We start from the raw sequence: 144,179 nt of genomic DNA, 5'->3' as shown, positions 1-144,179 counted from the left end.
GAACATCTAATTTTTGTGCTATCATGTGTGTATCATGGCACAATGCACTCATGACAGCACATCATTTTGTATTCATTAAATGGGTCTACATGTTGAGTAGCAAATACAATGAAAAACAAAGACCAGGATCCCAATATTTCAATTTATTTCTCTCTGACATCTCGGTATACACTGCCTTCTTGGAGTACACAATTCATTCACATCAAACACTTGCTTTATATACATCACTAAATAAACAATGAAGCAATAAGGCAATCAATTAATACCATAAAATACTTAAAAGGCACTTTCTTTAAAGCAATAAGTGCCAAATAAAATCAACATTCATACCCTTAGGGAACAAAGTGTCAAACTTTAATATGTAAACTGCTTCTTTATAAAAAAAAAGCTTATTGTTGCTAATGCCCTCACCCAAAAAGCCACAATCTATTTTTTTCCAAAATAGTGGCTTGTGAACTACCATGTTGTGCCACTGTGCCACTGAACTTTGTTCTTTTTTATTTACTATATCACGAACATGTTCTAATAACCTTGTTTTAAAAGCCCTTTTAGACTCCCCCACATAAAATGTATTGCAAGGACATCTGAGGGCATAAATAATGCCCTCAGTTTCACATCTGTAATTCCCACATACTTCAAATTTTTGACCATTTAGGAGTCCAAAATAAGGAACAATAAATTTACATGCCTTGCAATTGCCACATCCTAATGTCCTTCTACTGTTTGGTGATCCATATAAGATCTCCTTGAGTGTATAAAATCTAGATTTCACCAAAAAACTCAATGTTACAGCCCACTCTGTAAGAAGCAACACATTTTCTTAGGCATCCAAGAACAACCAACTTTTAAATTTGATAAAAATTGCCATTGTGTTTGTACCACATCAAGAAGCCTATTACTAAATCCACTATATGTGGTAACAAAATACAAATTGCATTAAGATTCAATATCATTAACTCTTCTGGGAACACCTTTCCATTTTCTGATTAAGTAGCAAATCTGCATCCAGAAAGGACACTGTTTTCCCTATCTGGAAACCATCAAATGTAAAATTAAATCTATTCACCTGTAGCTCATCTAGAAAATTCTGCACTTCCTGTTCACCACCTTCGCATAAAAAAATCATCAATAAATCTAAAATAACACAACATATTGATGAAAAATTTTATTCTATAAATATATTATACTTCAAACAATCCCATAGTTAAATTAGCATATGAGGGGGCAAAAGCCGCCCCCATCGCTGTTCCACATTTCTGATAGTGAACTTCATTATCAAACTCAAAATAATTATTATTCAAACGAAAATTTATTAAATCCGCAATATATTCTGTGGTGGGTGACTCCCCCCTAAACAATCTAATAGCCTCAAGCCCATGACAATGTTTAATATTAGTATATAAACTTTTCACATTTAGGGTTACCCAGTACATATTATTTGTCCATTGTATTGACATTAACTTGCTTAAAAAATCAAAAACATCTTTAACATAAGCTGGTAATGAAACCACCTTAGGTAACAACAGGAAGTGCAATAATTGTCCCAAGTTATAGGTGAAATAATTACTACCTGAAACTATAGGACGCCCCAGAGGGGCCTGTATATTTTTATGAATTTTTAGGGAAACAGTAGAATGTGGCAATGCTATAACTATTCATGATCAATTTCTTCTGAACATCGTCACTAGTTAAATAGCCTAGTCTAACACCTCTATTAAGTAAAGATTTAAATTCACCTAATGCTTCCAAATAATTAGTTATATCTACCTTAGAGTAAACCAAATTATCATCCAAATGTTCGTGGCACATCTTCAAATACTGTGATATATGTATAACAACCAATTTAGTCCCCTTATCAGAAGATTTGAAAACCAACTGTTCATTTTAGACATATTTGTTAGTGCTATCCACTCTTCTCATGTTAAATTATAAAAAGTATTCTCTTTTGCACTTAAAAACACATTTAGTTCAATTTCAGCAAAAAAAATCAACAGTTTTATGAAAATAATTAATATAAGCATCATAAAAACCTGGAATATATCTGCTGTGTGTCTTAACACAGCTGGTATCAAATAAAATGTAAGCATTATATTCCTCATCTGAAGCACAAGAAAAATCGTTCTCTTTAATACTAGAATCAGTAACATTAACAAATTCACTTTGTTCACTATAATTTTTAGAATTAAACATACATTTCAATTGTACTTTTCTCACCAGTCCAATAATATCTTTTTTCACTTCATATAACTTTGGGATAACAGTGGGAACAAACTTTAAACCACAGTCCATTAAAGAGAGTTCAGTGCTTGAAAATACATACCCAGTCAAGTTAACGACATAGCCATCATTCTCACCATTTGGTTCGTTTACAATAATTGTTCTGTTGGGGGATTGGAGTTTCATTGATTGGAAAACTGGTTCTCTCTTTTCTGTTTTCTGTTCGGTGGTTCTTCAATTCAGCCATTCTTCCCATTCCGAAAGGTCTGATGAAACTCTGGCAATTTTTTGCGCCCTTGGTAATTCAGGATATTCATCCCCTTCCCGGTGCTCATCATCACCTGTTGATGTATTATAAGCAGTACCCAAAGAAGAGAACGAGTGCCGTTCCTCAACTCATTCATTTCCTTGAAACCTCACATGACCTCTATTTGGGTTCCAATTGGTTCTTACCCCAAACTCAGTACCATCGTCGTAGTCTCGGGTATCTCTTACAAGTTTTTTTCTTTTTCCTCTGCAGAATTTCTTCCTCAAGTGTTTTTAATTTCATATTAATATCTATGAGCAACTTGTCTACAGAAGTAGAAATTAATTTGTTGCACATACTGCTGATTTCAGTTCTCAGACCTTTTTGTTTCACCCTATCCCTTTCCACAAGGATAGAGATCTTCTCTATAGTGCATTTGTGTGCTGCTGTGACCCAGCATTTATAAAACAACTTATGATTTTCATTTTTTAAGTCAAATGTTGTAGCTGGATCTTTATAGGCTCCTAAACCTCTAGGAGTTATATCAAGTTCTAAATACTTAGTCAAGCTCTGAATATTAAAAAAATCAGCCATTTCGTTTTTCATTAGTTGCTCAAGCTTGTCACACATGGTTTTAAATTCCAGATTAACAGCATTATCATACCTTCTGCCAATAGTTGAAAATGGGTTAAATAACCTGTGGTTTCTCTCTGCTTCCCATTTATTTCACACCCTGGACTGGTTTTCAGTTAATCTGTTATTACATGTTGAGTAGATCTGCCAAACAAAGGTAAACAGCCTCCAGAGTATTACAGCAATGTCTCAATGCTATGCTAGAACATGCAAGGGCTACATCTATTTTTCAAGTACCTTGGAGGAGAGAGTAAGAACAATGCAGGAATGTTATTCTGCAGTACACTTCTCTGAAGTCTTGGGGGCCATAGACTGCACTCACATAGAAATAAAAGCACCACCTGTTGAACATGGAAGGTCATACATCAACAGGAAGGGTTTCCACTCAGTCGACTGCCAAGTTGTCAGCAATGCCTGAGAGATCATCCTCAGTGTCAGTGCAGACAACCCAGGCAATTGTCATGACTCACACATTTAGCACACCTCACAGCTTTACACAAGGTTTGCTATGGGGGATGTTCCACAAGGCCATCTATTGAGTGATGCAGGTTATGTACTGGAACTGTGGCAAATGACACACATCAGAAATGCACACACACCCACAGAAGAAGGATACAATGACATCCATGCTCAAATTAGAAACATCATAGATCATATGTTTAGCATGCTGAAGTCACACTTCTGCTAGCTAGACACATCAGTGGGTGCCCTGCAGTATGACCCAGGCACCTGCACAGAAATTCTCACAGTCTGTATGATGTTGCACAATTTCATCTTGCGGAAACAGCTGCAACAGGGACAGCAAGGGCCAAGACCACACATTCCTGGACCAGCAGACACAGATGAGGATTCTGATCCTTCAGAACCTCCAGCTGCAGAGGTAGCCAGCAGATGTAGGGGTGCGCAATATGCCCTCACCCTGGCTAAGAGGCAAAGGATAGCAGACACACTAACCATCTAAGACTCAAAGGCTAGCTTACACACTAAGCAACTAAGAGGCAAATGATAGCACACACACACACTCACCAGTAAATACAAATTTTCAAGTAACAAAAAAAACTCAGAAGGCAGCTAAATGAACTCTAGAACCAAAGCAGAATCAGTCAGAAACAAAACAAGCCAGGAGACTGACTTGAAAAACACTCAAATATTTGCAAGTAAAAATCAAAGCTTTCAAATAATGATTCTTTTACAATGTGTTTTATGTCAAGTGCAGCCTATCATCATAAAACTTCATAATCACATGATTTATAACATCATCATCATATAATTTAATTTAAAAAAAGTTGATAAAAATATTCTGTAAATATCAATAAAAATATAGTGAATATGGAGAAAAACAAATATAAATATACATACACACACACACACACACACACACACACATATATATATATATATATATATATATATATATATATATATATAAAAACATAAACACATAAAATGCATAACACACAAAACACATATAACACATAAGCTTGGGTAAAACCACTTTATATGTGGCTCTGTTTTTTCCCAAATTCTGGTTTAATGCTAATTTTACTAATTAAACCAGGTGGTGTGTCAGTCCTAAAATAAACAGAAATTTAAGGAGAGAATTGGTTCTCACCTTTCAGAGATACGTCGACACATTGACACCAATGCACTCAACAAGCATATTATGCATTTTGGTAATGATTATACCTTTAATTTCAAAGTTTTACAGAGAATATTTAAACATAAGTGAGGTGCAGATATAGTTAACCAGACTGATTTAGCAGAATATAAATGTATCAGTTATTTTAGGGCTGACACACCACCTGGTTTAAATATTAAAATTAGTATTAAACCAGTACTTAGGTAAAAAACAGAGCCACATATAAAGTGTTTTTACCTGGATTACGTGTTATATGTGTTTTGTGTGTTATGTGTTTTATATGTTTATGTGGTTATATGTAGACATGTATACGTATATGTATATTTATATTTGTTTTTCATTTTCACTATATTCTATTTTTATTGATATTTATAGAATATTTTTATCAACTTTTTTAAATTAAATTATGCAATGATGTTATAAATCATGTGATTATGAAGTTTTACTATGATAGGCTGGTATTTGATATAAAACACGCATTGTAGCTAATTAATCTTAGTATGCATTGAAAAAGAATCCTTATGATTTTTACTTGCATTGTATTAAAATATTTGAGTGTTTTTCAATGGTCTGACTCCTGGCTTGCTTTGTTTCTAAATACAAATTTTAAAAGTGATGACATCTGATGTACAAAAACTGTACTTAACCATGTAATGTCTATGTATAGATAGCATCAGACAGAGACAGCCCTAAAGCACATGATTTGTAACTACTGTAATATCAAGGTAAGTGCGGACCCTGTATTATATTAAAAAATGTGTCAGAAGATAAATTACCTGCATACTGTTAGTCATAAATGCAGTCACTCAATCAGAACCTGTGTGAGGTGTCCACCAATGGCATTCTTGGCTTATAGGAATGATATCTGCAATATAGAGGTATGCAATGTACACAATAACTGGCATCAAGCCAGTTGCTTAGCCACTGTACACAAAACAGTCAACAGGACCATTATATCAACATTTTCACATCTTGGACACTGCAGAATGCTTTCAGGTTGCACGTCTTCAAATGTATGATAATGGTAAAATGGAAAAATGGTAATGGAAAATGAGCAACAACCTTAACTGCCACATGAACATCGGGTAGCGATGAAGGTCGACCTTTGATAGTGGATCGAGGTACTTTGTTACTGGGCCTGCTCTAAGAAGGGTTCTATGCTTATTTTTTTGTCCACTCTATGAGGGAGTGGATAACGGCAGCGACAAATGTCGACCTCTTTTGGAGCTTCATTTTATTACCAGGCTTATATATATATATATATATATATATATATATATATATATATATATATATATATATATAAACTAAGCTATAAGCTATAACTAAGCTATAAGCTATAATACCAGGCTTGTTCCAGGAAGGGCTCCATATTCAACTTTTCATTCTGTGGGAGAGTGGAAAACGACAGCAACGAACGTCGGCTTTTTTTTGGAGCTTCGCCATTTTGGTTTTGGGTTCGCTTTGGCTTCTCTGTGGATTATTGTTGGCCATAATTGACAGTTTATCATATTACTGTTTATTCACTGGGGCATTTCCCCTTGTTTTCCAGTCCAATTTTTGGGAGTTTACGACTTAGGAGTTTAATCAGGTACTGTGTCTTTTTTTTTATTCTGGGAGATGTCACGTGACTTTGCCTTCTTACTGCTATAGGCAGTTAAATCATTCGTCATTTGACTTGGACTTGACGACTTCAGTTTATGTGCAGTCATTTTTGTCTGATTTTGACATCCTGCACTTAAGGTCCATTTGGTGGTTTCATATGTACATTTACTTATTGTTTTGGGGCGTCATTTGTTTATATGGTGTCATTTTTATGATCTTTCAAGCTTCAGGGTTTCAAAGGAACCAATTGCGGCTCATCGGACTGTTGGTGGACTTTGCCCTTTATTCTACACATTAAGGAGCTTTACCAGACATTTGTTCAGTTTTTCAACATCAGACTTTCATGTTTTTGTTTTTCAAATTTTTGTGTCTTACGGATGGATTTGTATGGACAATTCTTTATTTCTTTTAATTTTATGTGATAATATCAAGGAATTAATGGTTGCACATGTTTTTGTTTATATTACTATGGTCAGTTTCAATTATATGGGGTTTGCCACTGTGGATTCACAGTTTGGGATCTGTTTAGGGTTCCATTAACAACAGGTGTTTATTTTTATGTGTTATATACATCTGCATATATGATTTAGCACTTTTGGTTTGTTTAGACAATTTTTTTTGGCACTGCAGTTCCTGTTTTTTTTTTTTGTTTTTTTTTTTTTTTTTTAATTTAATATCATTATATTTGTGAAGGTTACACAGTTTGGGGTCTGGTGGCCTTTAATGGTTGTTTTTGGTTATATAATAACCTTTCATCTGGGCCAATTTTCTTGCTTGCCATGTATATGTAGGTTCAGGACTTAAGTCTGTTATTAGCAGTCAGTTGGACCAACATATCTGAACATCATTTTTTTTTCTACAAATTTATGATTTTATAGGGTCACTATTTGGAGTCCCATTTATATCATATGCATCCTATATCTTTTTCTATATTTTTTGTATTGCCATTTTAGATAGGCTTATTAGGGTTATTCTAATATTTATCAGTCTGACAAGCCTTATCTGCAAGGCCATGGAGCATATTATCATGGAACTTATAAACAAAGACATTGGCAACCTTCAAACACTGGACCCCACCCAATTTGGGTTCGTGAAGGGCCGATCTTGTCTCCTGAACCTGATTGACTTCTTTGAATCAGTCTTCAGAGCCATGGACAAGAGTAAGGTGGTCCACACAGCCTATCTAGACCTTGCCAAGGCCTTTGACACCATTCCCCACTCTGGAATCATAAATAAACTTACTAAGCTGGGCATTAATCCCTACGTCACCCAATGGGTTGCTAATTGGCTTACTGATAGAACCTATACTGTAAAAGTAGCCGACTCCAAATCCAGCTCCAGACAAGTGACAAGTGGAGTACCTCAGAGTTCAGTCCTGGGACCGCTCTTGTTTGGCATCTACTTCTCTGAAGTACAGGCCAACCCTAAAGGACTCTGGATAACAAAGTTCACAGATGACTGCAAACTGGGAACCATTATTGAATCCCCAAATGATGTGGATACTCTACAAAAGGGCCTTACAGAAACAGATGCTTGGTGCCAGAGCCATGGGCTCAAGCTCAATGCCAAGAAATGTATAGTTATCCCCTTTGGGAAAAAACATGTATCCATGAATTACCATATAGGTGGCAGTACACTAAACACCGAAAGTGTGATAAGAGACTTAGGGACACAGTTGAACAGTGGTCTCACCTTCGATAACCACATCGCCACAACAGTCAGGAAATCCTTCTATGTGGCACACCTCATCACTAAGGGCTTTTCATCCAGAAAAAAGGAGGTCATTGTCCCACTGTACTCATCCCTCATTAGACCCATTATAGAATACAATGCCCTGTTTGGTATGTACCTCTCAAGACATCTGCAACAACTGGAAAGGCCACAGAAATACCTCACTAAAAGAATCACAGGCCTAAAGCAGATGCCCTATGCTGACCGCCTTAAAAAACTCCAGCTATACTCTGTCGCATATCATCTACTCAGAGGCGATCTTTGCTTAACATACAAGGCCATGTCAAACCCAGAGCTGTTGGACATGCTACACTTAAAGAAATCCCAATCCCTCAGAACCACATGCTCTAGGGATCTAAACCTTGTCATCACAATAAACAAAACATGCTGGAGAGATAGGTTCCTGACCCAGAGACTCCCCAGACTCTGGAATAGATTGCCCATACATGTCAAGCAGAGTGCCTCTTTGGTCCTCTTCAAAAGGAACCTTGATGATTGGATGGGAGAAAGGAAATTCACCCCGGGGATCACGTCAGTTGCCCTGCTAGACAGGGGTCCAGGGAAGTAAATAGTGTGGGAAGAAATAGCCAGGGAATTGTTATGGCTAGGCTTGTATAGGCCCTAGGGCTGATAGCCTAGTACCAACCTATGAACCTATGAACCTATGAATCCAGTCATAATTAGTCCTTGTTTCATGTTTTTTGAGTCTCTGAGTTAACATTGGGATATAGGTCTATTACGCAGAGTTAGACTTACAGATAGGCGACTGTGCTTTACTCATCTAGTTGGGCCTGGAGCTGCATCACAATTTGAAATAGCATCTATTCACTTAAACTGGTTAGAACAGTTATTTGTGAACTACTGACTGGGATTTCATCTGGGAAAAAGTGTGTTTTTCACAGACCTTACGAGCAGGCTGGATACATTAGTGATACAACAACAACAGTGCCCACCTTTTCCTCACAAACTATTATACAAACCTTACTAATAATCTCCCTCACCCATCCAAACCTTACTAATAATCTCCCTCACCCATCTTACCCAACTTACACACCTCACTAACACACACCTACACCAGAACCCACAAGGCACAACCTCACAACTCCCATACACAACCCACACATATTCAGAAATCTCCCCTGAACTTTATTCTTCCAACACATCCCTTATGTTCAAACCCACAATATGTCCCACTCCTCCCTCCCCACACCTTATTCTATATTCTATCTCAAAAAAAAAACTCTCCCCCCTCTCAGCCCTACTTCACTGTCCCCCTTACACTACCTCAGTCAACTCCTCCTCCATATCTCCCTCTCAGGTGACATCCACCCAAACCCTGGACCCAACCCCAACGTAAATCTCACAAACCAAGCCTCCAAACCCCAAAAACCCAAATCCATCCACATCACCACCCTTAATGCACAAAGGCTCAAAAACAAAATTCCCACCTCCATGCCTGGCTCTCTCACAACCACCCCGATATACCCACAATCTCTGAGACCTGGCTTAAACCCTCCATCCTCCCTCCAGGCTACCACATCCTATGCAATGACAGACCTCAGAGAAAAGGAGGTGGAGTAGCTATTATCTACCCCTCCACTCACACCCTTACTCCTTACACAAACCCCATCCCAACCTTTGCCAACTCGGAAATGACAGTAGGCTTTTTAAAACTTAATAACTTCAAGTCTATCTGCATCTGTTTCATCTACATCCCACCTGGAGATAATATCAAAACACTAGAAAACATCCTCTCTTGGTTTAGCTCCAATATCAAAAATGAAACCTATATCCTAGGTGATATGAACATTAACTGGGCATCTTTTAACTCTGACACCCCATCTCATTCAGTCTATACAACTTCACCCAACTCATAATCCTTCCTGCCATGCCAAATAAAACAGTACCTCAGGTACCATCATAGATTGGATACTAACAACCCACCCCTACCTTACCTCAAATGCCATAATACTACCAGACCCTCTCAGCGATCATCTTCCAGCCTTCACAAACCACCTACCCTCTCACATAGAAAAGCAGCACCAATATGCGAAAACCCAAAACCTAACCTCCTTCAACCCTGAAATCTTCTCAGAATGCCTTAAGCACACTGACTGGTCACCCCTAAAAACCCTTCCACTAGACAGTGCTGTATCTTATTTCAACCAGATTTTCCTTAACCTACTAAATAAACTAGCTCCCCTTAGAACCAAATGAATCAAATCTAATCCCTGCCCCTGACTATCCCATGAAACTAAACATATTATGCATCAATGAGACAAAAAGTGGAAACAGTACCAAAAACAAAAGAAACCCAGCTACCTCCTAGAATTTAAACAATTACGTAACCTGGCCAAAAAATTAATAACAAAAGATTGCAAAACCTACTACTGCAAACTCCAATACATGCACTCAACCAACCCTAAAAAATTTTGGAATTCCATTTCCTCCATTCTGAACCCCGGTAGTAAATGCAACCCTTGCCCAGATCATGACCTTACCAGTCTTGAAACCGTCACTAAATTCAACTCATTCTTTACTGACTGCATAGCAAAACTATCCTCCTCCTTCCCTGACCCCCCCTTCAACACCTTCCTCTCCTGCCCCCCTCACCCCCAATCAAACTCCCCCCCCTTTCAGCCTAACACCCATCCCCACAAACATAATAAAAAGACTGCTCCTCAAGCTAAAACCTTGTCACAATGCACCTGACAACCTACCACCGACCTTCGTCAAACTATCTGCTGATGCCATAGCCTATACCATATCTATTCTTATAAATAGATCCATACAGGAATCTTATGTCCCAACTATCTGGTGGCATGCTTTCTTCATCCCTCTCCACAAAGGAGATAATAACATAAACACAACCAATTTTAGACCCATAGCAATACTCTCTCCTCTTTCTAAAATACTCGAAAAGACTATCCACTCACAACTTATGCCATACCTGACCCTACAGAAACTCCTCTTCCCAACTCGGCATGGGTTTCGGCTCAGCCACAGTAACATGACCACCCTCCTATCCTTTCTTGAAACTATCAACCTAGCACGCGACAATGGCAGATACATATCATCACTGTTTCCAGACCTTTCTAAAGCTTTTGACACCATCTCTCACTCCTTACTCCTGTCCCAGCTCTCATACTTAAAGCTCTCTTCTTCTACCTTAGCCTGGTTCTCCAGCTACCTATCCCACCACCAACACGCTGTCCAGTGGAAAGCATCTACCTCTCCCTTCTTATCACCTCCCACAGGAGTTCCCCAGGGATCTGTACTGGGCCCACTTCCCTTTAATATATTCATCAATTACTTCAACCACTCTATCCATGAAGCCTCAGTTATCCAGTACGCAGATGACTCCACCATCATCTGCTCATCCTCCTGCCCCTCTGAACTACTATTAAAAACTCAATCAGCCTTCTCCAAAACTGAATCCTGGATGCAATCCAATCACCTAGCCCTAAATGCAAACAAAACAAAACTAATGATTTTTACTCCTACCAAAAACTCCAATTTCAATAAAAACCTATTCTCCATTAAAAGCCAGAATAACACCCCCCTAGAAATCATTCCCTGTACCAAGTTACTACACATCCCCATTGATGAAAACTTAAAATTTGATTCCCACATTTACTCCACAATTAAGAAAACCCATCAAAAATTTGGTCTCCTGTACAGACACAATCGTTACCTCAGCCCCTCCACCCGACACACACTCGCAACTACCTTCCTTCTTCCCTCTCTCATGTATGGCGCTCCCCTATTCTCCAACCTTCAAATGGGTCTTCATTCCAAACTTGAATCCTGCTACCAAAAAATCTGCAAATTTGCAACAAATTCTAAAAACTGTTCTCATCACTGCCTCTCCCTACATACCTTCCAATGGCTAGAACTCCCCAACTACCTAAAATAGCTACAACTTACCACTGCCCACAAACTCATCTACAAACCAGCAGAATGTCCTTCTCTGGCCACATCCATAATACCCTACACAGCCAGACGCTCCCTCAGATCTGAGAGCCAAAACCTCCTACAAGTGCACAAACCCTCACATCCCCTTGGCCAATTGCTACTATAATACACCATAGTCAAATTATGGAACTCTCTTCCCCCTCCACTACGCACTATACCAAGCCATAACAACTTCAAATCTGCCCTGCATTCCCATCTGTCCTCCAAATGGGAATGTCTTTCTCATGCTCCTACTTAAACATCATTCTCCTACATAACCTTAATGCCCCCCTACTCTTAGACCCTTGACCCCTCTTTATAATAATGTAGAATCAGTACACTATTCCTGCAATAGAACATCAGATTTCCTCTGGTAATGAAGTTATCCCCCCTTTCTCATTGGTATTCTATATGGTATAAGTATAATAAATTGCACTCTATATGCTTAAATGACCTTTCTATTTTCAATTAGTAACCCACATACTATTCTTTACCAGGAATGCTTAAATAATTCTAACTTAATTCTTAAAAATATTTTTATCATATATGTTCTATCTTTCCAAAGTTGCTCAAATGTTTGAAAATTGATTTTCATATTTTTTTTCCTATCTAATATGTAACTTTTTTTTCCTTCTGTTAGAAATGTTATGCAAGAATGCCTTTTTGCTTATTATATATTCTTTACCACTGTCATTTTCATCAATGTAATCTCTAGTGTCATGAGTGTAACTACTTGTGGAGCTTTTCTCCCCGGGCCTCCACTGAAAATGGATTGCTCTGACCCAGTGGACTCTCCCGGTCAACAAATTCAAATAAATAAATAAGTAGTTATAATGTCACTGGTTGGAATGCATGACATTCAATGCTAAATGAAAAAAGCCTTCAAAGATAGTATTTACATAAAAATCCACAATCCTATTATGTACTAAATATGCATATAATCAACATACAGAGAAAGACTCTCTTACCTATCCACTATGTGTATCAGATATATATGCAAATCTAAGTGAAACCCAAATGAAGAAAGGGCAAGGCACAGTCATCGTTTGTACAGGGTTGTTGGGGGGGGGGGCAATAGACCAAGGCGGACACCGAAGAAGTGTATGCATGTGAGTAAGAAACACACAGCATTCAGTAAAGTAGGAAATATCTCAGGGCCACTAACATTAGATATATCACAATCAACATTAAGGTTGTCTTACATTGTATATGTGTTAGTCAGTATGGGCAGTTTTTGTGAAATGTGTGTGCATCTGCATGAACACAGTCAAGCTCTATGCTAGCACTACATCCTTCCATGTCAGACAGATGTGAGCTGTTCATGGTAGAGTTCTCAGTTTAGTGTTCTCTCCCAAGCATGACAACTGCCCGATTTGAAGTGGAAGTGCTACCTGAACATGAGCAATGTCTGCTGGATGAGCTGTCTGCACAACTATATCCAAGACCACAACCCCATGGCCTACTACATCTGGGTGCGGACACAAGTCACTGACAGAGCATTGGAAGAAGAACTACTATGGGTGGGGATCTGGCATGGCCAACACCAGAGGATGTTGCAGCTCTACAGACACATGGATGCTGGCCCTCCTCCTGTAGATGTTCCATCACAGACACTGACTATTCCAGTGTGTCACTCATCCTATCCAATGAGTCACCCACATGGTTGAGGCAGTCACGCATGTCAGAATGTGCCATATTTGGGACTCACACAATGTCTTCCAAGGCTCTTGTGGAATTAACTTGTAACTCCACGATGGCTAAATATATATGTCTGATGGCACATAATGACACAACATCATCAGGACGAGTGCAGATAGTAAGCCTGTTCTGAGCACCTCAAGAAAACCTCCTGTGCAGTGCCATGCTCTCATGAAGGGTACAGGCAGACTCAACCAGTGCTGCAACTGGAGTAACTACACTATCCTGATCAACCATGTCACCTCTAACCTCTCCTTTATCTGAGGCCTAAGTGGAATAGTTTTGCATAGGCAAATGAACTGTGCCCAAAATAAAGCCAGTGGATGTGTGAGCCACAACCTCACTTCCAGACTGAATCTCTGCAAGCCCTGATTGTGCCTGTGTATCACCATCATCATCATCATTATCATCATCATCAGAGGCTACAAATACGCTGATATCAGGTGGTATGAGTTCTACACTGCCAATGTCAGGATTAGCTGTGATAATAATAAATAAACACAAGCAGGAGAGAAATAGTAAGTAGAAATTATCTAAACTTGGTTCTAGATACACGTTAAACAATTTCAGATGTTAAAAGAATACAATACACTTTACTCCCTCAGACTTATATCTAATTAATTGTTATTACTAATAAAACGAAGCTTGTGCTTACCATCTGCAGATACTCTTTCAGATGGTAATTCTGATGTCCCTAGAGAAAGGGGAAGGCAGTGGAAAGAAGGCTAATAAGTATACCAATGCAAATGAAACAAGGCAAGCGAATAATGCCCAGCCTATCTTCCCCTTTAGAAATATCTGAGAATCAAACAGACTGACCATCCCCCCAACATAATTTGTATTGGACTCATTGCTCTTGTAAGGCACACATATCGATGTTTTCAAATGTAGAAGTTGTAGCACATAAAGATATCTACAACTGCAGTCCATGCCTTAGATATATAGCATACCTAGGATTTTTTTCACTGAATGGTGGCTTTCATGGAACAGGTGGTCTGAGTGCCATAATCCTGTATGACATGAAACAGAAAAAGAAAAAAAAAATTTTTAGGACATGCAAAAATCAATCTCCTCAAAACAAATAAGTGCACCCATCCTCAGCAAAAAGCAATTAAACACACAATGCTCATTTTGAACTACACACATGGTAAGGGAGCCCCCCCCCCCACATAAAAAAGAAACATGAATACATTAGCATTATATATATTCTGTTAAAATGCCTGTAATGATGACAACAGTTGTGTAAATTGCTGCTTAATGACAGTATTACCAATAAGTATACAAAAATTCAAAGTCCAACTGCCCAGACACTTTCTTGCAGGTGGCCTTTCATGTGGTAATTCTGATATCTCTGGAGAAAGAGGAAGGCAGTGGAAAGAAGGCTAACAAACATCCTAGTGCAAACGACACAAGGACAAGAGAATAATGCCCTGCCTATCGCCCCCTTAAGAAAAATCAAAGAATCAAGCAGACTGACTATCCCTTCAACATAATCTCTACTGGACATGTCCAATCTGAGAAGACTAGCACCTCTGTTACTAACACATGCACAACCCCTTGACGTAGGTGCTAAACACAATACAGTTGTCTGCTGTTGTACATGGTTAAATTCCAGTGGCAAATGATAACATAACTGTCATTTAACCCTACTAACTTGGAAAGCAGAGCAACAATTAGCAAATGTGCAGCACTGATGTTTTAAATCTGCATACATATCAACATGTTTTTCAGTTGCACATTGATTTCCATATATTGAATGTATTTCAAAGTAGTTTATGAAGAGGATAAACATACCTTATGAAATTGTGCATTAATTAGAACAATCTCCACAAAGTAACTCTGTCTCTATCTAATCAGTCTCCACTCCTTCCACTTCCATAGATACATTGTTACCTGTATATAGTGCAGGTTCAGCCATTTGAGCACTGCGTCAATGCAGGTGAAGTGTGAAATCATTAGCATTCCTGAATGCCAAAAAATCACTTGATGTAGAGAATGCAAACATGGTGTAACTACATGATTGCATGCACATGCCCTAGGACTGCAGGGAGGAGTAATTTATTTATTTATGGTGGTGCTGCAGTAGCATTGTCGCCTCACAGTAAGATGTTGTCCTGTTTGATTCTCAGCTAAAGCTTCTTCTGTGTGGAGACATGCGTGAATGGGCGTACCTTCGTTGAAAGTTGTGCATCAGAGCTGGCAAATCAGTACGTAAAAATCTACTGCCAATCATTAGCAGACCTGAGTTCCGCTGTGGCGACTCCTAACTGGGAAAAGACGAAAGATGTAACATTTATTTTACATTTGTTGACCAGGATTGTCTGACTGAGCTGAAGAGCCCTTTTTCAGCAGAGGCCCGGGGAGAAAAGCTCCAACATATTATACAATTTTCATTATAAATTAGCATTAAACAGCAATGTTACAGGACTATTACAAGGCATTAAGTAGCAATACAATGTTATATAGTGTCAATAATCGGGAGTATAGCATAACTATTTTGAGATATATAAAAAGAAGTATGCCATTAAGAAGAATATAGTTTTTGGGGTAAGTGGTTAAAAAAACAATTTTATCATGATGTAGTTGCATGAAGGCAAGAAGCAATGACAATTGTTAGCTGCTAATGGCTTGCAAGTGTTACTGATTGCTCTGACTACAGCAACAAGCAATACTAAAGTGAGTCTTCTCTCTGAACCCTTATTATCATGCAGAGCAGAGTTAAAATAAAAAAGTGTAAGCACCTCAACAACATTGATATCTTTGCAGTAAGAGCACACTGTCCATGCTATGCTTAAAATGTGTCTGAAATGCTGATCATATATATTTCACATTCAAAGATGCAAATAAATGGCCATATCATTGCATTTCTGTAATTAAACTGGGAGGAGGAGAAGGTGTTCAGAAAACAAAGAGAAGAAATAGCTAGCAGTGTTGGCTAGCTGACATTAAAATGGTGTGGCCTATTAGTGGTCACTATGACATTGATCAAGACATTTTCAACCAAATGAGAAAGTAACATACTCTAGTTCTGTGTTGTGGCAAAGAGGAATAAGAAACACAACTGACTCTGTGTTGTTATTTAACTGAGTTGCGGGTTCAATTCCAGATAGTATGTTGTCTGCCAGAGTTAATGCATATTTTCTGAGCACATGATCAGGTTGTACCCCACACAGATCTATTAAACTTCACAATCCTTCCTTTTTATTAATATTCCTCTATATTTGTTACTACTGGCAATTTGTTATTATTTTTTTCTTTTTTGCTCCTCATTTGTGTGCATTTTGTCAGAGCACATTCTTGAATGGCAGCATTTCAAAGCAGTGAGCAAGAATCCACTACCCAGGGCACAAAGTGAGACATTTAATCTATCATGCCATCGGTAGCGCATTTTACACTGGCACAGGTACGCTTTGCTACATCACTCTGAACAGCAGTAAGAGAAAAAATTTGCATTGCATATAAGTATCGTTGTAGTATACAGGTTAAATTAAATGTCTTTAAAGAAACAAGGAAGAGGATGTAGGGTTTTAAGCCACATGCGGCTTGGAATATTTACAGCAGATGTGAAAATGCAGGTTGTGATGTGTTGTGTGGAATATAAATTGTCATATATGTTTTTTTTGCCTGTGTAAATTCAGCACTACTTAGTAGAGCATAAACAGATCTCACACTTGAAGGAATGATGTGCACATTTCATATGCCTGCTTCTGTGGCAGATGCTGTAAATGCAGTGCCTTTGCCCCCTTACCACAGTTTCTGTGGGGTTTAAACCATACAGTGTGAAGAGACTGTGGAAATTATTACTCCAGATGTAGGAACCACTTTCATCATAACTTCATATGCTTTTTTTTCTATTTCTTGCCTCATCTACTTGCTCACTGCTGAACAGCACACAACTGAGCTTTTCTACTCAAGGAAAAAAGTGAAACATTTTATTTGGCAGCCTTCTGTAGCACAAACAGGCTTAGTGTGAATACACTAATGTCAGCACTCTGGATAGTACTGAGTGTAGAACATCCACCTGCTATGTAACCATCTCTGTGGCAAGAGGTATAAATGCACTACCTTTAGTGATAGAACATAGGTGATCCAGGGCCCAAATACAGATAACACTTACTTTGCAAAAATTGTCAGAATGCAATTTTTAACAGCACTTTCATTAGGAAGGTAACACTACATACAAATGGCTATCATAATTATATTTATTGCAATATATGTCTCATTAATGTTTTGATTAATTTTTGTAAGTAGTATAGGTGATTTAGTTATGAAACACAATTGAATGTGTGTGTAATTGTTTAAGCAGGATATTTTTGATAATGGAATAAAAATGTACTTACATATTTATGATGGGCAGAAAACCTAAATTAAAATCATCTTCTTTCCTCACATAGGCCAACTCTGTGTTTAGAACATAATCTGCAATGATGTGTGGGTGTATGTATCTTATCCCAACCTGTATTATCAGCTCATGAAAGTCTATCCATCTGGCATACATTTACAAACAGTACTACTGCCTCTTTTGTGGGAATGCATTTCACAGGACTTATTAAAGTAAATTTCTATTCATAATGAATTCAATGAACATAGCTAAAAAGGCGTTCTCCTGTAGCACTGACAAATAATCATCTTGTTTGAATTTATACATTTTTTGTTCCCAAGATTTAATTCCCAGATTAGTCAGCTAACTTTTTACAGTGTATAACTCCAGAAAGTTATGTGTAAAGTCATCCTATTTAACACCCAGAGCACAATGGATAACAAGCCAAGCTACTGAGTTTGTCAATGTTGACCATATGAAAAAAGTGTGAATATGGTGAGCATCATAGATGGCAAATCTTGTTGCCATGTTTCACTCCTCCTTCTTTGCTGTGTCATAAGATACAGTTCACTCTGTTTACAAATGCCTCTCTGTGCTTACCATTGTGCAAATGCAGTTGACATGGTTGTTGGTTTTTGCACACTAGCCATTAAACACAAGATTGTAATTTGATACCAATTCAGACTTAGAGTTGCTGTTTGACTTCTGCAGGCATGGCTGGTGAGGGAGATGATGGTGCTGAATTTAGAGCACAAAGTTGAGGAGTCTAGGATATTTGTGGCGCTCTTAGTGAACAGGTCCAGCTGTAGGCTGCTACAGGGGAATTATACTGGGTATCAGAGTAAAACTCAGACTTGGAACAGATAAGGCAAGGCCATCTACAGTGTAACTGGCATCCCATTCACTGGAGAGAAGTGTCATTACCTCTACAGTGACTTGAAACAGCATAAGAAGGACCTCCTTAACCAATGGAAGGATGAGTTTAGGACTTGACATCCCTCAGGTGTGTAAGTATACTGACCCATCAGCATTAAATGCTATAGAATGCATGACACAGCCAAGACTGTTATTCAATATGCATTCATGTCTCCTTTTCTCTTCTTCGCTGTTGCACAGCTGCTGAAGCCATTGCAGTAAACCATGAGATGCATCAAGATAGTTTAAATTGACTCAGAGAGGCACAGGGTAAATATGGATCAGGTCTTGCTGTAACCTTAGTAAGTATTGTAATGGTATGCAGTATGTCAATTCTGTAATAAATAGTTGTATGTGTGATATCATAGCAGTGCAATTGATTAATGGTATAACAGAGCAAGACCCTCCCATACATGGATGTGGCAAATGTGAATAGACTGGATAATAATAATTGTTTCACAGTCAAGTGATATGCCATGGACATACCTCTCAACCTACTTAGTGCAAGAAATCTGGACAAAGCCTGACAAAATGGGGGGACAAAGGCCCAAAAATAGGAACAGATTTTCTAGAGTAACAGGGTTTGTGTTAACATACATTTTCTGAAGGATTTGAAGTCTGAAACTCAAATGTATGTCATTATTGAGTGACTTCAATCCTCAGATCATCCCAGTAATTTGCCAGAAAACCACAAATTTTATGAGGAATAGTCCAAAAATATGAGGCAAAAGCCGGACATTCTGTGAAAATCTGTACAGTTGAGAGGTATGGCCATGGATTTAGTTCTATCTCTCTCTCCCCTTTTTCTCACCCCACCCCTTTCTACCTTTTTTGGAGGGGCAGTCTTATATGGCTTTAAATTGGACTGTTGTAAATTTCTCATTAAAAAATGACATTCATACAGAGAGGCAGACAGAGAGGGAGACAGACCACTGCGGTCAGCCTGCCATCCACCCAAAGGTTACAGCACCAACACCCAGCACTCAAGGTCCCAAGCTGTCAGCACGGCTTCCACAACCACTGCCCTACCTGCCACATCCACATCAGGTAGCCCTTCCTTGGCAGCTGATGCACTGTTACCTCTGATAGTATTAATTGAGGTAATGATTTTGTCACCCACTAAGAGCTGATAGGGTTGTTGAAGGGTATAATGGAAAGGGACCTCAGTGCCCGAATCAGCTGTGTCAAAAAGATGCTTTATCACATTGCCAAGATGATGCCACGCTGAACACTGGATGAGGAAACTGAGACAGGAGATAGTGATGACAGTTCTGAGGTGAAGACTAGATTCTCGCTGTTCTCAGGCTTGACATAGCTGCACCTCAGATGCCACCTAACTATCCCCATTCAAAGCACCCCATCCTTTTGTGTCCATCACCATCCTTGTCTATCTTGTTTATCCTGTCTCTGCACCTGCTTCCTTACCTAACCTTCCTACCTGACCCTCACATTCTTAAGTGCTTTCACCAACATTCTTTGCTCTTTGAAAGAAAAGAAAAGGAAAAAAATGGGCACTTGCCCCCCAATAAATGACCCATACATAGCTCTCCACTTCACCTACATATCTTCTTGAAATACTTGATTTGGTACAATTGGCAGTACAACATTATTCTGTTGTTGTCACCTATCGTTGGTGTGGTGACAGTCCAAATCCATCAAATTGTAGCTACACTTCTACTTTTATTTTGTGAAGAAGTGGATATCTATTGTTCTCTTCCACTACCTTCCTGCAAATTTCTGTATTCTTTCCTTTCCCCTGTGTCTTCCCCTCTGGTTGCTCCACCCCCCCCATTATACCACTTTCCTATCAGCCCTTCTTTCACGTTTAATATATTCAAAAGACAGAATCACACACAGCACACATAGCCAGAAATGCCAGAAATGCCCCATAAAAAAGACTTAACTTTTTTGTCCTCAGCCTTTATGCAGAGTTTGGTGTTGTGCATGAATGCCGAGTCACAGTGCATAGCTGTTCATGTCCTATGGCAAAATGTGGTCAGCTGTTGCCATCACCCAGAGGATTCAGGTGTTTAAACAACTTAAGACAGAATAAAGGCAATGTTTTGCAACAGTTCTTTGACTACTGAATGTATCAAGGTGCATCTTCCTCTGTGGAGTGTTGACCTAAATCACTTGTCTGAGGATTGATTTGTGGCCATAGCATCAACGGTTCAAGTCCAGATGTATGTTATTTCTTACTATGATGTTATACTTCTATGATATATTTAATGGCATACATCTTAATTTTTATACAGTAGCATCCTTACATTAGCAGATTTTGAATACTGTTGCAAAAAAGCATTTGCAAACATAGCAATGCCCATAAGGAAGAATTCTTAAACCACCCTTATTCCACTCATGTCTTCACCAGTTTTTGCTTGTCCCCTGTCCTATAGCTTCTTTATCCCAACAGACATCCCTTACTGATACAGATCATGACGGATTATCACTAAGGATATACCATAAAGATGTACATTAATGTCCCATAACATCACCCTTTCATATGTGTCTCTATATCTGTCTCTGTCTTCACCCCTTCTCTCTCATCCCTTTGTACTCTTGACTATTCATTAGGCTAATGGATGGAAATATCATGTTATGGCATTTTCAGTCTGCCATGACTTTGCTGAAGTATAAAACCTACTTCTTCCATTGGCTAAATAGGTAATCACAGTCACTTCAAACATGTGATTTTGATGCATGTTCAGTATGATTTCCTTGGTGGGGTCTAGAGATAGTGATCAAGTCTATAAACTTAATTCTTCATCTTGACAATAGTTGAAATCCAGCATTAGGTGAAACTCAAGTGTCTTTCCTGTGAATGAGTTGCCTATGTATCTCTCTGTGCTCCTTTTGTGTGATCAGTTGTAGTCCTCAGCATTTGCATGAGGTCTGGCAATGAGCAACTGTAGCATGTTATGCAAAATGGCATTCCAGGTGTTATTGAAAAATGCCGTGAGTGTTTGCCTTACACTGTATTGTACACACACATACCTTGTGATTTCTCTCAAAGCATGTGTTGTATGCAGTAGGTATAAAATATTACTTCAGTAGCTATTAGACACACAGTTAGGCCAAGCAACTTATGTATAATAGTCATTACTAGGTATTATTAAAGTCATGATAAAAAACTAGTATGATAATTACATTCTGACCCCCCTTTGTAAAATGATCTGCATACTGGAGTCGAAACTTGCTTCAGCTCCACTTTTTTATTTAGCTCCATTTTACATCTTGTGCCACAGAGAAAGGTAGGTTAACAGGTGGATTTTCTCCACTAAGTACTTTCCCGAGTGCTGACTGCTGTGCATTGCTGCTAAGCCTATTTGCACTGTAGAAGGCACACCAAATGACGTTTTTCACTGTTTCCTTCACCAGAGAACTCTGCTCACAACATACTATTGCACAAATGGAAAAGATAAGCACAATACTTCGTTTCTGAGTTGAATTTTGGATCTAACATTGAAAGGTACAATAAAACATGAGAGGCATATTTATGCAACATGTGAAGATAAAACAGATCTGTTTTAAATGTAATCAGAATTACATTTACTGTGTGATTCTTATTTGTAAATAGATTGCCAGGGAGTACCACTGAACACCACTAAACATTGGTACTTCACAGTGTGAGTTCAACACATCAAAGTCTAATCATGCATGCGCTAACACTTTGCTAACATCTGCGCAAATATATTTCTCAGCATTCCACTTTAAAAAGACATTTGGAACAAAAATAACTATTGCTACTGGATTATACTACTTCATTACCTGGAAACTGTTTCATGTACTCATGTGAAATGCAATGAATTGTGTGGTAAACTGACCACTTCATTTTGTACAGTTGGGTCTACATTCAGCACTGACACTTACAAATGATATACAACCATGTACAGCCCTAACACACATAAATCATAATTTTCTATCCCTCCTGCATTTGAACATTATGTATTGTTCATTTTTTATTCCTCATACATTAGAACATGATGTATTGCTTGGTACTGACAATCTACATTGCCCACGCCTGAGTGCACACCATTGCTAATATCAGTACTGTTCATTAAAGGTTATATCTCATCATCATAACCTGATGATCCATGAATGATTCATTGTGCATCCTGTGTTTCACAAGTATGCGTGAGTCATATACACAAGACATGTAGGTCATGTGATTCTCAGTTCTGCAGTTTACATTAATGAGAGCATAGCTGACCTAAGCCAGCAGTATGCATGTATTATTGATCAAAATAATGCCCTTATCCCGTCATGTCAACAAATATGGATTTGCACAAAACATTCAACATCACAATCTTCTCTGACACAGAATGAGACTCTAAACATATCTAAACTGCACTGTCATAGTACAAAAGTCAGATTTCTGCAGTGGTGCTTGCATTAAGTACTGTGTCTTGTAGACTGTGCCAATAGATAGGTATGGTATTCTAATATCACAGCAGTCAAATTGTGTGTGTGTGTGTGTGTGTGTGTGTGTGTGTGTGTGTGTGTGTGTGTGTGTGTGTGTGCGTTGTTGTGTAAATATGACCTTCACTACTACTCTCCACAATAAGGTAGTAGCATGGAGTTAATTCTACACTGCAGGGTGAGTCCACATCAATGTCAGACCTTTCTCCCAACATAATCTTCTCTGCAACACTGCATTGATGTCACCCTCTATAAAGTGCATGCTAACACTATAAAAGTCAGACTTCTGTAATGGCACTTGCTTTAAGTACTGTGTCCTCAACATTTCATAGTTAGATAGGTGCAGGGTTCTATTCTCACAACAATCAATTTGTCTGTGTGATGGTGGGTCCATTGCATTACTTGAGGATTAATTCAACAGGAATCCTCATTTGACTGCCACTCATGGGAAACATTTACATGGTTAGCTCAATCCACCATCCCCTTTTCACTCTGTCTACAAATGCATACTGTCTGCAACATACCGATGAGGTCATATTTCAATAATGCACTACCACACCACTAAAATCAGACCTTCCCTGTGGCACATGTATATAATAAACTTATTTGTAGATTGTGTCTGTCTATAGGTAGGGAGCTTGAATACTACAGTGAGACTCTCCTGATTGTCTGTGTGTGAAAACAAATGGATGCAGGAATATCTTACACCTCTTAGTACTGAATACATTTAGAACTGCACATAGCTGTAGAAGTAATTTTTGCACACACATCTGTTTTGCATGACAGTTTATGTCATCCTTTCAAAGATGCAGTGTGACTCACATGCGGCCCGACTTTTCCTATGGTGCATGTATATAATGCACTTGTTTGAAGATTGTGCCAGTACATAGGTAGGGAGTTCAAATACAGGAATGACTGTCATTTGTGAGGGTATGTTTCTTCCACTTACTTCACAAAAAAGGCTGCAAATACATACATGATGCATATCAATACAGTGGGTCTGTGCTGTATAACCATTTTTTTGCAGAAACATGAAGGTAATACACAATAATGATGTCATACATTTAAATGTGCAGTGTCACAGTCATCAAATAAATCTGTATTTGTGCTTGTGTTTCAGCAAACCTTCACTAGCATGTAATGTCAGCTATATAGTTCAAATCCCGACATCACTTCTTACAGTCAGTGTACATGATGTTAACAGTGTTATCACCCGTATGCACTATGTTCATGTGTAAATGTAGTTTCCTGTTGCAAGAGTTTATTCTACATTTCTTTGGAAAGGCAGTATTAAAGACTGATGCTCTTATTTGAATAGATTGTCATTCCATTACAGTTGTAGTGAGACATCTCCACAGGATTGAGGACACAAGATGATGTAATATATGCTGTTGCCTACTTAAGGCATGGGTTCCAATACAGGATTATATCCACACTGTACATAATTGTTGTTCTACCTTCACAGTGACAACAGCAGGCATCTACAGATGTGCTTGGGTATACCTAGCATCAGGCAATGTTGCCTGACATAAAGCAAGATTCTTTCTAAGTAATTACAGGGACATATATTCCTTGATTCATACATGCATTATTTGCCTTATGTAGGTCTTTGTGATGTCTACATGAGCCCACTTAACAGGATTGTGCATAGACAAGCCTGTTTGTTTACTGTCATTCCAAATCCCTCTCCTGATAACTCACCACTCGAAACTACAATACAGTTCAACTCTTATTTTATAGATAGTATTGCATCTCTAACCAAGTATTCCTCACCATCTAATCCCAACCCAACAGCCACATATCACCACATCTACTTTCACCTTCAAACATGTGCCCACATCCTATATAAAACTACTCTTAAACAAACTTAACTGTGCTCTTCTTCATCTGATGACCTTCCAAACGAATACCTAAACTAGCAGCGAGTAACACTGCCTGTCCTGTCTCAATCCTTATAAATAGGTCAGCCTAGGAATCCTACATTCCCTCCCTCTGGAAAAGTCACACATTATCCCTCTACACACATGAGGACATTCAACAGACATTAATAACTTGAGACCTATAACAATCTTATCTCCCCTCACCTAAATACTTGAAAAATGTATTCAAACACAGGAAGCAGGAAGAGCTTCTGTCCCCTACACAACATGGTTTCTGTCTTTCCCATAATACTAGCACTGCCCTTCTAACTTATATAGATGCTGTCAATAATGCTAGAGACAATGGCAAACTGATCTCTTCCTTATTTCTAAATGTATCTAAAGCCGTAGATACAGCTTGTCACAGCAAACTTCTACTTCACATGTCCTCACTAGGTCTCTCTCAGCCCAAGCTTCTGTGGTTCAAAGGCTACCTGTTCAATAGCTATCAGTCAGTGAAATGGCACTGCATGCTCTCTCCTTACCTCAAATTCACCACCAGTGTACCACAAGGCTCAATCCTTGGTCCCCTCCTCTTTAACACTTTCACCAACACTTTCTTTATATCCACACAACAGGCCACCCTAATACAATGCACAGATGATTCCACTCTCATTTGCACACGTGACAACATGGTACACCTCCAAAAAATTACTCAGTAAGCTTTAACAGCCACTGAAACATGGCTCCAAAACTCACAACTCATGTTCAATCCAAAAAAGATCAAACTACGTTTATCCCCAAATCCCTCTCTCATGAAAAAACAAAATTTAAAGTCCTCTGTCCTGATAATACAGCCACTGAAGTCACTTTTCATAGCAAATTATTAGGGGTGATAGTGGATGATAAGCTTACATTCAACCTGCATATATAAAATTGCATAAAAAATAATCAAAAACTAGGGATTTACAGTGCCAAAAACATTCTCATCAATGCAACTAAAACTACTCTCCATTACTTATCTCCTCCCCACACTTCTTTATGGTGCTCCCATTCTTACTAACCTCCAGGCTTCACAAAAATTAAAACTTGAGAAAAGCTTAAATTGTTGAGAACTGCCTAATCAACTAACATTTACACAGCTTCTTACCACCTATAAAATTGTCCAGCATCCATCTACCTGTCCAACACTAAAAACTATTCTACACAACTATGTTCCCAGTCAGTCATTGCGATCCAGTGACCAAAAACTCACGTCTGTCTACAAACTTGTTAAATCTGCTGGGCATTGTCTGTACTCGTGCAAGGTTGCCAAGGCCTGGAACTCCTTACCTGTACCTGTTATGTCAATACCCGCCCTCCCATCTTTCTAAACCACTCTGAAACACTTCCTAGCTAAAATCTGGCTCTGTTCTTGCTCAAAACTAGGATTAATTTTAGCCCTAAATGTGGGCAAATACATTTTCCTATAGCTGTGCCAGTGGGGAGTCTTATTGGGGATCTGGAGAAAGAGGGAGAAACCAGCCCCAGACTGACTGTGATCTCTGTGTGCTCTTAAGGAAAATTACACTTTACTGTGTGTGTACTTGTCATACTCCCAGTGTGTACTTACCCTAGCTGTTACCAGTGGTGAAGACTGAGGCTCCTTGATTACTGCGCCAGTGCAGGGGTGTCACAGCCTTATATAGGTCTTTGTGCTTTCCATGTGAGTATGCTTAACAGATTTGCCCATAAACAAGCCTGTTTGTTTACTGGTGTGTGCTCATTCTGGTCAACATGGTTTCCTGGCTGCCAACACTGTTGCTGGCCATGGAAACCTAGTTGCATTTGTTTAGGCATGATGAGCAGTATGCATATGCGATTAGCACTGCTGCTCCTCACTCTAACATGTAAACATCGTTCAGGATTCACTCAAAGCCTACATGATTGTTCATGAATCGAAAAACATATTTAAAATCTGTCCTGATTGTTGGACCTTTGTCTCTCCCCCCCACTCTCCCCATTATGTTGGACTTTGTCCAGGTTTCTTGCATTAAGAGGTTATAATGACAAGAAAAAAGATCAATGGAAATTCCCTTTTCTCCATTGCTTCTCCTGGACAGTATTGATGTACCCTGCAAGTGTGAGAATGTGTCAGTAAAGAAGGAAGAACATGGAGGAACACTACAGCACTGTTATACAAAGATATTATTCAAGAAAGGTAAGCAATTTCTTTCTTAAATTGTGTCATTGTATAATAGCAATAACCCAGTCCTGGATGTGGGTATCACAGAATTTACCCACGGTTGGTTTCATTTCATCACTCTGGCTTCACCCTCATGATTGAATTACACCAACAGTGCATAAATCCTGTGATACTCACATCCAGTCATAGGTTATTACTAAAATAAATTTTCAGATCTAAGAAAGACGAAGTTCTATTGTGATCTGCAGTATTACTGTATACATCCTAGCACCACTATAGCAAGTCTATAGCAGGTTCAGGTATACTGTCTTTCTGTGAAGCACTCCATTCCTGATTAACAACAGCAATTTGTTTCTTTAAGCAAGCACCATATCCATTCCCATCTTCTCACACACTCAGTGCTTATCTGAAGTACAATAAAACAACCATTTTCAACCAATGAGGCATTGTTTGACTAGTTAAAACTTATGATAAAAACTTAACTGCCCAGTATTCTCACAAGATGTGTAAAGGAATGACAAAATACCTTTCTTCAGATTAAATCCCTGAAGAAAAACGGAGCCAAAGGCCTTCCTCTTAAAAATAAATGCATGAAGCAGAAGTACATTGTCACTTTCCTACACTGGCAAGCCACGTACTTAGCCTGATTCAACCTATTCTCCAAAAAGGTATTATAAAACAATAATGTCAAAACTGCTTGTATAAAAAAGCTGTAACAAATAAATGGTTTACTACATGGGGAAAAAGGCAATAAAGAAAGTTTTAACAAAAGCACCTTCTTCTATGACTTATGAAGCTCACCTGCCTATCTAGCCATCAAAGATCATGCTTTCAGAAGGGCAGCATCCCACTTCAGTGAGGCTATGTCTGTAATGCTAAAGAACATGGAAACGCACAGAAAGCAAGAACCAGTAATGCGACCAGTAGTACCAATGGACACACTCCAAGGAGAATATCAATGAAGAAGTTCTGAGGAAGCCTGGGATTGAACCTGGGTGAAAGCGCTTAACAATTTGTTCATTTTGTTGAATTTTACGATCCGAATAAACTACGTGAATTTCTACTTGCTTGGTTGACTTGTGAAATTACACTTCTTCATTGATATTCTCCTTGGAGTGTGTCCATTGGTACTACTGGTCGCATTACTGGTTCATGCTAAAGAACATGCCAAACATTCAAACAATTGGAGGAAAACTGAATGTTATATAAAGTAACACTCCAACAAAAAATGGGATTTAAATTAATAAAATCTAAGATAAGGACAGCACAATTCTGACACAATTCCTCAAAAAGGAAAGACCTCACTGTCCCATACCCTATAATCAAATCAATGTCATCTATGTAACCAATGGCCATAGAAAACAATGCCCAGCAGAGGTGTGGACTGCCTGTTCAAGAACTGTACCATTAATATAGATATGATATAGCTCTGTTAACAAGAGAAATATAAAGAGTGTGCAGTCATCTCTGTTTCAAACTCCTGCAAATGGGATTACTCTCAGATATCTAACTACTGAAAAAAAAACATAGTCTCACAATGCTCAAAGAAATGTCCCATATGGTCTAGTTGTTAGGATTCCTGGTTTTCACAAAGGTGGCCCAGGTTCAGCTCCTGCTATGGGAATGAGCCACTTTCTTGGGCCAATGTGGTGTAGTGGTAGAGCAATGGACACCCAAATACAGGTACGTGAGACTGAGGCCTATGGGCCCAAACTATTGGGGGGGTTAGCATAATGGCTAAGGTTTTTACCTTACAGACACAAGTTGCAAGATTTGATTATGTAATGGGATAATTGGCTAGGCTTAATATAGCCTAGAAGAGAAGTTACCCTAGTACTACCCAATGAACCATAGACAGGGAAAATTTTGTAAATTATACCATAAACAAAAAAGCACCATTAACATTATCTGAGCATTTTATAGGGTCATAGGTAGGTACTAGGCTATTGGCCCTAGGGCCTATATAAGCCTAGCCAAAACGATACCCTGGCTTTCGCCACCCAAGAAAATTATTTTCCTGTGCCCCTGTCGAGCAGAGCCACATTGGTGATCCCCGGGGTGAATTTCCTATTTCCCATCCAATCATTAAGATTTTTCAAGTGCTAATGAGGAGCTTTGTTTGATATAGATAGGTAGTTTTTTTTCCAGAGTACGGGAAGTCTCTGGGATAGGAATCTATCCCTCCAGCATGTTCTGTTTCTTGTGATGACAAGGTTTAGGTCCCTAGACCGTGTAGCTTGGAGGGATTGGGATTTCTTTAAGGGGAGCATGTCCAACCACTCTGGGTTTGACATAACTTTGTATGTTAGGCAGAGATCACCTCTGAGTAGGCGATATGCGATGGAGTAAAGCTGGAGTTTTTTGAGACCGTCTGCGTAGGGCATCTGTTTGAGGCCGATAATCCTCTTTGTGAGGTATTTCTGCGGCCTTTCCAGTTGTTGTAGATGTCTTGTGAGGTACATACCAAAAGGGGCATTGTACTCTGTAATGGGTCTAATAAGTGACGAGTAGAGGGAAACAATGACCTCTTTTTTTTCCTGGATGAGAAACCTATTGTGATGAGGTGTGCCACATAGAAGGATTTCCTGACTACTGTGGTGATGTGATTATCAAAGGAGAACTACTGTCCATCTGTGCCCCAAGGTCTCTTATCACACTTTTGGTGTTAAGTAGTATAGCACCTATGTGGTAGCTCATGGGTACAGAGTTTTTACCAAAGAGGATGACAATGCACTTTTTGGCATTGAGCTTGAGGCCATGGCTTTGACACCAGGCATCTGTCTCAGTGAGGCCCTTTTGTAGGAAGTCCACATCATTAGGAGTTTCGATTATGGCTCTTAGCTTGCAGTTATCTGCAAACTTCATTAGCCAAAGACCTTCTGTGTCAGCCTGTACTTCAGAAAAGTAGATACCAAACAGGAGAGGACCCAGGACAGAACCCTGTGGTACTCCACTTGTCACTGGTCTGAAGTCGGATTTGGAGTCTGCTACTTTCACAGTGTGGGTTCTGTCAGTGTGACATTTGGCAACCCATCTTGTGACATCGGGATTTATACCTAGTTTAGTGAGTTTATCTATAATTCCAGAGTGGGGGATGGCGTCAGAAGCCTTGGTGAGATCTAGATAAGCTGTGTGAACCACATTACCTTCATCTACAGCTTTGATGACTGCTTCAAGGAAGTGAATTAGGTTTAGGAGACATGATCTGCCTTTTACAAACCCAAACTGAGTGGGGTCAAGAGTTTGGAGATTAACAATGTCTTTGTTTATAAGTTCCATGATGATACATTCCACGGCCTTGCAGAACAGGCTCGTTAGGCTAATGGGGCAGTAGTTCCCGGGATCCGTGGTGGCTCCCCCTTTGTGGAGTGGAATAACCATCATTGTTCACCATTCAGAGGGCACAAAGCCTGAGGTGAGGCTATGATTGAACATGGTGCTTAGGTGGGGTGTCATTTCGTTCTGTAGTTCATGTAGAACGCAGCCTGGGATGTTGTCAGGTCCCATGGATGCTGTGTTCTTTGCTTTGGAGAGTGTGTTTTTTACCTGTGCAGCCATGATTACAGGAACTTTGCATTCTTCCTCTATAGAGATGGGCCCTTTAGGGTGTGAGAGGGTGGGTAAAGTTAGCACTGAATCTATCTGCCAGGATGTTGGCAATATCAGTTGGTTCTGTATATTTAGTGCCATTGTGCTGTAACTCAGAGCAGATCTGACTGTTGCCATTGAGATTCTTGACATAGCTATAGAATGCTTTATGTTTGTCTTTAGAATCAGTTATGATTTTGTTTTCATAACTAGCTTTGGAGGATTTTATGACGGATCTCAGCTTCTTACTGAGGCTGACCAGGGAGTTTCTCCAATCATGTGATTTTACTCTTTTTTCATATCCAGAAATCCTACAATTGCAATAGTTCTCTACAGACAAAAACAAATACTTCCAGAAATACAAAGGGAGACGTTGTCTGCCTATTTTCTCACAATATTGATGAAGAAGAAATAGCTACTGGCAACCAGTTCAAAACAATCTAATATTCACTAAAAGTTTATAATGTGCTTTAACCAGGGCCAGAAAACTCTAGCTATTAAGTTTTCTCCATCTCCAGTTTTATCAATAACGCATAAGTACTGTAAATAGCCTTCCTTTCTAATGACATCACAACCTTCACCACAAAAAAAAAAAAAAAACAATTAGTAATTGCCAAAAACATCCCTGTGTTTATATAAAGCAAGAATTTATAAAAGAAATAAGGTAACCATCATGGCCTGTTGCACAGTTGCAGGAGAATCAGCCAAAACTGTTTCAGACATAGTACAAAACTGAAGAACATTGTCCTTTTGATCATGATCAATCATCCTACAATTTTGTGATAAAGAAATATACCAATCAGGCACCTGAACAGGCCTAGAGATCTCAAACCATGGCCATCAGGTCTCAAGTAAATCTCTAATCAGCATAATGGTGTGTAAGAAAAGTTGCTACAATACATTCCCAGTTGCTCCAATTTCCCTTCCTTTTGTGTTAGTAGTTATGGCCCTTGGCTGAATGTATTGGGCCTCAAGCTGCTCTCATGGTCATTTAATAGGAGATCCCTGGATAGAAGAAAACACTGAGGCAAAGAAAATAAAGAAATGCGAAGGAGGCCCTTACTATTAGTCACAAGCTTCCCATCTAGAGAATGGAGATCCACAGATCATTTGAAGTCATGGTTAGCATTCCAAAGTTGAAAGGTTCACCCAAGTCCAAGTCTACAATATTTTATATGAAGGTATAGTGAAACTGTTCCAAGATTGACAAGCTCAGACAAGTCTCTCTGTAAAAGATCAACTTCCTGAGCATCCTTCACTAATTAAGACTCATCTCACTAATGTAATAAAAGTAGCCATATGTAATTTATTGTGATATCATTCAAAAAGGAAATATATGACCTTCTACTCTATACCAAACCACAACTGCAAAGGCTTTATTTTAAAGTCCGATCACTGTGGCCCATAAGAGGTATAAATGCAAATGTTAGACTCAGTATCCCCATACAACACTCGCTGACAGAATCAGCAGTTAGAGTGTCAGAATTACATCTCCAGTAACCGGGGGGGGGAGTTGGGGGCTCATGTACAAATGAAATGGTGATCAGACATGACAAAAAATAAAAATACACAGAAGTCTCTTGCACATGAAAATACCTAGCAAAAAATATAATCAATGCAAATGAGACAATGGTGTACCTTATCTCTCATAGTGAAAACATTGCATAACTGACCTATATAAATAGCATCTGCAGAAGAGTTTACATCCATACCCATTTTCTCCAAAAGCTATCACTCACAATTGAAATCTCCTATAACTAAAGTAGGAAATTGGCCATACGATATGAATAAAGAAGAGTACTGTTGTTACCTCACAGCAAGAGGTTCTCCCGTTCGATTCTCAGCTTGGCTTGGGAGTGCCTTCTGTGTGGAGTCTGCATGTCCTCCCCGTGGTTGGGTAGCGTTCGAAAGACATGCGTGCGTAAATGGGCATGACTTCGTTGAAGGTTGGGTGTCGAGCTGGCACCTTGGCATTTCATAAAAATCTACTGCAAATCTTTAGCGGACCAGAGTTCCGCTCTGGCGACCCCTTACCTGAAAAAGCCGAAAGACTAACAGCAACAACAATGATATCCTTTACTTAGAAGATTAATAGTAGTAAACTCTGACAATATCTGTAATTCCCCAAATATACCAAACTTTGAGTGACAGTGGCCTCCTAAGACAGGAGCCCATGAAATCCAAGACCACAGACCAAGCAATACCAGTGCAGTCATTATCCTCCCTTGACCAAACAGAAGCTGAACAACAGCATTGTTTTTACTGAGCAATGTTCAGCGAATATATATTATGTGGCTCTGAGGTCACAAAATGTTGCATGCGAAGTTCTTTGGTGCACAAAAAGACTGTGATGTCACAACACTTTAGCACTGCTGATATTTAGGAGGTCCACAGAGCAGGCTATCACCAGAGTCTATTCTAAAAGCTAACCAATGCCCTGTATAATTAAACAACATATGCCCAGCTAAGAAATCACGTCCTACCTGGAAAATGTCTCCAGCGAAAAAGTAATCATCACAAAGCAAATCCTTAGTTTAGCTAATGGATAAGTACAGTGTTATTATTGAAAAAAATATAGCTTTGACTATACAGATGAATTTGCTCTTTAAAAATTGTATTCAGATTTCAAAAAACTTTCTTTCCAGAAAGCAACTGTGTGTTAATTTCATGGATATAATTACCATATGCAGAAATCTTTGAGCTCAAGAAAATAATGTCTGTCATTACCTCTCCTTCCTTGCCATCCATTTAGAAAGTATTGATAGGAAGAGACATTATTTTATTTATTTTTGTTTGTTTTGCTTTTTTGTTATGCTAAGCATCTAGCCAGCTTTTTCACTTTCTGCTTTTACTTTCATTAACACATTCCTCAACTCTTTCCCACTTTCAGCCATTAAAGTTCTATCAAGTTGTTGTGTCTTTCGGCTTTTCTCGGTTAGGGGTCACCAGAGCGGACATAGCTCTCAACCTTCCATCTCCAAAATGAGCAACACTAGCCCTCATAATGTGGAACAAATGGGCAAAATGTGGAACACATACTAATGGCTTACTAACAACTTCAACTAGGAAGGCCATAGGATGGTTAAAATATGTTGGTCTTGCTTATAAAGAAGATCTTTTAATGACTTAATATGATTCATTTCTATTTATCATGGATTTCACTTTAAAAAATTCCTAACACTGAATGTGTGACAGAGTCTTTCAATGTGGAACATTGAGGAACTTTGAGGAACATGAACTTTTTAAGACCCCAACTGAGGTACGTTCCTCGTAATGAGATACACTTGAGAGGTATGACAGTGGAACTCCGGTCCGCTAATGATTGGCAGTAGATTTTTACGTACCGAGTTGCCAGTTCTGACGCACAACCTTCAACAAAAGTATGCCCATTCACGCATGTCTCCACACAGAAGACGCTTTAGCTGAGAATCGAACAGGACAACGTCTTACTGTGAGGCGACAATGCTACCGCAGCACCACCACTGCAGTCTTAAAGTTCTATCAAGTATGAGTTAAAAAAAACACAGACATAACACTGCAACTCAGCCATAGAATTAAAAAACTGATCAGCTGCTCATTAACTTTGGCAGGTTTATACAAACAGTCTGACAGATTTAAATATCATATTATTGTATTCTCAATCTTATTAACAATAAAACTGAATAAGAAATATTGAAGAAATTATGCATAATATTAAATATTACTTTCATAACTTCCATAATGACAAACCTTCTAGCTAGCTTGTTCTACCTTTAATGATTTCTGATAAAGTAGCAACAAGCTATCTTAAAGATAACATAATTGTTTAGTAACTAAATATATAAGAACTAATAAAATCATTGATTACTTTAAAAAAAAATAAAGCCACAAAATAAGGAATTATTCCCTTAAACTATAGTAAATTTGTATACCTGAATTATATAGGAATAGTAACTGTAATAAATCTATCCTGCCTCCTCAGAAGCATTTCTTAGTATGACCAGTTCTAAGCCAAGACAAAACCAGTTAACCGCAATGCATACAGACCAATGTAAGTAATAAATATGCATTGCAAAATGCTTATATATTCTGCGAAAATCTGGACAGTTGAGAGCTTGAAGAATTATGTCTATACCAATGTTCTGTGAACATCTTTGAGGAGACCAGTTGAAGGTACTGTCCTGTAATCTACCCCGACCTCCCTCTCAATATCGCGCTAAGGAAGAAAGTGATACCTAAAGTGTAGAACAGCTCAGAACTAAACTATCTACCAACAGCCCAGAACTATACTATCTACCAAACACTTTCATCTACAAGGTACTGTCCTGTAATCTACCCCGACCTCCCTCTCAATATCGTGCTAAGGAAGAAAGCGATACCTAAAGTGTAGAACAGCTCAGAACTAAACTATCTACCAACAGCCCAGAACTATACTATCTACCAAACACTTTCATCTACAAGGTCAATATCCTACTAAAATGAAAGCTACTAATGTATTTTACATTGTAAAGTATCCCCTAAACTAGCTTGCGAACTGGGTTTCACACACAGCAGTAAGACGCAAACAACAGTATCTTCTCCTCACTTACTTGGAAAATTAGTGTGAATTCTGAGTAAAACAGAGGAGCTAGTCCCAAACTATAAGCAAAAGTGCAGCTACTATTATGCTTCACTTGTAGAGCCCTGTAGCAAGGAAAAAACATCTACTAGTGTATTACCTGGACTTGCTCTGTGTGGAGTGGGATTAACCCCCACCCCCTGCCTATGACGAATGCGAGGTATCATAACTCCCTAAGAGCCCGCCATTTTTAGTCATTTACTGCTGTGTTGCAATCTAAGTTTGTAGGCGCATCTCAGGGGTATGTAACATCACATAAAACCAATGTATTTATAATTATAAATTACAGCGCATCCTAAAGTGTAATTCTAACAGATGGTTCAGTTATAAATGTGATCTAAGTGTAGCTCTTACAGCTACGACCACACTGTAGAATAATTTAGCTCACAAACTGTATTCAGCGTCTCGCTACCTTCTCACGCAGTTACTCACTCAGAGGTAGCGTGTACCCACTAGTAGCGTCACCTGCTAGGTAAAGGCGCTCTGTGAATTGTTTGTTTTTGACTACTTTAAACAGTTATATTTGAATTACTATGTTAAATTGAAAGAGGACACTATCAGCGACTGCTGTGTTTAAGGACATTGATGTGTTTCAGTATTAGGAATAACTAAGCAAAAATAGCGAAGTGTCCTTTGTAACCAAACTGCTCAATTATTAGCGACTAGTCTTTTCAGGGCAATAATGAAGTCTAAAATGTGTTGCATTTATCCTGAATGATAGAGTGAGTCAACTCGCAAAACGACTGTTTGTTCCATTAACCTGTTGGCTCAGCTTACTAACAGATCTTTATATACTTGTTGGATTGCAATTAAGTTTAAAAGGGAGTTCAATCCCCTGCTCTAGGCTCTGTTACATACAAACTGCATTGAAACCTGTACCCTAACTCTACTTTATAGCTTTGCAATTAATAACTCTAAAAGCAAGCTGAATGTTTTTCTTTTATTTGTTCAGGTACTGTCCTGTAATCTACCCGACCTCCCTCTCAATATCGGACTAAGGAAGAAAGCGATACCTAAAGTGTAGAACAGCTCAGAACTAAACTATCTACCAACAGCCCAGAACTATACTATCTACCAAACACTTTCATCTACAAGGTCAATATCCTACTAAAATGAAAGCTACTAATGTATTTTACATTGTAAAGTATCCCCTAAACTAGCTTGCGAACTGGGTTTCACACACAGCAGTAAGACGCAAACAACAGTATCTTCTCCTCACTTACTTGGAAAATTAGTGTGAATTCTGAGTAAAACAGAGGAGCTAGTCCCAAACTATAAGCAAAAGTGCAGCTACTATTATGCTTCACTTGTAGAGCCCTGTAGCAAGGAAAAAACATCTACTAGTGTATTACCTGGACTTGCTCTGTGTGGAGTGGGATTAACCCCGCTCCGCTCGCCCTCGCTGCGCTCGGGCTCGCTCCGCGCCCCACCCTGCCCCCGTATCCCACCCGCCCCCAGTACCCCTATATTTATACTTAACTAACCACACCCCTCCTTTATCTCTAGCCACTCAAAACTCTTGGCCCACCTCTTTCACTGCCCCTCCAAGTCCACTAGGCTCACAAATCACACTGCCTCACTCCCCACCCCGCCTCTCCCCCAACCAATACCAAACCACCTACACTAACTATCTTATAACCAATCAAGCAACAGTATGAAGTCCTTAACACCCCATATCACTATACCAGCCCAAAAAAACTGTAACTCTCACCCTACCAATTCTTATCACACTATACCTGCTAACTATATACGAGTCCCAGACACACCCAGGTTTTCATTATCCAAAGTACCAAACTAGTACTCCCACATTTCTGATCAACACTAATCACCCTACTCACTACCTAATCAACAAAACACCGCTTACTCACTTCCACTACTCCTATAAACCAAACATAATCTACCCCAAGTCCAAAAACATAGATAAACTACTACATAAACTGATGAAGCTAATAATGTATCTTAGGAAAAACATAAATATAGATGGAGACATACATCCAAACCCAGGCCCTCCATCAAATGACAGTGCAAATAAAACATCCTTGTTTCCAAGACCTCCTGACTCCCTCGTTATTTGCCACCTTAATATTAGAAGCCTAAATAATAAAATTCATAATCTACATGCTCTTTTAGCAACTTACCTCCCTGACATTATGTGTCTCACAGAAACCTGGCTCAAACCAGAGACCAAAGATAACGAAATCCTGCCACCTGGCTACAACATATACAGGACCGATCGCCTCAAAAAGAGGTGGTGGTACTGCTGTGCTCTTCAAAAGCACACTCAACGCTACCCTACACCCCACTCAGCCACCGCAAATACCCAACGAGAATTAACAACCCTAAAACTACAACTAAATAAAGAAAAAGTATTAACCTAATCGTAATCTATATTCCCCTGGGAACAACTCTGACACTCTTGAGAACACTCTAAGTTGGCTGACAAATAACTTCCCACAAGAAACCATAATTCTGGGAGATGTCAACATTGACTGGAATCAATGTTTGTCAGAGACAGACCCAACCAATATCAATCTCCATGGCTTCTCACAAAATATTACCACCTCTACTAGAATTGGCAGCAACAAACAAAAGAAAGTATCCTAGACTGGATACTCACTAACCATAAACCCGAACTTATAAATCTGGGACTATTACTAATGAGCTCAGTGATCACCTCATTACTTATATGGTAAAAGCAAAAGTGGTAGCTGCCACCTCCCTGTACTCAGGACTGTTAGAAGCACCAAACATTTTGACATCACTAGATTCAAATGAGCTGCAGTCCTGTAACTGGTCAATCCTAAAACACCTCCCACTAGAAGAAGCTGTAATAAAATTTAACTCCACATTTCTAAACATACTTGACACACATGCCCCCAAACGGTTAATCAAAACAAAAGCTCTCATAGCACCATGGCTATCAAAAGACTCCACAGCCAAAATCAAAGCTAGAAACAAAGCATGGAATAAATGGCGTACTACCAAGACACCCCTAGACCGTACCAACTTCCAAAAACTAAGAAATGACACAAAAAATCTATCTTAATGGACAAAAAGAACTACTATTTCCAACTACAACATAAACATCAAAACAACCCCCAAAAGTTTTGGACAGGAATAAACAAACTTCTCCATCCAGGCAGGTCCTCCACCCCCACACCAGCAAACCTAACTATGAAAAACCCAGATGAAGTGGCCACATCCTTTAATACCTTCTTCATCGATGTGATCAAATCCTTAGCCAACCAACAAGTAGCCCCCTGCTCCCTAACCACAAGTCCCACCCAGAAGACCACGCCATTATTCAACCTACAACCTGTCCCTACTGCATACATCCGATCCTTACTAAGGAAACTAAAGCCAACCACTCGCGGCAGACCTACTTCCAGCAGACTTTCTACAAAAAGCTGCGGATGTTATAGCCTATCCCATCTCAATCTTAATTAATCGGACCATAACTGAATCCACAATCCCTCCATATGGAAAATCTCCCATGTCATCCCTCCATAAAGGTAGCTCATCCACTGACCTCTCAAACTACAGACCAATAGCCATTTTGTCACCACTGGCAAAAATCATGGAAAAAAGTATTCACAAACAACTCATCCACTACCTAACTCAGGAAAACCTGCTAACCAACTCCCAGCATGGCTTCAGGCCCAAACATAGCACTACTACCGCTCTCCTCTCTTTCACAAACACTATCAATCTTAACCGGAATGACAAAAAAATTTCTTCAGCCCTCTTCTTGGACCTATCAAAAGCTTTTGATATGGTCAACCACAAACTCTTGCATGCAACCCTAAAACTCTCTATCTAGATAACAAAACCCTAGACTGGTTTCATGCCTATCTTTCTGATAGGCAACAAGCTGTGCTCTGGCAAAGCAAGCTCTCCGACCTCATACCCAACACCATAGGAGTCCCCAAGGTTCCATACTTGGCCCTCTTCTATTTTCCATCTTTATTAATGATCTTAACAAAGTCATCCCAGAGTCTACATGTATTCAATATGCTGATGACTCGACTTTAATTTGCTCAGATAGATCCCCAACTATTCTATTATCCAAAACTCAAGACTGTTTCACTGCAGTTGAGAATTGGTTATCAGAACGCCAACTGATCCTTAATCCAAAAACGAAAATGCTACTCTTCCATCCTACCCATAAAACACCAACTTTTCCCTTTTGTGTACAATCCAACAATGGAACCACCATCACCCCGACCCTCATACCAAGCTATTAGGGGTTACCATTGACAACAAACTCAGATTTGATGTGCACATCAACCAAACTATCAAAACTGTTAATAAGAAACTGGGGTCCCTTTATAGAATAAAATCTTTTCTGACTCCCACGGCTAAAGTTGCCATTGCTCGCACCCATCTCCTTTCTACCCTCTTGTATGCCTCCCCATACTTACAAATCCCAACAAATCGGATCTATCTAAACTCTCTTGTTGTTATAATCATATTGCAAGATTTGCCACAGGCCTGCCCTACAAAACCCATCACTGTACTAATCTTCAGAACCTAGGTTGGATAGAACTACCAAATCTACTTCTACAGAAGCAACTTATTATTGCTTACAAAATACTCTCTCAACCTGAAAACACTCCCGGCCTGTCTGGAATAATTACCCCTTATACCAACCTAAATAGACTAAGATCATCTCACAGATTACTCGCACAGACAATCAAATCCTGTAACTCAGGAGGTGACTCTCTGTTTTCAAACACAGTGGGTAAAATATGGAACTCTCTTCCTCCTAGTCTCACCGAATCAACCTCCCTAAATACTTTCAGAAATGGCCTCTCCCACCACTTCAAATCCCACTGGCTTTGCCAATGTTCTAATCCAGACTAACCCATAGCTCCCCCTCAACCTCCTCAGTGAAATTACTATCCTCCTAGGCCTCAAGCCATCTACTCTCCCCCTGAAACTAACTACTTGTAGGTTTGTTTCTTATAATAATTGTTCACTGTACATCCTAATGTAACTTTTTCTTACCTGTGTATACTAACTATATGATGCTTTGTTTTTCTCTTTATAATTGTTATTGTACATACTAATGTAACTTTTTTTTCTTCCCTGGGTATTTAGTGCATAACTACAATCGTATGTTAGCTGTCAAACATTGTTGTAACCTACTATGTACTATTGGAACTTTTTGTAACCTACTATGTACTATTGGAGCTTTTCTCCCCGGGCCTCCGCTGAAAATGGACATGTGTCCAGTCGGACTTTCCCGGTCAACAAATGTAAAATAAATAAAATAAATAAATAACTTACAGAATTAAAACCCCTTGATACATAAAGGGTAAATGAATTCCTTTTAAACAGGTAAAAAGACAATATAAAAGAGATTTTAACTTCATCAGAGCATGGAAATTTTAAAACAAGAGGTAAATATTGGTAGGGTCTATATTAGATCAGCGAACACTTAAAAAAGCGAAAGCTGATTGATCGAGCTTATGTAAGCAAAAGCTTACAATCTCGAACTGTCAGAACAACGATTTTTTTCCTAGGGAAAAAAACGCTGATCCAAAACACATACACACGACACAAGCACACCAAACAAACAGCAATCCACACACATACACCTAAAATCTGACACCTAACCCTACACTAAACTATACACACACCACTAACTATCCACTTACCTTAATCCAAACCATAACTCTTAGGTCCGTCACTATCACACACTTACCTCACCTGCTCCCTAACCCTAACTCACCTAACCCGCCCTAACCCTCACGTCCACACAATCGCACACATACCTAACCCGCGCCCTAACCCTAACTCACCTAACCCGCCCTAACACTCACATCCACACAATCACACACTTACCTGAACCTGACCCGTAACTTTCCACCACAGCACTGAAAATACCAAAGCAACAGAAACAGACAACCAAATTCTTTCCCTAGGAAAATATTCAGGTTTCTGTTGCTTCAATATTTTAAGCTTTCGCTTACATAAGTTCGATCAATCAGCGTTTGCTTTTTTAAGCGTTCGTTGATCTAATATAGACCCATATTGGTAAGTTTAAAATTTGAAAAGGCTTCTGATTCTCCACATTGGATTTTGTATAATTAAAGCAGTAAGTGTTTTGGATTCTTAACAGCCTTCTTGGAACTGTTAGAAATTTTGTTAAATAGGGTCAAATCTTTTTCATTATTAATGCAACAACAGAAGCATCACAAAACCCCTTCTAAGTGTTTTGGTCTTTTCGTTCCAAAGCCCCTTCACTTTTACTCCTAAAGACCCATAGGCATAGTCTGAGGCATCAATTTATAAAAGACTATAGTGGAACAGGAAGGTAGAATAGGAAACTTAGATTCAGATAAAAATTGTCTCTCAAAAAAAAAAAAAAAAAAAACTGTTCCATTCTTATTAGTCCCAAAACAGGAACTTAAAAGGCCAGGGGGCATTGATGTGGGAACTATACAGACTTTAGGTACCATTCAAATATTTTTTATTATCCATTTTATGTGGAGTCTTGCAAGAGTAACATGAAAATCATAGATGTCATGAATCTTAAAACCCTGAAAAATTCCTGTGCCAAAGTGCTTGACTAAGTGGAAAGACTCAGGTATAGCTTTAAAACAAAGATTTACTTTATCCTGTGGAGAAATGCTCTTTCAACAAACATATCTAGGAGAGGTCCACTACAAAATCTAGAGATCCCACAATCTTGACTGTCAATATCCCAAAGCCATAATGTCGAGATTGTGAAATCTCAAAATTGTAAAAAAAAAAAAAAAATGACAACATTTAAAAACATGTTTTTGCAGGGGGGCACCCCCACAACCCCTGCAAATTAAATATACTAACGCCAAGATCTCACTACAGTGAAGAGAACGGTAATGTTCCCGTTCTGCAGTGTATAATGATCTACATTACCGTTCTCTTCACTGTACAGCGATCTCGGAATTAGTATATTTAGGTTGCAGGGGGTGTGGTGGGTGCAGGAGGGCTTGCACCCCTGCAAAAAAACATGTTTTGAAATGTTGTCATCTTTTTTTTTTTATTTTACAATTTCAAGATTCCATAATCTCGACATTGTGGCTTTGAGATATTGAAACTCGAGATTGTGGGATCTCGAAATTTAGAACTGGACCCATCTAGGATATACCTTATGAATACCATTCTGTGGGACAGAATAAGGCAAGACTTTTTAATGTTCTTGTGGAAAATGAAACTAAGAAGGATATTTTGCACTGAAGTGAGAGATTCCTGACACTTTGAAAGAGATTCTGCAAAGATAAGCAAGTCCTCTAAATAAGGGAAAAAAGTCTACAATATGCCATCACATGAGATGGATGCTTTGAGAACACCCTTGAAGTAGAGGACAATGCATTAAAATCAGTAAAAGTGTCACACAGACAAAGCTATCAGTAAAAACTAAAAGGAAATTATAGCCAAGCTAGAGGTTCCACTGTGTGATTCCCTAAACCTCGTGTATTAGAGGCACATGGGATAGATGCAAATGACCCTTTAAGACATCAGTTGTTTCAGCTACATGGCAGTTCTGAATGCCCATGACTTTTTCTTTTTAAGTCTGTATTGAACAAATTCAGGCCAACATTTTATGTGGAGTCTGGCAAGAGTAACAATGAGAATCATAGATGACATGAATCCTAAAACCCTGAAAAATTCCTGTGCCAAAGTGCTAGACTAAGTGGAAAGACTCAGGTATGGCTTTAAAAAAAAGGATTTACTTTATCTTGTGGAGAAATGCTGTTTCAACATGCATATCTAGGAGTTACTTTACAAATACCCTAGTGGGGTTTAGCTTTGTTAGCCTGAATTTGTCCATAACAGACTTAAAAAGGCACAGGCTATTGTGGTTTGGCTCTGATGGCCTGAATTTGTCCATAACAGACTTAAAAAGAAAAAGTTATGGACATTCAGAACTGCCATATATCTGAAACACCGAATGACCTTAAAAGGGTCATTTGCATATATCCCATACGCCTCTAATACAAAAAGGTTTAAGGAATCACACAGTGCAAACTATAGCTTGGCTAGATTTTTCTTGTAGAGGATAACACATAGGATAATGCAGAGAACAGAAAGTCCAATCCAGACACAGAAAAAATATAAAATGTTTCTGAACTGTGGCTATAGGACTGTGAGGATAATCATGTTTTAAATCTAAGGTTACAAAAAAACTTACAGGGGTTATAACAGGTAAACAGGATGTGAGAAGATAACCTTTTGAAAACTGGAACTTCCACAAACTGGGAGATGAAGGAAAGATCCAGGATTAGTCTCCATGACATTTCTAAATAATAATAATAATAATAATAATAATAATAATAATAATAATAATAATAAAAAAAACTTTCCCTACAAGACAGACAGGGAGGGAAAGAAAGAGAAAGAGAAATGATGATTTTGAATTACTCCTAGAGTCAACAGATGCTGAAAGACAAGGAAAAATAAAAAAGTTAGATTTTGATGATCTTCTTCTTTTGGCTTTTCCCAGTTAGGGGTCACCACAGCGGATCATCTGTCTGCTCATGATTGGCAGTGGAGTTTTACAGTGTCGAGTTGCCAACCCAGCACCCAACCTTCAACAGAACACACACACACATGCACACACTCACACCTAGGGCCAATTTAGAGTGTCCAATCCACCTACTGCATGTCTTTGGGATGTGGGAGGAAATCGGAGCACCCGGAGGAAACCCACACGACCACAGGGAGGACATGCAGACTCTGCCCAGAAGGCACCCCAGCCAAGAATCGAACCAGAGAACCTCTTGCTGTCAGGCGGCAATGCTAACCGCTGCACCACCGATGATAACAAGGAATTCCATAAAAGGAGATATAAACACCCACACCCATCAGAGCCCCTAATGGATTGTTATCAAAAAGAGAAATGGAGAGCTAGAAATAAGTGGGAAATATTGATTGTTGGCGTGTCCTGGTTTCCTTCTTTTTGACCTTCTTTAACATTGCTTTATGAACATCTGCCTGCTCGAAGTTTGATGGGTCTGCTTATTTTGCTTTTCAGAAAAAAAGATGCTGAGGTAGGTGCGGCACCTTTACAAACTTGGAGTAAGGAAGCTGAAAAAAATATGAATCACCCCTTTATCAATTTCCCTTTCCCATCACACTTCTTAAGGACCTCAGTCGAAAATGTTCCAAAAACAACCTCCCTATTCAAGGGAGAATTTGAAAATTCATATTTAATTTCAACAGGTAAATTCTGAGATATAACCATATAAACTTTCTCATGAGTGTTCCATTAGCAGCTGATCAGGAAGAAGCATCAGCTGGATCATGAGCGCACCTCTAAGCGTGTCTAGTCACCTGACACACCCAAGCAATAAGTGTAGTCATAGAAAATCTTTCCTCAAAATAGAGAAAAGTGGGTATTATGTTCTTCATATTCTCAGACGATGCAAGCAAAAATTTCAATATATGAGCTTGACAATTAAAAATTCTACAGATTAGTGTGGATGAAGTATACATGTTTCCAACAAATCTAGCAAAGGCTTTACAATACTTATCAGAGGGGCAGGATTAGCATTTAACATGTGTTTAGCTGCAGAAGCATTGGCTACGGGAATCACTCTGGGGTCAGATCTGAGATTAGAAAATAAAAATTATAAGACTGTGGCCAACCTTATATGATCTATCTGACTTCTTAATGATTGTTGGCTGTCAGGCATGTTATAGGCTGTGATGAAAATATCCTGCAAAGCTGGAAGTACAGGAGGAACAGAAGTGGGTTGACAAAATGTTAGGTTTATTAATTCATAATCATTATTTAAATACACAAGATTATAATTATTTTTCCACTGAACAATGGGTTCATCCTATATATGTTTTCAGAAAAACAAAATTCTTCCAAAGGGCCATCAGGAGAAAAAGTGTCTCCTCAGAATCAGAATCAGTCACCTGAAAAGAAAAAAAAACAGAAGTTGTTCCTTCAAAATCATTTCCCTTTTCATTATACTGGCAATTGTTGCAACATGAAGAATTATTTTCTTTTACCAGAAATGAGAATGTCGCGGGGGGGGGTGAAGAGTCTCAACTAAGCCCTGAGATAAGCTCAGCAAATCATTCTTGTCCAAAGCAACTGACACAGGGCAGATAAATGTTTAACTCTCTGCTTCTTCTCCAAAGACATTTCCACATAAGTAGACTGAATCCTGTCAGGTACATCACCCAGGGGAACAAGCATCTCAGTATGCCAAGGCAGAGAGGCATGCCCCACTGTTTCCTCTGAGAGCAACAAGATTGTTTCTCCCATCCCTGCAAAGGATACTCCAAAACCCACAAAGGATGTGTCTAGCCCTAGCCTATGGTAGCTGAAGGGGATACACAAGAGAAAATGAAGGAAGAAGATGAATGGTCTGAGAAACCAGATATGGCCAAAGCAGAGTCACCCATCTGTGGCTAAGGAAAATTCATATCCTACTGAAGAAGAAAAGGGCTGTCAGTAAATGTTCTTATTTTTGGCACAGGGGAAGACAGAACGGAGAAAATGGTAAGTTGTTCCATGGTAAAGGTGATAGTGAATCCTTAATTCAGGTATCATTGACAGAAACAGTCAGCAAAAGTAACACAAATGAAGAGATTTTCATGATAAACAGTGAATAGGACAACATAGTTTTATATATATAGTTTCATAAGTTTTACCATGAAAACAAATTACACTTTAAACAAGTTTTTTATATAAATGCAAAAAGTACAACCACAGACTTTGACTGAAAAGACATGATAGTCCAATAAAACTAATATTTATAGCAACAAATAATGTATTTCACAGAAAAAAAAACTAATGTTTCTGTCATAAAATAATATGTGTAAGGATTTTTCCATGAAGAGAACTTATCTGTCCACCAACGGACAAATGCTAGCCAGCCAACAATCCCCAAAAGCCTGCAAGAAAAGCACTCAAGTTATAGGAAAGCTCTGAAGAGATTTGTGCCCAGACTGCTGACTTTCTACACCTTTGTTTGAGCTGTCAATGATCTAGTTATTTAAAAGATGTCTTTAAGCTGTGGATGCTGGCTGGCTGTGACCAGATTTGCAGGATAAAAACCATGTAGCCAAGGCTTCTGCAGCAGTGATCCAAATGAACATCCTTGCTACTTGTGCTCTCTATTCAACAGGAAATTCCTCGTTATATGTTCCAATTCATTGTTTGGTGTCATTATTACTCCAGTCAAGCCATTTCCGTTCTTATACTCTTTTATTTTTCCTTTGGGAGTCTTTTAGATCTACAAATCCAAGGAGTTTACCACTATGTTCCTATGTTCCTTGCAGGGGTGTTCCTTTTGATTGATGTTACTCATCTGTGCAACATGATTGAATGTCTGTCAGTCAGTAACTGTCTTTCATTTCAAATAACTAATTTCAATTAAGGTCATTTAGTTTTCTTAAAGATAAAGACCACTCTCACAAAACTCACATTCTGTCTTGAGTTATGTGATCTGATGGGATGTTTGACACTCAATAACTAAGTGTTACTGATCTTGTGGAAGAGGTTGAGGTCTTTTGCTTGATTTTTCAACAGAGTGTTGGCCCTGTAAAGGTAGAGGATATGGAAAACAGTAGTGACTTTCAGCATTTGAAAGGCTTACCAGAGCTCATCATTCAACAGTCTATATAAAACAGAAAAGAGCAATAAGGCCTTTAATCTTTTGAAGTAGCATAGATTCTGTAGTCCAGGAATCTTCTTGGTCAGAAGCAACTGATATCATTAAAATCGGTAAAGTGCTTTATTGGGTACATTCCAAAAAGGCACATTGCATTCAAAGACCAGTCTAATAATGAAAGGTAATAAATGGACCAAGTCTGCTTGGCAGCAGGATGAGATAGCTCTACAAATCAACTGAGCAATTTAGGACAGCTTCCTATTCATAACTGAGACCTAGTGAGAAAAAATAAATAAATGCACAGATGTACAGTATCTCAACATAGGCACCAACAATGTGATAGAAGAAGTGGTGATGGTTTTCAGAAAGGTAACTGTACTACATTTTTGACATTTAGGATGATACTGCACTGATACACTAGTTGCTGGTCTGGACCAGTCCTCGTTGGAGTATTTATATAAGGGGGATTTAACAACTGCTCCCAGTTTGCCATCATTGGAAAACTTAGTTATTCACAGTCTCTTTCCATCTGCTTTCAGTTTCTGAAGCACATGTCAGACAAGCAGGGACACAAGGATAGAGCCCCGTGGAATGTTGTAGGTAATCATCACATACTTAGGGGTACTCACATGCCTGCATTTTGGGTATATCAGTGTCAGTTCCAATGTCACATATCCTACAGTCAGTTCTTTGGTCAGAAAAGGAGACCACAAACTCCAAAGTATCAGTTAGTGGAGCTATGGGATGGCTTGCCACTGGAGACATTCCTAACTGCTGTAGATTCCTTTAAATGGCATTCTGCTTGGTAATTCATGTCCATGACATGACAAGACACTTGTATCATGTGTCTGTGACACCTGATAGAATTTATTTCTCAGTTATATCACCCCACAGTTACTCCTGCTGTTCATGATCCACTCTCTGACAACATACCACTGCTTCACGTTGCCTTAATGACTCCAGCAGTGCCTTGTTCTCTGCAGATGTTGAATTGTGATGGCACTGTCATAGTGCAGCCATTGCCTTCCACAAGTCATGTGGACAAGAATTAATGTTAATGTTAAATATGAAGGTAGACACGTATCCATGTGGCACTGGTATATACAAACGTTGGCAGAGGCACGACCATTAGCAATATGCAGACTGCCGCACCATAGACAATTTGTACAATCTCATACAATGATATGCATAACCCAGTAAAATTTCCCCACCAGATATCAATGAAAGCTTTCAGACAAATACAGAAAAACAGATATAAAAAAAACAGCACACAGTATATGATATCATTATGTATCATGCAGAGGTGTGATGCATTGTGACATCTTTCACAGGTGTAATTTTTCTTGTTGATGTACACCTGCTGCCTCTTTATGGTCACCAGCTAGCTTTCTATAATGAACTCATGTCAGTCTGCTCTAATCATGCATGTGTTTGCAATATTTCTGCTTAGGAGGTATCCATGAATGCTTGCATAAATTCTTATTGGAAATGCAATGTGTTCATTGCTGTGTACTGCAGATATCTTGTACACTAAACAAGTCATATCTTATATACGCAAAACTGGCTTTTGTAACCTCTGCTTTTTTCAATTTCTCCAAATTGTGGGGGTTTCTAATACCATGATGGGAATGAACCCCATTCATAAGTCAAAGTACGATTAAAATTAGTATTGTTTCAGTTTTTGATGGCAACCAGAGGTGCTCTTCTCAGCACCCACAATGTGCCCAGTAATTACTCCTTCTGCAATTTGTACGGAGTTGCATGCGTTGGTAACATATCGAATTACGAGTGTAGATTCTTTTTATAAGACCCATTGCTCCTACTACTGTTGGGACTGTCTGGGTATCTTTCTTCCACATTGCTCTCATTTCTGCCTGAAAATCCTGATATTCTATGACTTTGTGTCTCTCTGTACGCAAGACGCTGTAGTCTCTGAGTGTGGCAATTTCAATGATCAGTGCTATTTTTGTCTTCTTTTCATGGATCACTATATCTGGTTTTGTAGCATCTATCTTTTGAACTGTTGGTAATGGATGATCCCATGTGATTTAAACTTCATAATTTTCTATGATGCTTTGTGGCTCATGTTTCCAGTGATTTTCAGCCATTTCAATACCATAATGTTTGCACAATCCCCAGTACATCAATCTTGCCACATTATTATGCCTTTCAGTATGCAGTCCTTCTGCCATTAGTATGTCACAACAAGCACCGAGGTGTGTGACTGTTTCCAATTTGGTTTGACAAAACCTACATTTGTCTGTTTCTCACACGTTCAATGGACTTTGTAAACCAATATGTATGCAGCCCACTATCTTAGGCCACCAATATTAACCTTTCATCTCTTGGTTTGAATTTGCTCCTCCTTAACCATTCCTGCATTTGTTCCTGATCAACATGAGGTTCTTCCAGAAGTTTCCTATATTTGGAACTATATTTATGGATTTTCCACATTTCTTGTCTTCTCATCTGGCACTTCACCTTATATTCTTTCTTTTGATTTTTAGCACATTCAGTTGCTGCCTGATTTTTATCTACTTCTGGATTGATTTCCATTCCTGCTGGACTCCGATATACTTCTGCTAGATTAAACAGAGAAGTCATCTTAGATTTATTCTCCTCATGTTTCAAAACTTTCACTACATTTGGGTTTTGTGAGGTCAGCAGATATGTGTAGAGACTCACTATTGCAGATCTATACATGCAATCAGTTTCAAGGAGGCCCGTTCCTCCTTCGGAGTGGGGAATATATAATCTTGGTATGTACTGATTTTTATAAATCATTTGGTGAGCATGAAGCATCCTCCTTGTTTTCCTGTCTAATCTATCCAATACGTGTTGGTGCCAGTCAGACACTCCATAGCTGTAAGTTAGGAGAGGAAAAACAAGCTGGTTTATAGCTTGAATTTTGTTCCTAGATGTCAATGCTGTTTTCAAAATCAATTTAAGTCTTCTAAAGTATTCCTTACTAAGTTTTATTCACATTTGTTCATGTTTTATTATTGATCCTTCATCAATTCACAAATATTTATACACTCCCTCTTACTCAAGTTCTTTTATATCACATTCTTGTCCCAAACTGATGTTTTCCTGGTGCTCGAAAAAGTTTTGACAACTTGCAGTTGTGCTTTCAGTTCCTCATCTGATGAGCTATACAGTTTTAAATCATTGACAAAAAGAAAATAAGAAGTGTTTATACTTTGTTGTTTTCTAGGAGCCAAATTATAGCCGTGGCCTAAGCTGTTAAGTAGACAGCTTAGTGGGTTAAGGGCAAGGCAGAATAACAGTGGTGACAGACAGTCACCCTGGAATATCCCCCTTTGAATTTTTATTCTTTATCATGACTTAATTACAAAGCAGTCTGCCACTGTTTCATGGTCACTGCAGTATATTTGATCAGTGTAGGATGTATCCTATACATTTCCAAGCACTCTTTTATCCATGAATGTGGGATACTATCAAATGCCTTTTCGTAGTCAATCCGTGCCATACTTAGATTTTTCCCCTTTTTACAGTTTTTCACTATGACTTTATTTAACAACAAATAATACTTTGTTCCACTATAACTTTCTTTTTTTTTTGTTCTACTGCCATAATTGAATTTTCTTCTTGATGACTATAAACTCTGTCACCATCAGTTCTCATATATAGTTTACGTCATCGGAAGACAAGTTATTGGTCTAGAAATTTTAGGGTAGCTTGCAGGTTTAGTCTTAAGTATTGTTTTTACTGCTGTTAGCTATGTTGTTGTCTGTTCAGGGTGCACAAATAAATAGTACTTACTCATGGCTAAATCTTCATGCAAAGATGTTAATACTTCTAATCAAACGTTAGGTACTGCATTTTGACCTGGGGCTTTCCAATTAGAGGCTTTTCTTAACTTTGTTTCAATCTCTCTGGCTGTTACTTCATCCCATTTCATATCCTGTACCTTTAAACTTCTTATCCTTTCTTTTACTTCCATTTAGCATCTTTGTTATGTTCCACAGGATCTTCATAGATACTTCTCTAAAATGTATCTATTTCTTCATTTTTGGCAGTCTTTCAATTCCTTTTTCCTTGTTTCCCAATTCATCATAAAACTTTTTTGGGTCATCAATACATTGCTTATTTTGTACTTTTCTTTATATTTATCTGTGTATCTTCTATGTTTTTCCGCCTTTCCTGAAATTTTTAGTTTGTTATTTGCTAGAGTGCATGATAGATCCTGGTCTGTTCTAATACTGCACGTTGCTTTCATCACTTATATCTTTGTTAGTACTTTTGTTGATCTGTTCCCTCTTCTATACTCTTCTAACAGTGACACTTCTTGTCTTAATTGCTTTATAATTTTCTCTATTCGATACTTTATGATAGTATTCAATTTCTCCTCTTCCTTTCCCTCACTACCATGTTTTCTTAGGTTCATAGGTTCATAGGTAGGTACTAGGCTATTAACCCTAGGGCCTATATAAGCCTAGCCAAAAATGTACCCTGGCGTTCGTCTCCCAAGAAAATTATTTTCCTGTGCTTCTGTCGAGCAGAACCACAGAAGTGATCCCTGGGATGGATTTCCTATTTCCCATCCAATCATCAAGAATTTTCTTGAAGAGTGCTAATGAGGAGCTCTGTTTGACATAGATAGGTAGTCTTTTCCAGAGTACAGGAAGTCTCTGGGACAGGAATCTATCCCTCCAGCATGTTCTGTTTATTGTGGTGACATGGTTTAGGTCCCTAGAGCGTGTAGCTCGGAGGGATTGGGATTTCTATAAGTGGAGCATGTCCAACAGCTCTGGGTTTGACATAGCTTTGTATGTTAGGCAGAGATCGACTCTGAGTAGGCGATATGCGACGGAGTAAAGCTGGAGTTTTTTGAGACGGTCTGTGTAGGGCATCTGTTTGAGGCCAGTAATCCTCTTTGTGAGGTATTTCTGCGGCCTTTCCAGTTGTTGTAGATGTCTTGTGAGGTGCATACCAAAAGGGGCATTGTACTCTATAATGGGTCTAATGAGTGATGAGTAGAGGGGAACAATGACTAAATTTTTTCTGGATGAGAAATCTTTTCTGATGAGGTGAGCCACATAGAAGGATTTCCTGACCACTGTAGCAATGTGCTTATCAAAGGAAGGCTACTGTCCACCTGTGTCCCAAGGTCTCTTATCACATTTTTGGCATTAAGTAGACTACCAGCTATGTGGTATTTCATGGGTACAGAGTTTTTGCCAAAGGGGATGACAATACACTATTTGGCATTGAGCTTCAGGCTATGGTTTTGACACCAGGTATCTGTCTCAGTGAGGCCCTTTTGCAGTATGTCCACATCATTAGGAGTTTCGATTATGGCTCCTAGTTTGCAGTCATCTGCAAACTTTGTTAGTAAAAGACCTTTTGTGTTAGCCTGTACTTCAGAGAAGTAGATACCAAACAGGAGAGGACCCAGGACTGAACCCTGTGGTAGTCCACTTGTCACTGGTCTGAAGTCAGATTTGGAGTCCGCTACTTTCACAGTGTGGGTTCTGTCCGTGAGCCAGTTGGCAACCCATCTTGTGACATAGAGATTTATACCTTGTTTAGTGTGCTTATCTATAATTCCAGAGTGTGGGATGGTGTCAAACGTCTTGGCGCGATCTAGATAAGCTGTGTAAACCACTTTACCCTCATATATGGCTTTGGTGACTGCTTCAAATAAGTCAATCAGGTTTAGGAGACATGATCTGCCTTTTACAAATCCGAACTGGGTAGGGTCCAGAGTCTGGAGATTACCAATGTCATTGTTTATGAGTTCCATGATGATACGTTCCATGGCCTTGCAGACCAGGCTCGTCAGGCTAATGGGGCAGTAGTTCCTGGGATCCATCATGGCTCCCCCTTTGTGGAGTGGGATAACCATCGCGGTGCACCATTCAGTGGGCACAAAGCCTGAGGTGAGGTTATGACTGAACATGGTACTTAGGTAGGGTGCCAGTTCATTCTGTATTTCATGTAGAACGCAGCCTGTAATATTGTCAGGTCCCATGGATGCTGTGTTCTTGGCTTTGGATTGTGTGTTTTTACCTGTGCAGCCGTGATTACAGGAACTTTGCATTCTCCCGGTATAGAGATGGGCCCTCTAGGGGGTGAGAGGGGGGTAAAGTTAGCACTGAACCTATCTGCCAAGATGTTGGCAATATCAGTTGGTTCTGTATATTTAGTGCCATTGTGTTGTAACTCAGAGCAGATCTGAGTGTTGCCATTGAGATTCTTGACATAGCTATAGAATGCTTTGTGGTTATCTTTAGAGTCAGTGGCAATTTTGTTTTCATAACTAGCTTTGGAGGATTTTATGTGGGATCTCAGCTTCTTACTGAGGTTGACCAGGGAGTTCCTCCAGTCATGGGATTTTACTCTTTTTTGCAACAGTTTCTTTCTTCTTTTGTAGAGTTTGTTTATGGCAGAGGACCTCCAGATTGGCTTCTTTTTTGGAGGATAGCATCTTGGTTCTATTAGGGATAGCATGATCCATGCACTCGTGTAAGTGCTTATAAAGTGCATTTGTGTAGGATTCAGCAATTGTTCCTCTATTGTCCATCTGCATGGGTGTCATGAAGTTTGCCACTTCTGTCATAAGAAGTGTGAAGTTGGCTTTGGAGAAATTTTTTTCATGGTGGTTTCCCTAATTGGGGGTGGGGGCGGGATGTGGATGTCTAGGGTGATTAGCTTGTGGTCGGATCTGACCAATGAGGAATTGACCCCTGGTGTGGAACACCGGTTGCCCATGTTGGTAATGACCAGGTCTAGGATATTGCTGCCCCTGGTGGGGGTGTGAATAAGTTGATCCAAGGCATTGGAATTTATGAATTCCAGAAAACGTTGAGCAAAAGAGTTGGTACATGAGTAGTTTTCCCAGTTAATGGTGTGGTAGTTGAAATCGTCCATTGTTAGGGTATTGGGTTGTACCCTAATACTTTCCAGTGTATCAAGAAATGAGGAGTGGGAATCCTGGGGCATGGTGGGGGGTCTGTAGTAAGCTACAATTTGAATTGCAGTCTTGCCTAGAGTTAGTTGCACTTGGATAATCTCGGATGCATTATGCTGCGCAACTAGCCTAGAGCTGTGGATATCCTTAATGAATATGGACATGCCTCCACCTTTAGTGCTTCGTTCTGGGTTAGGTGGCCGAAAGGTGTGGTATGAATTATAGCCTGGTAATGCAGGGGTGACCTCTGGAGCTTTGAACCGGGTCTCTGTCACTGCACAGATGTCGATGTTCTCCATTTTAAGGACTGCCTTGAGTGAGAGCATTTTGAGGTTTAGACTTCTAGCATTGAGTAGCATCACCTTCAGATTTTGCTTGCTTATACCTGTTACGGTGGTGAATTTGTCATTTGAACCTTGTCTAAAAAAGGCACTATAGGGATGGCAAGAGCCTTAGCCAGTATCTGGAATCCCAAGGGCGACAGGTGCAGGCCATCTCTGGCAAAGCATGGTGGTCTGTTGATCAAGTCGTCCCAGGCAGACAAATACTGGATCTCCTTAGAATGACACCAGAAGCTTAGCCAATTGTTGAAATCAATCATTTTGTTCTTGGACTGTGGTATCATTCTGGGTGATGCAGGACGCTACTCAGGGCTAGGGTCATACCTACCTGGGCTACAAGATCGAAGAGCTCCTCCATGTCTCTTTTCATGTAGTCCAGGAAGGTATGTCTCAGGTCATTCACACCAACATAGACAATGACAGTGTCATATTTGTACTTGTTGTGGAGTGACCTGAGTGCGTGCATTATGTGGAGGATCCTGGCACCTGGCAGGCAGCTGACAGTAACTTTCTCCTTGTTTAGCCTGGTGAGTGGAACATCAGTGTGCCTGACTATAGAGTCACCTATGACTAGAGTGTTGGGTACGTTGTTATGCCTTATGGGCTGTGGTAGAGTGGCACACTGAGTTTATGGACTACGTGTCATTTGGGTTGTGTTGGGGGGGTGGAGTTTGCTTGTGTTTCTGCTTTTGAGGTCCCTGATGCTTGGGCAGATTTTTATTGAGAGCCTCTGCGAATGTAGGTGTGTGTTTTGTGTTTCTATGTGTGTATTTTGGTGATGTAGGTTTTGAGGGACTATGTGATGAGTGTGATGTGGTGCAAGTGTTTACCTTCTCCTCTTGACTGTCTAGTCCAGTCTTGGGTGAAGAGAGCTTTGCTTCCAGTTTGGCTATATAAGTGCATCTCTCACAGTTTGTAGTGTTGGGTGGTAGAAGGAGAGGGTTGTCTGTGTACATGAGGCAATTGCTGCATTGCCCCAAGATGCCCAGATTCATCAGGTAGACAGGAGAAATCACCGGGAGCTGACCCTTAGACATGCCTGGATAGGTGCTTATTTATTAAGTATTAAAAATTGCTTTCCTCTAGACAAGTGAGAAAAGTTGAGTGCTGTAGTAATGTGCAGCTTATTTAGTGCTTACAACGAGTTCTGAACAAGTGCTGAGTTCAAAGAAACAGATTTGAGTGCTGAAACTAGAAAACTGGCTAGTTCTAAGAAACAAAATTAAGCTAGAAGGCTTCCCTCCAACACAGAAAGACTTGGGGGCTCAGAAGCCTACAAACAGTCTAGACCACTTACAGGAAAGGCAGGAAACAAGCTTAATGTTTTTTTCTTTCCCAGATGCTCTCTTTGTACACAGTAGGAGTGCCTGAAATCAGAATATCATCTCACTGCACTCAGTTGAGTGAGCAAATGAGATGGGCCCAGAAGGAGTATCCAAACACAAATTTACAAGAGGGGCAGGCAGTTTCAAAGCCACCAAGATTAACACCAAAACAGAAACAGGGAGGGTGGGTGAGAAACTAACTGAAAAAAACAGAGTCAAAACTTCCAGTTCAGTTAATATTCAATGCAACACAAATAAATCAATTAAAATGCTGTATTATTTGAAAAAAGTGCAGATAAAAGGTACTTAAATTTTCTTATGCATCCAGTTAAATACAGGTAGATCTTAGCCGGTCAAAGCTGAGGTTTTAAGCAGAAAATATTTCAAAATGTACCACTTAAATAGGCAGTGACAGGATATCAATGATTGAGACTACCCCTGCCTGAAATTACTAACAGGCAATAAAAAATTAGCACAGCACTGAAAAAACAGAGTCAAAACTTCCAGTTCAGTTAATATTCAATGCAACACAAATAAATCAATTAAAATGCTGTATTATTTGAAAAAAGTGGTGATAAAAGGTACTTAAATGCTAGATCTTAGCCGACCAAAGCTGAGGTTTTAAGCAGAAAATATTTCAAAATGTACCACTTAAATAGGCAGTGACAGGATATCAATGAATGAGACTACCCCCGCCTGCAATTACTAACAGGCAATACAATTCTAGCAAGCACTAACTGAAAAAACAAAGTCAAAACTTCCAGTTCGGTTAATATTCAATGCAACACAAATAAATCAATTAAAATGCTGTATTATTTGAAAAAAGTGCAGATAAAAGGTACTTAAATTCTCTTATACGTCCAGTTGAATGCAGCTAGATCTTAGCCGGCCAAAGCTGAGGTTTTGATTTAGCTGCACAGTAATATGTCCTGTTTATCTCTGTTATATCACATGGATCTCTAACTTCTGACTTTTTGGGTTTTATTGACCTTCTGCAGTCTATTTCTTTCACTGATCTTAATATGTCTATCTATATCTATTAAATCAAGCAACTCTTCTCTTAGCTCATTTTCTTCTAAACTTAGGGCACATTTTTTTGTTTTCTGTTTCCTGTGGGCATTCTATAGAAAGTTTTATAGCATCTTCCTGTGGCACATTCTCTTCAGTTTCATCCTGTGCCATCCGTTGTTCTGTCATATGGGAACTCACTAGCCTATCACTCCTCAACACTGACTGCATCAGTTTCCACAGTTTTCTGTTCCTTCATTTCCTGTCTAGCTTCAAGTGAACATTTATACTGGTTTCCTGTGGAAAAGTCCAAAATATATTCATATGGCACCTGACCAATTGCTTCCCATTCCACTGGTTTCCCCTTAATTTGGATATTCATTGCTCTATCCTGTTATGGTACTTTATGAATTAGATTTTCTGTGCTGGATCCTTCACTTTGCAGGTACTCCATAACCTCAGTCTCTGTTTCTTTAACTTCTCCATTACTAAGCTCCTTTTCTACTTTTCCTGTTTGTCTTCTTATTTTTTGTATTGTAAAGTTTTCCATGTCCAGATTCCTATGCCTGTATTTCTCTTCAAATATCTTTGGTGCTGCTCTTTTTGTATTGGTTACTTATGTTTTCTCCTTTGCATAAATATTACACCATATTAAATCTCTGTTTCTTTCCCATGTCCATATTTCTTCTCCAGATGTCTCTTGATCTTCATGCTTCTCTTTACTTTGGGGACTCACTCCATCATGCTGTGATGTAACCTGTGTTAGATCTTTTACACTAAATCCTTCACTTCGCAGGCGCTCCATAACTTCAGTGTCTATTTTTTTTAACTTCTACTTTACTAATCTTCTTTTCTACATTCCCTCTCTGTGATACTATTTTTATTGTGAAATTTTCCATATCTGGATGCCTTTGCCTGTATTTCTCTTCAAATATCTTTGGGGATGCCTTCTTTATATTGATTAATTTGGCTTTCTCCTTTGCATAAATATTGCAACATATCAAACATCTCTTTCCCATGTCCATATTTCTTTTTTATACATTTCAAAAATCTCTAGGTTTTGTTTATATTTTTGCACTTCCTCAGATGCTTCATTTTCCAAATATTTAAAAGTTTCTTCATCGTTATACTGTTTTTCACAAATCTGTTGTATGAATACAAATGTTTATTTTAAGCTCCTTCAGTTTTTATTGTGAAGCATTTTTCTTTCCTCTAATTTCTCTGTTAATCGTTTTGTATATCTTGTGTCTGGAAATGCTGGGCTTTTTGCAAAATAGTAACAATACATGATTTCTTTCTTATCCTCAATATTCCACTTTGTCGTCTTTATGGATCTTCTTTCTCCTATCAGCTTTTGTGATTTTTATGGACTACTACTTCCTTGTGTAACAGGCGGGCCATCCTCACCCTGGGCCTGGCCTGGCCCCATTGTAGGAATGTTTCCGTATTTTGAGGATTCTACACTGTCATCTTTTCCAGTCCTGGCACCAGTGTGCCTACCAGGTTTGGACAATTTTTTTATTCTGGTGTCTTGTGCACCCAGCTATCATTTTTAATTTTTAACCTACTTCTGTCCATGATATATGTTATATAAATACACTCTATATATCAGTGTCATCTTGGTGAGATTTTGTGCAACACAAGGACTACCTCATGAAGGTACTCACCAAGACTTGAGGATGAATTAAAATTCAGCAATAATACTCCCCTTTACTTGCCTACTTATCATCTCTCCATCCAGACCCCTAAGTCATGGCTACACATCTGCACTGTGTAGCGGTGATTGTGAGCATGTAGGCATGGGTTATATCAGTAGCATATGTCACTTTTTGCACAGGAAATCTGCATTATGCATGCAGTTCATCATAATTTGTTTATTCTGGTCCCTGGCTTGTTTGCTGTCTCCATTCACGATCCCCTCCCATTCTTTGTATACTAACCCTCCTTTTTCACTCCAAGAGTTGCATTATTGTCACAATTTTTGTTCATGTCTGTGTTTTTAGATACTTTAGGCAACTATATTTCCTGTTTCCCATGTAGCTTCTTTTTTATTTTTCATCCATGTCGTCTTCATAAAAAACAAAATGTCTTCTTCCCACAAAAAATGTGTCTTCTGGCCACAAAAAAGGAAATACTCTCCTTTCCCTGAATACCTCCCTCTCACAATGTCCCATTCCACTTTCCAGCACCAGAAACATTTCTCCTTTGTTGCCATGCCTGCTCCCAACACATACGTTAATATATATTTAATACATTTTTAAACTCACCATTAATATGCATGTGCTTCTTTAACTTTTTTAAGCACCCTTCTGACATTTGAAAGTTACATCACAAAGACCGTTAAGCACCTTTCAGTAATGTTATCTTGCAGTTTTGCAAAACAGCATTAGGAGCAATTACCACAAAATAGTCCCCATGGCATTTTAACAGCATTAAAAGCTGCAACTCTCCTCAAACTGGCACACTAAAAAAAGAAAAGTTTGGCAGGGTAAAGTGACAAAGTTTAAAACTGTACCATTGTTGGAAGGGTACTTTCTTTCTAACCACTGTCTATGTAGCTGCACTAATTGTGTTACAGTTTTCAAAGCTGTCAAACACTTGTTTCTCCTGTCTGTTTTTTTCTCTGAAGGTAGCAGCAAAGTAGGGAACTACAAATCCACATATTACAAAAAATAATGATTAAGATGCCAATCATAGTTACCTCTTAAAATATTTTGAAATGGATTCAGGCAAGTCATTTTTTAGGTTCATTCTCTAGTTGAATTCCATGAATCCATTTCTCAAGCACATAAACAAACTGGTCACAGAGACAGATCATAATCCCCTCTCACTCTGTCTTCAGATAGATAGATATATATATATATATATATATATATATATATATATATATATATATATATATTCGATTCTCAGCTAAAGTGTCTTCTGTGTGGAGACATGCGTGAATGGGCGTACCTTCGTTGAAGGTTGTGTGTCAGGCCTGGCAAGTCAGTATGCAAAAATCTACTGCTAATCATTAGCGGACCGGAGTTCCGCTGTGGCAACCCCTAACCGGGAAAAGCCAAAATATACAACAACAAATATATATATATATATATATATATATATATATATATATATATATATATATATGTGCATAGGAGATTATAATACTATCGACCCGGAGGTCATTTTAACGCTAGCGGTTTCAACTCAATGTAATACTCTCACAGTACTAGTCAATAACTAAGATTGCATTTAGTGATGACTGCCCATGTCCAGGAGGGTTGAGGGTGCTATCCCCAGTAAGAATTTACAGTGCCCCTTTGACTCATCCACATTCCTCTTGAACAGTGTCATAGAGGTGCTCTGTTTCACATGAATTGGTAGCCTGTTCCAGAGACATGGCGGTCACTGGAAGATAAATCAGTCCCTCCAGTATGTCCCATTTAAATTGTAGGCCATATTTAAGTCCCTGGAATGGGTAACCCTAGACCCATTTGATTTATGGATATGCAGTAAGTTCATTAGGTTTGGGTCTTGGGTTGCTCTGTAGACCAGACATAAGTCTCCTCAAAGACGTTTATATGATACAGAGTATAGTGACAGGTATTTTTTGGTTGGACCATGTAAGGTACATGCTGGAGGCCCTTGGTCTTCTTTGTTATAAACCTCTGAGGTCTCTCTAATTGCTGTAAATGCTTAATACAGTACATACCGAAGTGCAGAGTATAGAGGGGTTATAACTTCTTTTGCTCTCAAGGTGATGCCTTTGCTAATCATGTGAGCTATGTGGAAATCTTTCCTTACAAAAGTAGATGCGTGGTGGTTGAAGTTAAGTTTGCTGTCAACCTGTGATCCCAGGTCCCTTACCACTTCATGGGTACTTAGGGTATTGTTATTGATTTGATAGTGTGAAGGGATATTGTTTGCATCAAAGGGAATGACGATGCATTTCTTTGCATTCAGTCTGAGACTGTGACTAATACACCAGTCATTGGTCTGCGTGACCATCCTGGAGTATACTGATGTCATTTGGGGATTCAGTGATTGCACCCAGTTTGCAGTCATCTGCAAACTTGGTCAGCCACATCCCTTTAGTTTTGAACTGAACTTCTGAGAAGTATATACCAAACAGGAGGGGCCCCAGGACTGACCACTGTGGCACCCTGCTGTTAACAGGTCTGCTGGTTGATGTGGAGTCAGGCACTTTGATAGTGTGGTCTGGCTTGTGATCCATTTGGCAACCTATCTTACAACACATGGGTTTACATTCAGTTTGCTAAGTTTATCGGTAATGCCTGAATGTGGGATTGTGTCAAAAGCCTTTTCCTAGTTGGGCTATGCTGTGTGCACAGATTTTCCCTCATCAATAGCCTTGGTCACACTTTCAAAGAAATCCACCAGACTTAACAGACAGGATCTGCCCTTAACAAAGCCGAACTGGGTAGGATCCAGTGTTTATTGGTCACCCATGTCTTTATTTATGGGGTCCATAATGATACATTCCATGGTCTTACAGATGAGTCTAGTTAGGCTTATGGGTCTGTAATTCCCCTGAACCTCAGTATGACATATTAAATCAGAAATAAAAATTTTAAATATTTAATCTGGGTACTATGTATTGCCCAAGTTTAAATGAAAATGTATAATCAAATTATAAATTGATCTGATTATTTTTGTCCACAAGCAGTCAATAATAGTCTAAATGAATGTTGGTTATATATTTTTGTAAATTTGGATATATTAAATCATTCAAGTTTTTATATTTATTTGTTTAATTTTGAACTTTTAAATTAATTTAAATATGAGAAATTCACTGTGCAATGCTTACATTTTTGTTTGCATCTAAACTGATTAAGTTTGTGTATTTATTCTGATGCATTGGCTGCTTGTGGATGTTTAACATGTTTCTCAAGAGAAAGAGATTGTGTTTTGTATTTTGTTCAGAAGCTGACAACAACTCACCAGCACTTTGCCTTGTAAGGAGGAATTAGAGCTTAGTATTTCTCTTAGAGATAGATAGAAATATCAAGATTAGTCTAGCTGTTTTCTATATTTATGTCAGACTGCCCTACAATGTTGTTTTAAAGTATTTCATGTGATTTATGAACTCTCTAGTGTCACTGTGTTGAGTTAATAAGTATTGTCTTGTGTTTTTATTATTTATTATTAAATATTTTTAAACCTTTTAACTGTGGCTGTTTTATGTAGAGATATTTAAGCTCTTAAAGTACTTGCATGTATATGGTGATACTGTACAAGCCACTCCAGTTGCCTTGTTGTTCATCACACTTACCATTTGGATAATAATAACATTGCACAGCAGAATTGGACACCCTTTGGTAAGGGCCTTTAGAATAGCTGATAAGAGTAGTTGGTAGCAGGTTGTACTACCATATAGTCTGAGCAGAAGGGGGCATAGTTGGAGAACCTGTGCCAGCCTTCCCCAGGAGTATCTATATGTTTGCATATGAACCAAATCACAAAGTATGCATGTGTCAGCTACTTGGGCAGGGACATGAAGCACTGGTTGGACAGAGAGGGTACTGGAGGTTTTGGCTTGACTACTCAGCTGAGATCTGAACAGTATAGCTGTGCCAGTGAGGAGTCTTATTGGTGATCTGGAGAGAAAGGGAGAAATCAGCCCCAGACTGACTGCCATCTCTGTGTGCTCTTAATGGAAATTGTAGTTTACTGTGTGTGTACTTGTTATCCTTCCAATGTGGCCATCCCTCACTGGTGCTAGTGGTGAGGATTGAGGCTCCTTGATTACTGGACCAGTGCACGGACATCACATATTAGTTAGAGGCAGTGGTGGGATATCCACATCAAGTTTAATTGGTTGATAGTGGTGAGCTAGCTACATCATATATTAATTGGCTTGTAGTGTTGTGGATAGTGAATTCCTGTAGCTTGTATACCGTGATCACTGAAGGTGTTTTTGAATTCTAAATCAGTCACACCATGAACACTGAGAGTTCAGATCACAATTGTTTTATTTATTTAGCAGTCAGGGAGAGCAGGCAAGCATGTCAGCAGAGGAGTATGGCAAGCTGACAAGGAGCCATTTGGCTGAGATGTGCCAGGCTAAAGGAATGGTGCATGGAAACCTGACTAAAGCAGACATGATTGCAGCTTTAGTCACCGCTGTATTAGAGAATAGCAGCCAGGAGGACAATCAGACTGGCCATGGAGATGTAGAACACTCAGATAATGGACAGCTCCACCTTTCTACATGGGACTTTAAAATCCATCTGGAGCTAAAGAGACTTGAGTTGGAAGCCAAGAGTTTGCAAATAGAAGCAGCAGAGAGATTGAGGTGTGTAGAGAGTAAGGAAAACAAGGAACTGTGATAAGGTTCATGAAAGTTTACAGATTTTATACTTTCTCTTTGGTAATGTGCTTATATTTTTCCCATTGTTTTTTCGCTCTCTGTTTTTAAATACGTGTTTCTGAACAGAATGCTACATTTCTATTGGAATATGCAATTCAGTATTCAGATCTTATGCTAATTAAATGTCCTGATTATTTGGCTGATGTACCTAGTTTTCAAGGGCTTTTGTACCTATTTTCAATGTCTGCAAGTTAACAGGTAGGAGTGGCAAGTATACGTAGCTATAGCAGAGAACAGAAGAAAAAGTCCTAAACTAATCTGCTTTACTAATGCTAGATATGACAACAGGTCTGTGTGAGATGCACTGTAAATGCATTGTTCAATCACTTAACACTGGAGATGTTCCAAAGTATCATAGGAAATTAAAAATAATCACTTTCCACAAAGACAAGGAACAGGATAGTAATTAGGGACCTGCCACTGCTAAAAGAAATGCTTGCAAATACTTCAGATTTACTGTAAAATATACTAGTATGAATGGATGCACAAAGGTAAAACTTGGTAAAAGAAAAAATTGTTTGGGTCTATTCTGTTTGCTTTTTCTGCTTTCGTATGAGTCCTGGAATTATGAATTGGGGCTCGAGAAGTGGATATGGCTTACATCCTAAAGCTTTTTTCAATACTTCCTAAAGAACTTGTGAACTAGCTTGGACCTTTACGAATGAGTTATGTGAAAGTAATAGCAAGAATTTGGATCTATAACATGGCAAACATCAGTAGCAAATGCAGTTAGCCAGGTGGCAGGCAAAAACAGAAGTAGACTGCAAGATGCCACTCTAAACACCATTAATTACATACAAAGCTAAAATAATCCTTGGATTAAAAATTCCATATCCTTAATCATTAGACAAATAGCCTCCTACAACACCTTCATGGCAAAACTGAATGATTTTCTCTATAGCTCCTGTCTCTTTTCCTATAACTGCCCCTATATTAAGCTAACTTTCCAGTAATCTTTCCTTTCTTTCCTCTCCTCTGCATTATCCATCCACCCTTATTTTTCTCAGATTTATTTCTGTCTGCACTCTACTGTAACCATTACCTCCACTTTTCAATATAACCCTTTATTCTTATCATCTCACAAATCCCCTTGTGGCTAACTTTTTATTTTCAATTACATTTCCAAATGTTATTTATCTGTTATGTTTATTATATCTTTTTAACTTATGCTGTTCTTCTTGTTTTTACATTTATAATGAAAATTTCAGCTTAGGTCTTTTTGTCATTGCTTATTACAAAATATTCTTATTATCAATATTACTGTAATGTTTTAATGTTTGGAGCTCATCTCCCTAAGCTCTCCACTGAAAAGGAGTCTCTCATGGCCCAGTCAAACTAGTCCAATAAACAAACAAATAAGTAACCATGATAAATAACCAGATGCGAGCTGTATACTTGACTTAAATTGGCCTTTGTAATGAAATGCCTTCTGCAAAGTATTGCACAAAAAGTTACTTAAATAAATTAAATAACTGATGTGTGAGAATGAAGGTGGCATTATGGGTAAAACACTAGCCAAAACTATAGAATAAGACCAAGAGGGTGCTAATAGGTAGACTCCACTCAAATGAAAGGAAGTTTATCAGGAATAGAATACACTTGGACCCAGACTACCTTATCTCAGCTGGGATGTCCATGATCAAATCAGTACACAGCAGTTATCAAAAACAATCATTTAAAGAATTTTCTGAGATGGGGGCCTTATCTGCATAATGCATCCATTTGAAGGGAAAGACCACCTGTATTCCCCGTAATTAACAGAGCAAACACTAAGGTCACTGCACTTCAGGGAATGTTATACAGCCTCCCTTGAGAAAGGTCTTAGCTCTGTCAGTGGTCGAGCAGGTAGAGAATCTCAAACAGCATGCTCAAATGCTTAGGTTCAGACATCCACTAAGACACTTTTATTTGTGTTTTTAAAGTTCATATAAGATGCTTTTGAACCTCTTCTGCAATTAGAATGGATAATGACTTGTTTAGTCATGGGGATGAGTGTTTGGGAAAAAGCACTATGCTTAGGAGCACACTTTTTCTTCTTTCTCAGTAATGCAGTTGATAGCATAATTGAAATAATATTCTGAATGCCCTGAAATGATATTTCAGCTGAAACCTTTAATATTTTTTCTTAGTTCTGATGGCAAATGCTCCATCATAATACGCACACCACACCACATCTCTCTGCTTAAGGGCACACAGTTCTCATTTTCCTCTTTTCTAAACATGGTAGAATATCAGAAAGTTACTCTGAAGTAATCAAGTTCAAGTCCATGTTGAAATACTTATTTCTGAATAATTCTGTTTCTGTGCATGCATAGAACAAAACTAAATAATTCCAAGGATAAACAAGCAATAAGAGAAATTAGAAAAGAAGGCTGGCGTGAAATTCAAGTGCAAAGAAAGAGGGCTTCCCAACGGGGATCACAATTGTGTTATCCCACTTCAGAAATATGGACAGAGGCAGTCTGTAAAAATAATCAAAACCCACTTGCTGACCCTTGTTATCTTGAGTAAAATTTGGGTAAAACTGGGTAGGCTTGTAAGGGCTATTAGCTTAGTAATCTCCTATGAACCTATGTGTGTATTTATAAATATATATATTTATATTTATAGTAACCTTATCTTTGCAAAGATGTGGAATGTGTATAAACACTACAGAAGTAGGCAACACTTCATATAGGTTTCCAAGAAACCATATAAATACTGGTTATTAAACAATAGTTTTATTTACATAACGTATAATTAGTACTTAAACCTGCTGAGTACAATTTCCAGTTTTATGATTCTATTATCATTTAAATGCATTTATAATTAAGGACTGCAGCAAATTCATAGTAGAGAATACAGAATAAAGCAAACTGACAGTTTTAAATATTTTAGTTAAAAGAAAAAATTCAAATCATGACGTGTTAGTGGTCTCGTGCAAAATGCCAAATTTCCAGAAGTTCTATTTTTTCAAATATTGAGATTGTCTAAATTCCAGAATTTTACAGCATTTTACTGGAAACATAGAAAATGTGTATTTGCTTACATGGATAGAAAAAACTGAAAAATCTAACTTACATATTTGAAAAAGGAGGCAGAACAAATAATACGAACAAATTAATTACTTGAATGCCATGTTAAAAATACATGCAAATAAGATGCCACAATTTGAATATGCAAGGCAGACAATTCCGAAGAAAAATAAGTAAATCCTCAAATTATTATAAAATAAGTTCTATAATCCATATTTAAAGCAAAAACTAATATCTATGGAGCTTAAAGCATTCTCTGGTACAATGTCCTTAGTGCTACATATGAACTATTTGAGTCAGTTCTCAAGCATTTCGATCTTATATTAGCCACTAGATTTGTTCCAGAAGCCTGGAGAGGTGCTACAGTGATACCTGCACATAAAGGCTTTTTCTTCATACCCTCATAAATATAGATTCATCAGTCTCATCAGCCGTACATGTATAGCCATGAAATTAGAATAATATTCAAGCTCAAACCAACAGACAAAGGCAACATTACTGACCTTGACTCAAAAAAAGTTTGGATATGTACAGGGTCCTACTTCCTAAACCTAAAACCTTTCATTAAAAAGGTAATAGTGGACAATGATCTCTCAAAGCATGTGATCTATCTATGCTGATGGCTTTTGATACTATTCTCCATGCTTGTATTATAGATTGGTTGGTAAAACTCAGTATATTCCCCTTCATTGTCTGTTGGATTGCATACTGATTATCTAAAGGAAACCAAGTTGTGAACATTGTGGATACCCTCTCCAAACACAAAACAGTAGCTTGTGATTTTTCTACCAGATTTTGTTAGGCCTGGGACTATTTCTTTTTTGGCATCTGTTTTACTGCCATTCAGACCAGCACCCCACTCCCTCCCATAGGAGTGTGGCAATCCAAGTTGCTTTATGACTGTATATTGGATCCACCAGTGATGCCAACTGTTCCTACCAAAGCTAGAATATGCTCACACTGATTGTTCTGTAAATGAACTAAAAATGCTAAAAAATGCAGTACAGAACTGCTCAGCAGGCAAGCCATTCCTATCTCCTGTCATATAAACAATGCTCCTCTTCAGACTGATACTGTCATAAGATCCTTGCCACATATGTGGATAACTCTCATTCATTTGACAGCCATGTCTCCACCATAGTTAGGAAATCCCTCCTTCTAACCCAACTGATATCCAAGAACATTTGCTCCAGATCTAATAATGTCATTAATCCACTGTGCTCTTCCCTTTTAGTCCTATAAATGAATATAATGCCCCATTGTTTATGTATCTAATGAAGCAGTGAATATCCACATTGCCCTAGACAAATGAGGCCAGCATAAGCATGAGCATGTTTTTATTGAGGGTGGTTAAGGTTTAGACCTCTCATAGCCCCATCTATAAGAGTAATTGTTGATAGGCTCTGTGTTACAAAAATCTGGTAGTCTTGACAGCTAAGGTAACTCACCCTGATGACTACAATATCATAGCCAAGAAATTTCAGGTGATGTAATGCAAGGGATTTAACTAAAATTTAAAGCCTTATCTAGATAAAAAAATAAAAATAAAAAAACTTGTAAAGCAACCCTCCTCCATGCCAGCAGAGATGGAGTTTTTAATGAAGAGGAAGATTGTGGAAGCGCCCTTTCTTTGGTCATGCACTTCTTATATACAAAACTCATGAGTCGATGTGGTGGTTAAGTTGATATGAATTTACAGATGCTAATGTTTTGCTTGAATGGGGAGGAAGAAAACTGGATAAAATATAGATAATATGTTTGCTGGGCCAGTCTAAGGGAGGGATTTTACAGTAGCTAATTCTCACAGAATGTAAAATTCCCCTGATTAAAGTGGTAAAACTGAGACCCTGTGAAAGCCTAATGACAAACAAATGTGCTGCATATGCTTAAAGGCTTCAAGGTGTACTAATTCACACTGTGCTTTTTTCAAAATGCAAACTTTTAACAGATTATTAGTAATATGCACTGAAGCAAGTGGAAAGAAAAAGAAGAAAGGAAATCAAAGCACTGGGTGGCAGTTGGTACTCCACCATTACTGTTAGCAGGATATAAGTGCGAAATCGCATGGAGAAGAAAGTGTAACAGATCTTACCTACAGCCTGTGCTGATACAGTGGATTTCATTTAGGTACCAAGAAGATTAGATGACATTTTACTTCAACCAGTAAATGAACTAGCTTACCTCCAAAAAGCCCAGGAGTATGAACTCCAATATTTTGTCTTCTTGTAACAAAAGCTGCCATGGGTTTGTTAGTAACTGTCTTTCCTTATGCGGTTTTATAGGAAGCATCATAGTTCTCGGTTAAGATAATTTTATTAAATATGGATCACTCAACTCTCTTTCCAAGAAGGGCACTTTCAGTTTACGTGTGATCTAGTGAGCTACATCACGCCATACTTTTCTAGTGGTATGGGGAATTGTGGTAGGAGAAAAATACTATGGCTATTCTCTAGACATACTGCAATCATTTTGTACTTTGACCAATACTAGACATCTGGGAAAAGCTGGTAAACAAAGGAATCTGTAGAGTTTTTTCAAAGACTACAGAGGCAGCTGTGGACTCATTTTGGAGTTATTTTCGAGGGCTGGAAACATTATCAGTGCATTATCAGTCACTGCAGACAGTAATATAATGCCAGTTGTAAGCCTTCCAGCATTGATAGTCACCATCCAGTCCAGAGTTACATGATAATCTGAGGATGAATATAGCCTTGGAAAAACTAAACGCCACATGATCAGATAAGAATTTTCGAAGTAGACAATATAGGGTTTATTACTTTTATAAAGACTGGTATGTATTGAAATTCTGCAGAATTAAAGTAACTGTTTCACCATCCATGAAAAAACATAGCATCTGTGAGTGAAAAGCTACTAATTGTAGTAGCTTTAGAAATATTTTATGCCATGCAAACCCTTAAATGAAAGTGTCTGCTAATTAGACAAATGATACATGTAATACACTTGACTGCACTAAAACCAAGTCCACTAATATCAATACTGATATAACACCTCAAAAAATAATTTTTTTAACAAAAAATAGTGTTTTATGGGGAACAAACTTCTCAGCTCCCACTTGAAAGGTTGCTTCCTCCCCACACACCTTATTGATTTAAATATGTTAACTGTGCAATCAGGCAAGCATTGAATAATCACAAGCAACTGTAAATAGATAACGGGGGCTTACAAAAAGTCTGCCAATAGCAGCAGCTAAAAACAAAGCACAAGTACTTAACCACACAAACAAATGTAATCTTAATCTCTGTGCTTTTGTTTATGTTACCCCACCATCTACCTATAGGGTTATACTTAGACTTGCTTCAAATATGGGAAAGTAAGATTTGGACTGAGTTGATGGACATGAACACATCAATGCATTTAGAATTGTAAGACCTAAACATTTTGTGTAATGTTTTATTATCAATACTGTATATGATTATGGAAGACCTCTCAACTGTCTCTGTTTTGGAGGAACATTAGTTTCTTATTTTCAGGTTGATTTTCCCCAGCAAAATATGTCCCTATTTTCGGGCTTGATTTACCCTTTAACACTATCTTCTGACTATCCCTCATCAAATGTGACTTTTGAAGCTATGCAATACACAGAAAACCACACTACATGACCAATATATTAGTAGCAACAATAATTTAAAGAAAGAGGACACACATCTTACATCGCCATTTCTCTCTGTGTTTTAAACATGTGTATCCCATATTCATATTAGAAGAGGGAAGCATTATGTGCTATTTGGTATTCAAAAATTATGCTAATTAGAGGTTCCGATTTTTAGCTGGATCTTCTTACTTTTCAGGGGCCTTTGTTCCTATTTTCAATGTCTGCAGGTGGAAATGTGTATAATGTAGTCCTGCTGTTCAAGGTGCTGCACAGCAGATGTATCCACCTGGCAGGTGAATAGCCACAATATTACAAATACCATCACCAAATGTTGAGCTGACAATGTCAGCATGGTGTAAGTATGGAGTTACTATAACTTGATTACATTTCTACCTTCCCATCTCCCTCCCCCAAATAGATATAGTCGTCCGTGGATGACATATGTGAAGTGTATCTACCTATGTCAGTTAAACTGTATTAGCTAATATATTATGTATTTCATATTTGTTGTTGTTCAGTGCTTTGTATAGCTATCAGTCCATCCATCCAACCATTTTATAAATCTTTTTTCCCAATGAGGATCACAATGGATGCAAGTAGATTAGACTTCCCTATCCTACCAGTCTCTAGCTTCTCCTGTGTAATTTCTCAGGCAATCCAAGGCAAGCTGAGAGAGATATAATCCCTTCATCATGCCCTGTTGCTCATCCATGACAGAGCTCCAGTGGGAGGCAGCAAGAAACCATATTCACGAATTGTCCAAATCATCAGGCTGGTTCCTTTCAATATGGATGAGTGGTGGCTATATTCTGAGATCCTTCCAGATTTCCAAGTCCCTCATTCTGTATCACACCGTATCCCAGATACTGACTGAAAGGCACTCATTTTCGCAAGTTGCATCCAATTTTGTCACCTCAATCACAAAAACAAAGCTTTTCACTAAAGGTGACAATGCTGACATACTTTGATCAAGAAACTGAGAAATTCATCTCATAAGTAAGCAATTACTTCAAAACCACAGTCTAATCCAATGGTTGTAGTATTGCCATCACATTCATCCATTGTCATTTCTCATATTCCTCTACCTTCACATGTGAATAAGGCCATAAGAAACTTAAACCCTCCATCTTAAATGAGGAAACATAATGTGTATAACCTGACATAATTTTGAACTGACTTTAAATATATTGTACTCTTTTGTTTAATAACAAGGATTTTATAAGGTTTACCTTTGAAAGGTTGAAAATCAACCTACCGAATGGCCTTTTGTGTGAACCGGAATGACGAAAATCATCAGTCCGATCTCCACCGAAGTTCAAAAATCAGCAAATTGAAAACCAGATTTGCTGATTTTCGAACTTCAGTTCAAAGACAAAGCATATTGCAGGGGAGCTGCGTCCCCCACACCACACTAGTTTATTATTCTAACTCTGAGGTCGCACTACAGTGGGGAAAGGGTCCACTTCCCAATCTCCACTATAGTGCACCTCGCACCAAAACTGCCGAATCTGCAATGAGTGTACGTTACTGTGCATTTGCTCATTGCACATTCGATGCATTTTGTTTTTGGCCTTCCGAAAACTTGAAAAAGTAATTTCGGACTTTTGTATTTCACACGTGCATTACGCACATGTAAAGGTAAACCTTTTATAAGTCAGCTGAGTTTTTGTAATATAATCACAATGCTCTTTTGTCTGGGTGCACATTGATATTCCATTGTCCAGAGCTACAAAGAACCATTATATCTTTACTCTGAAGTGTCTGTTTATAAAAGTATTTTTTCAGGAGGAATCAGTTGCTCACCCCTGAAAACCACTAGTGGGCACTTTACCCCCAAACCTATTGTCTTGAATTAAACTAATTCCAGAATCACTGCAAGGTGGTTTAATGAATAAAAACAAATTTAAAAACTGCTGGCTTTCATAACTAAAAATCATATCTATGGAGGATCTCCTTTTGTCTTTCTTATCATTTAGTTCTTTCAGCACTAGTTTGAATAATGTCAGATGAATAAAGTCTCTTTGCATGTTAATTTTACTGTATAGCACAATTTTGTGTACTTATTACATACAATTGGGTCTATATTACAAGATCTAAACTTTAGTTAATCGAATAACTAAAGATCGATCTTGTAATATTGAAAGCCAAAAACCTCAAATGGCTGATTTAATGCAGGGGAACAATTCACTTGACCATTAGGTGCATTATGCCATTTTCTCCAATGTGGAGTGATCTTGGAGTTGGTATATTTAGCTAGGATGGGAGTGGGGGCGTAGCCCCCCACTTGATTTGGAATTTTTTCATGCAGCCAAGAGAAATGTTTCCCTGCATTAAATCAGCCGTTCAAGGTTTTTGGCTTTCGATATTACAAGATCGATCTTTAGTTATTTGATTAACTAAAGTTTTGATCTTGTAATATAGACCCCCATACAACCATACAGCAATGCTTTCCTTCCTGGACACAGAAAATGAGCTCTGTAGGTTATGCTATCCAGGATGTGAACTTCAGACTACCAAAAAAAAAAAAAAAAAAAAAAATCAACAAAAGAACTTTATGTAACACGTTTTGTATTACTCTTAATAATTAGGAAAATATTGCTTGCAGGAAAGTATGCCCCAAGGCAGTCCTATAAATTAGTGTCTCCATCTACACCAAGCAAGTCCTTTTTTTCACAAAATAGTATGATCTGATATCAGTGGTCCTAATTACCAATTGTTCATCACCTTGGATTCGGACAGCCCCTCCAGCTGGATGCAGTGAGTCTTCTGTAAATCAGAAATTACAGAAATGCATATCTCTCTCTTTCTCTCTCTCTCTCTATATATACATACATATATATATATATATATATATATATATATATATATATATATATATATATATATACATATGTATAGATAAATCTGTAGGGTCTATATCAGTTTGTCTCAATGCACTTGCAGCGAACAGCGGATTCAGAGAAAATCGTTTCAGCAATTCGCTGAATTTACCAAGAGCAAGTAAATACTTGCTCTACAGCACAACTTTGCTCTTTTTTTTCACTGTAATGCAATCTCTGAGTTGGTATATATAATCAGGGGAGCATGGGAGCACAACCCCCCACATCAGGGGGGTGTGGTGGCGAAGCCCCCCACTTGGGTGCATTTGATTTGCGTAGCTGTCGGTCCATTGTGCTGTAGGGCAAGTATTTGCTTGCCCTCGGTAAATTCAGCAAATCGCTGAAACGATTTTCGCTGAATGAGGGTTGACGATTTGGTGTTTGCTGCAATTGCATTGCAGCAGACTAATATAGACCCAAATATATATATATATACATGGATTCCCTTCAGAAGCTCGTAGTTTCAAAATATCAAACTTCAAAAGGCTGATATCATAAGAATGAAGTCCTGAAACTCCAAATGCTTTGAATGGAGATTGCTGTACAGCGCAGAATGGGATACTTGCAGGTTTCTTCACTGTAGTGCGATCTTGGAGTTGGTATGTTTAATTAGCATGGGGGTAGGGGGGTGCAGGGGATGCAAAAATGTATTTTATTTTGTTTTATTATATTTTTGAAGTTTCAAAACTTCGATCTTATGGTCTTGGGCTTTTCAAGTTCAAGTTCCACTTTATAATCTCGAAATACTGAAATCTCGAATTTTAGTATCTTGAGACCATAAAGTCGAATGTTTTAAACTTCAAAACTCCATGACCGCAAATCTGGAAATGCTGAATTTACGGTTATGGTATTCTGGTATTTGTCGTGGGATGTAGTCTGTGCAGCATGTACAGTTTAGTGTGTGGATTTGGCTGGTATGTAAGGTAAGTGAGCATTTTGTTAGGGTTTTAGGTATTTGTTTGAGTGTATGTGTTTGAAAGTTTTATGTGTGGGTTAGGGTAGGCAGGAAAAATATGAGTGCTTAAGTGTTGAAAGTCTTAGTGTTTGTATATTTGTGGTGTGTGTGTGTGTGTGTGTGTGTGTGTGTGTGTGTGTGTGTGTGTGTGTGCGCGAGGGTACTGTAGAGTGTCTAGTGGTGAGTTTGCTGTCTTTTTCTGTTTGGTGCAATCTCGGAGTTAGTATATATAAGTGGGAGGGATGTGGGGGTGCAGGGGAGCTTGCCCCCCTGCTTATATGTAGTGTAGGTTTGTTGATTTGTGTTTTTTTATTTGTGTATTTTGTTTGTTTATTTGTTGTAGTGTGGGTAGGATGGTGTATGTGTTGTGTGGTGTATGGTGTGTTTATATTTGCGATTTTGTGTTTCATGGTTTTGGGGTTTCGGGATTTCAATCATTTGACTGTATGGTCTCGAGATACTGACATTTGAGATTTCAGTATTTCGAGATTATAAAGTGGAACTATATATATATATATATATATATATATATATATATATATATATATATATATAGGTCTACTTCAGATGATCGAACTTTCAAAATTTCGAATTTCATATGGCCGAGACCACATGATCGAACTTTTGAAAGTTCGAACATCACATAAAAAAATGTAAAAAAAATTATATATATATATATATATATATGTATATATCACCTCTCTACACTTTTCACAAGATATCCTTATACACTCTACCACCCTTCATTCACCTCCTCCTCCTCTTACCTATAACATTCAGTTTCTCTAGCCAACATTTTTTATTTTCCACCCTTAGTATCTCTTTCACTTCTTTCCTGTTTTATTTTCTCTTTTCTTACCTTTCTTGTTTCACCTCATCTTTTTCTACAGTCAGCTTACCAAACTGCATCTCAGCTGTTCTTCAAAAGTTTATTGCAATGAATAGTCCTTTTACATTGTATTTTAAACTCTTCTTTATTTTTTCTTGTAGTTAGTATAACTTTAACTGCATCATTTCAGTGTTAAAGGATATTATCACAAAATAACATCATATTGTCTTGTTGTTTTAAAACTAAATTGTGCAGCATTATATAATATGTCTTTCTGTATTGTTTTATAGCTCTCCATAAGTCTACTCATTAATTCAAAACTGTATTTTTGTACTGGGATTTTCTCTCCAGGCTTCCCCTGGAAAGCGTCTTTTTAGGCCCAGTCAGACTAACCAGGTAAACAAATGTCAATAAATAAATGTATGTATGTATATAAATAAATAAGTATATGTGTCTGTATATATATATCACACTATAGTGCAGGAAAGGGGAATCTCCCAGTCCCACACTGTAGCGGGATCTCCGCTATCATTTGTCGGCCTTTCAAACATTTGCTCATACGATGTCAGCCATATGAGTTGCAAACATTTGAACATTTGAAAGTTCGAACAAATGAAGGGCTCCTATATCCATATATATATATATATATATATATATATATATATATATATATATATATATATATAGATGTACCTCAGTTTGTTGAAATCCTACTTCATCGAATGTCAGTTCATCAACACTCAAAATATCAAAATCTCACTTCATCGAAGCCGTGGAATAAGGAAGATTTTCCAACAGTAAGTAACCAGTTACCCAAAAAGAAACAAACCTTAAACCGCACCATCCCTAACCCACCCAGGTGGGGGGGGGGCTACACTCCAACACCCCACAGACTGGGGGGCTGCTCTCCCCACACCACCCTCTAACTAAATATACCATCTCTAAGATAGAACTACAGTTGGGAAAAGGGCAAAGTTCACCATCTTGCGCAACAAGTTACTTACCATGGGAAAAATGTTCCTTGTTCCGCTGCTTCGATGATTTGCAATTTCAATATTTTGATTGTCAATAAGCTGAGATTCGATGAAGTGGGATTTTGAAGTCAGGTAGATTCATATATATATATATATATATATATATATATATATATATATATATATATATATATGTCTATAGATAGATATAGATATGTGTGTGTATATATTTTATATACTTGTACAGTGCAATTTACTTCATTGTTTTCTTGATTTATAGCAGCGGTTCAGTGAAACTCTTCCCCTTCAGCCATTCAATATCTATTTTTTAAGTGTGTATTCTGTGTTCACACTGGATTGTTACTTATTGTACTGATTTTCCTCTCTCAGTTGCATGCTGTATTCTCTCTCCTGTGTTATGCCAACTCAGAGAAAGAGTGAACCAGTGTGTGTGTGTGTGTGTGTGTGTGTGTGTGTGTGTGTGTGTGTGTGTGTGTGTGTGTGTGTGTGCGTGTGTGTGTGTTGTCGTGTGAGTCTGTATTTTTCTGTTCCTGCTCTGAGCTGAATTGTCCTGTGAGTGAGAACAAGAAATAAGGCTGAATATGTCCATGATGCTTGCCATGACCACACCACTATGAAAACAAGCTTTACTTGACAGGTGATATGCTTCCTCTGAAATGTCCACCCATGCAAATACTTTTTTTCAGATGTAGCACATATTCTAGCCAGTGATTTGAAGAAATTAGAGCACAGCAGTCTGAGACCTAAAGACTTGCAGTATGAGCTTTTATAGAGGAGGTATGTAAAACTGAATGCCTCCCTGTTCAGGGGAACAGCAAGCAAGGAGAAATAGAAAAAGACAAAGTCAGATTAATAACAAACAATGGGCCCAAAACACTAGCATAACATTGGACCAAATAATGTTCTAAGAGTTACTGAATTATTTAAGTTAAGGAGACAAAAAATAAGCTAAATAACTGTTACTACATGCAAGCTCCAGGAAACTTTACTAGTTAATTTCTTTAGAGTTAGCTTCTTCTGTCTGAAAACCTACAAAACAATAGGCACTTAGTACCCATTTACAATGTGTCATGGCTAAATAAACAATTAGGTCACAAGCATGTAAATTAATCATATTATGTCATAGACTAATATCCAATGTTAAAACAAGCATTCAGTGTTTCAGAATCCAAGTGATGTCTATTAAATAATTTCTTTTAAATATAGATGACAATGAATGCATTCATTATAAACTCTTTTGTCTTTCCATTCTTGTGTGAGGACAATAGATCCAATCAAAAAGAACTGAGATAACTGGCAGAGAGCATCTTCATAATGTATGATGTGACCTATGTTGTTGAAGAAAACTCTTTTGTGTGTACATTACCTATGGATGCAATTTAGGCACAATCTAAACAGTCATGTAATTGCTAATAAATGTATCCATTATCTACCTACTTAAATTCTTTCGTAGGGCTTGCCCTTTTAAATAACCATGATGCTAACATGTGCTCCACTTGACGCATCTCATTAGCTCTCTACACTGACATTTAAACGTTTGTAGTCTTATTTTCATGATATACAATGGCCTCGATGCCCGTGCATTGAGATATCCTCTCCCTGCACAAAACATTATACAGTATGCTAGCACATTATTAGAAGCCCAATAGCCCAAATATATAGCCCTCTTAATTCACTGGTTTGGTTGTTTTACCAGTACAAATGGCAACAAATTACATTAGCCATCAGATTACTCAATCAAGTCTACATAAACTAAGGTCACTAAACATATATATTTTTTTAAACAGGCTGCTGAAAGTATAAACCAGTTCTACATATTTACAACACAAATAGCTTACACATTACAATCTTCAGAGACACATGCTCAAGGTTCACACAAAAATTCAGTCTTACAATACCTTCAGACTTGATGTAGTCATTGAATGTGCAACAACATATATATAACATTCCACTGCTTTCCAGTTAAAGATGTGCTTTTTACCTAAGTCCTAGTCCTTTTCAAAATTACTCATTTGCTTGCTTCCCTATAGTATCAAAAAAGGCCTTAGCTGAGATTCTGAGTTAGGACAATGAGCTATACAAAATTGTATGAAAGTGTCCACAGCAATTCAAACATGCATGCAGAGGGCAGAACGGGCCTTGAAAATGCATTATATGTAGTGCAGAAGCAGATACTAAGGAAGCAGCATATACCAATAAGGGAAACATAATTTGGAAATAAGGCAGAGGAAAAAGGCTATGAACTCTTAATAAGCTGCTTCTTGTAGTCCAGGGTTTTATCGCCTTCAGCCCTCATCTGCCTAATGTGTGATTCTGAGCAAGTCACTTAATTATACATTGCTCCTGGGACACCCTCAAAAAGGAACAACTGTATCTAGTGATCTTACCCAGTTAACACATAAAAAAATAAACGAAAGCATACATGCCGACAAAATGACTGCATGATCCATAGACATATATAAAGGCATCACTGGGCAAACACGAGCATCCATATTGTAGGCTAAAACTTTCATAGTCCATGGGGAAAGCCATGATAGGAGTTACAGCAGCTTTAGCACAATAGCCTGCATTAGTAGATACTGCTGCCACCAGTACTAGCTATGATGCACATTGCAGTCATCTGTGTCATCACTAAAGATGTAGGCAGTGACTTACATACCACCTCCTCACCAACCAGCAACTTCCAAACCACATTAGAGAGAGCAGAGATATTTTATGGAACCTTTTTAACCTGTGGCACCTACAGTGGATACATTAGGTATATCACATGCCTCTGCCTTATGTATAATTAATCAATTTCTCAATACTATGCTTCAACATGTTAAAGAATATAGCTAGTTTACAATGATGACAGAGGATAGGACCAACATCATACATGCATTCTATGGTACAGAGAGCCTGAGTACATAGCTCTCAACTGTCCAGATTTTCTCAGACTGTCCAGATTTTTTGCCTGATATTTTTGCTCTTTTCCTCATACAATTTGTGGTTCTCTAGCAAATCATTGAGGATAGAAGTCATTAAATAATTACCAGCATTTGAGTTTCAGACTTCATATTCTTCATAAAAATGCATGCTAACGCAAAACCTTTTAGGCTATTAACTTTCTAAGTTTATAACAGCAGTATTTAAAATTTGCCCCTATTTTTGGGCCTTTGTCCCCCCATTATTTTTGTCTTTGTCCAAATTCCTTGGTTAAGAAGTTGAGAGGTATGTCTGGGTGTTATCAGTTGCACCTATGCCACAATAAAGGCTCCACATGGGCTTGACTCACAAAGATACTTCAATAAGAAGAGATACCACTCCTTGAACTACCAAGTATTATATGACACAAAAGGCATTACAAATAATGAGATCATGTGCTTCCCTGACAGTTCACATCATGACTCACATATTTGACACATTTCCAGCCTATAGCAATTGCTCTTGTAAGGCTGTTTCCCAAAGAGGCATTTTTTCATTGAGTGCAGTCACATGACTGACTAAACATGCCTTTATGTAGCAGGACCCAGATAAATGTTTCTTAGTCAGAACATGACCTCAGAAGTATGCCACTCAGAACATGGTCTCAGATATATGCTAGTCGGAATAGCATACTTCAGTAGCCAAAGAGGTGTTCAGTCAGCTTTAACAGTTTTGCACCTTATTGTGCCATCACTGAAATCCATATGTTTGTTTTTTTCTTTTCTGATCTATCTATTCATGACTTGGAGTTTTTCTGTAGCGAACCATGTTCATCTTTTCAGACAGGAAAGATCTTACATGCTCTTCTAAGAGTATGCCCCCATTTTTAGACAAAAGGGATTTCTGTAATACTGAAGGGCTATTTTTGACCCATCAGCTTTATTTTTATCAACATAGACAGTGAGTTTTGAGTACCTGGTATTCCATGTCCCAAAAGGTAATTTTGGACTTCATCCAAAAAGCATCTTAGTCAACCAAAGAAACTGTAGACTGCGAAGCTCATGCTGTAAAATATAACAAAAATGTTTATTTACAATCAAGCAACCAGTTCAGTAAAGAGATTTCATCTCTGACTATGAAACTTCATCAGAACTCTTCTAATTCTCCAGTAAACCTCTTTTTAATTAATTATATAATATTGATTTAAACAATTAACCAATTAGTTAAAACGTCAGATAAAAATTCATAACTCCCTGTTAGTCAAATATTTTATAGCAACCTAAGGAAGTTAAACAAATGTGTTTAAAAATTGCCAACATCAAATACAAATTAAAAATATAAAAATGTTTTAAAAAGTTGCTCATTCTATAAACACATTTTAAATTCTCATTAAGATATTGAATAATATTGTATAAAAATGCTAACATTTAAACTTTATAAATGCTTCATTATAATATTGTTTAAAAAGTAATATATATATATGTGTGTGTGTGTGTGTGTGTGTGTGTGTGTGTGTGTGTGTGTGTGTGTGTGTGTGTGTGTGTGTGAAAACAAATGGAAGTTGACAGACCGTTAGAAAAAAAAAAGACACATTTGATAATAATACACATTAAAAAGGAAACAGGAAAACAGGAACATTACAGTTTTGCCGGTCTTAATTTCAAGACTAGGAGCAGTGACATTTCATCATTTAATCCAGGGTGGACACTGGCATTCAATTTCATCTCCCACCATAGCTCACAGTGCTCCAAAAAAGTTTCCCACTACCCCCCCCAGGACTATGATCAACTTGCTCAGTCACTCAGAAAAGAAAAATACTCCACCTACATTCTTTAGAGTGTCTTGCTAGAGAATTAGTATGTGTTCCTTTTTTGATGTCATTGTTAAGTTCATAAATTCTGTCCTCAAAGACCTCTCTGTCTTTCCTACATAATAGACAAAACAAATTTTGCAGTATGCTAAATACACCACTCCTTTAGCAAAGCAGTTAAAATGTTTTCTAGTCTTGAAAGTCATCTCTATTCCTGGGACATGTAAAAGTTTGAGGTGTGTAATATATGCACATTGTTTACAAGTTCCACACCTGTATGTTCCTTTCGTGGTCTTGTTGCTGTTTAACGTGCTTTCCTTACTCCCTTTTTCAGGAATGTCTTTCAAGTTAGATCCTCTCCTAAATGTAAAAGTGAGTTGTAACAAAAAAAATCCTAGGGTATTGGTCATTTTTGAAAAAAAATTCTAATATTTCCTAATGATTTTTTGAGATCCCTTTGAATCCTGTTTGAATTTAAAACTAAACACCCTATTGTAATTAATTTTACATGGTCTGCTAATCTTAGAAGTAGTAAAATCAAACTGCTTAACGTCTAATAAGGGTCTATATTTTTTTACCCCATCCTTGTAAGACTTCACTTGCCACACACTTAATAATGGTTGGAGGGTAATCCCTTTCCTTAAAAAAAGTTTTTATCAAATTTATTTTCTTCAAAAAATTAATCATAGCAAGAAGTGATCCATCCTGCTCTTATCATTTGCCTTCTGAGTATTTTTTTTTTTTTGGTGAGTATGGTGTTCATTGCTGTAATGAAGATATGAGTTAGAGAATGTATCTTTTATATAAATCCTAGAAGCAAGCCTACAATTTGACTTACCTTTAGTAATAGTCACATCTAAAAAACTAATTTTTCCAAGATCGCAGTTATAGGGAAATTTCAAAAACTCTGTAGTCCCATTAATATAATCCAAAAATTTGTCCAGTCCTCCTTTTGAGGCATCCTGTATTAAAACAATATACCCAAAACCCTCAAATAGAGGGTTATATGTTGTGAAAAATTAGATTTGAGAACATATTTTTCCCAGTGGTAGAGCACCATATTAGCAAACAAGGGAGCACAGGCAGCACCCATTATTACTGCCCCATTTATTTGATTGCAACATTTCCCATCAAAATACACAAAATTGTTTGCAAGAACCATTTCCATAAATTCCAGTATAAGTCTCAAATCAGTTGTGTTCAGAAAAATCACATTCCATAACCACATCTTCAAACCACTGAACCCCTAAATCATGAGGGATAACTGAAAATAAATCCATAATATCTATGGTAACTAATAGATCCATTTCAGAATATAATTCATTAGTGATTTTTGTCAAAAAGTTCCAAAAATCAACCAGGATATGGTGATGTAACTTAAGGAACCATTTTAGTTTCCTATCTGTATATACCGCCAGCGGGTAAGTTTTTGAACCTGTAGCTGCTACTATAGGTCTGAGGGGGCATCTGTGATATTTATGTGGACTTGGGTATGCCAAAAATAGATGAAACTAGAGGTTTAGTTAGCTTTAAAAATTCAAACTATGGACTTTATGTCAATACAGTTGTGTCTGAAAATCATAGTATAGAGATTGCTTGATTAAAAAAAACTACCATAGCATTCAGATAAACCAAAGTGCATCGTAACTTTAAGATTCCTATTCATTTAAGACTTAGTCCACAATTACTTTTATACCCTTTCAGATACAAATCAGAAGTAAGAGCACATGAAGGAACAATTTTGTGCTGTTCCTGCTTTTCATCTGCCAGAAGGGAAGTTTGTTTGATTGCCCAGCTGAAATTTGCCATAATATTTTTTTTATTTATTTATTTATTTTAAATTTGTTGACCAGGATTGTCCGACTGAGCTTAAGAGCCCTTTTTCAGTGGAGGCCCAGGGAGAAAAGCTCCAACATTTTAAACAATTTTCATTATAAATTAGCATTAAACAGCAATGTTACAAGACTATTACAAGACATTACATAGGAATACAATGTTATACAGTGTCAGTAATCAGGAGTATAGCAAAACTATTTCAAGATGTATACAAAGAAATATGTCATTAAGATGAATATAATTTTTGGGGTAAGTGGTTACAAAAACCCTGTTTTGTCATAATGTAGTCCAAATGAAGACAATTACAATAGGATGTTTCTCTGGGGTGATTTGCTTAATAGATTTTTAGAAGACAGTAGAAAGAGTAGTCAAGGAAGATTAGAGAGAGCTAGTGAGAAGAGTGAGTTAAGGGTAGAAAGTAGATTAAAGTATGAGAAGTAGGGGATGTTTAAGGTGGGAGAGTGCAATGGCAGAACCAGTGACTTTTAAAGTGTTCTTTGCTGGCTGTCTTAAATTGTTTAGGATGTGTACAGGTTCTGATTTCTAGTGGGAGCCTATTCCAAGCAATAATAGGGTGATAGCTGTACATGTTGTGTCCAAATTTAGACTTGGGTTTGTAGATTTGTAGTAGGTCTTGGTTAGAGCGTCAGAGAAGTCTGGAGGGACAATAATGGGAGATGATAGGGGATAGTGCTGGGCAGTAGGAGGGCTGGTATATGATAGCATGGATGATCTGGGGCTGAGAGAGAAGAAGCTGGTGGGGTAATTCAAGCCAGTTTAGGTGTTTTAGAGAGAGACATGATGGGATTTGTAGGTTTGTTGGTCATCAAATCTAGCAACCTTGTTGTAGGTAGATTTGAGTTTGGTCGGGAGTGCTGAGTTAAGATTTGTGAGAATTTGAGAATTGTATATTAGGCTGGGTAGAAGGCAGGTGAGAGAGAGTAATCTTGGTTTCAGAAGTAAGGAAATTCTTGTTACGGTAAAGGAGCCCTAATTTTGAATGAGTCTTTTTTATACAGTTATTAACATGCAAGTCAAATTTAAGCTGATCATCGATGGTTATGCCTAAAAGCTTAGTGCTGGATTCTACCTGAATGGGAGTGTTATTAAGGGACTGTATGGAGTAGGAGGGTTTAATATTGTTGAACTTTTTAGGTAGGAAGAGTAACAGCTTTGTTTTTTTTAGGGTTAAGGATGAGCTGGTTGTTGGAGAACCATGTTTCAACTAAGTTAAAAGATGCCTGAGTAGCTGAGAAGAGCTGTGGTGATGACTGTAGAATCATCTGTGTATTGCACTAAATATGACTAAGGACAGGAGGTATAGAGCTGATTAGTAAAGATATTAAAAAAGTAAAGGCGCTAGAATAGACCCTTGAGGCACACCCATTTTTTACAGGGAGAGGAGGGGAGAGTGCAGAGTGCCATCTCACTGATTGAGATCTATCAGTGAGGTAGCTGGAGAACCATGCAACAGTATCAGAGGAGAAGTTGAGGTTATGTTGTTTGTGCAGCAGAAGAGAGTGTGAGACAGTGTCAAAAGCTTTTGAGAGGTCCAGGAATAGGCAAGAAATAAGTTTATGGTCATCCATGGCTATAGAGACAGTGTTGATGAAGGATAATAGAGCTGTAGTGGTGTTATGTTTGGGTCTGAAGACGTGTTGAGTGGGTGTAAGCAGACTTTTCTGTATTACATACTGTATGACTTGTTAATGAATACATTTTTCTAGTACTTTAGAGAGAGGTGAGAAGATAGTGATAGTTCTAAAGTTGGAGTTATCAGAAGAGTTACCTCCTTTGTGTACAGGTAGAGTGTAGCATTGTTTCCAGATGGAAGGGACTTTAGATTCAGAGGTAGAGTGATTAATTAAGATAGATACAGGGAGAGCAAGAGAGTCAGCTGCTAGTGGAAGAAAAGTGTAAGAAATATTGTCAGCTGATGCTGAGCATGGATTTAATTTAGAGAGTAGAGCTTTGATGCAGCTAGTAGGTACAGGTTTATGGGAGAAGGTATTTGAGGAGATAGTATTCGGATTAGGTTCAGAAAAGTTGGAGATGTTAGTAGTAGAGGAGTTTGGGTCAGGGTTCTGTAGCTTAGATATTGAATCGATAAAACAGATATTGAAGAAAGTGATGGTTTCTTCAGATGTCTTGTCTGGGCATGGACTGGAGGAGCTAAGGTTACCAAGATGTAATATTTGGTTAATAGAGCTCCAGAATTTTTTAGGATTAGATTTTAGGATTGTGGGAGGTCTGTTATAGATGTCCATTTTATCTTTGTTTATGTGTTTTTTTTTTTGTCAGATTTCTGAGTTCTTTATATTTTTTGTAAGTCTGCAGGGAGCTTAGTTTGTGACCATTTTTTTCCATAATTTGTCTCTAGTTATCATAAGGGTACGAGTGGCTTTTGAAAGCCACAGAGGTATGGTGGACTTAATTCGGACTTTGTGAGGGGGAGTAAGTGAGTCTAAGATGCTAAGGAAGGTGGAGTTGAAAGCTAGGACTGCTCCTTCTAGTGGGAGTTGGGTAAGGAATTTCCAGTTTACTTTAGAGAGGAAGGCATTAAAGGTTTCTGAATGGAAGTTAGAGAGTTTGCAACAAGTGATAAATCTAGGAGGTTTTGAGAAGTGGGGAGTGAACCTAAGCACTTTTATAGGGGAGTGATCGCTCAGGGTGTTTGATAGGGTTTCAGGGTTATGATATTTGGAAGGCTTAGTTACAAATACCCAGTCAATAAAAGTACTAGATGTGTGAGAGTTGTTTGTATGAGTAGGTTTGGGTATTAGCTGTATAAAGCCATATAAATTAATATGAGTATTAGAGTCTGGATTACTGAGAGTTAACCAGTTAATGTTGACATCCCCAAGGAGGATAGTTCCATTGGGGATGTGTTGAGAAAAGTATGAAAGAATATTTTCAAGCAGATGAATGTTGTCTCGTGGAGGAATATAGATGGCTGCTAATGTGATAGTGGTGTGGTCATTGATTTTTAAGGTTAGCTGTAAGTAGATCAGAAGGAGAAAAGGATGGGATAGGTTTCATAATACTTATAATGGTGAGGTGGTTGGAGTAGAGGATGTATCACCACCCCCCTTTTTTGTTTAGGCAATCTATGCAGAGTATATTATAGCCAGGAGGGAAAATGTCTTTCTCAGAGGTTTGGGGTTTTAACCAAATCTCTGTTGGGGTGATGACATCAGGGGTGTGGAAGGCTATCCAGGCATGGATTTCACTAACTTTGTTTAGAATACTACGGGCATTCATAGAGTAAAAGGAAATATGTTTGTTTGAAGAGGATGAGTTTATTAAGTAGGGAGAGGTAGAATTATATATGGTGGGGTGATGGATGGGCCCAGGATTTCGATGTATGCCTCCTGATAGAAGCAGGGCTACATGAAGTTGGTAAAGTTTGAAATTAAATGGGTTATAAGTCAAATACTTAGTCTTGGTTTTAGATGCTAGAGAATGAGGGGGAGGAAGTTTGATTTTAGGCAGAGGGATGTTCATGGAAAAGATAGAGGAGATTGTAATAGAGTACTGCAGAGATGAGAATCAGTTAGTTTGGGGATTAGTGGGATCTCTATGGACAGGTGGTAATGGAGTAGTACAAGATGTAAGAATGAGAAGGAAGTAATGGAGGCAAAAGGAAAATAGAGAGGGTTGCAATAGCCATGGCCTAAGGTGGGGAAGTAGGACTGGAATGGAGCAAGGAGTGGATAACGGACTAGGAAAAGTTGTTGGACCTGTTAGAGAGCTGAAGTAAAATGTAAGTGAAACAATCTGCAGGGAGAGTAGAAGATATGTAGGAAGAAGGAGGATTTGCAGCAGACTAAACTATGAAGTGATAACCGGAATCTAACAATTGACTCAGTTTTTGCATATTTTATCTCAGCTTAGGGTTCCTTAAAGAAACTGATGCTGTGTGTTCTTATACTGTCTGAATCTTACACGTTTTATTTGTTAAAAGACAATATTTTGGTACAGACACACACATACACACACACACACACACACACACACACACACACACACACACACACACACACACACACACAAAAGCACGTGTGGATATATATATATATATATATATAAAACAGAGGAGTAGACAACATGAGGAGAGGTGAAGGGAATGTGATGGAAGAAGACAGTCTGAGGGGTGTGTGTGGATGGAGATGACTGCAAAAATGAAGTAAGCAAAGCAGATTACTGCTTGATTAATCTAAGAGTGAATGGGATGCAGGTGCACATTGTGCTAGAAATCAGAATAATTGCTACTAAATGCTATTGCATTTTATCCTTTATTTGAGTGTGGTAAAATACCAGTGAGAGAAGGTATGTGCATACAATGAGCCAGACAAAGCTGAATGCTGTAGATCAAAATGGTATGGGGAGACAGATTCTCAAATGTGGTGATTGCTGGTGATATAACAGATATATCTACTTAAATTACCACTTTGTAAGGAAGACATTTATGATTCCTTAGAAAGATGGCTAGTAGAGTAAGAAGGGTGTGAAACAGACATAGATGAGTATGATCGGTTCACTGATCGTAACCCATTTATTATGTGTTAAGACATGGATGCCATGAAATTCACCTCAAGATCAAGGCTCGAGAGGTGAATATTGGCATCCATGGTAAGGACACATAATTTAGGGTTATGATTGGAGATTCATTTTTATAGCTTTTTTATGCTCCATGTACTACTTATAACAATAAAAATGGGAAAGCAAATGCTTAGTGTTTTGCTGGCTTTCAAAGCTGTAAAGCACTTAGTCACTTAGCAATCTCCGCCAGAAGGGCATATAACACACAGTCCCCTTATGTTTAAACTCACCTTCCCTACAGCCTAACTGTCCATATTTTTGCAGAATGTGCAGACTTTTGCCTCATTTGTTTGGTCTGTTCATCATAAAGTCCATGGTTTTCTGACAATTCACGGAGATTTGAACTTACTGAATAATGAGATACATTTGAGTTTCAGAGCTTGTATCCTCCAGAGAAACTGAAGGTGAGCACACACCCTGTTATTCTAGCTACTTTCTAAGTTTATAGGGACACCTTATCAGCATGGACAGCTGACAAAACAAAATCCTTTATTCTGCCACTGTGATTCACTGACCAGTACTGGCCTTGCATGGGACCCGACCTTAACAACTTAGCAAGGGGTACTTAACATTTGTTAAGGTTGGGTCACATGCCACTATAGCACTTGAGAGATTTGTCTTTTTCCATGCACTGCATACATATAAAATAAGAGTGAAGCTGGTGGTAGGACAATGTAGTGAATAGTAAAAGTACAGGCATATCTTGTAGAAGCTGTTAGGTCACTGTTATAGAAATTACTCTCAGACATGAATATAATTTACATGGATCAGAATCTGTATGCTGATATGTAATTACAGACTTTTTTTCTCTTTTGTAGGGTCTTAAGAAATGTTGATAAAGATCTGTGGGGGAGGTGAGGTAATGTTGGCATTGATGGATAATCTCATGAAGATGTGAGGACAGGTAAAGCATGGGCTACATTCATTTTTGTCTGTAAAGGGATGAAGGAAATGTAGCCTTTTGGTGTGGCAAGTTACACAAAGAAGGATGTGAGCCTTAGCAAAGGATAGGTGAATGGAAGGGGAGTGGTAGCAATATATTTGACAAGGGGGTATTTATGATAATCTGCAAGGGATGTTAAGTATAGGTCCAGGGGAACTGGTGCACCTTTTTTGGACAATGAGCTGGTGGCATCAAGAGTAGTCTGCAGGCTACGGCACAAAGGTACTCAAGCCAGTGCTCCAAGGGACCAGGTGGCATAGGTCAGCAGGCAAATCTATATGTTAGAAGGAGAAGAGAAAAGGGGAGTGACAAAAGGGAGCAGAGAAGTAGGCATATAATAGTGAGATTTTTGACAAGAAATGCAGGAGAGCTGAACAACTCAAATAAAAGGGCAAATATGATTTAAAGGATGAAGGTAGTAGGGAACTGACATAGTAACATTTCAGAAAATGAATCCCCAAAAGGCAAGAAGTAAGCAAGAAGTGTGGAACTATCACAGAAAGGGAAGAGTCTTTTGTAGGAAGATTGTGAAAAAGAAAAAAGAAAAAAAATGAATCATTATTTTGTGGAACAGAAGGTCACTGTGCAAGGAGGTAGTCTGCACTCTTGAGATGAATCTCTTGATGTCCATGTCTTGAACACATAACACACATGATTATGATGAGGTCTTCAGTCAAAAGCAACTTTTAGTACATAGAGTGCTGCAATTATGCTCTGGAGCTGGGAAAAAGATAAACTCATTAAGCAATTCTTTAATGCAAGACCAAATTTTAACAGCAATTAGGGGTGCTTACTAAAAACCTGTTAAGCACCCTTAATTGCTTTTCAGATCGGATCATGCACTAGAGATTAACAGCTGATATTACCAGCCAGCAAAGTACAGTCCCAAAAGTAAAACAGCTTTTGAAAGCTGTTAGAGCTTCCCTCTGCTACACTTTCAATTAGAAAGCATGGAAGAATAAAGCTTCTAACAGCATTTATGGGAGGACAAGGTGATCCGCTGTGGTGACCCCTAACCGGGAAAAGCCAAAAGAGAGAGAGAGAGGTCTACAAAGGAGCACTTCATGTCTGCCTGCTGTCTATACCTCTCTGCTGTCCCTGATTTTGCCTTATATTTCTACCTGCTTCTCATAAGATTTTTAATTTTCTGGAAAAACACTTGGAATTACGGTCAGTCAATAATGCCAGACATTAAAGTGTCATACTTCTTATGGTTTAGAAAAAGCTCGTTGATGCAAAAATTATTTTGCTATCATTTTTTAAGAGAATTAGACCAATACTTAAAAACTGTCCCAAATGTTGATACTTTGCCCCACCTATACTCTTATTATTTTTGGATTTGTCCAAAATTCTTAATTAAAGAGGTTGAGAGGTATATTACTCTGCACTTTTACATGTTTTCAAATCTAGTAAAACACTTTGTGTGACTGCACTTTTTCTTTCTTTCTTTCTTTCTTTCTTTCTTTCTTTCTTTCTTTCTTTCTTTCTCTTTCTTTCTTTCTTTCTTTCTTTCTTTTCTTTTCTTTCCTGCAAATGGTAGTACATGGAGTAGATAAATCGCCATGCATTACAAAGAATTATGATTTGATCACAGATCATAACCTTTTATTATGTGTTCCTGACAAGAATTCCAAGCTTCATCTCTTGAGCTTCACTCTTAACATGAATTTCTTGGCATCCCTGGCTTGAACACATTATATAATGGTAAACATCAGATACCAGATCATAATCCACTATATTATGTGCCTGAAGCATGGATGCCAACAAATTCACCTTAAGAGTGCATTTTGAGAGTTAAACATTGGCATCCATGCTGACAACACATAATAAAGGGTTGTGATCGGTAACATGACCATAACTCTTTGTAGGACAAGGAGCTTCATCTACTCCATGTACTACCAATTACAGAAAAAAGTGTAAGAGCTTTGAAAGCTGGTAAAGCACTTAGTGCTGTCAAGCAGACAACAGGCAGAAATGAAGGATACCTCTGTAGAACTAACAGCTTTAAAAACTGTTAGACACTTTGTCTTCTCATAGTTTCTGTTTGTATGTGTGGCAAAGTAAAGTTTTAACAGCTTTTAAAGCTGTTTACCTTCTGCTGCTGTTCTTTACCTGTCATCACTGTCTGCTATTAGTAACTAGGGTGAGATCCAATCTTAATTTTGCTTAGGTGTGCTTAACAAGCTTTCTCTGAGTACCTCTAAATCTGTTAAGATCGATACCATGCTAGGGATCTGCTTAACACGTTTACCTGATTTTGGATTGTAATCATAGCACTCCATGCACTATACATTGGTTATGACCAGAAACTCAGCCAACATCCTGCACATTATGCTGTGCTTTACAGAATTTTTCTGCTGTAATCTAAATAAGTGGCATCTGTTTTTTCCATTATTGTTATCACTTTTATGGTGAAGCTATGAATGGCTGCTGTAGATAAATGATTTTGCTTTTATACAAAATGTGTATTGTTGGCATTTTTTACTGTTTGTCCATCCTAAATTATACCAACTAGGTAATGCTTTAATAATTTTCCACAGAAAGCATGCCAAACTCATCAGATAGTGCTTAAATACTTTTGCATTATTATCTTTCCATTTGCACAGTGTACTGTCTCTGCATTCCTGCAGTGTCAAGGAACATATCTTTATTACAATAATACTTTAAGGAAGCAGTGTACAGAGTGCATGTGGCCAGGAACATATCTTTGTTACACTAATGCTTTAAAGATGCAGTGTACAGAGTGCATGTGGCCAGGAACATATCTTTGTTACAATAATGCTTTAAAGATGCAGTGCATGGAATGCATGTGTCCAGGAACATATATTTGTTACAATAATGCTTTAAGGAAGAAGTGTACAGAGTGCATGTGGCCAGGAACATATCTTTGTTACAATAATGCGTTAAAGATGCAGTGTACAGAGTGCATGTGGCCAGGAACATATATTTGTTACAATAATGCTTTAAAGATGCAGTGCATGGAATGCATGTGTCCAGGAAAATATATTTGTTACAATAATGCTTTAAGGAAGAAGTGTACAGAGTGCATGTGGCCAGGAACATATCTTTGTTACAATAATGCTTTAAAGATGCAGTGCATGGAATGCATGTGTCCAGAAACATATATTAGTTACAATAATGCGTTAAAGATGCAGTGTACAGAGTGCATGTGGCCAGGAACATATCTTTGTTACAACAATGCTTTAAAGATGCAGTGCATGGAATGCATGTGTCCAGGAACATATCTTTGTTACAATAATGCGTTAAAGATGCAGTGTACAGAGTGCATATGGCCAGGAACATATCTTTGTTAGAACAATGCTTTAAAGATGCAGTGCATGGAATGCATGTGTCCAGGAACATATCTTTGTTACAATAATGCTTTAAAGATGCAGTGCATGGAATGCATGTGTCCAGGAACATATCTTTGTTACAATAATGCTTTAAAGATGCAGTGCATGGAATGCATGTGTCCAGGAACATATCTTTGTTACAATAATGTTTTAAAGATGCAGTGTATGGAATGCATGTGTCCAGGAACATATCTTTGTTACAATAATGCTTTAAAGATGCAGTGCATGGAATGCATGTGTCCAGGAACATATATTTGTTACAATAATGCTTTAAAGATGCAGTGTATGGAATGCATGTGTCCAGGAACATATCTTTGTTACAATAATGCTTTAAAGATGCAGTGTACAGAGTGCATGTGTCTAGGAACATATCTCTGTTACAATAATGCTTTAAAGATGCAGTGTACAGAGTGCATGTGGCCAGGAACATATCTTTGTTACAATAATGCTTTAAAGATGCAGTGTACAGAGTGCATGTGGCCAGGAACATATCTCTGTTACAATAATGCTTTAAAGATGCAGTGTACAGAGTGCATGTGTCCAGGAACATATCTCTGTTACAATAATGCATTAAAGATGCAGTGTACAGAGTGCATGTGTCCAGGAACATATCTTTGTTACAATAATGCATTAAAGATGCAGTGTACAGAGTGCATGTGTCCAGGAACATATCTTTGTTACAATAATGCTTTAAAGAAGCAGTGTACAGAGTGCATGTGTCCAGGAACATATCTTTGTTACAATAATGCATTAAAGAAACAGTGTACAGAGTGCATGTGTCCAGGAACATATCTTTGTTACAACAATGCTTTAAAGATGCAGTGTACAGAGTGCATGTGGCCAGGAACATATCTTTGTTACACTAATGCTTTAAAGATGCAGTGTGCATGTGGCCAGGAACATATCTTTGTTACACTAATGCTTTAAAGATGCAGTGTACAGAGTGCATGTGGCCAGGAACATATCTTTGTTACAATAATGCTTTAAAGATGCAGTGCATGGAATGCATGTGTCCAGGAACATATATTTGTTACAATAATGCTTTAAGGAAGAAGTGTACAGAGTGCATGTGGCCAGGAACATATCTTTGTTACAATAATGCGTTAAAGATGCAGTGTACAGAGTGCATGTGGCCAGGAACATATATTTGTTACAATAATGCTTTAAAGATGCAGTGCATGGAATGCATGTGTCCAGGAACATATATTTGTTACAATAATGCTTTAAAGATGCAGTGTACAGAGTGCATGTGGCCAGGAACATATCTTTGTTACAATAATGCTTTAAAGATGCAGTGCATGGAATGCATGTGGCCAGGAACATATCTTTGTTACAACAATGCTTTAAAGATGCAGTGCATGGAATGCATGTGTCCAGGAACATATCTTTGTTACAATAATGCGTTAAAGATGCAGTGTACAGAGTGCATATGGCCAGGAACATATCTTTGTTAGAACAATGCTTTAAAGATGCAGTGCATGGAATGCATGTGTCCAGGAACATATCTTTGTTACAATAATGCTTTAAAGATGCAGTGCATGGAATGCATGTGTCCAGGAACATATCTTTGTTACAATAATGCTTTAAAGATGCAGTGCATGGAATGCATGTGTCCAGGAACATATCTTTGTTACAATAATGTTTTAAAGATGCAGTGTATGGAATGCATGTGTCCAGGAACATATCTTTGTTACAATAATGCTTTAAAGATGCAGTGCATGGAATGCATGTGTCCAGGAACATATCTTTGTTACAATAATGCTTTAAAGATGCAGTGTATGGAATGCATGTGTCCAGGAACATATCTTTGTTACAATAATGCTTTAAAGATGCAGTGTACAGAGTGCATGTGTCTAGGAACATATCTCTGTTACAATAATGCTTTAAAGATGCAGTGTACAGAGTGCATGTGGCCAGGAACATATCTTTGTTACAATAATGCTTTAAAGATGCAGTGTACAGAGTGCATGTGGCCAGGAACATATCTCTGTTACAATAATGCTTTAAAGATGCAGTGTACAGAGTGCATGTGTCCAGGAACATATCTCTGTTACAATAATGCATTAAAGATGCAGTGTACAGAGTGCATGTGTCCAGGAACATATCTTTGTTACAATAATGCGTTAAAGATGCAGTGTACAGAGTGCATGTGTCCAGGAACATATCTTTGTTACAATAATGCTTTAAAGAAGCAGTGTACAGAGTGCATGTGTCCAGGAACATATCTTTGTTACAATAATGCATTAAAGAAACAGTGTACAGAGTGCATGTGTCCAGGAACATATCTTTGTTACAACAATGCTTTAAAGATGCAGTGTACAGAGTGCATGTGTCCAGGAACATATCTTTGTTACACCAACGCTTTAAAGATGCAGTGTACAGAGTGCATGTGTCCAGGAACATATCTTTGTTACAATAATGCATTAAAGATGCAGTGTACAGAGTGCATGTGTCCAGGAACATATCTTTGTTACAATAATGCTTTAAAGATGCAGTGTACAGAGTGCATGTGTCCAGGAACATATCTTTGTTACAATAATGCTTTAAAGATGCAGTGTACAGAGTGCATGTGTCCAGGAACATATCTTTGTTACAATAATGCTTTAAAGATGCAATGTACAGAGTGCATGTGTCCAGGAACATATCTTTGTTACAACAATGCTTTAAAGATGCAGTGCATGGAATGCATGTGTCCAGGAACATATCTTTGTTACAATAATGCTTTAAAGATGCAGTGTACAGAGTGCATGTGTCCAGGAACATATCTTTGTTACAATAATGCTTTAAAGATGCAGTGCATTGAATGCATGTGCCCAGGAACATATCTTTGTTACAATAATGCGTTAAAGATGCAGTGTACCGAGTGCATGTGGCCAGGAACATATCTTTGTTACAATAATGTTTTAAAGATGCAGTGTATGGAATGCATGTGTCCAGGAACATATCTTTGTTACAATAATGTTTTAAAGATGCAGTGCATGGAATGCATGTGTCCAGGAACATATCTTTGTTACAATAATGCTTTAAAGATGCAGTGTACAGAGTGCATGTGTCCAGGAACATATCTTTGTTACAATAATGCATTAAAGATGCAGTGTACAGAGTGCATGTGTCCAGGAACATATCTTTCTTATAATAATGCTTTAAAGATGCAGTGTACAGAGTGCATGTGGCCAGCAACATATCTTTGTTACAATAATGCTTTAAAGATGCAGTGTACAGAGTGCATGTGTCCAGGAACATATCTTTGTTACAATAATGCTTTAAAGATGCAGTGTATGGAATGCATGTGTCCAGGAACATATCTTTGTTACAATAATGCTTTAAAGATGCAGTGTACAGAGTGCATGTGTCCAGGAACATATCTTTGTTACAATAATGCATTAAAGATGCAGTGTACAGAGTGCATGTGTCCAGGAACATATCTTTGTTACAATAATGCTTTAAAGATGCAGTGTACAGAGTGCATGTGTCCAGGAACATATCTTTGTTACAATAATGCTTTAAAGATGCAGTGTACAGAGTGCATGTGTCCAGGAACATATCTTTGTTACAATAATGCGTTAAAGATGCAGTGTGTGCGATGCATGAAGGGAGCTGCCTGCTGTACATTCACTGAATTTACTATGCATATTAACCAACCTGGGAAAGTTTTCTTATTTACTTTATTTACATTTGTCTTTAAGTATTTTGTTTTGGTTACATTTCATTGTATTATATGTCTATTTATATCACTTTTTTGTCTTCAGCATCTTTGTTCTATAATGTTTTGAGCCAGTGAAAAGAAATATAATTGGTCTAGTATTTATTATTTTTAATTTCCTGGATTAGATGCACTATTGCCCTTGAATCTTTCTGTTCTTTTTGCTCTGTACAGAAAATGTTTTTATTTGTTATGATGTAATTCAATAATTTTAATTCCATCTTCTCTGCTTCTTTTGTTCTGCGCTTTTTACCACTTTATTCTGCATTAAATACTAATCCCAACCATGGTTTTAGCTGCAGAAAAAGGTAGGTTATTTGAATGAAAAGACACGCTGCACAATGAATGCTGAAGAATGGCATAAAGGTTGAAAGTCTGAATCATGTGCAGAAATGAACTGTTGAACTGAAGAGTTTTTTTTATCTTTTATAAGGACAGGAGAAGTAACTAACTGGGAGGACTGGGGACAGCTAGGAAAGTGGTTTCTGTGCACAAAGGGGAGAGACTCATCTCAAACAATATCTATGCTACTTTAGTATGGTGGACAGAGAGAGATAGAGAGGAAAATAGCACAGAAATCTGTGGAAATGCAGTGAAGTAACATACGTGCAATAACTGAATAATATGTATGGCTGAGGAAGTAGTATGGAGAATACGTATGAAAAGGGGACTGGACTACAGTAAGGCAGAATAATCTGAAAGGTATTTAAAAGGGAAGAAAAGGGGAGAGAATTAAAAAGTTTATGGGTGATGAAGATGAAAGAAGTGCTTAGGATACTAAAGATGTACATTGCAAAAGTATAAGTGAAGAAGAGGAAAATGAAAGGTGAGTTAAATGACTAAAGTTTAGAATTAATACCACTTGGCAGGAGTGAGGGGGAGTGGTCTATTGGGCTAAAATTTAGAATTAATAAAATGTTGTATAGGAATGTGAATGCAGAGGTATGAAGCAACATTGTCTAGCAAGCTACAGTTAAGAGGAATGGAAAGCTAAATGCTTAGAAAATGAAGGACAGAAAAGTGTTGTACAGAAAGAGATGAGCCAGGATGACAATTTAAGAGTTCGGAAGGTGGATTGTACAGGGAAGGTGTTTAGGAAATTATATCTGTAGGAAATTCAATCTGTACATGATGAGTTGAAGAAGACAGGATAGGGAAGGAATGGGGGATGCAGGATGCAGTGCATAGGTAAGGTCAAGGCGTATTGTGGTATAAGGACTAGGTTAATTGGGAAATGAGTCATAGAAGATCATAAATATAATCAGGTACCCTCAGAGAGGAAAGGCTTCAAAAATAGATGAGTTCTGAGTTGTTTTTTTATAAACTGGCAGGGGTATGTGATTAAACAGATGTTAGGGTTTTCCTAATGAATGTGGAGGGCTGAGGGTGACTGGAGCTCATGATGAAAATGATCTCATATGCCCCTAATGAATATAGGCATATTTTTGATAATTAATTGTGATACAAACATTTTAGATAAGGTACTGACAGCAGGGTTGGAGAGCATAATACAGCTACTGATAGAAAGAGACTAGATAGTTTTTATCAAGGTACAATCTTCTGTGCATCATAAAAATGTATAGGTTATTAATGGATTGGGCAAAAAATGAGTATATATATATATATATATATATATATATATATATATATATGTGTGTGTGTGTGTGTGTGCGTGTGTATGTGTGTGTATATATATATATATATATATATATATATATATATATATATATATATATATATATATATAAATAATGGGTAGTGGTACAATCAAACATTAAAAATGTGTATAATAGTCCAACAAAAACATAATAAGATGTGTAGAAGCAGTGGAACAAACCAAGGCACAGCAATATGCTTTTATATGATTTTGATAAAGTGTATTATTTTAAATGTATCTCCTATATGTTTTATGTTTCTGTCTTTTTTATGCTGGTAGGGATCATTGCTTTTAATGGATATCTTGTTAATTAGTTCCACAATCTGATTGGTTTGGAGTATGCATATATATGCAGCAGAGTGTGGAATGATTTACATGGTCTGAAGAAGCCCTATGTTGAAAGTGCTTACTTGTGTCAAGTGTTTATATTGTTGCTGCTACATTAAATCTGCCTTGCATTTAACAACTTGTTTGAATCTTCATTTATGGTCCAGCTGTGCCTTGGTTTGTTCCATTGCTTCTACACATCTAATTGTGTTTTCGTTGGACTATTAAAATCTATTGAGTGGAACATTTACTCCCTGTGGATATTTTCTGGTATTAAAAATGTGTAATTCACTGGTTTTGGGGTGGGAAAACAATTAGGTTTAAAGACACTCTAAGGGGGTAACGGCAATGCATGAAGGAGTAGAGTTAAGGTAGATGAATACAGCACTGGAGGTTAATGGGAAAGTGTAGGAAAGAATGAGCCCTCAAAGCAGCCCAAAAAAGGCTGCTTACACTTGTCAATATCATTTTATTTACTGTATGAAATGGTAGTAACCATTTAAAATTTTGGGACCCGCTAAAGTGGATACTGAAACATGGAGACTGAATAGCTGAAAGATGTGTTGTATATACCAAGTCTGATATGTCATTTCTGGGAATATTCCCTTTTCTCTGAGATATGGTAATCTTGGAGTTGGTATATGTAACTTTGGAGGGAATTGACCTCACACAGGGGGGGGGGGGTGTAGGAGGTTTGCCCCCCCCCCCGAAAAAAAAAAGCTTAAAGGAGAAGAGCAATTTTTGAGATTTGCCCTTCTGTGTTTACGGCCTTTTTTGGATTGTCATTTTAATAACAAATATAAAATGGTAAAAAGTATGGTGAAAGAGGCATTAGAATCTTGTGAAGATGTCAGAAGAATTCATCTGTTTTCAAATGACTACATGTTGCTTCTAACTAATATGAGACAGCTACCTACCATAGAGATTATAACTGAAGAATTTCTGAGGAAATCAGGTTTGGGATTTAATCCTAAAAATCAGTAGAGGTGCCTCTAGTAAGCATAAAATAGGAGGTAGTGAGTGAAGGGACATGGTATTAAGGGCTGGCAGTGTTTTGCACACTACAACATGCCTATAGTGCTACAATTTTGAGCTAGGGGCATACACATACTGCATGCATGAGCATACATGTCACATGTTTTTGTTTACTTTTACATGCATGATTTGTGCTGACACATATAGAAAGTTTATTGGACAGAAGCAGCTTTTCACAGACAGTGGTAGTAAATGAATTCATTAGGATAAGCACCATGCCAACTAGCCCTTTCTAGTATGAAGTAAACTAATGACACTATTTTGTGCAATACTGCCGGCAAACGCACTGCTTCAAAATAGTAGGGAGGCAGATATTGTAGTATATGTGAAACAGGGAACCCATGACATTGGCATGGTACTGCACCAATCTGCTTGTGGTTGGTGGGGTTTAAACCAACTCCACAGGAAACCATGGTAAAGGCATGCTCCAAAGGGTATAGAGATTCAGAACCATTTGTTGAAGATTGCTACAGTAAATAAGTGGGGGGGGGTGGCTATGCACATCATTAAGTGCAGATGATAATCAGATTTATAAGGGGAAATCTGTAGCTACATTTATCTGCTTCCCACAGCATATCATACAAATCCCATATCACACTATGCTGGTTGACATGTTTTCATACAAATGCTGTGGGCAGATATAATAGTTCTCTATAAAAAGAATATTTTTTTGTGCAAAGAAATAAGAATGGGACATTGTCACAGTCACTTTCACTTTGTGGTGTTTGCCATCAACATAAGCAGCTTTCCAAGGTTGGGGATTTTTTATTGTCACCCAGCAGTCAGGGAAGCAACTGCTCATACTTTGGAGTGGATCGAATGTGGGACATCGGCTGGCATCAATCACTGATATGTCAGGAGGCAAAGCACTGGGTTAGTAGTCTCCATAACAGGAATGTATAGCTCATTCCACTGCATGTTCAAAGTGAAGGATGGACCAAGGCTCACCAAGATGTGTATCATTCCATCAACAACCTGCATAACAATGTATGCCCTTCTATCTATAATGATATCTTCATGTACATCAGTATGCATGCCAAAGAGGGGTTATAACAGCATACATGTGTGACCTAACAATGGTGTCATGTATTTTTATGCTTTTATACTTTCCACTGATAGACGGTCCAGCAGAACAGGACATCAAAGGGCTAATGTCAGCAGGGCAACAGGGGCTGACAATAAAAGGATGACAACATACAAGAAGCATGAACCAATGACACAGTGGCACTTTCTGCAACACAACTGGGGAACGGTCAGACACATTCACCACTAAAGAGACTCCTGTGGAGGTTCAGGCTGTGCACACAGTCTCATCAGTGCTTGACAAACTTCATGTAACTATGAGTCCCTCATGGGCTCCATTCATGGCCAATGTGTAGATCAGCGTGTGTGATTTACCTTTAAGAAACTTTCCAGTGAGTCAGCACATCCATATGAGTACCAAGCATGTGCAAGCAGGAGCAACATTTTGAGTGAGCAGACAGAGTGTGAGCATGCAAGTATGTAGTCAGTCAGTTAGTTAGACAGCTTGTTTAAGTTTAATGTTCTTGCCATTCATCCTGATGTATTTGTATACAATAAACTACTAAAACGAGCACCCGAGCCTCAATGCCTTCTTAATGCACATAAGAAGAGCGACATGGTGTCAGAATGGGATCCAGAGTTACAGCCATGAGGCAAACAGTTAAAGTTGGAGGAATATACAGGTGTGGATCATCCCTACTGCTCAAATGACTGACAAAACAGGTCAGAAACAATTTCCAGGTACTAAAACTTGCTTAAATGATTTATTTAGCTATAAATATAAAACAAAGCTCTCAGAACACTCAAAACGAATTTCTTATTAAACAAAATGTCTGAAACTGTGACATATTGATAAAAATATCTGAAATAATTACAAAAATGTTTGAAACAATATCCAAATCACATAAAATGTACAAAAAAGGAACACAGCCATATTTTCGCTATGTGCTACTTTTTTGTATTAACTAATGCTATTCGAGATATCCAAAGTGTGCAAAGTGTTTGCAAATGTGTGCAGTATTACAGTGCAGTTATTTCACAGAGTAAAGTTGTTTCAAAAAATACTTTGCACAGTACAGTTATTTTAAGGCATATTTTGCAGAGTACAGTATTTCGAAGAGCTTATTGTGCATTTGAATATTATTACAAGTACCTGGTGTATGTGAATGTTCATGTATAATTACAAGTGCCATTTTTCACTGTGTTTTACTATAATCTGTGGGCATAGCAGAAGGCTTTTGCAGACCCACACCACTTGTGTCTGATAACAGAACTGCAGAAAATTGGAGTGTGCTTGAGCAGGAACATGATATTTTCATACAGACTGCTTTTTCTAACAAAGACACGCATGCAAAGGCATTTATTCTACTTAATTTAGCTGGTTCAGAGGCCATTGAAAGAGAGTGTTCATTTGTGTATGCAACTGCTGTGTTTTGCAGGGGAGGAGGAAGACCATCATATAGTAGTACCTGCTGAAACAAGGGAAGACCCTGAATGCTTAAAATATATATTTAGAGAAATGTGTAACCCCCAAACAAATGTTAACAATGAAAAGGCACTTATTTTACACAAGGGATCAAAAGCCTGGTGAAACTTTTGCAGCATATATAATTGCCTTGAGAAACAAGGCTAAAACGTGCAAATTTGGTGATTTGAGAGATGAGCTGATAAAGGACAGGCTTGAGTGTGATGTTAATAATGACACAGTGAGAAATATTTTGCTTTGAGACAGTGATTTAACATTGAATAAGGCCATTGAGATTTGTCAGATATACAAGCTTACAGAAAGGCACACAAGTATGTATACAAATGAGAATAGCTGCGGAAGGCACACTGACAAAGCTCATGTTGATAGTATGCATCATATGGTTAAAAGAAACCATGCCCACGCACATGGCAGCTACTGCATGTCCTGTAATAGTCCCTGGGAAACCCAAGTCTTTCCAGCAAATTCCAGAGCATGCTTAGTGAAGCATAAGGGTGAGTCATCAAAGTCAAAGCTTGTGCCCCCACCTAGCTTCATAGTCAGCTGTCATAATTGTGGTGGAAATCACCAACCCAAAAGAGAAATGTGCTTAGCTTTTGTTCAGCAGTGCCATTCTTGCAATAAGTAGAGTCATTTCAAAAGGTTTTGTAAATCAAATAAGGCATATTCTTTTATTAAAAGAGGGCATTGCAAGAGGGAAGTTGATCAATTAGAAAGCTGCGACCCTACTTTTTATGTTGATGGTGTGTCTATGCTTGGTGAAACAGTCAATGCAGTAGATTTGTAGGCAAAGAATGAAATCTTTTATACTGTTTGGATTGTGGGAGTCTTGCAGAGTTCGAGGTAGATACTGGCTCAAAGTGCAATATTATGTCAGCCAAAACATTTGCTAGAGTAAAAGCTGCAGAACAACTTGATTTAACAAAGTATGCAAAGCATGTTACTTATGGTGGTAAAGAGATTCAAACCAAAGGCTCAGTAGTGCATTCTTGTTACTCTGCTGGGAAGAGCTATGACTTGCAATTTTTCATAGCCGAGACACATACAGTCATTATTAGGCCTCAGAGAAAGTTTGAAAATGGGACGGCTTTCGCTTAATAAAGAAGTTCACCGTGTAAGCCTGCATGACAACTGCTCAAATTTCACCCAAACTATTTTTTCTGAGTTTGCTGATATTTTTGCAGACAAACTAGGCAAACTACCAGTTGTGTACTCCATGAAGTTAGATTCAGAGTTCAGCCCAATTGTCAGACCAGCACAGAAAATTCCAGTAGTTGTGTAGAGCAGAGTCAAAGCAGAGCTAGACAGAATGAGAATGGTGCAGGTATGAGTAATTTGTCCAGTAGAAGAACCTACTGAATGTGTATCCTCCATGCCAGTAATTCATAAGAAAAGCTAAGATGATATCAAAATATGTATTGATCCAAGAGATCTGAACAAAGCATTGAAATGGCCTCATCATCCAGTGTGCACAGTCAAAGAAGTTGCTGCCCTCATGCCAAATGCCACTGTTGTTTCTGTCTTAGATGCAAAGAGTTCATTTTGGCATATTTTGCTTGAATGAAAATCTTCATTGTTAACCACATTCATTATGCCATTTGGAAGATACAGATTTCTGAGAATGGCATTTGGAATAAATTCTGCCAGTGAAGTCTATCAGTGTGCGATGGAGCAATTTTTTTCTGGCTATCCCTGTGCAATTGTAGTAGATGATATTCTAGTATGAGGCAATGGTGAAGCCGAACATGATAGAAACCTCAGGAAAGTTCTGGAAAGAGCATGTGAAGTGAATATTAAGCTGAATCCTCAGAAGTGCAAATTCAGGCTATGAGAAGTTACTTATGTTGGTCATTTGTTTACCAGTTCAGGCTTATGACCAGATTCTTCCAAGCAAACACCAATTCTAGGGATGGCAGCTCCTGACACTGCTCAAGCCCTACAACATTTTCTTGGCATGGTCAACTATCTAGGCAAGTTCATTCCAGATTTAAGCCAACTTTCAGCACCATTATGTGACCTGACACACAAAGATGTAATTTGGTCATGGTCAGAACAGCACCAAATAGTATTTGATACCCTGAAACAGAAAATTGATAACCCACCAACTCTTAGCTACTATGATGTTCACAAACTAGTTACTCTTTCCTATGATGCTTCTAAGTTTGGTCTAGATGCAGTCATTCTTCAAGAAGGCAGACCAGTAGCCTCTGCATTGAGAACTCTTACTCAAACTGAGATGCAATATGCCCAGAGTGAGAAAGAGCATTTAGCAATTGTGTTTGCATGTTTGAAGTTTCATGATTGTATTTATGGTTGACCTATCCAGATCAAAACTGACCACCAACCTCTTGTTAGCAATTTGAGAAAGCCTATGCACACAGCTCCAGCCAGACTGCAATGTATGATGCTCAAATTGCAGAAGTATAATTTCATTCTTGTTTACACAAAAAGCAAACTTCTTTATCTTGCTGATACCTTATCCAGACTGCACAGAAAAAACACAGAATAGCATAGCAATGAGCAACCTGATTTTGAGGTCATGGAAGTGAGAAATTTTTCTTCCACATGTCTTCATGAGCTCAGAACTCACACAGCTTCAGATCCAATTCTCCAGAAGTTCAACCTCTTTATCAGTTGAGGAAGGTCTTCCAAGCAATCTTGTTTAATAGTAGAAGTGCAACCATATTTTCCATGCAGAGGTGAGATTTTGTCCAATAATGGTATCATTATGAAAGGTCCTAAAGTGATTGTTCCAAAGTCCTTGCAACAAGAGTACATTCAGATTTTGCATTGTGGCCAACCAGGAACTGATTCTGCCAAAAGAATGGCAAGAGATCTAGTATTTTGGCCTTCTATGTCAAGAGATATTGAGAAAGTACTTTAATTTTGTTCAGTATGTAATAGTACAAAGCTGCATCAACAGAAATAACTACTTCAGTTAAGCCAGATTCCTGAACTACCTTGGTCACCAGTAGCCTCAGATATCTTTGAGTGGAATGGTCAGCATTATTTAGTGTTAGTAGACTCTTATTCAAATTAGTTCAAGATTGACCTACTTCCCAACCGAACTTGCAGCACTGTCATTACTAAGTTAAAGTGACATTTTCCATCCATGGTAGTCTGCATAGAGTTATTTCTGAGAATGGTGCACAGTTTATAAGTCAGCAGTTCAAGTGATTTGTAGAAGAGTGGGACTTGTTCATATTACCAGTGGTCTTGAATACCATCAGTCAAACGGCTTGGCTGAACATGCAGTTCAAAGTGCAAAACAGCAGTTAGAAAAATTCAGAAGTGACAATACCGATGTTTTTTTCTCAACTTATTAAATCTCAGAAACATTCCTTGTGTTAAACATCTTGGTTCACCAGCCCAGAGTCTTATGTCAAGACAAACCAGAACCACGCTGTCAATCAGCAGTAATGTATTGGTTCCATGTGCTAAGCACAACAAAGCAGTAAAAGCCCAACTGTTGAAAAAGCATTTGCTCCAGAAGTCTTATGATAAAACCAGCAAACCGCTCAGTTCATTGAAAAAAGGGGAGACAGTGAGGATGAAGACATCAAAAGGTTTTGATCACATCAGATTAGTGAAAAGTATGTGTCAAGCGCTGAGATCATACATTGTAGAATCACAAGGAGTGGAATTCAGATGGAATTGGAAGCATTTGTTACCAGTGTCCGAATCAGTGTTACAGCATCTTGCCTGTGACAAAGATTCTAGTTCTCAGAGTGACTTGTTCAATGTTCCTGTTCCAGAGGACATTCTGTCAGCAATCCCTGTTGCTGAGGAAATCCCTGAGATTCCTCAACAGAACATTCCTCCGTGACTGTCCCTGTTGCTAAACTCAGTCCTAACAATTATGTCACAAGATCAAGTCGCATCTCGAAATCTACTTCCAGATACACGGCAACCTGGACATGACTGTTGTTTTTCTTTATTAGTGTTTTTATAATTGCATGCCTATTCAAATGTCATTGTTTATATGAGACAGCTCAGTAAAGAGTATATTAGTACTGAGCACGTGCAAGCAGGAGTGCCATTTTGAGTGAGCAGCCAGAGTGTGAAAATGCAAGTATGTAGTCAGTCATGTAGTTAGATGGTTCATTTAAGTTTAATGTTCCTACCATCCATCGTGATGTATTTGTATTCAATAAACTACTAAAACAAACACCCAAGCCTCAACATCTTCTTAATGCACATAAGCAGAGCAACACCATGTTCACACAGAATCGGACTTTCGCACTACCACTGAGGTGGGCATATGTAACATAGGGATCAAATCTGAGGAGGTGTAACACCACCATGACTCTGGGACTACCCTGATATACTTATGTCATTTGCAATTAACCAGTGGATGTGCCAACCAGCGATCCAGAGAAACACAGCTGTTAGTCACAGTACTGTGAAGATGATGAGTGTACTTGCAGGATAATGGGAACCAGCTGCAGAATGACAATGCACATACCAACAGGAAGCACATAATGTTTCTCAGGTTGCTGCTGCTGACACATTGCAACCCCTATCTCATCTAACTCCACAGCCATACAGTCCATAGCCATTGGAGGATCCATATCCAAGGTGTTTGGCCAAAGACAATCCCAAGACAGACTACACAAACAATTGATGAGACATCAAACGTGCTACCTTTGTACCCAGACCTTTCCATCACAAGTCATGGGAATCATCCATTTATTGGGCAGTGACAATCATTTAGCTCAACACTTGGAATGTCTCATCAAGCTGCAAGTATATAGTCTCTTAGTTCTACCTCTCTGCTGTCTTCTTTGGGTACATGACCTACTGCCCCAATCATAGGAGTCATCCAAATCAGGGGAAATCATGGTCATCAGTCTCAATGCATGGAGGTCCCCCATCATAATCCTTTAGTTATACCCTTTACCTGTCACAGATTGCATGGAGCTCAGCCACTACAAGCCAACACACAACCAGTATGTCATGGCAGCTTGACCTCACCACTGGAGCATCATATGCTCCAATGGTGAGGTCAAGCTGCCATGACACAACCAGTATGTCATGGCAGCTTGACCTCACCACTGGAGCATATGATGCTTAGCTCTCCATAACTTCTCAAAGCACTTGGATACTGTATTCACTTCTCATGACCCTGCTCCATATTATAGTGTCACATTCACCTTTTACCATGTCACCCCCACCTTCACAAGTAATATGCCCTGCAGACCCATAGCCTGTGTGGGAATGATAACATCTGATGCACAGCGTGAACAGTCACTGCACTATCCTGCTTAACATGGGTGTGATTTCACATGCATCATTTTACTCTGTGTTGTCTGCATCATAGTCCAGAGTTGGCGACCAGATGCCACCTCTTTACCAGTTCTATAATGTATTGTACTCACTTCCATACTAGCTGTGTTAACTGCTATTTTATGTTCCTCCCATGACTGTCCATGCTGCCCTTCAGCTGTTGTTTTGACTTGTATGGAAGGCCTGCCATGATGTTCACCTACTAATTATTTTGCTTGTACAATTATAATATTGTATAGCATGGCGCATGTGCACACACACACACACACACACACACACACACACACACACACACACACACGCACACACACAGAAAATATCTGGACAGTACCTGCCTGGAGAGTAATGCAGGTCTCTCCAGAGATATTGAGACATGGGAAGCATCCCTTCAGTAATTTGAATATATATTCCTCTATATTTCACATTTCCATATGGGCTGTGCTATAGGCCATTTCTTACAAGGTCTGGAGAATGAATATCTTTGTTATCAACTAAGAAAGTAGGGCATATCTGACATCATCTGCAACACATAATCCATGACATATATGTACACCACTCTCTGTTTGCATGGTACTTGTGCATATAGACCTGATTATCTAGCATGTGTGCGCTCCTACAAACCAGATGACCCTATAGGAAGTCCCAGGAACCGTTTGAATAGATCAGATGTGTGCCTGGTTTGGGATTTACATGAACTGCCCAGTTAGCATATGGTACCATATAAATAATCCCTTTGGCATTGTAGATCACCTGTCATGTCAGGGTATGGAAGTCATGGCTACTGATGTGTCAGAGGCCCTCTGGTGTGGTCTTGATAACAACATGTGTGCAATCTATGACTCTCAGGAGCCCAGAGGAAATGGTCCAGCTCATTAAAATCTTGCACGTAGTTGCTTCTCTCCTCTGTTGTCCAGGGAGAACATACATGCTTCTCCTCCTGCTGTAGAATTACACTGATGACTTGATTTAGGATTCACGAAGCTGATGCCTGCATTATCCCAAACATGTTGCAATTGTTCATTGTTAGGTCCCGGTAGCTAAAATTGTTTAGGCGACACATACATTTGTATCCACAGGAACATGTGTACCACACATTTCATTGTCTTCCACTTGTTTTGAGGTCTCTTATACATCCCCATCAGAAATGGTCTGCAATCTGTTAGTCTCTGACTTGGAGGTATGCTATGCTCGCTCTAACTCCCTTGGTAATGGAGATGGTCACAGTGAGTAGCACTGAAGGCAGTGACGCTGATGGTCATTCCCAGCATATGCTGCTATGCTACTGATATTACTATTCCCAGCATGGCACTCAAGAGTACAACACAAATCATGTTTTTCAAAATGGGTACACACCACCAGGAAGTGCCACCATTGTGCATGCTTCGGAATCACTCTGCCATGTTGGTTCACTCAGTTGCATAATCAGAGTGATTAACTTGCCTGAGTTCCTCATGTTCACATCATTGTGCAATCATCAGAATTTGCTATCAGTCTGTCCTAGGCTTGCCCACACCCTGTGCACAGCTGCTACCCTCACTAGCTTCCATTGCACAATATGTTAACCATCTATTAATCCAAGCAGAGATCTAAAGCAGAATGATAACTGAAAGACAATTTTATAGAATTATTCTCACATGAATAGCATACAATATTGCATTTAAATAATGGTAACAATAGAGATTTTCCTAAAAGTATGCTGACAAAATTTTTACAAAAAGCTTTCATCTTATAAAGTTGAGCCATCCTAGCATATACTTCCTTACCCAAATATTCAACTTGTGAGTCAAACTCAATCAAGCTCAGTTCAGTCCTCGGGTAAATAAAACATGTAAAACATTCAGTGGTAAAACTGTCATGACCATGTAAGTGATCAGAACAGAGATCAATAAAAGCACATGCTTATGTTTTTTAACCATATTATTCCCTAGGGGGTGCTCATGTGAACAGTCTTGTAACTTCATAAAATCTTTGAGAACCTGTTTCAAGACATTTACATCATGTTCTCCCATAGAACAAAGAACTAGGTCACTCATATACATTAATAATCATTGGTTAAACTCAAAACTACTAAGAAAATTAACTAACATAATAAAAAAGGACATAAAGTAGATCCTTGTTAGAATACACACTGATAAATTCAGATGTAGAGAAACAATGACCACTAACAATGGTAACAATGATTCTACCAGTCAGCTAGGACTGCATCCATAGAAAAGCATCACCTGAGCAGCAGAGATGTTTTGAAAAATATCAGAACATCATCATAATTAAAGGAATCATATGCTTAGGAATATTCAAGAAATTTGCCATGCTGTGAACAAAAGCATCATTAGCATGATAAACACTTCTGGGTGAAGTATAAAATTGGTTGTTGAATATTTCTGTATAAAGCCAAGCTGAGCTGGTGAACCCTAAGAAAATGAATCATGAAAAAGGTAGTCTACCAACCATTGGCTGTGCATCCTTTCAAAATGTTTTGAAAGGTAAGTAAATAAAAGCAGCTGGTTAACAGTTTTTAAACTAATTTTTATTCTGTTTTAAAGACTGGTATTAAAACAGAATATTTCCATCATGAGTAATGATCCTGTTTCAAAATAGGTGAACTAACTATATTGATACTAAGCCACACAAGACAATTGATTCCAGTCTTAATAAACTTCAGGTTTAGGCCATCATGTCCAATAACAGATTTAGTCCTTCTGATAATAGCGACCTTATACACCCTGAAAAAGCAAGGAAAATAAAAAATAAAACCAAATGACACTAGTCATGTCTAGAACATCTTCATTAGATTTACTTTAATTGAATCTACAGAACATAATATTTATCTCCTTAGATTTCTACTTCAGACAGTTTAGATCAACATATATCATTGCACTGAAGTAACAGCTGCTGAAAGAGTGGCAAAATACCTGTGCTAAGTAACTTTGGAGAGAGAATGTTGTCAAGATTAAGAATGAGTGGTTTTAGAGGAAAGAGACAGGAAGAAAGTCAGAACATGCCAAAATTGTACATATTGGTAACTAATGTCATATAGAACATAGGAGTGATGGACAAGAGGTAAAGCAGTAAAATTTAAGAGAAGGGAAAGTTATTTGTAAAGACAGGGTGGCATATGCACAGCAGTATGAAAATGAAACAGTAAAAAGTGGGAAAAACAAAGAAAGCATGTTCTGACTTGTGAATGGATGAGTTACTAGGATAATAAAAATGAATGGGAATGAGGGAAAATGAAGCGAGGAATGCCAATGGCTATAACAATGTGGGAATGGTAGGGAAAGGTTAAATCACCCAGGCCACCTTAGCAATGCATGCTAACCCTAAGTTTGTCATTGCTCCTACGGCTAACTCGGCCTTAAAAAACCCTTTCAGTAACACTATCACTTTACAAATTATGTCTGAATGTTGTAGTGCTGTTTTGGTTTAAAGATTGCAAAAGAATTTATTTTCTTTTTGCCATCTTTTATAACTTTAGTGTTTTGAGTGTTCATTAATGTGAATGTTCAAAATGTTTTTATCGATCTTATGTGCTCGACATTTTCACATTTTGATCACCCCTACTATAATTGTTTAGAAATACTGTAATATACTTAACATATGTAAAACTTTATTTCATTTTTTTTTAATTAAGATGACTATGAGTAGTGATTAAAGGGCAGCTGAGTTATTACAAGGAGAACTAAACATAAACCTAGTATCATATAAACAGTTGAACAAGAAAGAAATTTACTGGGGTTTGAACCCAGGATTGCTTGCATTCCATGTAGTTGTCACTACTACTATACAGAGACTCCTTGATGGTCCAGTGGCATCCCAAAGATCATTGTTTTCCTTCCCTCTTCAGTAAAATACTCGGTTCATGTTTTGTACTTTATTTGATGCTTGTGTGTTCAAAAATCACCATTGTGGAATTTTCCTAGTTGAAATGAGAAACTACTCTTGGCTAACCAGGTAACTAACTGCCTGGAGACCCATTGTTCTTACAGTGGCAGTGACAACTGCAATAAGTCATTAAACAGTGTCATCATTTCTGAGTTGTGTGTCATGTGACAGTCATTGAGTTGTGTGTCATGTGACAGTCATCATGCAGTTCAGTAAAGGTACTCACTGAATGCATATTCTGCCTGCTCATATCTCAAGCATAGTGTCATGTTTTATTTTAAAGCAAACTGTACTGTATTTACTAAATCTTTTGATGTTTTTATTTCACTGTTTTCACTCTAAATAGGATGAAGAAGCTAAGGAAAAAGAAAGAATGAATGAATGAATGAATGTTTTGTATTTACTATTACAATATATGTTTTGTCAATATTTACAATGTACGCCTTTCTCTCTCACTCTCTTTTTTAAGAACAACAATTTATTCTTAGTGTTATAAAGGTTTGAACTTTGCATGCAAACGTAATTAGCAAAGTAGAAGAAAGCAAATAAATGACTCTAGAAATTGATTGCTATTATTTTTTTTCAAAGACAGTAACATTTACAATGTTTTACCTTCTGTTTGCAAGACCCTTTTGTTTGTTTTCATAATGACAAGCTGTGACAGTGAATCTGCAGAATGTTTCATAAATATCATTAGTTCAGGTATAGCTGTGTGGGCAGGATTTTTGGAAACTAAACAAGTCTATACTGGTGCTGAATATGAATCAGTAGCAATGGAGAGGTAGACGCGAGGAACTATCAGAGAATACCACTTTGGTCAGCAGACACTGACGTTTTCAATAACTGGTTTAAATAATGCATTGTGGCTTTTGTCAGCTGTTTCTAAGCTGATAATCCACAGTTGTAGATTAATAAACATGAAAGCATTCCAACCTCTAAGTTTTGCTGTCAAACATCTGCAGGCATTGCTTTGGGCAAACAACGTACCTTTTTTTTTGTTTGTTTGTTTTTTTGTGGATTTTGTGTGATGTCATTTTTTGTAACACTTTCAGACTTGCAGCTTTGACTTTAACATTCATTTTGGTTAGATTCAATGCATCTTTGTAAGTGATAGCTAACTTTATGGTTTCCTGACTCTTAGTCACAAGGCTATGTCTAGTCTAATAGTGTATGAGTCTGCATGCATCACTGATTGTATGTCTGCAGTCTTTGCTCTGAGTAATCCAACAGCTTGAGTCTCTTTCTGCAAGGAATGATAATGTTCATACTATGCAATTTTAAGTGATCAGCTACAAGCTTTGTAGTATTTGTATTGCTGCATAATTTACCTTTATCTGATAAACTCCATCTTCTACGGCCATGTATATATTCATAAAATGAAAACATATGTGATCTTTTACCAAAAGTTTTGATTTCAGAAGTTTATTTCTGCTTTGATTTGTCTTCCCATAAAGTATTGTTAAAATGAGTCTTTCTTTTCCACAGAAGACTTCTAAACACTTCATCTAACAAGCTCTTATTCAACCCTCCTGCGGACTGTGCCCATAAACATTGTATAGAACAAGTGTCTCTTTCTTTCCTTAAGGATGAGTAATTTATTTCAGCCCATAATTTTTTGTTGCTAAAGTTACTGTTGCAAACTATTATCAGTGCAGCTGTTTTTGCATCACATATCTACATCCATTATTTTATACTGAGACTACATGGGAAAAAGGGGTGCTATGTGGAGTGTTTTGCTATTGCATACCATGAAAGTTCCAGTGTAGCATTTGGTTCAAACTGCGTGGCCAGTATTTCAAATTTCCAGCAATGGTGAGCTGTGAACTGTGGCAATGATTTAAATGAAGAAAACCATGCACAAAAATAATTCAATTTATAGAATATATGTTTTGGCAAAAGGTCATGTGGGCAATTACATGGCCATATGTTATCCGAGGAGAAGTAATAACACCACTGTGCTACGTTCTGTGTGCAGTGCACTTAACTACCTGCAGAGATGGCTCTAAGAACTAGAGCTATACCAGAAGAATCAAAGGACACGGTTTCTTCTAAAACTTTGTTAATTTCATAGTAGTCAAATTGTTAGCACATCTAAAGGAAATGCACATTGTACATTTTCTCTCAAAACTTAAAAAAGCACTACATAACATCTCCTGTGCATAAGCAAATCCAGTTAATTAAAAGAAATACACAACCACCAAATAAAAGACACAAAGTGTTGCTCATGATGCAATTTCTGTGATTACTAAGGCATGTCTTTCCTTAGTATTAACAGATCTGCAGAAAGGAGATGTAATAAATAATTCAGTTTAATACAGGATTGGCATAACATCAGTATGTACATCTCATAAATCTTAAGTATTACAATAATGTTAAATATTAAACAAAATTAAAACACATCTAAGCAACTATATAACTGGCATGCAATTCAGTCTCAGAAAGAACAACCAAATTAAAACAAATAATGAACATATAATATCCTAATTAAAAAAAATAATTATGAAATAATGCATATGCACTGTTACACAGCAGTACTATTTGTATAATAGATAAAGTAAAACTGTCTTCTATATAATGTTTTATGACATTCAAGTACTGAAATAGGAATATAATGTTTGGGAAGTACAGGGGCATAAAGCCTTGCATGGGTGCCTTGAGTAGCTTTGTCCCAGCATAAATCACTTTATATTGGAAATCATTTTGGTCAGTTACATTCAACCAAATGGGCTTCACTGGATTCATTTTGATCAGACAAACTCCATCAGCATTTTGTCTCTCTGCATTATAAAGCTGGTTATTAGAATGTAATGTTTGTGGACACTATTTCACATTTCTTCTACTGCTTGTACTGCTGCCAATATTCCAGAACTTTCTCTTATCTGCCCTCATCTCTGGTTATACTCTGTCTTTCCATATGTGATGGGTATGTCACACAGTTCAGTAAGATGTGCAATATAGTCAAAGCATTCAGAGCATTATCCGTTAAGTGAGCCAGTGTTTCATATAAATTTGGTATAGCAAGCTGATTGTCACTTTGAATGTACTGGAAAAAAATACCTTAGCCAGCAATCACTGGATTTGTTAATGAACTGACAGCGGGAAATCATAATTAGATTATCTGACATGTCTGTCTCATTCTCTGTGTACCTGAGACATAAAGGGAATCTGATCCTGTTTCATTCTAGAGTACGTAAAAGAAGGCAAGATTACTTGAGCACCAGGTACTGCCCAGTGGTTCCACTATAAACAGTTAATTAAGAAACCTCCCTCCCAAAAAACTATGGTGACCAAATGGATAAGCTCTGCTCTCGGATTTCAGCTGGATTGTATGTATATGGTAGAAAATGCACACATCTATGAAAGTATTTTTTTTTAAATCTCATATTGAAAATATGCCATTTTTTTAGGATCATCAGTGGCACTGAAAACTAAACCATTATTTTTGTAATTTTTAAAGTTTGTTACAATTAATACAGGCAATCAGAAGACAATGTCAGGAAAAAGAAAAAGCTTAGGACATGACATAAAATATACAGATCTGGCTGCCTTATAATCCTGAATGACAGAATTCTATGGCCAAATGACAAATACTTACAAGATGTGGTAACTAAAAGAAAGGAAAAACGAGTAAGAGAGTCCCCAACACCTTATGAAAATGGCTGCTGAAAAACTGAGTTTTGATGATGTTAGCATAATTTAAACATATGATAACTGAATTTGAATACAGTACCTGTTTAGAAAACAGTGATGTTCCAATACAATTTTAAATGCCAGTCTCTAGGATGAAATACCATTAAAGGGCTGTGTCCTGCGTCAGTTTTATAACAGGACAGAATCACATGCCATCTGCATTACAGAGACCCTAAAGAAAGCAGGAGCAGGCAGGTATACCACATAGATGAGTCTGTGGGAGATATGGGCAGACAGAGAAAGAGAGAAAGAAAGAGAAAAGTGGCATTTACAAGTGCATATAACACATATATTTTATCAGCAGAATAGGCTGTCAGGTTCACTGAGATCAGTCTACTACCCGAATAAACAAATATAAATAAATATAATAAATCTTTGCTCAAGGAGCAGGCAAAAGGGGATACATACCATATAACCCCTCCTCACTACAGCTTGACATGTTACAACTAACTTCATATCTTGCCCTTCTCAGCCATCCAGCTAGCCAATCCTGCTCAGTTTTTGACACCTCTGACATATTAATGCTAATGGAATCTTCAAGAAGTCTAGACAGAAATCACCACTGGCTTGGTTAGGAATTATTTGCTGAGCTCAGTTTTGATTGGATGAATTCACATTGAAAAAGAAACACCCGCCCAGCCCCTTACAAGCAAAAGCACCACTCAGGCTTCTGGTGAACATGGTGGTCCTCAGTCAGATGACTAACCTATTAATAGATTAAAAAGGATTCTGACATTCCCTTATTTCTCAAATTTACTTTGGAAAACAGTCCTGTCTCGATGAATCTGTTCTGATTTTGTCACCACACTAGCATCTTATCTTTTAAGGTATTCTAAAAGAGAAGTATTCTTTCTGATGCAAGACCTTTTCTTTGTATATACTCATCTAAGTGTGATGTAATCAATGACCTGATTAGATGAGTGAAGGCATCATTGACCCTTTAGTTAAAACCCATGGCAGTCCAGCTCAGTTTGTAGTTTTTCTTTTTTTTTTTTTTTTTTGTCTTTTGGGGGGTACTACATGTGGGATGCCATCTGGAAATTTCCTTGATCCTACCACACTCCACCTATTCCAAGCTACCATAGTGACACCATCAGGTAACCTTGCCATCCCAAGACATCTCCGTTTTAGGACAAACTGGCATTTAGATAGCCATATCCATGAAGTCTGTTTCATGAACCATTGTGGCAGTCAGAAGGACCACAGAGTGTTCTGTATAGCCTTCCAAGACCCATCTTATTTCCTCCATACATTCACAGAGCACAAGGCATTGTATTATAATGAAATCAGCATGCTAAGCATTTGTGCACAAGCATGGATGTAAGATGTCAAGTCATGCCTTTTTCATGTACCAGCAAGTTGATTCAGACAACAAATGTTTAATGATAGTTTCTATGAAACTGAGCCTATTTACAGCAATGTAATAATGGAGAATCTCATCATTATAGCTAGATCGGTATATCAAGATATGTCATCAAAATATCACCTAAAATAATCCCCAAACATAAATCTACACTTGTATTTAAACAAAAGAAAAACAAACTCCACACAATGCACCCACACAAAATGCACATATGTAATGTTTTAGAAACAACACTGCTCACTTACATCTGCCCGTGGAAATGAAACTTGTTATGGGTCGGATGTTGTGCAGAAGGACATTAAGCAGAGCACAATGTAAAGAATAAGGTGTTTGCTTAATGTCCATGCTGTTTAAAGTTCTATGGGATAAAACCTATCCTGGACATTAAGCGGCACATACCTGTATTTATAAAATTTAAAAAAGTTACATTGAAAGAATAAAATTCAAAAAACACAGATGTCAACCAAATATTTGTAAAAACAACATTACTGATTAAAAAAACTTATGATTAAATTAAAGAAAACCATAAATTAACTATAACATTAACAAATTCACACCTATCCCCGACTACATTCTAAAATACATCAAAAAGAAATTATAGTAGCAGCCCCTAAGAACAGTAGATGGCCAGCACAGGGCATGCAGAAGGGCCCAAAAAATTAAATGACACTAGGAAAAAAGACTACTGTGGGATTCAATAAAGCCTACATTATCATTCTGACAATATGCATGCTGTGGTGCAATGCACACATGGCCACGAAAAGTTTTAGATTCAGTAAACTCCACTTAGCAGTGCACAGCAGTGTGCACTCATGCGCAAACTCTAAAACTTTCATGGCATGCAAATTACAGCATAAGTAGCTGAATTTTCTGCTAATGAAGCAAATCAAAATGGTGGAGCGATTTAACAACCTCTAAAGCAACCATGTAGACTCCATGTTTGTGTTGGCCATGTTTTCCAAAACTTTCCAAACACAGCCACGGAAAGGACTCTACACAGAAACCAAAGCAAGTAAAAGCTCTTACATTTGTAAAGAACTGCCCTTAACATGTAACACCACACATATTCTGACCTAATTACACAGGGTGGATGCTGGAAAATCAGTGTAACAAGCATAATAATTCCCTTGTAAGTGCCATGACATAAATGCAGCTTCACTCCTCCACTGCCAAATGAAGAATATACTTGCAAGTAATGTAAGCTGCTAAAATGTGTAAACCTCCAAGAAACAGAGTATTATACTGTAACGTAAGCATATGCAGGATGTAGCTGATGGATTACAGTCCCATTTTATTAAAACATTTATTCTTCTGTTACAACATTGGGCTCCTGTGCAGTTTCCCTGCCTACATGTTTACTAACCATGTAGATTCCGGGCTGTCAGTATGGTGAAGATGTAAATAAGGTCAAAACTCATTAGAATTGTTGAATCCCAAAAATGAGTAACCATGTAGGGATGTTCATTTCAGTAGGCACTTCCACAATGTTTGTGTTGAATGCGTGACAATGGTGAATGCTGACATCAGAAGGTTGTATCAGGTTACACTTGCAGAGGTGAACATGTAGGGCTATGAAGGGCGAAAGTGCATGTAAGCAATGCACAATTCACAAGTTCTGTATCAATCTCATTATTTGGTTGTTAAAATGTGTGCTGTCTGAACGTTTGTTTTTTTTTCCTTTGCCATTGTTTGTCCGATACAGTGCTTAGTGCAATCATGAGAAATAGAGAAATGAATGACAGGTTTCTGTGGGTTGTTGTGTAACTATTCCTGTGGCAGCATATGTATGTGTTAGGGCTGGAATATAGATGTGTATGGGTTCAACTACAGGGTGTGCAACCTTTCCTTCACTTTTTATGGTCCTTGTTTGTGCAATATCATGAAAACAGAGGAAATATCAATTCTGCATGTGCTTACCTTATTTATGGGAAGATACGCAGAGATGCATACAGGTGCACATAGCGCACTAATGAGCAAGCAACAGGTGTGTTTAATAGATACCAGTTATAGCATAAGCAGGTAAATTGCATGTTAATCAGCCAATCCAACATGTGGAGCTATTTAACAATGTATAAAGTATCCATGTAGCCTCCATTCTCATTTTTCCATTATCCTTCAATACCATTGGAGTAGAGACAAGGAAATTTTTACTGACACAATGCTAGGGGCTGCTGCAGCTATTCTACATCTGTATGTGCTACAGGCTGAAGCCAATGCTACTGTTGCTACTGACAAAAGGTCTAGGCTGAGAAGGGGAAGAGTATTCAGGCCCAGGGTAGCTTTCCAGCTTCTATATGAGTTAGAGAGTGTAGAGCACTACAGGGTAGACAGGGACATATTACAAGAACTCTGTGAGCTCTACCACCCTCAACTCAGAGCCAGAGCCAATCGAGAGGGAACCCATTCCAGTGGAAACTAAGGTATGTGTAGCCCTTAGAATATTAGTTATTGGTACCTTTCAAAAACCAACTGGGGACATGATGGGTATGTTACAGTCATCCGCCTCCAGGATCCTCCACCAGTTTCTGGATGCTATGCTCATATATGCCAGTGAGCACATATTTTTCCCTTGTAATTCTGAAGAGAGGGCCAGCAATATGGAACTGTTTTACTGTGTAGTGCACTACCCTAAAGTACTGGGTGCCATAGAATGGACCCATGTACACATTAAGGCACCACATGGTCAGCAGGGTAGAATCTACATTAACCATAAGGAATACCACTCCATCAACTACCAAGTCATGTATAATGCCCAGTGATTTATTTTGAATGTGTATGCTAGCAATCCTGGCAGTTATAATTTCTTCCATATCTGGCACACATCACAGCTGTACCAGATGTGTGCAAGATGGGAAATCCCAAAAGGCCATTTACTGGGGGATGCTGGCTATGGCCTGGAACTGTGGCTGATGACACCCATCAGAAGTGCACACACACCCACGGAGGAACGCCATAATGAGGCACATGCTGAAACTAGAAACATCATAGAGTGTGTGTTTAGGTGTCTGAAGTCATAGTTCCAGTGGCTAGATATATCCAGTGGAGGCTTGCAGTATAATCCATGCAGATGTACACAAATATTCACAGTATGTGCTATGATCCACGATCTGATCCTGCAGAAACAGCTGCAGCAGGATCAGCAAGGGGAAGGGAAACGCATCCCCCACCAACACCTAAGTGACCACAGCCACAGTCAGAGGAGGGCTCAGAGGAGAATCCCCCAGCTGCTGTCCCTGTAGGCAGGCATAGTCATGCTCAGCATGCCCTTGGTTTGGCTAAGAGGCAACACATAGCACATTCACTGACCACCTAGGGAACTAATACCTTTCTCCTACTCACATACATATAGTAAAATTGATGCCAGGCAACTCAGACAACCTTTAACTCCCCATCCATTGGCTGTGTGCTGCTTGCATCAGAGTCAGCCCTGAACTAAAGGTGTGTCAACTGCTGCATCTGCAGGATAAGTCCTGAACCTAGAGTGTATTCTTTAATAATATTATGGCATATCCTTGTATTTCTTAACTTGGTACAGTAAGCAAGTAAATAGTGATGGATTTGTACAGAAGTGCCTTAACATGCGACACCAGACACATGTTTTATTTATATTTGTCCACTAGTAATTATTAGGCCTCAGGCATGAAAGATTCACACAGTCATACCTCTGAAGAATTCTGACATTCCCTGCATGGCCTCAGTTTAGCACCATACTTTTGCATTGGTAAATTATTAAAGACAGAAGTTAGAAAGTGATAGTACACATTTAAGTTTCAGACTTCAGACTTATTTGTGTCATTACAGTAACTTAGATTTGTCCCCCCACCAAAGGAGGAGTGTACCCTTGTTCTGCCATAACAGTAACTCAGCTATGCTACCCACAAAAGAACAGTATATGTGTGCTTGTGCCTTCCAGTATGGGCTGTATATCATATTATTCTCAGTTAATATCCTCTCACATGTTAAGGCCAATGGTATGGAATGTCTTACACACTGCATGTGTTAGACAACCAATGAATGACCAAGAAACGCAGAAAGGTAAGATAGAACTGTATATTTATAAGCATAATTATGACAGGTTGTGTGATCAATAACTGCTCTATGTCCAAATATAGTAAAGAGAATTAAATGTACAAATCACAGCTAATGATTTGATAGCATTTTACATTCTGATGCAGTTGGTTGTGTTAAGAATGTCTTCATTTCAATAATGCAAAACTTTTTGTGTGACAAAGAGGACTAAGGCATTCCCTCCTGTATTCTGAAGCTGTATTGGTGTAAGGATTCATATCCTAAGATATGTATAAAATTGTATGATGTGTAACATCAGTTTTTACTGTCCTTTTACAGATTTTGCATATGTGTCCCTTATTTTTATTCTCTTTTCCTCTTTGTCTTCTTTTAATTCCATTTTTTGCACAATGAGTCATGTTCCAAAAAATTATTTGGCTAAGTTTATCTTGTTTCCATGAAGCGCAACATTGTGGAAACAGGGAAAAAAACAGATTGCCTAGAAATTAGAGACCAAAAAATAGAAAATGGATATATTCAGTTAATGCTCTTAGCCATCATGAAAAGCCAACCTGGAGTTCAGATGGGACGGGGTATTGTAGCAAATATTAGCAATGTAGATCATGTTTGTGCACTACTTCCCTACACACAAACAGGCCTATCTCACTTGCGTGTACACTTTATTAACTATCTCACAAATCCAATGCTCATTGTGCTATGGAATTGTATATATTACACTTTATTTTTGGTGTTTATTGTCCTGTTCCTTTGTACTCGAAATTTTTTTATTTAATTTTCCAATAACAGTAGAGAGAAAAAACAAGATAATTTCACAATTTAAATGATAAATTGTAACAAACTATGTACAAAATTTACAAAAGGCCTCAGATGAAAAACTAAAAAGGGAAATATCAAGAAAAAAAGAGAAATTATAAACATTTAAAGAAGGTTACACAATATTCAACAATTCTTAGTTCTTGTTTGATTAATTAGATTAAAGTGTATCTAGATGCATTGTCTTAATAAGAGTGATGACTTTCTCCCATGGATTATTAGTCCATTCTCTAGGAAAAATTCTTAGTTCTTTAGCTTTAATTTCCATTAATGCTACTTCGTCCAGAAGAATCATGAAGTCCTCAAATTTTGGAATGGAGGGTGATTTCCACTTTATTGTAATGCATTTTTTGGCTACTGCCAAAATTGTCGAAAGAAGACATTTATTTTTGTTATTCATTGTAGTAGATTCATTTATACACAAAAAAATGAAAGCTTTTGATAATACAAACAAATCAGTAAAGATAGCTTGAAGGAAATTACCAATACCTTCCTAATATTTTTGAATGAGAGAACAGTCGTAAAAAATATAAGACCATTCAGCTGTACATTTTAGAGAGCATCTCCAACATATCACCTATTTGGAGAGATTGAATTTAGCAATTTTACTAGGAGTGTAGAAGGCTCTATGCAAGAATTTTCAGGAAAAAAATCCTCCAAACTTGTAGATTAGAAGTTAATTTTATGGAATGTAAAATATTAGCTTTATTTTCAGGGGTCAGGGACAATGTATAATCCTTATTAATAAAGTCCCAACATTTTTGATTAGGGATAGTTTTATAGTTAATAATGATTTTATAGAGTTTTGAAATCAGTTTTTTCCAGTTAAAGTCTCCATGTAGTATTTCATGTATAAAAAGTATAAATTTGGGTGAGGACTTAAAAGAAGAATTCTTTATTGTTCTACACAGGTCTCAAGTAAATGGGATTATACTGTTAAGAGCTAACCAATCTGAATTTGGTAGATTAAATGTTTTAATTAAATTTTGCACAACCAGTGTATCTAAATTGATTGTGCAATGATACCAGCATGTAATTTTTTTCATTTCCCAATTACTGAGATTATCTGCACTAATATTATTAAAAAAGTTTTTTTTGTAATTTTAGAAAGGTATAGCAGTTGTATCCACAGTTTAATATCAACTTTATTGTTAATAAAACTTCTAAAAGTATTATAAATATAGTTTATATAATTTAGATTTGTATGTTTAATAATGTTATGTTGTATATTGATACAAAGTGCATACCAAAGTTTATTACTTAGATCATTTAGTTGGAAGATTTTTATTAATGTATTTTCATTTAGGATAATAGCTGCATGTAGGAATTTCCAAGCTGAAGAAATTTTTGGATCAATCCAATTTAATATTGTTTTGAGATTAGAAGCTTTAACATAGGATTCTAAGTCTGGAAAATGTATTCCTGCAAGCTCCCAGGGTCTAATATGATTTGATAAAGCTATTCTCTTTTTATTTGGATACCATAGAAATTTCAAGAGAATTCTATTTATTTCTCTTAAAATAGATTTACTGGGTAATATAGGAATAGATAAAGCAATACATTTTTTTTTGGTAGCAGTATAATTTTAATTAATTGTAGCCTATCTTCAAAATTTAAATGTAATTTATTCCATTTTTCTGTGAGAGTTTTTAATATGTCCACAATGTTGTTATAGTTCGTATTTAAAGTTAAGTCGATATTATCACATAGTACAATCCCTAGATATTTTAAAGAAGAGACCTGTTTCCCTACTATTTAATTTATAGTCAATTTAATGTTATCATTGATGTTTTTTTATTTAATAATATGTGATTAGACTTTGAGCTACTCATTTTTAATCCTGAGATACAATAAAAATGTTAGCTAATAAATCTAATTATTGCAAGGATTCTTCTGAATTTATTAAAGTAACTAAGATATCATCAGCAGATAGCATTATCTTGGAATCATATTGGTTATATATATTAAAACCTTTTATTTTGGAATTATATTGGATTGCCAAGGAAAAAGGTTCTATCACTAAAGCAAATAAAATTGGAGACATCGGGCAACCCTGCTTGGTGCCTTAAATAATTTAATTGATTCTGACATAAATGGTCCTAATTTTACATAGGCTAGATTATTATTATAGATATTTTTTATAAAAGTAATAAATTGAATATGGAACTTATATGATTCAAGAATTTTAAAAAGAAAATTCCAATTTAAAGAGTCAAAGGCTTATTCAATATTGAGGGTGATTATAAGAGTTTCTTGATTATCTCTATTCAGGGTATCTATGGTGGTCAGGATTCTTTGAATGTTATCTTGGGTATGTCTGTTATAAATAAACCCTGCTTGATCTTCAGTGATGAGATGTGTTAGTTATTTCTTAAATCTGTTGACTAAGATAGACATTAAAAATGTATAATCATTATTAATCAAAGAGATTGTCTATATGAGCTGCAGAAATGAGAATCTTTATTTTCTTTTTGTATAGGTATAATTAAGAAGTATCTCCATGAAGGTGGAATTACACCTTTTAAGTACGATTCATTCAAAGCTTTATGTAAAACTGATATAGCCGAAGATGGTAGAAGCTTGTATATTTCATTAATAATACCATCTATGCCTGATGATTTGTTGCTTTTGCTTTCTTTACTTTTTTCATTAATTTCCTTTAGGGAAATTTGTTTCTGAATTTCATTAATTAAATTTTCTGGTAAGTTTTTATAATTTAGAAAAGTCCAGGCCATAGTCTGAGATATTTTGTTGAGAATCTTTGTTTTGTATTGTTCTGAGAAGTGATATTTAAAAACATCCAGAATATTACTTATGTCGGAGACTTTTTTTATTATTCCTCCCTTCATGAATCACATTCACAATATTATTTTCAATAGAATTTCTTTTTACTCTTAATGCTAGATTATGCATATACTAAGGCTATATTCATTTTGTGGGTTAAAATGTCATTATATTTTTATATTTAAAGATTCAATTTCCTTTTTCTTATTTGAGGAAGGTCTTGTATTGTCATTGTTAACTAATACAATTTGTTTCTTTATGTTAGTTAGTTCAAACTCCCATTCCTTTGTTTTATTATTAAACCATGTAATATTTTTGCCATACAAATAAGCTTTCAAGGAATCCCATAAAATTACTATGTTTACCTTACTATTTAGGTGTGCATCTAGGAAAAATTTTATTTCTGTGTCTAACCAAGGTTTGAATTGTTTTAATTTGGTTATATAGGCTGGGATTCTTTTAGTAAAAGATAACTTCTTAAAATCTGTTTGTATATTAAAATGAGTGCATTGTGATTAGACATAGGGCATGGGGTTATTGCAGAGTGTGATATTTTTGTTTTTAGATCCTGGGATATAAAAATTTTATCAATTTTAGTCTGAGGCTTGTGTCTAAGATCACTGTGAGAGAATTCTAGTGAGCTATCATATTTAAGATAAAATAAATCATATAATTGTAAGTTATCTATCCATTTTTAAAGATATTTCCCTGTAGATGTAATATGAAATGGTCTTTTGTTACAGGTTTCTGAATCATTAAATAGACAGTTAAAGTCTCCCCCTGGAATCAGACTACCTTTAATATTTTTAATAATAAGTTCTAAGTGTTTTTTATTGTTTTTACTCCAAGTCCAGGAAATCAATAAGCATTAACTAATGTCCAGATTCTGTTATTAAATGTTATTATTATGATTGATAGAAGGCCCTCCTTATCTTCATAATTGTAGATAACTTGAGGAGAGATAATGTTTTTCTTCCACAGTGTTTAGACTCCTCCAGTTTTTTTTTATTGTGTGAAGAATTAGATAACGTTAAGTATTCAATAGGGTTCCAAATAAAGCTATCATTTGTTTTAAAATGAGTTTCATGTAGAACAACTACTTGTGCTTTGTTTAATTTCAAGTATTTTAATATATTTAATCTTTTCTTCAGATTACTTAAGCCACTGACATTCAAAGAAAGAAAGGACAATTCCATCTTATTTACTCAGAAATTAAGAGTGATAAAATTATATAATAGTAAACAATTATATTATATAATTCTTGTGCATCCTTCTTAAAAAGGTCATATTCTGATGATAAATTGCTAATTCCCATTAATAAATACAATTTTAATTTAGATTGAGGACTTTAAAAGTAAAAATGTTGTTTAAAAAAGTTATTAAACTTTAGTAAAACCTTTAACTGACATTTAATGTAAACCATTCCTAATCTGACAGAATAAAAATATCCAGTCAGATTAATCATCATTCCAAAGAATTGAACAAAGTTGCCCAGTCTGAGGTTCCAGATTATGTATTCTATGAAAATTCTATAAGTTAAATAGTTTGAGAGAACAACAATAAATTGATGTAACATATAATTTTAACTATAATGAGTGCATTTACGCTCTACTAGCAAAAATGTTTTAATTAAGAAAAATATATTCTCATTACCATATGAACCTTGTCAAAAGCAAATAATTAATAGGTTGACAGTGGAAATGTATGAGAAGGTTTATCAAAAGAGAAATACTCAAAACATCCATTGGCTATGTAAGCTTTTCTTTTAAAATTAATAAATAAATAAACACTGTTTACATTAGTTAGAATAAATCAATAAAACAGTAGATCAGCACTTGAAGATAATTGTATAGTGACAATAATAAGTTTATATATGTTGATGGGCTAAGCATCATTTAAATATATTACACTCTTTACTCCACAAATAATAGTTACATGACTGATAATGAATAGGCAAATTTTTATCAAGGCAATTCTAAGCTAGAATTAAGTCAAATTGTGATTACTTTCAGAAAAACTTTAGTTCACTCTGTTTTTATTGTAAAAGTAACAATGTTAGTATAATTCAGTTAAATGTTGACCTAATAAGCATCATATCAGCCAAAATATATTAATGGCTGAAGCGGCAGTACCAGTGCATTCTATTATCATTTCATTATATCTGCTGATAATTAAAATTTTCTTAAATATGTCTATGGTAACAAGAGTAAAGATATGTTGCCATTACCTGTCATAAAACAAAATAATAAAATAAATAAACCAAAATTGCTGCCTCTTTTGTTATGGGGAGCAACTGTGAATAAATAACAAAATGCTTGTAATATCTTCTTATATGACTGCAGCTCAACATTTAGTTCTTATGTGTATTTATCAGCATACACTATAAAGTATGGTACAAAGGGTGGTGTAACAAAACATAAGTTTTGACCATCTCGAGAATCTGAACTGGAGTTATGTTTTGAGTTTGTTATGAAGAGTTATACAGAAGGATTCAATGACTAATATAGTGGTTACACAGTTGCATCTATATGTTATTCTCAATGTAAGAGTGACAAGAATTTGTTTTAAGAAACAAGATATAAAGATTTGACACTAGGAATCAGAACTTTAATAAAACACTATCTGTATCTTCCTGACAGAGAGACAGAAGCACAAAATGCATATTAGCTAGAACAATATGACATAGAACAACAGTTTGTGTGTAAAAAAATCAAACAAAGTAGCTCCCTTCCAAATTTTATCTTGACAAATTGTCTTTCACTAGTAGTGCTAATATTTTGTTGCTACACTTTAGATGCGTTTGTCACTAGTAATCAATTGCTTGTAGATGATAGTGCTTGTAGGAAATCTACTGTTCATTAATAGAATCCAAGCTATATGTTCATTAGTTTTCATTAACTGAATATCACAGTAATTATGAATAAAGAGACAAGGAAGTAGTATGTGAGACTACTAGTTCTCTTAATATGGGAGACTAGATTGTTTATTTGTCTAGTTTATCTATTCTTTCAAATATCTGTAATATTTCAGTAAATCTGAAATGATGTCATCTTTAATTAGCATAGCACCGCCTTAGTTTCCATAGAGACAGATCGACAAGCAGAAGTTTTATTTTCCTATTAGCTGTTCTAAGTTATGTCATAATGTCTGAATACCGTTTTTATGTTAATTTTCATTAACACAGTAGTAACTGTCCAAGACCAGTATAATATCTGTAAGCATTAGCTTATATAAAACATATTAACGTTAGACAGAATACTCATGTGGGAATCTATCAATGATATAATTTCCTCTATGTGTATTACCTAAACAATCTAAGCTAATCTAAGAAGATGCTAACATTTCCCCATATGAAATCCTTTCAAAAATGTAATTTGTGGTTGGCAAAATGCATTAAGAATCCATATAAATGTTAAAATTAGATAAACGTTTCAATGACGTTCAGCATCACCACCAAACTATTTTAATCCCAAACAAAATCTCTTAAAATAAATCATGTATCATCCTTAATAAAAAAGGTTTTTGTGAGTATTAAAGTGATAGACAATCAAACAATGTGAGCTGCTTGTCTGTTCCATAAAGCGACAATAGGGAGAAGAAAGAAAAAATACGGGAAAATGCATTATTTGACTACGTTCTCAGTCAAATCAAACCTCGTTTGTACCAATGTTAAACCCAAGCCACTACTGCATGCACAAATCTTCAAGGGTCTCCTCTAAGAATATCCATGATGCCTAATTTGTTATGAATAACAAGTATTAACCACTTTCAGGCAATATTTATAGGACATTAAAAGCATGACACTAAAAGTGTATTTTAGTATTTAAGAAGAAAGTGGAAGGGGAACTATTAGAATGCTGTCTTTTCTTTCATGGTTCACTCTACTACTGTGAAGCATTGTCTTTAATCTGTTTAGAACTAGAGTGTAATTACTCTTGTATTTTTGAACATCAGCTGTTTGTTTTTGCGATGATGTTTAAAACGTAAGGATAGACAAACTTTCTTTTTTCTTTCTCCTCTGTCTCTCCAGGGATTACAGCTTTTTTCTTCTTTTTTTTACCTCTCCCCCCCTCCCCTTTTCTCTCTATCCCTCAAAATATTTTAACCATTTCAGTCTATAGTTATAGCTTGCCCACGTCTGTTCGACATGTTCCTTTACAGAATGATTGCCAATTCAAAGCAGTTGGGAAAATAAACTACTTTTTTTTTTTTTTTTAAATAATGCTCGAGAGAGATGTTTCATGTGGGAAGCAGTAAACTGTCAGCTAAGAATGTTGAAATGCTAATTGATATAAAAAAAAGCATTTACAAGGGAAAATAAATCTGTTTTGCTTAAACCATGTACTGCATTAAACATTTTGAAAGAACTCAAACAAAAGTACGCTTTGTCAGACATGCCCAGAAACAGACTTTGAGAGTTAACATTACAGGTTCATAACCATATTATACGCATTTAACCCTGTTAAAAGATGTTGAGGTCTAAAAAGAGAAAAAAAAAGTGCATGTGAACAAAGCCTAACTGACTTTACATTTCAAGCATACTTAGCAATTATACCTGGTTAAGAAAGAAGTACTAATAATTTTAAACTGTATATTTTACTAATAAAGTAAATGAAGCAATATTCACAAATAAAGTGATGATACATACTTATTTAGATGTTCATGTACATTTTATCATTTAGTTTAGTCTTTGAGAGAACTAGAGAGTCCAGCACTTTTAAAACCAGTCTTCAACTTCTTCTTTTTTACATCCATCCAATTATTTTTCTCAAAAGATCTTTTAAGAGTTGTAGATGGTGACCAGTCCATACCTTCTGGAACTGTAATAATGTTTTTATTTTGGATGAATGAGACTGCTTCTTCAATATTATTGAAAGACCTCATTTCATTCTGATGAAAGATTTTGATTTTAGCCAGGTAGGCAAGTTGTGCATTGATTTTGTTTTGCTTTAACAAATTTACCAGTGGCCAGGAACTCTTTCTCATTTCCAGGACTCTCGTGGAATAATCATTATTAAATCTTATTTGGTTACTTTTGAATGACAATGTATTTTTTTCTCCATGCTGTTTTTAGTATTAGTTCTTTGTCTAAGAAGGATAGAAACTTCACAACTATAGATCTTGGGGAAGCATTTGGAGAATAAGGAATAGGTTTCCCAATGGCTGTGTGCTCTTTCAAGCCCATAGGACAAGCCTTATTTTCGGTCAAAAAATCAGGTAGCCAAGAATTTAAAAAGAAATGATGTTTTCTCCTTCTGTTTTTTCAGGAAGACCAAAAATTCTAATATTTGTTCTCCTTTCTCTATTTTCAACATCATCTACTTTATTTATCAGCCAGTTATTTTGTTGCAAGATGAATTCACAGTGGGATTTATCTTCTTTAAGTCTTCCATCTATATCACTGAGTGAGGTTTCAATGTAAAGAATTTAAGACTGTTGTTGCTGGAGTATCTTCTTCAAAACATCAGTTTGTTGTTGACAGTTTATTTTTAGGTTTTCAAGATTGTCAGTGAATCTATCCATCTTTAAGGACAGTTCTTGGAGAGTGGTAGATATAGACTGAATTTATTTTTTTAGTGAGGAGTCAGAATGTGAGGATTTTGAGTTGCTCATCTCTGTTCAGGTGAATAATTATCAACTTTGGCAGGAAATTGTTTAAGAAAATGCTTCAAAGTTGTACATCCAGTAGATTACAGATTCTAAAGCAGATTGTTCAACTTTCAGAGAGTAGATAATAGAATTTTAATTAATAATTTCCCTGTTTCCTAGTAACTGATGTGGAGCTCAAGAAAAAAGCTTTTCCTTTGTATGACTTAAAACTACATGTGGAAACATTGCAAACTAAGGATACAATATAAATATATGTCATATATTTACATACATCCATTTGTTTCCCCTAAACCATCCCAAAAAAGCACTATAAACTTGGGGTCTCATTACTTTTTCCACACATATATCAACCACAATCCAAAGTGTTATATATAATGTTATGTGCTCATTTATGGAAAGAGTCACTTGGTGGTGGTCACAGTCTTGCTCTACAAAACTCAAACAGCCTTGCATGCTCAATAAGGGTACTTGCGTTGTTACACAGCTAGGCTTCCAAACAGCCTACCACTATTAGGTTACTAGTCTCAGATGACAATATGAAGCAATGTACCTATGCAGGCCTCCCAACCTCTTGTCTCCCATATGGCCTGCTGATGTCATCTACTATAAGTTCACCTGCAGTCCTGTCAAAATCAGACTTGTGTCATGATGATTGCATTAATTCCTGTGTTCTGTAGTGTGTTTACTTAGATAGGTAGCGGTTCTTTTCTCACTGCAGCCAATGGAGTGTGTGTGTGTGTGTGTGTGTGTGTGTGTGTGTGTGTGTGTGTGTGTGTGTGTGTGTGTGTGTGTGTGTGTGTGTGGGTGTGTGTGTGTGTGCGTGTGAGCTGTTGCTAGACTTTACAGTATGCCTTTTACATCAGCCAGTGGGACACTGTTATCTTGTCCTCAACAGACACTGCTGATGTCATCATCTATAATGTGTTGTCTGACACACTCCAAGTCATAATTGAGCTGTGGTGCTTGTGTTAAACACTGTGTTCTGTAGTCTGCGTACTTAGGTTGTTGTTGTTGTTGTTTGTCTTTCGGCTTTTCCCGGTTAAGGATCGCCACAGAGGAACTCCGGTCCGCTAATGATTGGCAGTATATTTTGACGAACACTGAGGTGCCAGCTCGACATTCAACCTTCAACAAAAGGCACGCCCATTTACGCATGTCTTTCAAATGCCCACTCAACTGCGGGGAGGACATGCAGACTCCACACAGAAGGCACTCCCCGCCTGCGTACTTAGGTAGGGGTTCTATTTTCACAGCAGTCAAATTGGTGGTTGGTGTGTGTGTGTGAGCTGTTGCTGGATATTACAGTGAGCCTTTTACAACAGCCTGTGGGACACTGTTATCTTGTCCTGGACAGACACATGTCTGTCATTACTAGGTTATACAGTAAGAAAAAGCAGCTGTTGTCTACAAATGCAAAAGGGAGAACCAAGAACTGGAAGACCAGGTCTATAGCACTTAATTTATCCCACTAATGATCAAATCCCTATTCATCAAACCCTTTTTGTGGAAACCACAAACCATCAAATGGACTTTTAAACAAAATTTTTCCCAGAGTTCAAAAATGGTAGGCCAACCTAGCGACTGTCAAAAAAAAATCACAAAATTTAAATCTGACCCAGGAGGGAGACTACCCCCAACTAAATATACCAACTCCAAGATTGCACTACGGTGGGGAAAAGGACAAATTCCAGATGGTGGCCAACCATTGCTTTGCCCTAGGAAAAATTTTGTTTATAAGTGCATTCTGTGGTTTGTGGTTTCAATAAAAAGGATTCAATGAGTAGGGATCCAATTGTTATTGGTTTCAATTAAGTGATATAGACCTGGAAGACCACCCTCTTCAGCCTATATAAGCAAATAAGACAACTTGTACTATCTCTCACCCCAACCATTATTTTCTCTTTTGTTTTTTGGGTTGTTTTTATTTTTTCCCCTGCCACAGCACAGGAGGGTAGGCCTGACTCATGGGATCCACCTCCCCCACTCCACTGGCTATGGCACCAAGGCTCAGCAGATCTGAGCTACAAAATAGTAGTAACCCTTGTGCTGCCCCTACACTACCTGACCCCTCAGAAACTTCTACCCTGGAGGCCAGGCCCGTGGTTCTCTCTGAGAGCAGTGGCAGAGGGTGTGATTTTTATCACAGGAGAAGAACTGCCAACAATGGTGCATAGGATTGTGCATCACGTTGTGGGCCCACAGCTACCCCAGATGGAGACACTGCTCTCTGTCATTGTACTGAATAACACAAAGAGACACAGATGTCAGACATTGCAGCCATCTGTGCAGTGAGGTTACAGTGATGACAATCCACTGGGTGAGGACTCGATTCTCACTGTCACCAAGCTTAACATTCATAGCTTTGCGAGGTCCACAACCTTACCCCAACCATGGTGTTAACCCACTTCTTTTGTTCTTCACCATCCCTGTGTCTTGTTTTGTATGTCCAGTCTGTCAGCAATTTCTTCCTCACCTTGCTAACTTACCTGCCCTAGACATACCTATGTCCCTTCCCCAACCTTCTTCTCTCACTCCACTTGTCCCAAAAAATAAATTGTCCCATATATAGCTTTCCATGTCACAAATGTGCTTACCTGACACACTTGATTTGGTCCAGTTGGCCATACAACATGGTTACACTGCTGTCACTTGTGTCATGGCATTTGTATAAAATACCGAGTCCTAGAGTCTGTATACTTTGATAGGTAGGGGCTCTGATCTTACTGCAGTCAACTGGATGATTGTGTGTGTCTCTACAGCAGAGTAGATGTGTTATCCTGCAATTACTTCTCAAGTAGCATGGTTTGCTAGCCTTTTTATACTTATAGATGCCTACACATCCATTTAATGCAGTCCCCCAGTCTCTTGTCTCCCACATGGCCTACCAATGTCATCCACTATAAGCTGATCTGTAGACATGTAAAAGTCGGACATGTGCCATTGAGCTTGCGTATAGTACCCTGTTCTATAGTCTGTGTACGTAGACAGGTAGGGGTTCTGTTCTCACTGCAGTCAAATGTGTGTGTGTTTGTGTATGTGTGTGACAGATGTTACTTCACATTACAGAGATCCTTTTACACCAGCATGCAGGACACTGTTATCACCATATGCTCAACAGACAATGTTGGTGTAATCAGCTGTATCAGATTATTGCATATACAACCATCTCACCAGGGCAGGATCAAACATTGGCCTGAAGCCCAGGCAGATGTCACCTTAAGTTTACAGGAGGTTATTAGGTTAAGGACTGGTGACAAGTATGATTTGGGGTATGTCTGGTGGGGACGGGGGGGTGAAGTTTGCTCCAAACTGTCTGGTAGGTGGTTGGTGATGTCCTCAGGGTCAGTATGAATGATACCATCCACTACCAGTTCGGCACAAAGCTGGGCCTTCACTTTTAAATTTCTGATGTAGCTAAAGAATGCCTCCTGATTATCTTTAGCTAGGGATGCTACTTTAGGTTTGTATATGGCTTTAGAGGACTTTTCAAGCTAGCTTATTTCCTTGTTCAAGCTGTGGAGGGTGTCATTCCTCTGCTAAGCCAGGTCCATCTTGTTCTTAGACATTAATTTCTTCCACTTGTTTATAACCTATGGATGCTTGATGCCCACCAGGGTAGCTTGTGTTATGTGAGGAACTTGTTTTGATCCGTTCACGTTCAGTTGACTCATTACATTTGAATAAGTGTTTATACAGGCCATTTCTGTACACCTCTGTATAGCAGTCATTGTTGACAGTGGTAGCAGGGGGATTTGCAAGTCTTTATGGCATCGGTTAGCAGCCTATAGTTTGCTTTGGATAAATGTTTCATCCTTTCTGTTCTTGAGGGGGTGTAATGTATGACTGTGAATGTGAATGAGACTGGATTGTGATCTGACCTGAACAGGGGGGGCAACTCACAGGGGTTACTGCAGAGAATCAATATGTTAGTCAGTACTAAGTCTAGGACATTCAAGCCCCTTGTGGGTGCACAAACTATCTGTTATACAGCATGTGTATTAACAAAGTCCGGCAAAATAGGGGTGAGTGTGTTTGTGCACATATATGACTCCAAATCGATGGAAGGATAATTGAAATCACACATGACCAGGGTGTTTGGTTGTCTAGTGAGTGACTTAATTAGGTCCAAGTAGGCAGAGTGGTACTCATGGTTCATGATGGAGGACTTGTAGCTAACAATGATATGGAAGTGGGTTTTACATACAGTGAGTTGGACTTGGAGTAGCACTATGGAGTTGTATTCTTTGACCAGTGTTGCAGTGCACTTGTCTTTAATGAAGATGTATACACCTCTTCCTTTGGTTCTTTCATGTTGTTTTGATGTGTGAATGTGTGGAAGGCATTGGACCCTTTCATGGCCAAGATGCTCTCTGTGGCCTTGAACCATGTCTCTGTGACTGCATAGACATGGGCATCTTCCAAGGTAAGTAGTTCTTCAGTGAGTGCAGGTTGTGATTTATACTCCTTGCATTAAGCAGCATAACTTTCAGTTTGTCTGTAGTGAATTCTTTTACGTTGGGACTTTAGTTGTTCTGACATTGCCTAAAAAGGCCACTATGGGCGAGGCAAACACGTATATATAGTACAGTGAGGTACGTCTCCAGTCATTCACTGTAACATGGACTATGACAGAGTCATAACAGTACGTGTTGTTGAGAGATTTGAGTGTGTGTGTGATCTAATGGACCCTGACACCTGACAGGCAGCTGACTGTGACCTTCTCTTGTCCAGCCTGGTGAAGAGGACATCTGTATGTCTCACTATGGAGTCGCTTTTGAGCAAGATATTTGGTTTTGAGGTGTTTTGCCTGAGGGGCTTATTGGCTGAGACACTGGTGTGTGTACTATTATGTGCAGTGGGTTATGTGAGGTCTGCACTTTATGCAATAGGTTTGAGCTTGGGAAGTCTCTGATCTTTAGTTAGGTTTCTAGTGAGCAGCTCCATGTATATGGGTTTATGTGTTGTGAGCTCATGTGCAAGAGGTGCATTCTGTGTGCAGACAACATGTTTGATATCTGGTTTGTTGTTATGTGAGAGAATTGATTCAAATTCATAGTATAGATATACCTGTCACATGTTGTATATGTTTTTGCAGTAACTGGTTGTCAGTATACATCTCTGTTGCCTCAATATGCCCATGTAAAGCAGGCTGCATGGAGAAATGGTGGGAAACTGTCCATCCATTATGGAAGGTATATACTGCAGTAACTAGTGGGGAGTGGACTAGATGATTCAGGTTTTGGTTTAAGACTAACAAAATGTGTCTATTCTGTGGAGGGCTAGGGTTACTAAAATGTGTCAATGTTTCACAATGCACAACTGAGTTGCTCGCAGGGAAGCAGAGCAAGCTCTGAGCAGCTATGGTAAACTGAGTGCAAACATCCCAAAACACACTGCTGGAATACAAGCAAAGTGAAAGTATTTTAAACAAGTAAAGAAAGGGAAAGGCCAACAGTGAGCCTTATTCCAGCAATCCCCAACTCCAAATGATTATTGGCTGCACAGTTCTGCCTCAAAGGTGCACGGGCCCTTCTTAATGTAAGAGCATAGCCAGCCTTAGACATAGGCCAGCTAGGCAGCCACCTAGGGTGCCACTCTAGCAGGGGAGCTTTTCCAGTATTTGTTTTATTTTTTTGTAGTAAAGAAATGGTTTCTTTAAAATACATTGAATGTATAAAGGAAAAAAAATTGAAGTGTAAGACAAACTGTGAGAAAAAGAGGAAAAAAAGTAATCTGGATAGTGTAGGTAGACCAGGATGTGGGCACCAGTTGGTGTGAGGGGGCAATGTAGAGCAATTTTGTCTAGGGCACCAGTTGACCAAAGGCTGCCCCTGTGTAAGATGGCTGGCTTTAGTGCTCCAATGATACCAAACAGTCTAGATTCAGCAAGTCTGAATCGAGCCCATACTATAAAATGCAGAAGTCCTAGAAATCCAAAGTGCAGAAAATCACAATAACAACAGAAGAGCAAATATTTTAAACAAAGCAGCAATCCAGTAGAATAATTCAACAAGAGTGTTGGCAACAAAAAAAAAACATAGTGTGAAATAAGTGGTCTTGAACACAAGCGCTTAAACAAGAAATAAGACACTTTCAGAATAACAGACACAATAAAGCTTCAACCAGCAATTCCCAGCTTAGAAGGGTGTAGGCTATCCTGCCCTGCCACAAAATTCTATGCCACAAACCTTCCTAATGTAAAATAATTGGTTTGGAGGTCAAGTGCATAAACCAAAACAAAGAAACTTAGAACAACAGCCACAATAAGCACTCAACCAGCAAGTCCAAGCTCAGAAGGGCAGAAGCTAGACTACATACCTTCTTAATGTAAGACAACTACCCTGAAGGCCCTGAAGCCCAAGTGCTTAAACCAAAGCTAATAGGCTTAAAATCACAGTTACAATATAATCTGATACAAGACTGATGACAGTGACACATCTGTTAATCTATACAAATACATTATGTCATGGTTAGTAGGTCCTGTGTTATCTTGATAAGAAAGCCCTGTGGTCTGTCCAGCTGTTGCATGTGTCTGATGAGGTACCTGCAAAAGAGAGAATTATACTGTATTACTGTTCTGATGAGTTTGACTACAGTGTTGTCATACAATCCTAAGATCTGCAGGTGATGGCATGTCTTATGATGTGCACCATATGTGTGTACTGGAAAACATTAAGGATAAGGGTTATAAAGTAATGATTGCAATTCCTGACTTCACAACCCTTACAAGAGAATATACACTAGAAAGTACTGTCATGATGATATTCTCCACTGTATAATATCAAGGCAAATATAACTGACAGGTAAAATTATCAGTTCAACAACATAAATGATGATAAACTAGGCACGAATGCAGCTATGCACCCTGTACATCAGGCACAAATGTTTGTATACCTGAATCCAAAAGAGAGAAAACAGAAATATGTCACAGTTATCATCACTTGCACAGGGTACTGGGAGGGGGAGCTGGAAGCATAGGCTGACGCAAAAGGTCAGTGAGTGTGTGTGAGGGAGAAAGGGAAGCAAGCAGGCTGTGTATGTGTGTATCTGTAAGGGTCCTCCATGTGAAAGTGATGTGTGGGAGTCTGCATGAACATAGCCAAGATCAGTGCTAGCTCTATGTCTTGGTATGTTGGAGAGGTGTAAGTTGTGCACGGTAGAAGTGGCAGTTCATTGTTGACACCCTTGGTCATGAGAACTAGCTCTGCCATGAGTTGCACTTGCACCCCCACCCCAAGATCAGATGGAGTGCTGCTACCTGAGTGTGACCAATGTCTGCTGGTTGTGGTCCCTTCATGGGAATGCCCAGGACCATGTCCCCATGACCTGACATGTCTGGGTGTGGACAGCACACTCACCAATGAACCAGCAGAAGTACTGCCACTATGGGAGAGTGATCGGGAACAATCATGTTGGCTATGAGCAGATGTTGGGGCTGACCTACACCCATGAGGATGCTGTTCCCCTCTCAGCAGATGTTACATCACAGACACTGCTTGTTCCTTGACAGACAACCCTCAGTGCATCACAGACACTCTTCTTTCCAGTGTGTCATTCACCCAATCCAGGGAATCGGCAACATGATGGAGGCAGACATGCATGTCAGATTGTGCCACATCCACAACCATGAGCATTTGTCTGGTACACCTTTCTAAATGTGGCTGTGCCTCCATGATGGCAATAAACATAGATTGTGTGACATGGGAGAGACACCTACAGCAGGTTGGAGGAGGGACAGCAGGCCCCCTCTGAGCACCCCTATCAACCCTCCTGCATGGCAACTCACCAAAACTTTGACTACCTTCAGACTCAACAGACACTGAAGCTACAGTAGCCACAATTCCCTGTTCAATGTCTTTGCCCTCCACCTGTCCTATATCTGTGGGCTCAGTGGATTGGGAGGTGTAGACCTACTAACTGCATCCAGGGAAAAAGAATAGAATGGCTGGATGTCACCCTCTGTGTGAGATTTAACCTCTGCACCCCCTGACTGTCCCTCAGTTTTGCCACCATCACCATCAGTGTCTGATAGGAAACTGACATCAAGTGGCACAGGGCCCACACTCCCACTGTCATGATCACCTGCAATAAAAAGGAGAAAGACAGGCATACATTAATACCTACTATGGTGCAATATATGCTAAACAACTGTCAGTGCTACCACTATTACAGGCAGTACAGCAATACTCACAACAGGACTAAAATGACACATTATATTTCTAGAAACTGATCTGCACTACTGATATACGTGAATTTGGCTTACCATCTGCAGGAAGCTTATGTTCTGGATTCCTGATGGTCCTGAAATAAGTTAAGCAAGAGGTAAGGCCAACCTCATCACATTCAACAGTAAGACAGGAGGTACTGCATGTACTCCTCTCAAGCATGTACTCCTCAAAATCAGCATGACTTATTACTTTAACAAAAATGTGTCTGACAACTCCAAACTGAGCTTATCACTGTACTAATGTTCAATCCCCCCCAAAAAACACATGTGACACAGAAATAACTTTTATTTCAATTGTTTTACTATACAACAACTGGTCATATAAAAAAGCCTACCTGGAAGCTCTTCCTGGGGCTCAGAAGTAGGTGCACCCACATCAATGACATATTGTGGCCCACTCTGGTGTGAGTTGTCCCGTTGCAGAAGATTCACCAGGAATTCTTCATTGGGGGTGAGAGGTGGTTCTGCAGCAGGCCCACACCTGGTTACTCTCTGGTCTCGGGCAATAGCAGCTGCACTGCTCCATGCAGATATGAGCAGGTCCATGTTCCTGTGGTGCACCTGCTCATAAGTACAGCCATGGCCGCCCATGGCATTTATGTTAAGAATGATTTGCTTCCATATCCTCAGCCTCTCTGGCATATTGGGGTTACCCCTTCCAAGAAGAAAAGCATCATGTTGATGGAGGACATCCACTATTATTGTGTTTTCTGCCTCACTGAAGGTGGGTCTGTGCCTCAATAACAGTTTTGGTACGAAAACACAATAAAATGATAATACACAACTATCACATAACTGCAAAGTAACTCTTACCAAATAAAATAGTTAAGGTAGGCAGTCAATAGTACCCACTACAAAAACAAAACACATACGACATATGTGAAATAGCAACACAAGGCAGCATGCAAAACAAGGACAGTAGCAAGGGCAACATATCCTTGTATGTGCCATAGCAGTAACTCAACTGTGCTCCCCCCAAAAGAAAAGTCCATTCTAGTTTGTGATATAACAGTAACTTCTCATTGCTTCCCCAGCCCACTGAAGAACAGGCACATGAACCATTTTGCTAATAAAACACATTTGAAATCCTAAATATGCATTCAAAGGACATGTCCCTGAAACATTTGTACATATGTATTACACAGCATACTATTTTCATATATTGTCAGTATATACCTCTGATATGGTTTGACATGGCCATGCCATCCGTGCATCCAGATAACAGTGTAAAAGGCTTTGCTTCACATTATTTATTAATATATTCCAGCATATGTATTATGTAGGTAAAAAAATGACAGCATACTTGCTGGAGTTCAATACTCCTCCATAATGATAGCTTGGGAAACATTTTGCTTTGCTAAACATGTAGCAAGTATCCTCACCATCAGTTTGGCTAGCTATACATTTCCCCTTTTATAGTGGAATAGATTATTAATGGACTGCATCTGTCTAGACTGTGTTTCAGAGATGCTAATTACAGTATAAGCAGCTGAACTGCACACTAATCAACCAGTCTGGTGGGGCTATTCAAGAAGTTATAAAGTAACCATTTAGGCTCCATGCTGTTTTTTCCTCTGGATTTCAAAAGTAGTGGAGTACAGCCACAGAAAGTATACACACACAGAATGTTAGGAGCTGTTGCAGCTTAACTCCATTTGTATGTACTACAGGCTGCAGGGAATGCTGCTGCTGCTGCCAGTAGGCCTAAGCCAAGACAAAGAAGAGTTTTCAGGCCACATTTAACTTATCACAATGCACATGATATGGACATTGTAGAGTGCTATAGGGTGGACAGGGACACAATACAGGAAACCTGTGACCTCTGCTTCCCTCAAATCAGAACCGCAGCCTTTACCTCCCCATGTATTGGCTGTGTACTGCTTGCATCACACTCAGCCCTGAACTAACACTGTGGCAAGTGCTGCATTTACAAGGTAAGTTCTGAACATGTACTGTATTGTATAACAATAGTATGACATGTCCTTTTGTTTTATCAGTCGGTACAGTAAGCAACTACAACGTCGGAGATTTACACAGAAATTAATGTCACATGTGACAGTAGAGAGTTATTTGACTTGTATCTGTCCATTAGCAAGTAGTAGGCCTCAGAATCAAAGATTCACACATTGATACCTCCCCAAAGTAATGATTATCACTGCATGCCCTTGGTTTAGCACCATACATTTGAAATGGGAAGTCATAACAGAGAGAAGTTTGAAAGTAATGAGATGCATAGCAGTTTCTGGTGTCACCACTCTCACAAGATCAAACCAGCAGGATGCAAAACAAGAAGAGTAACAAAAGCAACATATTCTTGTTTGTGACATAACGGTAGCTCGGCCTGGGTCCACCCACTTGAAAGAACATTATACCCTTGCATGTTCCATGACAGGAACCCACATTTTCTCCCCACCTCCGAAACAGTAGTCTATGCTTCTTTGTGGCATCCAACCTTCCATTAATTTGATGGCATCTGCATATCATATTGTTCACAGTGAATATCCTCACACATTTTAAGGTAAATGATATAGACTGGCTTACACATTGCATATCTCTGAGTACTGGTCAGATAACTGATGAATGACCAAAAAACACAGAAATGTAGGATACAGATCTATATCTGCAAGGTATAATCATAACAGGTTGTGTGATCACTTAGTGCACTACATCCAAATATATAAAATATAATACATTTACAAATAACAGGTTATGACTTGATATCAGTGTACATTTAGTTGCACTTGGTTGTGTGAGGAATTACTTCATATATTTGCCACAAAAGTGTTTCTGGGGCAAATATGGATAAGTCTCCCCTCCTTTTTTTGTGAAGGTGCATTGCAGTGAGAGTTGGGATCCAGACCAATGTAGTCTTATCTCATGTGTATTAACAGTTTCTGTTCTGTATGTCATACATTGATTTTCCACATATTAACTAATTGTCCATGTTCCCTTTTGTTTTTGGGGAGCCAGTATTTGAACGATGTGCAGCTTAGCACAAATGGCTTTGTCTATGTGCATTTTGTTTGCTCATAGAGCAGCATTGCACAAACTGGATGAATGGGCCACTTAGAGAGCAGACAGAACCCAGACAGCCAGAAAAATACACCGGATACCTTCAATTAATACTATTGGCTATAGCACAGATACCTGTTCCAAAGGTACTCACTCTCATGCAATGTGTTTACACAATGGTAAGCAATGCACAACACTTTCAAATGTTGCAAATATAGAAAGAGCATACTCCCAGTAAGTACAATACCTACAATTGGCAAGAAAACATCATTTTACATTGGTCTTGATCTATGATAGGCATGGCTGGTGTTCCCGGAAGGTTTTTTAGATTCTGTGCTCAAAGATGGGGTGTCCAGGAGTCCAAAGTTCTTGGACTCCTAGTGAATGAACATGGGCCTAGGCTGTTGCAGAGGGACTATTTAGTTCAGATTGCAAGGCAGAGGTATGGAATAGTCTGGCCTGGCTCTGACCAGTGCTAAAGGTATCCCTCACACTGGGCAACAATGTAGGAACCACTACAAAGACCTCAGGATGAGGAAGAGGCATAACCTCAACTGTTGGATCAAGGAATGTAGGATTGAGGGCACCTCACAGATGTGTAAGTATCCCTTACAAAGACTACTTGTTAGAGTTAAAAGCTGGATATAGTCCATATTGGTTTGTTTAGTGGTACTCTGTACTTTTTTTCCCACAGCCATCACAGATCAGGAACTGAATGTGCGAACCCATACCACCAGATTGGCATAGATGCAAGATGCTTGTGGTATATATGCATCACAACAGTGGGGTTATTTTAGCATTAAAAGCTACAGTGCATTTATTTGTTAATTATAAAGTTGTATCAAACTGAGAACTTATTTCTTAACTGTAATAAGGAGGTATAGATGCATTACTCTGAAGAAAAAAACAACAGTTCATTATTACAAAGTAGTCATAGGTTGTGCATTCAAAATCCTCATTTCCCAAATATACAGTACTGTTAAGGTTTCATCAGTATTGCAATGTAACGTCTGAGCTGTAAAGCAGTGTCACTACTGTCTTGCTGTAAACTGTAATCAGTATATTTGGACCATGCATATGTTCAATGAATGCACACATCAAGGATTGTTTACTGCAATCTGTAGTATATTGTGCATCTGTTAGGAGCTGGCTAGTCTTAGCAGTAAACAAAGGTATTTGTTAGGAGGTGATAATGTTAAAAGCAAAGGTAATAGAATAGAGTCAAATACTTTTATCAAGGCTTTGTATGTCACATATCAAGTTACTAATTTTCTCCCTTTTTATCTCTCACCCCAACTCTTTTCTCTCTTTTTTTTTACTTTTTTGTGTGTTTATTCATTTTTTTTTTGTTTTTCCCACAGCACAGTGGGGTAGGACTATCCCATGGACTATACCTGCCCCCACTCCACAGGCTACAGCACTGCTGTTCAGCATGGCTGGTGCAGAACCATAGCACCACCTCTGCCGTGCCTGCACTACCCAGCCCTTCAGATATTTCTGCCCTGGAGAATAGGCCTGTGGCTCCCTATGGGAGCAGTGGTGGGGGTGGAGAGTTTATCATTGATGACAAACTCCCAGAGATGGTGTGTTGGATTGTTCACCGCACAGTTGGTGCACCCATATGCCATCTGGAGACACTCCTCTCCATTGTTGTATTAAATAACACAAGGAAATGCAGACATCAGACACTGCAGCCAGCAGCACAGTGAAGTGACAGTAATGATAGTCCACTGGGTGAGAGCTCAATTCTCACTGTCACTCAGCTTGACATCCATGTGTTCAAAATGGCCCCACCCTCACCCCAAACACAGTGTTCACCCACCTAATATGTCCTTCACCACCCCTGCTGTTTCTTGTCTTGTCTGTCTGGAATTGCTTCCTCGCCTACCCAACTTACCACACCCAGACATTCCTACCACCTCCTCCAACATTCCTCTCTCTCTCTCAAAAAATAAAAAATAAGCACCTGTCCCACAAAAAAAAAAAAAAACATCACTCCATACATATCTCTCCATTTCATACATGTTCTTTCATGACACACATGATTTTATCCAATTCTCTATACAACAGATTGTGTTGTGGTCACCCCCTCTCTGGAGGTGACAGTCCAAATTCAGAAAAATTTGTGCATATATGTTCATGTTTTATTCTGGGAGAAATGGATAGCTATGGTTCTTTCCTACATCCTTTATGCACATTCTTACCATGCTTTCACCTTGTTCATCCCCTGTTTGCTTCCCATTTCATCACTTTCCTGTCTTCCCCATTTCTTTTCTTTAAAGAATTATTGCTCAATGGTGGGCATCGTGCATTAAGGTGCAGCTATTGCAAAACCAGTTTTAAGTATAATATAGTTGGATTGGAAATCAGTACAATCTAGCCATATTTTAGACACTCCATACTATCACTCTTCAGAGTTTGGATTTACACATAAAATTAGTTGACACTGTTAACATACACTTCAATTCTAACCAAGTGCCATCTGAACAAACAAATACATGTATCACTGCATTACGAGGTGATGCTACAAACTCAGCTGATTAGTAGATGTATTTTAGAGACTGTATAGCAAATTGTATACTTAACTGCTGTTGTATACTTCTACTAGTTAACTGAATCTCAGCTGCAGGAATTAATGCGCTTAATGCAGTGATAAGTTCCTTTTTGGGGCAAATGGTTTAGCAGGGGATTGTGCAATGCTGCTTCATAGAAATTTAATAAAGAAGATACAATACTAGTGATATGGGGTGCAAGCATAGGGAAGTACAAAGGGAAATATTTCTTAAACTCTGTCACTTGCTATTGAATGTATTAAATACATCTGCTAGGTAACTGACTCCATGGCAGCAGGTATTAATACACTGATTTTGGAGGCAGATGGTACTGGGTTTGAATATGGGTAGAAGTAATAATTTTACAAGCGTGTAATATCTTATTAATATTAATTACTTATAATAATACTTTAAATATATCGACTTATATTGCTGCCTTTTCACATTGCTTTGCATTGGATTGCGTCGAGCACCATCATGCAATAATATTTTAAAGAAAAGAAATGGGTAAGACAAGAAGTTGGTGAAATGGGGAGCAAGCAGGGGAAAGGACAAAGTAAAGCAAAGTATGAATGTGCAGGAAAGAACCTTAGCTATCCATCTCTTCCAAAATAAAATATATATTCACAAATGTTGCTGAATTTGGACTGTCACCACCGGAGAGAGAGAGGGGGGGTGACCACAACACATTATGTTATAAAGAGAATTGCAAAGAATCGGGTGTGTCATGAAGACATGTGTGTGAAATGGAGAGTTATGTATGGGATGATTTTTTTTTTATGGGACAGGTGCCATTTTTTTTTTGAGAGAGAAAAGAATGTTGGGGAAGGGCTGTAGGAATGTCTGGGTGAGTTAAGTTGGGCAGGTGATGAAGCATTTGCAGACAGACAAGACAAGCAAGAGAAGAGGCATGGATGGTGAAGGACACATGAGGTAGGTGAACACCATGGATGGGAAGAGGGTGGGAAATCTTAGTCCCATGCACGTCAAGGCAGTTGACAGTGGCAATGTAGTCCTCCCCCAGTGGGCTGTCATCACTGTCACCTCAAAGTGCCATTGGTTGCAGTACTCAATATCTGTGCCTCCTACAGATGGTCTGCACAAGGATGGAGAGCAAGAGCTCAATCTAGCATAGGTGTGCATTAACAGTACTGCAAACAATCAAATCACCATCCCTGGCAGTTCATCACGGGTGATAAACTCACATATTCCAGGCTTCAGGTTTACATTCTGAGCCTGAATAATCCTGCTGCAGCAACCTGGACACATGATCCTTAACTAGGAGACCAACAAAATTCCTGGACTCCTGGACACCCAAAACGATGCACCCAAAAGTGTGCACCCTCTCCAGTAAGTGCAGACATGCCTGACATAGTTCAAACTCAATGTCTAATGAACATTTCCTGCCATTTAAATTTTATTTGCTTCTGTTTCCTGCCTATTACATGTCTCACATTTGGTTTTGCAACATTTGAAAACATTGTGCATCACTTACTGTCCAGCAAACACTGTTGATGAGGATGCAAACTGTGTTTGTGCAATGTTAAGTGATGCGCAATAGTGGCAAGCACTGCAATTTCAATATTATTTTGTATACAGTCACTTGTGTAAATATCTATAACCTGGGTGGTCTATTCCTCCAGTTTGTGGGCTGCTGTGCTTTGCACAAACCAGGTGAGCACAGATAAACATGTTTATGCCAAAGTGGCACATCACCCAAACACTGGCAAGAAAAAAAGAAAAAAGAAAAACAATTAAAACAGAAAAGGCAGACTGTCCATAGCTTTACAGAATGTTCAGATATTTGTCTCATATTTTGGACTGTTTCTTGTAAAATGCATGGTTTATTGTGAAATCACTGAAGATTGCAGCAAATATAAAATGGCATACATTTCTGTTCCGTGCTTCATATCCTTCAGAAAATGCATGCTTGTCCTTTGTCCCCTCATTAGTTTACTGTTTGACCACATTACTAGCACTGAAAGGTTGTGTAGAATGATCCACATTCAATATAGAGGTTTCATGGCCAATAACACGGGGGCAAGCTGTGAAACCTTACACGCACTGCACATTAGTATTTATGGCACGAGGCTGCACAATGCAGCACGATGACCAGTATCGCGTATGCAAATACACTCTGCATAGGCTCTGCTGGGACTTACATGAAGTTTATTGAATCTGGACCTTAACCTTACATTAATAACATTCATGAGACCCTTTAAAACACATTTACAAACTACCTAAGACACTACATACTATACAATTGGTCATTTAGATGATTAATGTAGCTTACTAATCTTAATAGGAAACACAACTTCAAGCAATACACAGGAAAAAACACTATATGATACATCCAATTAAAATGCATTCATAAAAAATAGTAAAGTTTATTCCAACGAGTAAGTAAGCTTAAAGGCTTTCACTCTTAAAACAAGTGTGGATAGAACTGTGAATCATTTTAAAAACATCCTTTATGTTTTCTATTGGACATACAAATTATTAATTAAACATGTTGTCTTATCTTAAAAAGACAAAGAAACTCAAAATAACATCAATAAATATGTGCAACATTAGAAAAATGCTTCCATCATCAACATATCAAATATGAACAATGCAGATGTGCAGATGTTTAGACAGGTTTGATATATTAATGGGCACAGGTCCAGTATTGATGCGGATTGTTTTCTCTTCACATCTTCACTAGACCATTTCAATTTAGAATAATGTTATATTCAGCACTAAACTATATATACGGAA

This window comes from Protopterus annectens, chromosome 8.part0, assembly GCF_019279795.1.
Source record: "Protopterus annectens isolate FY-2018-M chromosome 8.part0, PAN1.0, whole genome shotgun sequence".
Taxonomy (NCBI): domain Eukaryota; kingdom Metazoa; phylum Chordata; order Ceratodontiformes; family Protopteridae; genus Protopterus; species Protopterus annectens.
This window is presented reverse-complemented; position numbering follows the sequence as displayed.